The sequence below is a fragment of the Mesoplodon bidens genome (assembly GCF_964165515.1).
Source record: "Mesoplodon bidens genome assembly, chromosome: 4".
NCBI lineage: Eukaryota > Metazoa > Chordata > Mammalia > Artiodactyla > Ziphiidae > Mesoplodon > Mesoplodon bidens.
Genome location: NC_138160.1, coordinates 118,901,305 through 119,045,483, shown reverse-complemented (window position 1 = coordinate 119,045,483; position 144,179 = coordinate 118,901,305). Strand labels below are relative to the sequence as shown.

Sequence of the window (144,179 nt, the reverse complement as noted above, 5' to 3'; positions counted from 1 at the left end):
TGTGAGTGTTAACCTGGCACCCAGCTGCAAGTCCCCTTTTCTCTTGGGGCCCCCTCTTGGCAGTCACCAGCCTGTGACCCTGCAGTTGGGATCCTCGAGCTCAGATCCAAGTTTCTTTCTCCAGCTCCTTATATACAGAGGGCCACCCCATGTCCTCCACCTCCAATTCATCCATTTATCCAACATTATTGAGTACCTAACATGTGCCAGTAGACAAGCCCCTCCCCCTTGGAGCTCACTTTCTAGCTGGGGAGACCAGCAGGTGAATGGAGAGTTCACCCCGTCTGATGCCAGCAGGGCTGTGATGGGTGCACCGGGGGCAGTGGGTGCACAGAAGAGAGTTCTCCAGCCAGACTTAACAGAGTCAAGGTAGACTCCAACCACAGCTCAACCTCCCTTAGGTCCTGCCTGCCTAGGGAACTTTACTTCCATATCTAACCTCAGTCCCACTAGCTGCAACCCCTAAAGAACAACTGGCTGAGAAAGGCCAAAACCCAGGTCCCTGACCCCAGTGCTTTATCAATCAGCAATCCAACTCTGTTTCTGCCCGGGATCCCCTCCCTCCGCTGTCTCCAGAGACCCACCGAGATGGTTAGAGGGGCTGGCTGGACAGCAGGAGCATCCGGCCTCGAGCCCATAAATCCACTGCACCCCTCTTCCAGTCCCCACCGCCCCAGCTCTGCTTTGGGGGACTAGCAGGCCAGTGGGGTCTGTGGGGCTGGCAGGTGGTAGGTAGACAGGAAAGGGTCAGAGCCTATCTCTCCCTGGGTGGCTGAGCCACACTGGGAACAGGGGAGGGAAAGAGGCCCCAGGATTGCTGCTTGGTCCTCAGGGTCCCCGAAGGCCACCAGGAAGGGAAGAGAAAATGAGAAAGGAACTCAGCCTTGGCTTCCAAAATCCTCCCACTCATCAGAGCCATGGGGGCTGCAGGAGGCAGGGCAGGCTCCTGACACAGGACCCAACGCCCCTCCTGGGGGTGGGGGTTAGAGCACCGGGCACCCTCGTGATGAGGCCGGCTTCAGGGCGATTAATCTTGTGAGGCCTGTGCGTCAGCGCCCCCCACCCCCCCACCACCGCTCCTCAGCCGCCCATGGTCAACCCCGCCCGCGCTGCCCCGGGAGTTAATCTCCACCGCTCGGGGGACTTCTCAGCCGCTGTCACGGCTGCATTAATTCTGAAGCAGAGGGAGGCAGGCAAGGACTGGGGGGCAGTGCATAGACTCCTTGGGAAGGTTTTGTGGTCAGCAACTGGTGAGGAGGGGCTCCAAATGATGGGGCCTGGGTCCCCTTCAAGGCCCAGCCCTAGTTGAGAGGTGGGGGCCGTCTATATTATCCCCCCTCAGACCATCAGAGCCCTTGCACCCCCCAGCCTCTAGCCCTCAGCCGCCAGCTGCACCCCAAATGCAGTTTGCAGTTTTGACAGCAGATGTCTCTCCTATTATGATTTATCAAAATGCTTAAGGTAAATAATGCACACATATTTATAGGAAAGGAGGGGGGCGGTAGAAGGTAGGATGGACTGAAGGGGTCAGGGGGGTTGAAGCACCCTTGCCCCTGTCCCCAGCCCTCCCCACTCAGGCCCAAGGCTTGACCCCAGCCAGGCCCTGGGGAAAGTGGGCTGGGGTGACATCAAGCCTACCCAGCTGCCCACCCAAGCCTGGCCCCCGGGTCAGGGAGTGGGTGGACCTGCCTTGCTGGGCCCCCGCCAGGCCTGGGAGGCAGCCACCTGGGGGAAGCGGCTGAGCCAGCCTCACACCTCAGACTTGTTTCCATGGCTTCGCTGCATCCTGACTCCTGAGGGCTCCGTCGCCTTATCAACGGCGGCGGGCACTGCCCTTGCCCTCACCCTCACAGCCACTCCCCCCGGACCCCAGAAGCTGCCTGTGGATCCCCCTGGGGCAGAGCCAACTCAGCCACAGGCGGTGCCCCTTCCTGGGCCGGCCTCAGAGCTGGGTGAGCAGCTGGGAGGGTGGTGGGAAGATGCCAGCGAGGTGCCAGGGAGGTGGAGGGGCGGAGGCCTTTGTAGATTCAGGCTGCACCCATTTTGGGCCCCCCAAATACCCAAATCCTGTCATTTCAGGGGAGGGGGCAGTGATCCTGGGCTACCTTCTCATCCCCCACCCTCACTCCACACCATGCTCTTTGTTTCCAAACCCTCTTGGGCTTAAGAACATTTGGTTAAAGAACTTTCCTGGGTTTTCTGATTTGAAAATCAATATGTATTTACTGCAAAAATAAAAGTAAAGAAAAACAATAGTCAAAAAGTGCAGAAAAGTTTAAGTAAGTAATGCTTGACCCTAATCCTGCATCTGGGCAGGATCACAGGCAGCATGTAGGGTGGGGGGTTGGGTTTCTTCCAGCCAAAGCCTGAAGCATGACCAGGTGTTTAAGGGCCAGCTTCTGAAACCAGAGGAACTTGGCTTTGTGACCTTATGTATGTTTCTCTACCTCTAACTCTCTGAACCTCAACTTTCTGATCTAGAAAATGGGATAACTGATCATCATCGCCCTCCTCACGGGGTTGTGGCGAGGATTAAGTGAGCTAGTAAGCGCAATGGACTAGCCCAATGCCTGGCATACAGGTAACAAGCTCTACCTCTTGTGAGGCGGAGATATCATCAGCACCGCTAACCAAGGGCACAGATGCAGAATATGCAGCTTCCAGGGGGCTGGGGAGAAGGGGCTCTTTCTAGTAAGTTTACCCTCACCTGTGGATAGCACTCCAATTAGAGTTGGAAACACATGAGAGGAAAAAAATTGCCCAGAAGGAGATAATGTGTTTATTTAGCCCACAGAGGTTTTCTGGTGCCAGTGCTGTCCTCACTGAGCTGCAGACCGCAGCCCTGAAGTCGGGCGATGTCAGCCAGAGTGATCAGCAGTGATGGGGGTGGCACGGGGACACTAGACCTGTCCTGCAGGGGTTAAGAAAGCTCCTGAGGAGGTAGCACCTGAAAGGGGAGGAAGGCATCAGTCAGGAGGGAGAAGGCTGCAGGAAACAGACCTGCATCTGGACGGCGGCTGGGGTAGCTGGCCACCAGAGCCCCCAGCCCAAGCCCCACCTTCAGCCCAGGCCTAAAGCCCTGGAGGACCTGGCTCTCCTCCCCTGGGCCCACCCCATCTTCACGCCCTGCTGCCTGGAATCTGAGGCAGCCCTTGTTCTCTGGCAGGAGGGGAATTTAATGCCGCTGAGGGATGGCAGGTCGACAGGCGAAGAGAGATGAAAGTGTCCACTCTGGCAGCCGGGTCGGTGGCCTCGGGGGACCCTCCCATACCCCCTCTATCTTCCCCAGCCATTCTCCACTCAGTGTGGCAGGAAGAGCCCTCAAGGGGCCCTCAGGAGAGATGTGGACCTCTCGAGACAGGACTCCCTGAGGGGCTGTGTGAGCTTGGGGGGCAGCTGGGCCTCTCTGTGCTAATTACCTGCCTGCAGGGCGCCTAGGCCAAGGTCTGTATTGTTAACATGCTGGTGGCTGCCTGTCCTTCCCCCACCTTGGCTGTCATCAGCAGTGCCTGTCAGCACAGGGTCGTGGGTGGGCAGTGGGGAGCCAGGGCTGGGTGCACAGTGACCTCCATCCATCCATCTCCAGTACCTGGGAGGGAGTGGGAGCTGGCGCTGCAATCAGGTCAGGCCTAAGCGGCCTTGAATGCAGCAGAGCCATGTGGCCATCACCACCTCCTTCTTTGTGACAGTACAGAGCTGGGCTGAATCTGGGAATAGAGGCTGGGGCCCCAAGCCAGAATCTGCCCCCTGGGCCAGCAGCCCCCTGGGCCAGCAGCCGCCTGTCCTTATTGGAGGTGCCGTGGGCTTTGGCACTGTAAGGTGACCTTGTTGCTCTGCAAAGCACCATGCCAAGTGCCCCACCCTACGGTCCCTGGTTATGTTGCCCCTTTTTCCTGGGAACAGAGGCAAGGGCATTTGGCCAAGGTCATCCACAAGGGCACACACACACACCACACAAACATACATGCAGAACGTGGCTTTGACACATGGTGACCAAGAAGAGGGGAGGACTAATGTGTCTAGACTCAGACTCCCAGGCTCTGCCCTCTTTCCTGTCCATGGAGGCAACTGGTCCTCCCAAAGCAGCCTGGTGCAGGGGTCTGGCAGCCAGGAGCCTGAGTTCTAATCAGTTCCCCTTACCATCTTGCTCTGTGACTTGGGCATGTCCCCTACTCTCTCTGGGCTTCAGTTTCTCATCTGTAAAATAGATAATAATCCCTAAACTGATGACTTCCTGGAATCAAAGAAGCAAATTTATTCAACAAATTGAAACCATGCCAGACTGAAGACAGCCTCCAACTAGCCTTGGGCCAAGGAGAAGTACCCATACAGAGAGCCTAGTTCCTGGCCCACAATCACCCAGTACACTACAGGAGCTGTTCTGCTTCCTTCTTCCTGCACAAAACGATGACAGTAAGCTCATAGCATAGGGTCAGAGGCCCAGTCTGGTGTGCTGAGTCAGGTTCAGGGCATGAAACAGGGCTTCCAGTTTGAGTAGGGGATAAGGGCAGCAAGGGACTAGGTCAGGCCAAACCCTGCTGCTTTGGGGGGGAGGGGGCCCCTGGCAGGCGCTGGGCAGGCCGGGGTGGGGAGAGGCCTTTGGCGGCCACAGAGAACAAAGAAGCTGGGGTTGCCAGGATATTCTGCGGAGCTGAAGCCGGCGGTGGTGGGGCTGGGAGAGGGGCCGTGGTGGCCGTGGGAACCGTGCCTGCTGCCCCCATGCCAGCTCCCCCACCCAGACTGGGCCTCAGGGCCAGGCTGGGGGTAAGAGGGGCTGCCAGGGCCCTCATTCTGTCCCCAGAGTTGCATGCCTGTCAGGGCAGAGACCCAGGAAATGCTGTAGACAAAGACCACGGTGCATAATGTCAGCATCACTGAGGGGATCACAGGTGCACCTTGACACACAATGTCATAAGCACACACCCAGGCAGTGTCACAAGGTCACAGCATGATCACAAGCCAGCATCACACACTCACATAGAACCCCTGATATCAGTCCCAGGGCCACACCCATGATGGTCACACAGACACAACATCACAAACCACAGAGGACCACCAGTGTCTTGTCACGGGGTCATGCATGCCATACAGCATCAGTGTTACACATCCAGTGTCACACATTCAGCTGTACAACCTGGTATCATACTGGGTCTTTTACAGGATTGAACAATGTCACAGGATTATACATGCAATGTCACAGAACACCCCAAAGTGTGGGGATGCTGACATCACATACTAACCCATGGCCACACGAGGTCTCACATCAGTCGACCATACACTGTCACCGACCCATTTTCAAAATGTCACAGTCAGTGTCACACATAGCCACGCTGCCACACAAGGCCTCACGTGGTTGTCAGGGCCTTGAAGCATCTCTCTCTCTCTCTCTCTCTCTCTCACACACACACACACACACACATACACACAGAGGCACACAAAGCTACATGGAGGCTGGGTTTGTCTCCAGCTCCACGGCCCCAGGTGCACTCACTCCCAGCCTCTCCAGCCACCCACTGCCACCCAAGCTGGGGTATGGGGTGCTTGAGGTGAAGACACCCAGGTCACCAGGAGGTCAGGCTCCCAACTGTAGCATAGGGGAGCTGAGGGCACCCCCAAGGAGGGGAATTGGACATTCAGCTCCACAGGGGAGCCCGCCTCTAAGTACTTCTCTGTCAGACAGGAGAGCAGCAGGAGTGAGCCCGAAACAGAAAGACACAGAGAGATACAGGGAGATAGTGATGTAGAGACACAAGAGACACACAGAGACTGAGACACATGGAAAGGTGATGAAACACAGAAGAGAGAGCCGGAGACCAGCAGGGACGGTCAAGACAGAGCACCAGATAGAAACAGGCAGAGATAGGGAATTCTCTGGCGCTCCAGTGGTTAGGACTCAGTGCTTTCACTGCTGGGGCCTGGGATCGATCCCTGGTGGGGGAACTAAGATCCCCACAAGCTGCACAGTGCAGCCAAAAATAAATTAATTAATTAAAAAGAAGAAGAAGAAGAAAGAAACAGTAAGAGACAGACATGCCAGAGCAGGGCCCGGCCCAGGGCTAGGGCAGCAGCTAGGCCATTCTGTGGAGAGATGGGGTGGCTGGGGCTTCAGGGAGGGTGCACACCCTGGGCGGAAGGTGGGAGACATCTTGGTGAGATTTTGGTGAATAAGTTTTAAAATAGCAGCGCCAGCTGCCATTGACTGAGTGCTTACAATGAACCAGGCCCTTCCCTAGAGTGATCTCATTTCATCATCAGGCAACTTTATAGGGGAGAGAATATCACTGTCCCCATTTCCCAGATGAGGTAACTGAGGTCCCATCATGTGTTCAACCTCAGTTATCGCCACCCCTACCTGGGCCTCCTCCAGACAGAGGGGCTGGCCTACCCTTTCCACAAAGCACAGCACAAGAGGCCAAAGCTGGAAGAAGTGAGGGGCCTCAAGCTCAGGGTTTCTCTGTGTTGGGGGGTGAGCCCAGGAGCCATGGCCGGGCTGTGGGTTGGCACACTAAAGGGTACAGGCTGACTTGAGTCACAGCATCCCCCCCTCAGGGCTGGCACCGGAGCCGTCCACCCCACACCTGTAGGCATGCCAATGAGGGCTGGCCCAGGCCATCTGCGGCCTGTGTGCTGCCAGCAGCCAGGCGGGGGCAGGCAGGGGCCTCCTGCCCAGGTGCCCCCTGCTGGCCAGGCTTCCCACCCCCACTCCTCCAAGGAGGACCCTCCCCGCCCCTAAGAGGTTCTGGAGTTTGCCTTGTGCTGGCAGGGGCCAGGGTGCCCCAGGCTGCAACACCTCCCCCTACTCCCCGCTGGACCGCCCCCACCTTTGGCAGAGCCGCCCGGAGAGATCACAGGCAGCCACATGAAAGGGAATTTTTCCCAGGCAGAGATGAAGTTGAAAGCTGCCTCCCACCACCCCCGCCTGCCCCTGCTGTGCCAGGCCAGGCTGCTGAGCTCCTGGTGCTCTAAGGGAGCTTGTGACACCTGGGAAGGGGCTGGGGGTCAGAACCCTCAGCCAACATGGCTGCTTTCTTTCCTCCCAGGAACAAAAGCAGAGACATTTCCCCCACCTGACCGCCCACTCAGCTTTAAAAGTTGCCCCTTCGTCATCCCAAAAGCCCTCACCCACCTGAAGCCAGGCCCCAACATGGTCAGGAAGTCCTTCCTCAAGTCTAGCTTCATGTCAGCCAGGCTCAGAGCAGCTGGGTGGGGAGAACGCCACCTGCTCAAGTGGATGAGAGGCCGCATCCTGCAAACGTCCAGCCTCTGTGATGTCCAGGGCTGGGGCGTGCAGCTGCCACCCCTTCCTGTTCAGGTTGCCCTGGCCTAGACCGTGCGGCTGTGTGGTGACTTCCCCAGACATGTTGTCTTGGAGGTCCCAGACGACCTTGTGCCAACAATCTTTCGGCGGGGGTGGGGTGTGTGTGTGTAGGCCAAGAGCCAAAGCCAGGGACACGTCCAGGCCTGAAGGGGGGACGTGGGGATGACTGTGTGTGTGTGTGCCAGGCACAGCCAGGTCCCCATGAACCTGGGCTAAAACTGATCCCTAGGGATTCACCTTACTAGATCCCTGCAAGGAAGAACAAATAAGAACCTGAACAGGAAGCTCAGTCCCCACCCCCAGCCAGTACTGCTGGCTACTTTGCACTGATCGGACCTGATGACTTGAGGTGAACAGAGAAGGTGGCCCCAGGTAAGTGAAGGTCCCTGGAGGTCCAGATCCTGAGGTAGGGGGTACAATCAGGCAGGTGAGTAAGCCCCAGTACCGGCCACTTCCAGATAAAGAGCATTTCCATCCCGTCAGCCAGGGCTGCTCCTACTTGCCCCCCTTCTGGATCCAGACGGCCTCACTTCCCAAGAGATCCCCACTCTAAATGTCCCTGGGCCATCCTTCCTCCTTCCCAAGGTAGCCCCAGACAACTCCTGCCCAGCAACAGCCCCCAAGCCAGGCCCCCAAACCGGAGAGCAAGAAGCCAGTGGTGCTTCGTGACACAAACATGCATTCGTTTTATTCACAAAACAGCCTGGTTTCCTAAAACAATACAAACAGCATGTTCATCAGCAGGAAGCTGGCCATGGGCAAGGGGGCCCAGGCCACCGGGGGCCCCTGGGCACCCACCCCCACCGGCAGGGGGCTACGCAAAGAAGCCCTTTCTTCTGTTGCCATCAGTGAGGCCAGAAAAAAAGGGCTTATTTTCTCTAAGGGAAGTAGCCAGGATCAGAAATATCGAGACATGAGCTTCCCAGATCTCAATGGATAAACGAACAGAACTTTCGTTTTTGCAAAATCATCACTGTTAGGGTTGGGGGGGTCCCATTCTGGGGACCGTGGGTACAGCGAGGCTGGCCTGGGCCCGGGGGGTGGGTGGGCTGCTCCCTCCCGCTCTGTGAGCTCCTTGCGGGAGCTCCGTAGGCGTGGATGGATACAGAGGGGCTTCGACACGGCGCCATCAACATTCTCTTTATAAACGTGAGTGGATTTTCCAGGCAAACTATGCACTATTTTATGGTCGGAAAGAATCAAAGGAAGTTTAAATGAGGGTGGAGTTAAACTGTGCTAAATTACAGTAGTGCTTATTAGTAACTAGATTTCAAAAGGTTACAGAAAATTTACATTCTCTACACAAAAACTGCATCTCCTGCACAGACAACATCGACATCGACACAGGAAGGAAACTGATTGTCCATTCTTTGCCCAGGAAGTCTCGGTACTTTACAGATTCATCTTTACCTCTTTTTGTTGTTGTTGTTCTTCTTCTGAAAAAGCAGTTAAATTTTTTTCTTTTCTTTTTCTTTTTATACTAGGGACGTGGAGATGTTAAAACGACAACAAAAAATATATATATAAAAACAGGAATGAAATCTGTGAGAGAATATTTTTGGTTCTAAAGACGGGTGCATCCGTTTGTCTTCGCCCGAATCCCTTGCCGGAGACCACACGAGCAGTGACATTGCACGGAGAGGGCAGCTTTGGGTTCCCGCCGCCGTCACTGAAACCACCGGAAGGCGGCTCCCGTCGGAAGCATCACCTTCTGGTGGGGGCGGGAGACAAAAACAAGGAGAGAGTTCAGTCAGGGTCCGGCTGGGCCTGGTGCAAAGACGTTCCCCCGTGGATGGCCTCATGGCGGAGGAATGGGCATGGAGTAAAAGCAGCCACCCCTTGGAGTTCCTGCCATCCTGGCCAGGTCAGAGAAGCCTGACCCGCTGGACCACCGGAGAGTCTGGAGCACCGTGAGGCCTCCTGAGCCACTGTGCCCAGGAACCCTCCTTCCAGACAGCAAAACCCCTTTCCCTGGTCCAAAGGCTACAAGCGGCAGGTGGCCATGATGCATCTGGGAGTTGTGTTCACGTTTCTGTCGAATGAGTGTGTATGCGTGTGCACTGGACGCATACAAGGATGTGTGCCTTGAGCTATGCTACAGTGTGTAGTGTGTTTGGAGCTGTGCTGAGAAGGAAGGATGCTTGCTGTGTTTATTAAAAGGCTGCATCTATAATAAGACTGTGTACAGGGCAGGGTGTGTGTGTGTGTGTGTGTGTGTGTGTGTTTATCTGTCTGTCTCTACATGAGAGGAGAGCGGGTGCCTTTGTGTGCATACAGGTGTGTTTTCTAGGCAGGAGAACGGATATGAGGTTTGGGGCTAGGGTGAGTTGGGGGGGATAGCCATGGCTGGGATGCCATTATTGTTTTCCAACCATTCTGGACATTTGCGTCAAGCCCACTCATGGAGGGGTGGGGACAGGGCAGGGACAGCAGGCTGAAAAGATGCTTTTGTACCCAGACCTGGCAGCACAGCTAGGCTCTCATGGCTGGGGGCATGGGGACAGGCCCTGCCATGAGGGTGGAGAGAAAGCAGCATGGGAACCCTTCTGCTTTCTCAAAGCCAATCCCATAGTGGACAGGCTTTACCCACATCCCAGGCTCAAGCCACCTTCTAACCCCAAGCCCATAGGAACCCTGGCCATCAACTATGCAGCCAGACTGAACTTGGGGCCTCCAGGCACCCCAAATCGGTCAGCTAGGTACCTAGCGCTAGGGTCTTCCAGGCCTCAGAGCACAGCAGTCAGCACTGGAGCTGCTCTCTCCTTGGGTGGCCTTGGGGGAAAGGCTGGGCTCTGAAGGGGCAAGTGAAGGACTTATCCCTCAAAGCCAGACAGTCTACAGGACAGAACCCCTCACATGGAGCAGGGGAGAGTCCCAGAATCTTAGGTCACAGACTAGAAGCTTTAGGACACGTCTGAAAGTCAGAGACTTAAGACCTGTGTGGGAATCTCAATACCTGACCCAGAACTCCAGGAGGAGTTCAGAATCCCGGGGCCTGGAGGGATTCTGCTAGGTCCCTGCCTGGAATTACATGCTTGCCTAGGTTGCAGACTACAACCTAAGGGCATCTCGGGATGTGGCTCTGACTCTTGGGGCAGTGAACTGGTGTCTCGGAGCCTGGCCTAGGACCCCAGAGCCCAGGGACAGGCCAGGCATCCCCCAGACACTTGCCCAGGCAGGAAAGGTGGGGATGGGGGCGGGGGTGGGTTTGGACTGCCAGACAGACCCAAGAGCCCACACACCTCCCTCTAAGGCGCCGTTACCTCCAGAGCAGCGGAAGGCTTCTTTTTGAGTTCCTCACATTTTCTGAATTTGCAAATCTGATGGCCAGTCTTTCGGTTCCTACAACTGCTGCACTGCTCGCAGTTGATGCGCCGCCGGCAGGGCGCACACATGCCGCAGCGTTTCCGCTTCTTCTTGCCCGAGCTGATGGCGGAGGCCAGCTCTCCCTGCATGGGGTACTCAGCCAGGCCGGCCATGTGCAGCGCGCTCTCAGCCAGGAACACGCCCGCCGGGGTCATGATGAAGAGGCCCGGGTTGATGGGAAAGGCGCCCAGGTAGGGGAAGTCGGACTGGCCATTGAGGGCTTCGGCGCCCGCCACGGCCTCCATGTCGGGCAGGCCAGCGCCCGCCTCGCTCATCAGCGGTAGGTGCTCCTGCACCACGCGCTTCAGCATCTCCGTGGACTGCGCGAACTGCTGCAGCGTCAGCTGTCCCTCGGCTGCCAGCTCCGTGGCCCGCTCTGCCTTGCTCAGCAGGCTGGCCACAGCACCACTTTTGTGCTTTGAGGTAGGGTTGCTTTTGTCCACAGCCATGGCCGCCGCCAGGTCGTGCCCATTGGCCAACAGGGAGGCAGCGGCCGCGGCCGCGGCAGCCTTTTCGGCAGACTCCCCGCCCATCATGCTGCCACCGCCACTGCCACCACTGCCCCCAAAGGAAGAGTAGTGGGAGAGAGGGCGGGAGCGGCGCAGGCTCTTGTTGAGGGGTTCGCTGATGATGCCGCTCTTGTTCCGGCGCTCAGGGGGTGGTGCGTCATCCGCCACCGAGGCTGGCACAGCAGCCGCCACCGCTGCACTCTTGTCTGCCACTCCCGCCTTTGGGCCGCTGCCACTGCTGCCATTGGCGTTGCTGCCGCTGCTGCTACCGCCGGTGTCCTGGGGGCCACTGCCGAGGCTCGACATGGTGGGGCCGAGGCCCAGACCCCGCTGGTAGGGGAACCTGCCAACTGCGGGGAGTCCACAGATGAGCACCGGGGTCCTGCCGCCCACGACAGAGATGCCTGGTGGGCTCTGCTGCTCAGCGCAGGCACATGGTCAGGCGTCCACGTGCAAGTGTCTTCACTCTGTCGGCACAAGAGGATACAGGGTCAGGGCCTCCTCCACCACCAGCTGTATCACCACTGTAACCACCACAGCCTGGCTAGGCATTCATTAAGTGCCAGCCACAGGAATTTCTAATTTGTACTACCTCAGTTAAGACTCACAAGAAACCCACAAGTAGTGGCTAGTAATACCCTATTTCATAGGTGAGGAAGACAAGGTTTGGGAGAAGAACTGACTAGCCCATGGATACACAGCCACCAAGTGGCACGGTGGAGGCTCAGCTGGGTCTCCCTCTGCCCTGCCAGGGTCTGGGAAGACCCTATGGAGGCAGGCAGTCCTTCCTGTGCTGCGGGTAGGAGAGAGCAGGAAAACTTTATTAACCTCAGAGGTTACCCTCTGCTTCCTCATCTTTCACTGACCCAACTATGGAGAAGAGGGGTGGGCACAGTCTCTGAACAGCTTGGAGATGTAGACCAAAAAGTATGGGAAGCTGGGCTTCCCTGGTGGTGCAGTGGTTGAGAGTCCGCCTGCCGATGCAGGGGACGCGGGTTCGTGCCCCGGTCCGGGAAGATCCCACATGCCGCGGAGTGGCTGGGCCCGTGAGCCATGGCCGCTGAGCCTGCGCGTCGGGAGCCTGTGCTCCGCAACGGGAGAGGCCATAACAGTGAGAGGCCCGCGTACCGCAAAAAAAAAAAAAAAAAAAAAAGTATGGGAAGCTGCCCATGGATGCTCATTAGAGATTCCTAATACACATTAATTATCTCAAGGCCCTGGCAAGTTCTGCAGGTAAAGGAAACTGACTTTGTTTAACAGAGTTTGCCAAATAGAGCGCAGAATGCTTATTTCAAGGAGCATGTACCCTCCTGCTAGAGGGCAGGCAGCAGTGTACCAGAGGACAAGCCTTCTCCCGCAAGAGCAGGGGGGTGGGGGGCTTGTGCACACATCAGCATACACTTCCCCCTCTCTCTCTAACCTCGGGACCCTTGTCTCTACTCAGGCCTCACTGCTATGTGCCAGCCTGGCTCCCAGATGGGTCTGGATGGAGGTCCCAGTGAGAGCAGAGAGGACTGTGGGCCCGAGGGACCTCTGGCTGCTGCCAAGCTGGGACAGAGAGTAGGTGTGACCCTCTAGGGAATGGAGCCTGTTCTTCAGCCACGTCCACGTGTCTGAGGTGCCCCTTCCCAGGACAGAGCCTGTTCTGCTCAGGCCCCAAGACTAAGGCATGTGAGCAGCCAGGCTCCTTGGCCAGGAGCTCTAGAAGGAACTGTTCCAGATGGAGCCGAGTGGTAGTTTCCTCATCAGCCCTGGCTCTCTAGTGTCTGCCTGCCACGGCCCAGCAACCCCCAGGAGAGGGGTGGGAGGACGGGGCCCAGCCCCGAGCAGCTGGCGACTCAAGGGGGAGGCGCACATCTGGCTGGGCCTGTCCGGCCCTGGGCTTAGGGGCGGCACACACTGCATCTTTGTCCCCAGGCAACCCCACCATCCCCCAGTCACAGGACTCAGCCTGGCCCGGGAGGTCATCTAGTCCAACCCTGTACACTTACAGAAGGGGAAATCGAGGCCCCGAGCAGGCAGGGCCCCTGGCCAAGGACTGCTAAGGAGTGGCCACGAGGAGAAGTGAGTGCAGGCGAGGGAAAAGCTCTGTCTCCAGGCTGAGGTGAACGGCAGGCATCAGCAGCCAGCCAGCCACTCCCTGCCTCTCCCCAGCAGGCACTGGCCCACCTAAGCTCCTTCCTAGTGAAGGCGGATAGGTGGTGAGGAAGAGCTGGGCCAGCTGGCAGATTCCACCAGGACAAACCCAGGAGGGTCAGGCAGGGTGTCCAGACTGGGCTGGGGGTGTCACAGAGGTCAGATCGTAGTAAAAGGAAGGGGGTCACACATGCCCCAGGATTGCTGTGCTCCGTTCTACCTCCTAAGAGCCAAGCCCAGGGTGGCTGTTGGGCCCCTGTCCTCAGAGATCAGTACCCCTCCAGGCATCAGTGACCCTGACCCTGGCTAGGTGTTGGGGACAAGGGCCAGTGAGATCAGGGTCAGAGACTGTCATGCCAAGTCACCTAGCCCATGACCATCGAGCTCAGCTGCTCTGCCCTGGACCACAGCCCCAGGAGCCCCAGACACAGGCTGAGGGGAGAAGACAGAAGAAGGCAGACGCCCGCGGGCTGGAGATGTGGGGAGGGAAGCAGTCTGCGCCCTAGCCCCTCTGTGTGTCCCCCGCCTCTGCGGCCTGCTGGCTGGTGGCAGAAATCGATAGCTGCATTAACGCTGCTCTCCCTCCCTCCTCCCAGCTCCAGGATCTGGCTCTGCGTGTGGGGCGGGCAGGTCAATTAGAAGTCAGCTCCCTCTGACACAGACACAGCCAGGCCTGCTTTCGGGGCTGGCACTCTGGCTAAGTCTCTCTGCTTCTGTCTCCATCCCGAGTCTCTCTTGGTGGGGACCTAAACTCATGTTCTGTTCATCTCTGGACTCCTCTTTGAATCTCTCTGAGCTTTCATTTTTCTGTCCTTCCTCAGGGACAACTCCCCCCAGCCACCCCCCACTCCCACCCACCCCACCCCACCCCAGGTCCTGGGACATGCTGACTTCGGGCCCAGAGGACGTGATATGTCATTGAACAGGTGCTGCAGGCAGAACACTGGTGTGTCAGCCTCAGAAAGTGAAGGTGGGGGGTACACGAGGGGGACTGGCACACAGGGCAACTCAAACCCCAGAGTGGACAGATACCAACGTCTAGTCCCCAAAGCCTGGTCCCCAACCAAGCCTGTTCCAGATCTGTCCCCGTACCTGGCTCATCTCCTTCAGACCCTGGGAAAAGCTGATGCCCTGGTCCCAGTGGACCACTGACCACAGGGCTCACGTGCCCTACTCATGGAAGGGGAGGACATAAGAGAAGACCTTCTCCCAGGCCCCGGCCTCTACTGCAGGGCACACAGCAACCCCCTCCCAGGCCAGGAAGGGCCTGGCAGTGCCCAGGCGGCAGGGGAGGAGCTGGGGCTGCGTTGAAGCGGAGCGGGAATGAGCGGGAGGGAAAGCTGGCGGGCAGGCGGGTGGCGGCGGGCGCATCCATCATCGGCCCTGCCAGGAACGCATCCAGCCCCCAAAAAGAAATACTGCGCCTGAGGAGGGACAACAAAGGGCTCCGTTTCATCAGTAATGCGGAGCCAGCGCCCCGCCGCCCCGCCAGCCGCGGTCAGCCCACAAAGGACCCCTTTGTCCATGCAGGAGCCGGGCCGGCCGGGAGCTGGGACCAGGGGCTGACGGGCGGGGACAGAGCCCAGGGGGCGGGGGTGAGGGGGGGAACCCAGGCATAGAGCGCTGGGGGGCAGAGGGGGACATGGGGCCAGAAGAATAGAGACAGGTGGTGGGGACAGAGGATCACGAGACAAGAGAACTCGAGGGGTGGGTCAGACAAAGGGACTGAGAGAGGACAGGGCAAAGGGTCAAGGTTAGAGGACAGAGCATCATAGGGAACACAGACTGAGGCAACTGGGCTCAGAGACGAAGGGTACCTGGCCCAGCTCAGAGACTAGAGGATCTGAGAGACATGGAAACAGAGCCCTGAGGAGACAGTCCCAGATGCAAGGACCTGGGGACCAAGAGAAGGCACGTGGGCATGCCTACAGGAGAGGCAGAGGTCAGGGGAGGCCAGATGAGACCCAGCTTGTCTCGAGCCCCAGCCCACTCTGGCCCAAACGCTGGGAGGAGAAAGGAAGGAGGGCTGGGGGTCAGTGGGTTCCTGGTCTCAGGGCCAGGCTGTGGGCCCCACCTCCTACGGGCTGGAGCTCACTTGGCTGAGCTGGGAAGTGAGGGACAGTCAAAGCTGGGGCCCCTCTCCTGACAGTGGAGCCACCTCTGCCTCTACCCCCAGGCCCCGGCCAGCCCCAAAAGACATGGGACACCGTCCCTCCCTAACCAGCTCTCACCAAGTGACTCTCAGGCTCCCTTAACTAACCGACCCTATCTGCTAGCATTTATTGAGCACCTACTGTGTCCCAGGGCCCGTACTCTTATGCTTTAGATGAGGAAACTGAGGCTCAGGGAGGTTCAAGCTGCCAGGCCAAGGTCAAACAGCCGGTGCCCAGTAGGGCTAGAACTTGAACCCAGAGCCCAAGTGTTAGTCACCCTGCTCTGTGACTGCCTTTGTTCTGCCAGGGAAAGGTGACCCAGCTACCCCGAGGCTGCCCCCAGCCCCCCAGGGTTGTTACCATGCCCGTCACCTTTACATGGTCAGGGGGATGAGCTGTTACAGACCCCAGAGGAGTGTCCCCACCTGGGGGGCTTGGAGATACCCAAGCAGGAACCTGGAATGCTGGGCCAGTGACATCATAATGCAAGCTGGCAGTGAGGTCACCAGAGGTGGTGGCAGAGCTCTCACTCCACCCTCAGTGCCAGGGGAGCCAGGATTCATCCCCAGCAGGGCTCTGTCCTGAGCCCTTCAGGCCACACAGCAATGGGGGAGGGGGGCAGGACAGGTGGGCACTGTGGGGTGGGATGGTGCTGTCTGCACGGAGACGTGGCCACAGTGAGACGTTCTAGATGTTCAATTGCACACAGCCTGCACCACCTACCCGATAGCGGCCCCATGCCCTGTGGTCCTGGGGAGACAGTGCAGGATACAGACCGGCACTGCTCTGGAGGGGTACGCAGGAGCTGGGCTGATGGTCACATGAACTGATGTGCAAAGAGAGAGCGGGAAGGGGACCGAGTGGGGCAAGGGGACCTTTCTGGAGGAAGGGGCTGCTTAGCCTGTGAGTTAAGGATAAGGAGAGGTTACCAAAGGAGACACGAACCTGAAAGGGTTCCTAAGAAATGGGGAAGTGGGTGCGAGGTGTGGCTATGAGGTTGGCAGGGTCCCAACGGGGTGGGGCTTGAGGTCAAGGGCAGGATTTTTTTTTTTTTTTTTTTTTTGCGGTACTAGGGCCTCTCACTGTTGTGGCCTCTCCCGTTGCGGAGCACAGGCTCTGGACGCGCAGGCTCAGCGGCCATGGCTCACGGGCCCAGCCGCTCCGCGGCATGTGGGATCTTCCCGGACCGGGGCACGAACCCGCGTCCCCTGCATCGGCAGGCGGACTCTCAACCACTGCGCCACCAGGGAAGCCCAAGGGCAGGATTTTTTTTTTTTTTTTTTTTTTGCGTTACATGGGCCTCTCGCTGTTGTGGCCTCTCCCGTTGCGGAGCACAGGCTCTGGACGCGCAGGCTCAGCGGCCATGGCTCACGGGCCCAGCCGCTCCGCGGCATGTGGGATCTTCCCGGACCGGGGCACGAACCCGTATCCCCTGCATCGGCAGGCGGACTCTCAACCACTGCGCCACCAGGGAAGCCCAAGGGCAGGATTTTTTTTTAACAGATTTGCTGAGGTACAGTTTTTACTTACTATAAAATTCACCCATTTTGTACAATTCAATGGTTTTTAGTAAATTTACAGAATTGCGCAACTATCACCAATACCAAGGGCAGAGTTTGCACAAGGCACCATCCCTCCCCTACTCCTCTGCTGGCTGGAATAGCCTCCCAGCCGTCCTGCCTGCTGAAGGAAGGCTTCCTGGAAGAGGTGGCATTTCATCAGGGCCTTCAGGACCCCAGGCACTGGCCCAGCAGAGCCCGCCATCGTCTAGGTAGGCCCGGGTTGCAGACTCACACACCCTGGCTCATCGCACCCTTCCCCACACTTCCGTGCCCACTCCTGACATCCCTGCTACACCCCTTCACGCCCCTCCAGCCACCTTGATGGGCTGGTGTCCTTGGTCTCCAACGGAGGCAAGATGGACAGACTGACTGATGGTGGGCAGGCCAGTGGTGGCAAGGAGGGCAGACCACAGGCTACGGTGGTTGAACTGAGCTGAGCAATTGGGTGTGTGTGGGGGGGGTTTCCATCTCTGATTTCCATGATTCAGCCTGGGGAGTTTCCAGAGGGAAAAAAAAGCCCTACTCAGGCCCAGGGAGACACACATGGGGACACTGGTCTTGGAGGCCAGGAGAAATGCAGGCCCCGCTGGAGAGCACAGGGCACATATCCAGCTATGGATGGACACACACATACAAGGACACACTGACCACTGTTAGCACCCAGCAGATGGCCTGGAGTGGGACACGCCCTCAATACCACTAGGGCCTCCCTAAGACTAACACCCCAAGACCAACTGCCAAGGACAGAATGGGGGTGAGGGCTGCAATCCTATTTCCCTGACTCCATACCCCCTGGCCTTTTATGCCCCTCTTCTCAAGGCAGGCTCAACCCCCTTGCCTGAGAACTGAAACATGATGCTGAGAAAACCCAGGAGTATAGGGGGCTCTGTTAGCCCTTACAGAGCTCCCAAAAGGAGCTGGAGGAGGGGATCAACCCATTTCATGGACAAAAAACACAGAGGTCCCGGGCAGGAGGTATTCCCTGACCTGGGGCTCTGGGGAACGAGACAAGGGTCCTGGGACACCACTGATAAAGACAAGGCCTGCCTCAGCAGGTACCTCCTTTGGGCCAGGTTCCTTCTCTGGAAGAGTCAAAGGACCCAGAGGGCCCTCCTTGCTGTGTGAGTGTGGCATATGGCCTCTGAGCCAGTTTCCCCATCTGTAACATGGCACCATGAGGATAAGAGCTAACATGTATGGAGACCTTCCTATGTGCCAGACAATGGACATGGCTTGTCTCATCGAATCCTCATACCCACTTGCTGAAGGAAGTACTATGATTGCCCCATTTAGAACAGGCAGTGTAATAAGCAATTATGATCTGGAGAAAATGATGGCCTCCCTGTTTGGGAGCTCCTGGATCTTAGACTAAGGTTTCCTAAAGTGGAGATGTCTGAGCTGACACTAGCCTGGGATCAGAGCCCACACACTTACTTAGGACCTCCCTCCAGGTGGGCCTCCCCACAGGACAAGCCAGGGAAAGCCAGCTCAGAGATATGTGGGCCAAGGAATTGGTGGGGACAGGGCACATATCCATAGGACTGGCCAGGGGACTGAGTCTGCAGGCCCAGGTTTGTGGCTCCATCCTGTTCCTTCCTGTTGACTTTGACACCCTGCCCCACACTGAGCCTCAGTTTCCATCTGTAAAATGGAGAAGAATGGTTCTTGCTCCTAACCCCAAACTGCAGGAGCCATGAGCCCAGAGTGGGCCATGCGGAAGGAGGCAGAGAGATACAGAAAAAAGACTCCGGAGAGTGAACACCTTCCCACCCCCAACCCAGAGGCCAGAACTGGCTCTTGATGCGATTTTCAGATGGGAAAACTGAGGCCTGGAGAGAAGGGTTTTGAGCAGGCCATAGGGTTGGGACCAAGCCGCAGATGATGTGAGGCTTATTGGGGTGAGCATTCAGACCCCTCCCTTTCCTATCTTCCCAGAGGACACGATAATAGCAGACCCTAATAATGAGCACTCACTCTCTGCCAGGTATTGTGCTAAGCATTTCACAGGCATTTTCTCCCTGAATTCTCTCTGTAACTTGCTAACTAGTATTAGCCCCATTTACAGATGAGGCTCACCTGCCTAAGGTCACAAGGTCAATAAACGGCAGAGTCAGGATTTGAAACCAGGTCTCTATGACTCCAGGGCCTGGCTCTCCAACACCGGCCAAGGGCTCTGAGGCATGTTTTGGCTGGAGGGTGAGGTCCAGTTCAGCTCTCAGCCTAGGGGAACCCTCTAGGTTTCTCAAGGGTCCTCCTGGGGGGGTGGTTCTCAGGCTCTGGGCAAAACACGTCAGGATGCTGTTGCAGAGAAGTCTGCAGCTGTACCCTGGGGCCCAGGAAGACAGGGGAAGGGGCTGCGGGTGGGCCGGACGGGCCAGGCTGGGCCAGAGCTCCGGGCATTCCGGCGGCCTCCGCAGGAAGCAGAATGGGACGGAAACCGGCTCCTGCTCCTCCCCCAGAATCCTGCGGGCAGCCCAGCCGGCCTGCACAGAGGCCCTCTTTGTGCCGGCCCCAACCCGCCACCCGCGGCTGGCCCAGGGTTTTGAGTTTCCTGGGGGGTGGGGGGCCCCACCACTGCTAAACCTCCAGCTACCTCCCCCTCTCAGGGGCGGTCACAGCAGTCTGCAGCTGGAGGAGGAAGTGAGTGACGGCCAGGGCTACCCCAGAGACCCCGGGGGGCCTTTAGTCTGTCCACATCTCCTTCCCCCAACACTTACACACCCTAATCAGGGGCTGGAGGTGGGCAGAGGGACCCAGAGACAGAGCCTGAGAGACTCCCCTGAGCCCGACCTCCCAGCCAGCGCCACCAAGCCCATCTTGACCCACCCAGAACCCTCCCATTCCACTCCATCTCAGTGCTCTTGTGCCCAAGATGGTGGACGTCCACGGAGGCCGGCCAGGTGGGTAGGGTGGCCCATCTGTCAACCACCATTTCCTACTTTCCAGGGGCTCCCTGGACACACAGGGTGCATCAGAGGGGAAGCCTCAAGCTCACTTCAGCATCTCAGGGGACAAAAGCGCCTTGGGTGTTGTAACTGCTCAAGGAACACCGGGCCCCAAGGAGCACACTCGGATTGGAGTGTGTATGGTGAAAGCAGCACTAGGGACAAGTATATCTGTGTGTGTCCACCTGGGAGGTGTGTCAGAAACCTGTGCATGCTACATGCACGAGAGTGTGTGCGTGTGTGTACAGTCTCAGCTGTCACTCTGTGGGTGTGAGCACCGATGTACACATGGGGCTTAGATACCAGTGGAGGTGGAGGTCTTTGTGTGACTCCCGTGTGTACGAGTGGAATGTGGCTATCTGCATCTGTGGACGTATGCGTATGACCGAGTGTGCGTGTGTCCAAGTAGAGTGGTTTACGTGGTGGCTGGATGTTTGTGGGTTCTTCTGGCCTGTGAGCGTGTGCGTGTGTGTGCAGGCGTGCAAGCACTCACTGTGAGTTGTCTCAGGGCCTCTGAAGGGTTCTGGGATGTGAGTCTGGGGCCCACCTGGCATGGGGATGGTGCAGACAGGAACTGACGCCAGGTGCTGGGGCCCCTGTGGAAACAGGAAGTTGCCCACTGGTACGCCTGGGCTGTGGTGGAGGCTGGGCTCCGCCCAGGTTCAGTTTGTCCCCCTGAGAAACGAACCCAGGGTTCCACTGGCCAAGAACCTGTCCCAGCCCCGAGGGAGGCACCTGCCTTGTCTGCCGTTCAAGACCCGACAGCTCTGCCCAGCATCTGCCTGGCCTGAGCGTGGAAAAAACTGGAAAACAAAAGCCCCCAGACCACAGGCCCTCCCTGCAGAGGCGTGGGGGAGGCAGGCAAGTGGCGGGAGGCTGAGGAGGAGGGAGGCTGAGGAGGAGGGAGGGAGGTGGCGCTGCAGCCCCGGAACACAAAAATAATGAGGCGAGAGGGGCCATGGGGCCAAGCCGGCTGGTTCCGGAGTCGCTATCTGACCTTGACAGATGCCACAGCTGGGCGCCTGGAGAGGAGCCGCCGCCGAACAGCCCCCCCAACCCGCCACCTCCCCCAGGCTGGGCCCACGGAGGTTCAGGCAGGCCCCAGCCACAGGCAGCAGCCCCACCAGGTGGGAGCAGGGAGACCTCAGGGTGCAACCCAGTCAGGCAGGGGGTGGGGGTGGGGGTATGGAGGCAAGAGAGTGGGGGCAGGGCCGCTGCAGGGCACAGGAGGCGGCAACTGGGGTCTCCTGTGGGCACCCTGGCCCTCAGGTGCGGCTATGTGTGTGAGAGACACACAGAGCATGCTACTGTGCTTGTGTAGCTATGAGGCTGAGGGTGTATGTGCAAGAGAAGCCAAGTGTGAGTGTGGGTGTGACGGAGACGAAGCTCGTACTTGGGTGCACGTGTCCTTGGGGTCACTGATCACTCCCCTGCGCCCTTCCAGAGCCACAGCTGTGCTGGTGGGAGCGAGCCATGCTGGGGCCAGGGGTAGCAGGGTGCGAAGAAAGCCACAGCGCCCCGCACCAGCAAGTTCTGTCACTTGCAGATGGAGGAGAGGTGGCCCTGTGGCCTCCCCTTTCTCACACCATGGTGGTGCTCCCGGGCACAGTGATGGGCTCGGGCTTGGACACCACCACTCTGGGGACACCAGTGAGGGGCTTTGGGTATGAGCTGCTGGAGGGGATGCTGGGCTGGAGGCAGATTAGCAATTCTGAGCACTGGCTGCATAATTAAAAAATCATTACGGCAGGCGGGCGGGCAGAGCGGAGTGTGAGCTCGCGCTCAGAGCGGGTGGGGACACTGCCATGGCGCTCCCCCTCCCACCGCTTCCCCGAGGAAAAATCCCACCTGCTAATATAATTATGGAAAAACACAAGCACAGAAATTCGGTTTCAGCAAACGACGTGCGTTGAGTGCCCAGGGCCTGCCTGGCCCTCAGCACAGTGAGCAGGCTGGTCACCAGTGCCCAAGGCTCCTGGCAGTGAGGCAGGCCCTGCTGGGTCCATGCTCCAGACCCCTCCCTCCACCCCGTCAGCAGTCCCCAAGAGGGCGGGCGGGAGACATGTAAAGCCCAGCTCCTCAAATTACAAATCCAAGAGAAAACTGGCCTGTCCTGATAGTGGACAGATGGGGAAACTGAGGCTAAGGAATCTGTATAAGCTTATTGTGTTTGTGGCAACGCTGAGAAGAAGAGTCGGGTCCTGCTTCACCAATGCAACAGCTCAGGAACTCAACCCCATCCCCATCCCCATCCCCAGCCCTTCCCCTGTATCCCTCCAGCTTCCCTATCTCATCAGTCATCCCCCAGCCCCTTCCACTCCCGCTGGGACGCACAGATCTCTCCCGGAGACTGAACGGGACTGTTCAAGCCAGGTGACCCAGCACCTCCCAGCGCCTATCCACGCCGGGACCCCAGGATGCGGGCGCGGGGAGCCCCAGCTTCCCAGTTCAGGGACACGGTGCCCTGGGCTCGTCTGGGTTAAGCTAGGCCAGCAGGGCTGGCTCCCGCCACGGGAAAGGCAGCCAGGTCTGGGGCACAGGCCCCAGGACGGCAGGAACAGCAGCCATAACCTCCGGCCTGGAGCGGGCGGCGGGCGGCGCGGGGAGGGGAGCCGGCCCTAATTAGTCGGCCAGGGACCTGGGCGGGCGCCGGGGCGGCAGACGCAGAAGCAGAAGCCGGAGACGCGCAGGCACGTCCGCGGCCGGGAGGCGGCGGGGAGCCGGGAGGCCGCGGCGCCCTGGGACGCGGTGGGACAGGCGGCCTGGGAAGGCCCGGGCGGAGGAGATTCCGCACCGAACAGGCCTGGCTTCCCTCATTCCTCGGTGCCACCAGGCGCAGCAATTAGAGGCTTTCAAAGTTTGCTCTTAATTGGTTTCATTTTTGCCTCATAAATGATTCATGGCCCTGGAGGTCTGGGAGGCAGAGAAAGTGGCAGGGGAAATTTGGGGAGGCTTTTGCTGGGAGCCAGGCCCCCTACCTGAGGCTGGAGAGGGGGCTGCAGCCTTAGCCCAGTTGATGATAGGGCCTGGGGAAGCCTTGGGCAGGTGGGATCCTCCAGCAAAAATAAAAACCCAGGCCCTCTCCTTGGGGCACTGGCTAATTAGGAACTGCGACTTCTCTGTAGACCAGAGCTCTGCATCCAGGCCCAGAGCCACCGCAGCTGCTGGGGCCCTGGGAGGGTGAATAATAATGTAATGATAACAAAATAACAGTGTCAATAGTAATAATAAAGATGGTGAACACTTAAGAAGGAGCTCTCACAAAGTTTTGGACATGAAGCTAAGAACGTCTCTTTTAACCACCCATCCTACGCCCCCCAAGCACGACCAGGAAGAGGTACCAGGATCCCCATTTTACAGATAAAGAAACTGAGGCTTGGAGAGATTAAGGTCTCTGACCCTCTGATGCCAGAACTCCTCACTCCCCAAGGTCTCAGGAGCCTGGGGCTCAAGGCTGGACACTGGGAACACTGCCTGCCAGGTGAGTTAGGAGCTGCAGGTCCAAAGGAAGCCTGCAGAAGACCCCACACCCACCTGGGCCAGGTTAGCTCTGCCCCTCACAAGGCTGAGCAATGTCCTCACAGGGCGTCAATTGGCCCAGCTGTCAAATAGGAAAGCAGGAGCCCTATGACCCCTACCCAGTGCTAACTCTGTGCTGGGTATGGGATCAGAGAGATGTCATGGACCCCACCCTCAGGAAGCTCCCAGTCTAGGGGCACATGGATGGACACACACAGAGAAGGGTTTAATAAGAGTCTGTGCAGAGAACTCCGAACGCTTAGCCAGTCGCCTGCTGGGAGCTTCTTGGAGGTAAGGTGGGCAGAGGAAGTTTCTCCCCTTTAAGCCCATACCCAGCCCACACAGGATGCTCAGGGAATGAGTGTGGTACATTTAAACCCTAGGCTAGAGGTCAGACCTTGAAGAAACCCAGAACTACAGACTACATCAGAGGGCTATGGGATGCAAAAATGCCCAGCTCAGCCTGACCACGACAGTCACTTTTATTCTGAACAACTATGAGAGGTGAGGCCTACACAATTAACTGCAGGGCCCACTTGGTCCCTGGGGACATCCTGGAGGTAAGGAAATGCACTAAACAAATGCAAGAGTAGATGCTGTATGGACTCCCCCTAGAGGCCCCAGGGCTCTGGGCCGATAGCTGTTGGTTCTTGGGTGCTTCACAAATATCACCTCTTCCTGTGTCCTCCAGCTCCAGTCCCAACCACATGCACCAGATTCCCCTCCAAAATCTTGGCCTTCTCAGGCTCTGGCACCTGCACAGTTCCATTGGCTCCCTGCTCTCCCACCCATCCGGCCTCACCAGGTAGTGAAACAGTCTGGTGCCAAAGTCAGATGCTTCAAGTGGTTATACCTCCCTGTGCCTCACCACAGCCCTCTGCGTGGCATATATGATCACACCTGTTTCCCAGATGAAGAAAATGAGGCTCTGAGCAGCTAAGGCACTTACTCAAGGCCACACAGCTTAGGGGAACCCAGACCCAAACCTCTTGAAAGCCCATGTGCCTCACCTTGCCGGCCTCCTACAGGTCATATCCCTGACCTGTCCCAGGCCTGGCCACCTCTTGCCCCAGCCCCAGCCTATCCTCAGTCTAGACAAAGACTGTAACAGAGTCCACACCCGTCCAGACACTAGAACCTGGTCAGGTTGTTGTGGTCCGGGCCCTGCAGTAGGGTTCCCTACATAACCCAGGGAGCCCCAGGGTATGGGACCTTCTGCCTCAGCCCAGCTGGGTCATCCTGAGGATTGGGTGGGGTGGTGGCAGAAGTCCCCATATGCACATACAGGGTACCACAAATGTCTGAGGAAGGGGAAGGAGGCGGCACAATGATGCCAGGGAGGAAGGGGTTGGCCATGATCTCTGGCCCTCTCTTTGGGGTACAGTCAACTTTAAGGCTCCTATCACACACACTTGGGAGGGGGCTGCCTGTGGAAGTGTTCATCCCTTGGGAAGAAGCCTAACTTTTATACACCCACTACATCCTGCTGGAGAATATGGCTGAATGCCTTGTCACACCCTCTGAGCCTCAGTTGCTTCATCTGTACAATGGGCCCAATAATGTCCCTTGAGCTCTATGGAAAATACTTTGGGAATAGGTTTAGAGGTTTTCCTTGAGAAAAGGGATTCAGAAGAACTGGACAGAACACTCAGTAGTCTATGTTGGCTAGGGGCACTTGAGACACTCTGGTCAGTGTATAGTAGAAGCTTGACAATGGCCTGGTGAACACACAAGTAGCTGAGTTCAGAGTTCAGAGTTCAGCTTAGCAGGTCCAGGTGACACACCCTTCCCAGGTGTCCCCTCTGGGCCAGGACACTGGTCTGCCCAGCCAGGTCACCGGGGTCTCCCTCCCCAGCCTGCCCAGGAAGCTACACATCCCAGGCGGGTCAGCACTGACGTCAGTATGACCAGCTGGGCGTGGAGCCTGTCACCTCTGGAACCACCAATTAATTAACTTTTTCAAATTAATTTCCCAAGCAAAATTCCATAATTACATCTGTCTCCATCAGCCTGAGCTGGGCAGGCAAGAAGACCCCACAATGAGATGGAACATGACCATACTAGGGGGTGACCATACTAGCCCCAGGAAGAGGTCAGAGAGGCACTGGGGGTTGGGTTTCATCCTGGCAGGGTAATTGTCTGGCCTCCTTATGGATGCTAAATGAGAGGGGAGGAGGCCGAGAAGCCAGAGCCCCCCAGCCAGGAGGTGGAGGACTCAGGGACACCCATGCCTGCCCAGCCCATCCTGCTGCCCCCACCCCCCACCCTGTGCCCCCAAACCACAGTGGGTCTTGGCAGGGCCCAGTAGCAGCACTGGCACTGCAAGGCTGAGGAGGCCGCGACTGCGGCGTTCTAATTTCCCAAAGGGGTTGAGATTAATTAGCTCACACACAGGCGCAGAGAGGAGAGGAGAGTGGGAGCAGGGGCGGGTAGCGTCAGGCGAGGAGCTGGCTGGCGCTCCCCTCACCCGCCCGACAGGCAGTCAGGTGGCCTTGACAGCCTGGGTGCTCTGAAGGTCAGTGGCCAAGCCGGCTGAGCCAGCAGACTGGCACTGTCTCCTTCCCAGAAGCCCTGAGACCAAGCTGGGGGTGGGGGGTGGGGGCGGTGGTGGTGCAGCAACCAAGAGGACAGCTGGTGGGTGTGGTAGGTCACCATGGATTGAGTCTGTGCCAGGTGCTCTGTCCACACCATCTTGTTTTATTCTCCCAGCAGCCAAAAGAGGTAGGCACCATGGCCTTCCCATTTCACAGATGAGAACACTGAGGCTCAGCGCTGAGTTAAAGTAAACTCACCCAAGTTGTTGATGGTGAGACTAAAATCCAAGTTGGCCCATCTCTAGAGCCCACCTTGCTCCCCCTGGATCCCATGCTGACATGAGGTCTGCAGGAGCCCTGAGCCTAGGGGACCTGGTGACCAGTTGCGGTTGCAGGGCCTGTGAGTGCGTCTGTCTGACTGTGACTTACCTCCACCTCAGAGAATGTGCAGGGCAGACTCTCAGTCATTTTACAGATGCAGAAACTGAGACCAGAAAGGGGAAGTAACTTGCCAAACAGCGCAGGGCCCCAAACCCAGACTTTCTGCCCCTCGTCTAAGGCCAGCACCAACTTCCAGCAATATAAACCTGACTCAGTGACCTTTAGTGAGCCCTGACCCAGGGCTACGCTGTGCCTGGTGCTCTCTTTAGCTAACCAGCACACTGATTGGGGCAGTGGGGGGTGTCACTGTAGCCCCTGTGTACAGAAGAGGAAGATAGCTCCAGCTCAAGGGCACTTTCTTAACTACTCCCTGCAGGGCTCCCCAGAGAGAGGAAAAGAGTCCCCAGGAAGGTGGGGGGTGGGGATGGGAGAGGTGTGTGACGCTGACCAGGCCCCTAAGCAGCTCTCACAAGACTAACAACTGACCTTCCCAGAACTTGTCTGCAAGGAGATCCCTGCAACCCTAAGGAGCATCAATCTGCTCCCTGGGGCATACCCTGACTCCTACCCCACTCCCACTGAATCATGTCTGCAGAAGACAAGGGCAACAGGGCTCACCCTCCCCAGGCTTAAGGGGTCAGCAGTCCCAAGGTTCTTTTTCTTTTTTTTTTTTTTTTTTTTTGCGGTACAAGGGCCTCTCACTGTTGTGGCCTCTCCCGTTGCGGAGCACAGGCTCCGGACGCGCAGGCTCAGCGGCCATGGCTCACGAGCCCAGCCGCTCCGCGGCATGTGGGATCTTCCCGGACCGGGACACGAAGCTGCGTCCCCTGCATAGGCAGGCGGACTCTCAACCACTGCCCCACCAGGGAAGCCCAGTCCCAAGGTTCTTGGGTCCAAGATAACAGAGGGGAAGGGGATGGCCCAACTAGGAACACGACTCATCATGTGGGTTATGGGAGATGGGCAGGAGTCCCCCAGAGGCACAGGTTCAGGCCATGAAAGGGTCCAAGTGGGGTTTGGGGTCAGGGTTCCTCTCCCACTCTGCAGTCTCCAGCTAGGTGACCTCAGACAAGTGGCTTGATCTTGCTGAGCCCATTCCCTGATCTGTGAAATGCCCACCATGACAGCCCCACCCCCACCAGGGTCCTAGAGAGGATATATATGAGGTTCTCAGTGTGGGGCCAGCATGCACAGGCGCTCAATAAGTGAGAGCTGTGTTGTTATTTTTACTGTCATCATCAGCCAACACAAGAATGAGTGTCAAGGACAGCTCAAGCCAGGAGTGCTGGGGAATCCAGGTTGCAGCCCCAGTTCTGCCACTGTTTGCCTTTGAGTCTGAGCCAATCCCTCATGCCTCAGTTTCCCCAGCCTGAAACAGAACATCCCCTGCCCTGTCCTCTTACCTGCAGGAACACGGGGGGAGGTGAGCACACGGTAGGGGTCTGAAGACTACAAAGAGGGCAGCACTCAGCTGTCCTTTGCTGGCCACAGGAATAACCCACCTCTACTTCCTGCCAACCTTTCCTCCTACCTCCCTGGCCCCCCAGCCCTGCCTGCTCTATGTCAGCACTTCTTCAAACTCCCACAGTCCCAATAGCCCTTCCACGGGCGTATACTAAGCCCCTCACCACCCTGCAAAGGCCACATTTGCCACCTGGAAGTCCCCACTTGAGTCTAACTTGTGGCCTTGCTACCTGTTGGGGGTTAGGGGATAGAAAAAGTCTTGGAACCATGGTTGGCTCTCTGTTTCCACCCATACTGTGAAGCCCCCAGGAATGTCCACCCAAGGACCCCAGGTTCCTCTGCCCCAGGTCCAATCTATTCCCAACCCTCCCCCTCTCTGTGGCCCCAAGCCCAGCCTCTCCACTCCCACACCCCAGCATTGTCATCTAAGAACAGTCCTAGAAAAGGGTAAATCCAAGACATTCTAATCAAGGAGTCCTTGTCGTGGGGTACTACACCCAGAAAAATGCCAGCTTTGGTGGAGCAGACAGGTGGAGGGGAGGGCTGGACTCACCTGGAGATCCAACTGTTACGTGGTGAGAACCACAGCCCACCACCTACTTCAGCTCTTGCAGTTTTAAGACACAGAGATAAGGGTCATACCCATTTTATAGGTGGCAAAAGTGAGGTCAGAGAGGTTGGCACACTGGGCCATGATTTACACAGCAGGCAGTAATCAAGCTCCAAGTAACCAAGCCAGGTGTGGAGCCCAGGCCTGTCCAACTCAAGTCAATGGCTCAGGAGACATCCAGTCCTCCTGACTGGCCACTGCTGTTTGCTTTCTTCAGGGTGCCTAGGCCCCTCTCTTCTCCCCAGTCACTGTCCAGGCCTTTATGGGGGAGACCTATGTGGCCAGGAGATGGGAGCCAACATGGGCCCGAGTTCACCTGCCCCTTGACCTCTGCTAGGCTGTCTCAATCCTGTGGGCCCAGAATGATCTGCAGTCTGAGTGTTAGGTGACTGTGTCCAAAGCCCTCAATGACCATGAAGCCACCCCCATCAGACTCAATTCTCTCATCTGAAAAATGATATACTTTTCAGTGTATGAAAAATGGGTGTGCCCCCAGTTCTGCTCACTCCAGGGAAGGCAGGCACCAGCCCCAACAGGCAGCAGAAACATGGAGGCTCCCTGAGGGCATCCCTCTATGCAGCAGCCCAGCCCTTCCTTGTACTCAGGCCAGCTCTGTATCCATTTTGCAGGCCAGGGACTAAGAACCAGGGGCGAACTCCGAATTCTGAGTCTCAGGGTGCTGGCTGCAGGGCAGGAGGGGATGACGAGGGGCTTGGGAACCAAGAGGACAGAGGAAAGTGGGTGCCAGGGTGAGCAGGCAGTGTGAGCTGACAGACTCCTGAGGCGCAGCCCCTAGATCAAGGGAGGCTCGTTCCTCCCCAGTCTCTGGCACCCCCAATCTCCCAAGGACCCAGCTCCCTGAGTGGGGGGAGCAGCTGGCCACTTGGCGCTCCCAGGAAAATCGATTCTCCACGGCTTTCCTTCTCCAGCCTTTCCTCTTCCTAGCTCCTCTGCATCCCTCCCCCATCGACCCCCAACCGGCTCTGCCTGGACCAAAGATCCTCATACTGGAGGGCAAGTGGGTTTAACACTTCCACGCCTGAGACTTGGGCCTCCTCCCCCAGAGAGCCAGCCTGAGGGGTGGGAAAACGCCTCCCTTCCTGTGCCCACCTTGTAGAATTCAGCTGACTCTACATGGCCGAGGGCTGGGCCTCTTTTGTGTGAGCCTATACGGGGCCTTTGAGTGAATGGAGGCTCAACCACGCTGAGAGCGCACGTGTGCGTGCCAGGCTTGGTGCGGTCAGCGCCCCTGGCCCAACTCTCCGCACCATCTGGGTGAACTGTGGCCGGAGGACGATAGCCTGAGGCCGTGACAGGATGGAGCAGACATACAACTGCCTTATTGGAGCCGTGTCCCAGGGGCCCAGCACGCCCACGTGTGACTCTGTTTACCCATTCGCCTCTGCGTGTGCCAGTGTGCGTGTGTGCCAGAGGCTGGGGCCGTGAGTGTGACAGAGAGCGTGCTTCTGGAGTGTGCACTGTGAATGTGACTGGGCCGTGCCCGTGGGGGTCAGCCGTGTGTGCTGGGTTGTGTGGAACGACGTGTGCTGAGTGACCGTCTGTCCCTAGCGTGCACCCCCGGGGGTGCCGCGTGGGGCGTGCGTGAGTACGCGCTGCCTGCCAGGCCGCAGGGCCTCGTGGGGCTGCTGGGGGCCGGGTGACTCACGTCTCCTGAGCTCAGCCTGCCGCCAGCCTGCCTAGCTCACCCTGCTCTGCTGGGCTCATGGCCGCCAGCGCAAGGGAAGGGGCGGGGAGGCTCGGGCAGACGCGGCAGGGAGGCCAGCTTGATAAATAACCTGCTGCTTCCCCAGGCCTCTGAGAAGGGGAGGCTGCATCATGGGGAGAAGGGGAGAAGTGGGGGGAGGCAGCCCTGGCCCCCACAGCCCAGGCTACGGCTCCGGTTCCTGTTTCATCGAAACCTGAGCTGGGAAAAGCCTATCGGGTCATCTTGCTGTCCTGCCGGCCGCCAGGCCCAGGCAAGCTGCCCCTCAGGGGACAAGCCCGCAGCCTGGCCGCCCAGCCGGTGGGTGGGTGGGTGGGGGGAGGATATTTCTGTCCAGACTAAATGCAGCTCTAGGCCTCTGTCTGCCCCCCCACCAACAGCTGCTCCCAGGGGCCCCCTGGCTCTGCAGGACTGACTAAATATAGACCCCACCCTAGCAACCCCCAATGTTCACCTCTTCCCATTGACCCCACCCTCATGAGGGTAGGGAGAAAGCCGGGGAGCCCCCTGTGTGACCCTGGGCCAGTGTATGCCCCTCTCTGGGCTCTCAGCTAGGAAACATCAAGTATTAACTCAGCTCTAGGCCCCTGACCTGCCTAACAGGAACTATCGGAGAGAAGACAAAGGTGACTAAATTGAGGTCTTTGTCCAGGGAGGTAGGGGCTGAGGTCCCCTCCTTCAAAATGACTCCAGCCTGCTTCAGCAAAAGAATGCCTGGGGGAGCCCTCCCCAGCACCCAGGTACCTTTAGGCTTATAAACAGGGCCCCCTTCACCCTACCTATTCCTTCCCCAGGCTGGGCAATACCAGGCTCCTCCGACCTGCCTCAGCCGGACCCTGGCCAGGAAACAAGTCGTGCCAGGCTTGGGGTGGGGGAAGACGCAGGAGCATGACAGCTGCTGTTTCCTGCAGGCCACAGTTGGGCACAACCCGGATTCCTGCCTGGCTCCACACTCCACCAGACAGCCTCTCCCAGGCTCCGGCCCTCAACAGGGCACCCCTTCCCCAGTGTCAGCACCATCATCAGCCGCGGTCCCAGTCCCACTCCTCCCACTCTACTGATACAGGCAGGAAGAAGGTGCCGGATGCACCTTCTGGCCTGGGCTGGGGAGAACGGTGGTCTCTGCAGGGTTCAACAGCCGGGGGAAGCAGCCCCAGCTTCCCTCCTCCTGCCTGTCTGCCCACCCGGCTGCTTCCCCCAGCCCCACACGCACCAAATTCCCCACATGCCTGTCTGTCTCTGACAGCTCGCGCAAATACTTGGCTGCGCGGGCACCCGCTGTTCTGAGCCCGCTGCGCCTCCTCCCCTGCCTTCCCCCGGGGGCTCTGCAGACGCAGCCAGGGATGGGAGGGGGGCCAGAGCCAAGAAGCTTGGTGGGCAGTAGGGGGAGTGAAGGCGGGAGGAACCAGTCTCAATTCCGAAGCACCAGCCCTGGCCCCCAGGCCTGGGGGAACTGAGGGACTTGGGAGGCCACCATGAGCCAGCCCTGGCTGGGCGGCAGCTGCTGACGCCCCCGCTGCCCCCCGGAACCTCCCAGGAGGACCTTCCGGAGGCCTCCCACTCGCCTCAGCCGATGAAACAGCATCTGCCGCTCCTGCGGTGGCAGCTCAGGACAGGGCGGAGGGCACCGTGAGGCCCCTGGGGAAGGCTTTGAAATCTGGACTATGGCCCGGCCCCTCCTGGCAGCCCGGCCCGCCACCACAGGCCCAGCCCCAGAACGTGGGGGGCTGTGTTCCAGCACTCCTGCAGTGTGAGGGGCACACCTGCCCAGCTGCCAGGCCTGGGACATCTCCATCTGACTGGCTGGGGGCCTTGTTTGCCCCAACTATCCTCCTTCCTGCTTGCCTTGCCTCCCTCCCAGGGGACCAGTGGAGGAAACACTTCCTGAGAACAGCTGGGATTTTCCGCTGGACATTGCGCCTCGCTGGCCAGCCCCTTATCTCCCCCCACCGGCACCACCCTCATTCCTTCTCCCAGAGTCACCCCTTTAGCCAAATCATACTCCCACCCCACAACCAAGGACACCCCTCCTCTCCCCACTACTTGCCTCAGCATCCCCAGTACCCAGCACATATCCAGGCACAGAGCAGACCATGAATGAATGACACGCTCCATTTTGCAGATGGGTATACCGAGGCCAGGAGAGAGCCCAGTGAGCTAGGTCTCCCATCCAGGGTTCTTCCTGAAGGAGACTCTGTCTGTAGGGCCCTTCTCTATCATTTCCCACCCGCCACACTTTCTGCCCCAGGAACCCATTCAGCCTCCCAGGCTACTGGAGGCATTAGGGCGACTCCAAGCACAACTTCTCAGTGCTCTGGGTCCGAACGCCCAGCTGGCTATTCAGTACTACTCGCCCAACTCTCCCACAGCGTAAGGGTGGTCTTAAAAAGAATCCCAACTGTATTGTCCTTGTGACGCTAGACTGTGGGGTAAAGCCCCCTCTCCCCATTGCACAGATGGGGCTGCTGAGGCCCCCAGGGGAGGGGGGAGCCGCAGGCGGCCGTGAATCAGAGGGGGAGCTGGGAAGCCGCCCGGCCCTGCCGGCTGTCGCTGGAAGCAACAGCCTGCATTTCCTCCTCACACTGGTGCCTCGGGGAAGCGTGGGCAGCGGGCGGGCAGGCACTGCCGTGAGGACCCCTCCTGCGCCTGCAGGCCAGCCGCATCCCCTTGCTGCCTGACTGGGCCCACACAGCCCACTCCCTGCGCCAGCTTCATCTACAAAGAGGGGTAGACCAGAGGCAGAACTGGGTTTCTGTCTAAGGTATGTACTCATGTCACCTGAGGGCACCACAGGGAAGCCCCTCCCCTCAGATCCTCAATTTTCCTAGCATCGAACAAGATTGAAACATGACCATTCACGCATCCTTCCAGCAGTAAAGCCCATGGCTCTGTGATTCTAGAATCCCAACATGACAAGAATCCTGACAAGAATCCCTCAGCTCCAAGCATTCTATGATTCTAGACTCCTGTGACTTAAAATTCTAGGCCACCAAGAATGGATGCTGCCTGGAAGAAAGGGGGCCAAGCCCACTCCTACCTGCTGCTATGCGCCCAGCTAACCAATTTCCTATCTAGCTTTGGGGGAGGCGGGTCAGGCAGGAGAGGGGCTGGGCTCTTCCATCAGGGTCAACAGGAACTGGACGTGAGGCTGTGGGGCGGGCGTGGGGGTTATAAGCCTGGGGATACAAGCTGGTCTAGTCCTGGAGGACAGGCCACCACCTCGTGGCACACACAGCCACTGACGCTGCAGCTGTCAGGAAGTCCAGCCCTCGCCAGAGCAAAAGTGGGTGGGTAGGGGTTTGTGAGCCTGCACCCTCACCCTGCAGCTCAGAGGGAGGACGGGCGTCAGGTCAGGGCTGGTCTCCCTGCTTCTCAGGTTCCAAGCCAAGCTCCACGCTTCATCTTCCTGTCTTCACCACCCACTGCTTCCTCCTTCCCACCACAGTCCCCTCACCTCTCAGCCTCCCAGGCCAGCCGGCAGCCAGCCAGGGCAAGGTTCCCAAGCCCATTTGATAGATGGAATAACTGAGGTCCAGGGAGAAGACATGACCTGCCCCAAGGGCTCAGCCTCAGCAGCCTACTGGTCTCTGGCTGCATCTCTCAGCCCTGCCCCTCAAGCTCACTTTCCAGAATCCTCTACAGGGCCAGTGGGTCTCCACAGACCGTTCTAATCACCAGCATAAGCACATCCCCCATTCTGGTGTCCCTTGAGAACACTCAATTCCACAGCCAATCACCTGGTCATTCATTAATTCATTCTTTCATTCACCCAACTAGCCAATCAGCCCATCTTCCCACCAGATGCCAGGCCCCTTGCCAGGAGTCTGGGGGCCTCAAGAAGGAAAGAGAGCACGGCCTGTATTCAGTAGGCATTTACGGAGTGCCTGCTATGTGCCAGGCAGTGTGGACCACCACATAGAGACCAACCCTGGCTGTCCTCTTGGTGTTTACAGCCAGTCAAGGGCTCAGCCAGGACTCAATCCCACTCGTCAGTGGCAAGTCCTGAGGCAAGTCACAAACTCTCCAGCCTCAGTTTCCTCATTTGTATATGGGAATGCTAACAGCACCCAAATCACTGGCCTACTGTGAGGATTAAAGGAAATGAAGACTAGAAAGCTGTTCACACAGTGCCTGCCCACAGGAAGGGCTTAGGATGGGTTAGCCATTGTCATCACTATTGTTACGACCTATTATGATCATTATAGTAATAATTGGGGGACAGCAGTTGATTAGAGCAGCAGCTAAAGCTCTTCAAACACTTAGCTGGTGCCAGGCACTGGGGGTACAGGAAGGAATCACTGCCACATCCCATTGCAAGGCTGGCAAGGAGCGGGCTCAGTAAATCCCATAAGCATCTGATGAATGAGGGACTCAATGACAAGAGGCATGGCCCTGCCTCCAAGAAGGTGCACTCCATCATGTGTTCATGTGTGCTGCACATGTATGTGGCAAGAACTTAGTTATGCATATGAATGCGTCTACGTGGGAAACCTGGGAGGTCCAGCAGGTTACGTGGGAAGTGGGGTAGCAGTGAACAGAACGCAGCTGCTGACGCCGGCTCAGGCGCCCCACCCTACCCTACCCAGCCCCTGCCAGTGATCATAGCAGAGCCGAGGGGATCATGGCAAAAGCAAGGACCAGGCCAGGTAGGGAGAGGCCTGGACAGATGCTTTGCATAGTTCTGACCACCAGATTACAGGCCTAGGCTAGGCCCCTAGGTGGAGGTGTGGAGGCTGCCAGGTGCTGTCCCACACGAATCAGGCCCCAGCTCCCGCACTTCATGCCTGTCCTGGCACAGCACATGAGGGTTCCTGCTGGCAGACGGGGCAAGTCCGAGGAGGTCAAGGGAGGTCATGGGGAAGAAAGGGAACAGTGGGCCCAAGGGCCATGTGGGGTCTGCTGGATGGGGGTGGGGTGGGTACAGGGCTCCCCCGGGGCCACCGGGCAGGCCTGGCTCTGCCCTGCTGGGGCCAGCAGCTGGAGGGAAGTAAATATAGCGCGGGGCGTCCCGGCCACATTCCTGGGAGGCCAGTACGGCCCGCCTGCCCGCTGCTCTAGGCAGAGCGCAGCAGCCAGGGCCCAGAACTGCCACTGCCCTCTTCCCAAACAAACAGAAAAATAAATAAAACCAGCTCTCATGGCCAGCACAGCTGGGGGGAGGGGGCAGGAAGGGGTGGACCCAGGAGAGGGGGCAGACAGGCGCACCAGTTGCTGCGGTTTCTGTTCTGCTGGGAAGGAGGAGGCCAACAAAAGAGGAAAATGGAGGGAAAGGGCAGGGAGATAGTCAGAGACGGAGAGGAGGGGAGAGTGCGCAGGAGAGATGCAGGGTGTGACAGGCAGAGGTGCCAGGGAGGCAGGTCAGGAGGGACAGGGATGATGTCAGGGCTGGTTGGGGGAAGGAAGAGGCAGCCTTGGGGTCAGTAATTCAGCAATTCAGCGACACGGATGCCCCCGGGTGGGGGGCAGCAGGCAGACAAAGGGGGCCTGTGCACTGGGGCAGGGGGCTGGCTCCAAAGGCCATGAAATATTAAAGACCCTAGGCCAATGAGTGACAGAGGTCATAGAAATAAGGAGACTAGCCAGGGAGATACAGGGACCCTGAAGCAGACCCCCTCCCAAATCCGTGTCTGTCGCCCTCCATCACCTCCTGAGCAGAGCCAGTCTCCTCCAGCTCTCCTGCTGTGGCTGCTTTCTGTCTTTCCATCCAGACGGAGGACAGGCTGAGGGTGGGAGGGGCCGTAGGGATTAGTGATGGCAGGGGACCTTTGCGGTTCCCTCTTCCCTCTGGCTGATCTGCGTGCAGCCGGCCTTCCAGAGCTGCCAGCCACCCTAGTAAGAGGGCCAGGAGGCCTGTCAGCACAGCCGCTGCCACAGGTGCCTCCTGGGGAAGAAGGGGGTAGACATCCAGCTTCCCCTTTACAGAAAAAAAATCAGCCAAGCCACCACTTTCCACAGAGACAAGCGGGAGGGAAGGCCATGCCTCACAGCTCAGCTGAGCCAGCGAGTAAACGGGCAAGCAAGCCAGCAGGTCATCCCCTAGCCCTCTACCCACCCAGGTCCCATTATCAGCCTCATGACCTTGGCCAGTCCCCTTGTCCCTGAGCCTGTGTGTGTCTTCACCAGCCCCACCCCACCCAGGCTTGGTGTGAGGAAAGAAATAAGAGGACAAGTAATACTTTGAAAACCTGCAGGGGCAGCTGGGGCCAAGCAACTGCATGCAGATAATCCTGTGAGGTCAGACCCATTATCGGTCCCATTTTACAGATGGGGAAGAGAAATCCAGAGAGGCAAAGTGATGTACCCAAGGTCATACACCTGATAATTAGCAGAATGGAGACAGAAATGCTAACCATGAGCCACGTGTTCTTTTTTCCTTTTCACTGGGGGATATGAAGTCCTCATCACCATAAAAGCCAACTTTTATTGAATGCTGACTGTGGGTTAGCCACTGGTGCTGGGCACTGCACAGCCATCCCTGTGTTAATCTGAAAATAGCCTTGTGAGGCAGGCACTCTTATTGTCCCATTTCAGGGATAAGGAAACTGAGGATCATAGAAAGAACACATATGGACCAAAGGTCATATATCCAGCTAGGTAGTGACATGGCCAGGATTTGGAGCCAGGTCTGACGCCTGAGCCAGTGGTCAAATACACTTGCCCAGGCAAGGTCAAGGCAGGGGGTTAGGAGGACCCAGTAGAGGGGAGCTCAATGATCCTACTGGTGCCTGGAACAGCCAACAGGAAAAGGTCAAAATCAAGGTCACAACTGCTATGCCAGGGGTTGTCAGCTACTGCTCTGGGAACAGGAGATGGGCAGAGCCTGTGGGGACCCAGAGTGAGGGCACTGCCTAGGGGCCTGGCCAGAGTGATCTGCCTGGTCTACCCAGAGCTCATGTACCAGATTACACAAGCCCCTTCCCCCAGCATGGGGATACTGAGGCTGGTCCAAAAAGCCCTGTCATGTTGGCCCCCAGGGCTGCAACCAGCACCCCAGGGCCAGTGTGCCAGGAACTAATCACCCCCCTCCTGAGCCCTCAGTGCTGGCAGAAGAGGGGGCAAGATCCCCTCCCTCCCTCCCAGGCCCTGTGAGCCCAGAGGGAGGCCAGCATCAGAGGCAGGAAATGAAGAAGAATTTGCGATCTAATTGAGCTGGCGGGGGATTAGGCGGCAGAATGCAATTACAGGGGCTGGAGCAGGGCCAGGGGCACTGACACCCCGAGATGTGGCCTGGCCCAGGTGACTGGGCCTAGCCAGTCTCTGGCCAGAGACACCCTATGGGGGGGGGTGGGCAGGGAGGGGGAGACAGGTGGGCAAAGATTGGGGCCGACCACTCTTCAGCACACACAGGACTACAGGGTTCCAGCTCCATGAAACACCCAGAAACAAGAAGTTTTCCTGAGAATTCTCCCCCAGGGAACAGTCCTGTGGACTCTCCCATGGGGAGCAGGAAGATAGGAACACACGCTCTCACAGGCTCCACTCATGCATGTACACACATGTGTTCATGCTCCCAGGAAAGCCCTGCAAATCCATGTTCACTTGCAGGGGGACAGACTCCCAACCTGCAGACACACAGCAATGGCCCTTTGCTGCCAATGGCTCCACCAAAGGGGGGAAAAACACAAAACAAAACAGGAAAATAAACCCATGACCTTAAAATCCTTTTACTCCCATAATCACAGGCTGCCATCGTGGATACGTGCTGTCACCCCGGCCCCAGCCTGTCTCCCTCCATGGCTTCCAAAACTCCCAGCAGGCAGGCAGATGGGGAGGCTGCCCAGTTACTGCCAGGGAGGGCAGGGGAGGGGAAAGACTGGGTGGGAGAGGTTCAACATTACACACACTCACACACTCAGGGCCTCAATCAGGGAGGGAGAGACTCAGAAAGAGAAAGGAACATAGACACCAGCCACCAAAGACAGACATAGACCATTGTCAGCACAGCTCAGATATGCCACTCCCAGAGTCACACACACTTTCTCAATTCAGATACACCACTCAGAGAGTGAGACACTCCGATATTTACAAGCATATATAAAACACACAGATATACACAAATCATGAACACACCCTCTCCAAAATTCTAAGCACACAGAACTCAGAATATACACATTCCTAGATTTACAGGGACAAATCCAACTTTCAGATATAGGCTCTCAGGTTCACAAACACACAGGTATATGCGATGCATACACACACACAACTCCTAGATCCACAGACACATGTCCTCATTCACAAATATACACATGTTCAGACTCCTACACCCCAAGATAGACAGACACACATTCAACACACAGAGTCACAGATAAACACGTCTTGAGTCATTAGCACACACACCACCCAGATTCCCACATCTCATACCAACAGACTAGACCCATACAGCCTCATCCAGCAGCTGACACTGCCTTTGACTTTAGGGGGCAGGTGGAATGGTTGGAGATTCCTGGGTCTTTGAGGGGGCAGTCCTTTCTTAATGCCCGCAGCCTGGGAGGTGGGCTCAGAGTTGGGGGGAATAAAGGGGGAAGTAAGAGAAAGCAAAAAAAACTTGAGTGGGATATTCTTGTTGGGCAGTAGCGCGTGAGTAACTGGGGAGGCTTTTTGTGGTCTGGTGAGTTCCAGCTATGAGCGAGAGTTTAACTATTAATACACTTAATCAAGGGCACTTCACACACACGCACACCCATACAACCACACACACAGGCTAGGATGGGATCAGGTGGTGGGGGGTAAGAGAGGTAGAGCCCCAGGAAAAAAATGGGAAAGCCCCATTCAGGGCCCCAGGGGGTAGGGAAAGAGGGTGGAGTTTCTACCCTGGGCCTGCCTCCAGAGCAGGGGCAGTCAGTGATTCATTTCTGCACTCCCAGAAGGGTGGGGCTTGACACACAGTAGGTGCTCAATAAATACACACTGGACCAATGAATGAATAAGTAAATTATATATAAAGAGTGGGCAATAATAATAACAACAGTAATAATAATTGAGCCCCACCCCATCCTTGGTCAATTAAGGTATGCTTCAGGACACCGTGCTTGGGGAGCTAGTTCTAACTTCATGGTCACCCCACCAGAGGCTCTAAGAAAGTGTAGGCCTGGGTCTGGCTCATCAGTATCCCACCATTCCTCCACCCTATTCTGCACCCTGGAAAGTCAGCTGACCTCAGCTCAGCCTACACCCCTCCCTCCCAGAGAGAACCCCATCTCCATTCCACTCTCCCATGAATAACTAGATGAGGTCCTAAAGAAGGTGGGGTATTTAATTCCCAGAGACTTGATCCTTTATCCAGATGCAACCCTGCCCCCCACACTCCCATAAGCCTCAGCTTCACATCTGCCAAATGGGTAGAAGGTAGGCAAGAAGCTGGAAAGAGGCAGCAAGAGTTGGGGGCCACAGTAGGAACCCATAGAACACAGGTTTGAGCTGGCCTGGGCCCTGGATGCAGAATCCTCCCCTCCCCTTCCCCTCCCCCACCCAGCCCAGCCCTGCCGGGTGGACATTCCAGGCCTCACGTGATAAAGACGAGGCCGCTGGCCCACGGGTAAGTCAACAGGCTCTGTCGGGGGAGAGATAGGAGGCCCTGGCCAGGGTCACCTGCTGAGCCGGGAAAACAGCCGGGCCCAAATACACACATAAATAAGGCGCCAACGGACAGCCAGTCAGCCAAGGGTCTGTCTTCTGCAGAGGAACCTCTGCCCCCACCTTGGAAAGGGAGGTAGCATGGGAGAGGGAGGTGCAAGGCTAGCTCTTGCTTCCCTGGGAGAGCCCCAGGTCCTGCCAGGATTGGAGGTGGGCATGTGGGAGCGGTGAGCTTCTACCGAGACCCCCAGGGCTGACTGAAAACTCAGAGGCCAACCTCCCTCAGCTGTTCCCACCCCTTCCCAGGGCAAAAATCACCCCCTCTCCCTCCTCCCCAAGGAGAGAGGGCAATTTCCGTTCTGGGAAGGGGGTGACAGCTGCAGAGCGGGCCACTACCCGCTCCCCCCCGCAAGCTCTTGCTTGAGTCTCATCCAGAGAAACTGCTAAATCAACACTACGCAGTAGTAGGTAGCGCTGGCCTCAGTCTCCCCGCATCGCTCTCAAAAAGGGGTTTGGGAGGAGGCTTCGGGCTCCTGGGTTTCCTAAGACGGTTGGCACCTAGGGTACGAGGGTCCTTCGGGAGGGGGATCAGGGCAAGCTTAGGCCAGCACGCCCCCTAAAAACATCTAATTTAAATGCTCTCAGTTACATGGACAGCCATCCCCCGGCCCCCCCGCCTCCCGCCCCCGCGGGCCGGGGCAGCTGAGGTGGCGCCGGGCGTTCAAATAGCGCTCCAAACAAGTCCGCAGCGACCGCGCACGCAGCCCCCGCCAGGCGGCCCCAGCGGAAAACTTGAAAGGGACTCTGTTTGCCGGCCGCCCTGGGGCGGCTCCGGCGGGGGCGAGGGCCGAACCAACGTACACGCCCCCTCCTCAGCGCTTCCTGCGCAAACGCGGAGAGGCGGGGGGGCCGGGCCCACCACAAAACCTAGGACTCCGAACAGCGCCCGCGGCGCAGGCTAAGGCGGAGGTCAAGAGGCTGGCTCGCCAGAACCCCCCCTTCAGCCCCTTCTATCCGAAGACGCGACTCTCAGACCACCCAGGGTCCAGGGGGCAAAGTAGGGCGCGGCTGCCAACCCTTCAGAACCCCGTCGCAGGAGACAAGAGGAGGGAGCAAGTCTTCCCAGAAGAGTGCCTACAGAACCCCCCAAATCTGCAAGGTTCCTCCTCGCAGCCCGTGGCACCAGCCCAACTCCGCGCACCCCTTCCGATTCCTGAAGGGGGGGGGTGGGAGACCAAAAAGCGATCTTGCTCCCTCATTGGGCGCTTCAGCTCTTCTGACAGGTCCCGGAGGCGGCCCCCCATTTAAAAACTGGGGTCACTCACTTTCTGTTGATCCTACAAATAAACAAAGCCAGGCGCACCCCCCGCTCCCCGCCAGAAAGCAGCCCATTACGGGCGAGGACAACTTCCCCCAGCAAGAAAATTAACACATTCTTCTCGCGGCGGTTCGGCCCCTCGCTCTGGGGAAGAAGAGAGGAGGGGGCTCGGGGCCAAACTTCACGGGTAAATTTGGGGCCAGAGCAGCGAAGCAGGCGCCTGGGACACCCGCCTCCCACAGCTCCGCAGCTAGAGGAACACCCCCATTCTCCCTCCCTGGCTTTGCATGCTGCTTGGCCACGCGGGGCTCAGGAGACAGCCTGAAAGACTCCCTAAGGCTAGGGAGGAAGGGAGAAAGAGGCCGCGGAGAGGAGTGGTGGTCGGGGGTGATACTTTGACGGAAAAAAAAAAATAAAGGTCAAACTTGGTCAGCCCGCCAGGCACCCCGCGGGCAGCGGGGGCGAGGAGCCGCAGGGGAAATGTAGAAGTGGCCACCGCCCCCTCCAAGTGGAGGGGGAGACTCAGCCACGCGTCGTCCTGGGCGTTAGAGCAGTAATGCCCCCAAAACACAGGGCTGCGAATGGGGTCTGTTGGGGGGAGTGCGCGCCGGAGATCTCCAATCAGCCACCCCCGCAGGCGGAGCGCCCGCCCAACACCGAGAGGTGAGGACACGGGCTCCCGCCGCCCCTGTGCCCTCAAGCGCGAGTACTTGGGGAGGGGACCGTACCCCTCAGGGAGAGCCCCGACCCCAATCCATGGCGCCCAAGCCGCCGTCCCCGACCCTAAAACCCCTCTTTTTGTCTGAACTCAGTGATCTGCGACCGAGCTGACTGCGGCTTGGGGAGGCTTGAGTATAGAAGAGGCCATCGAGCGATCACCGGAGCTAGGACTCCCAGCCTCCGGGGCTCCGAGGCTCAGACTACGGGCGCCCCCCGCCACACCCAAACACGGACCCCTCTTTTCCCGTCCCTGGCTCTCCGCACCTGAACTTCGGGGGAGCCCGCGCCGCCAAACTTTCCGCAGACTTGCAGCGAACTCCGGCCCCGGCCGCGCACCGGGCCCCGGGGGAGGAGAGGGAGGTAGGCGGGGAAGGGGAGGGGGCCGGCCTCCGGGGGGGGTCGGGGGAGGGCCGTGGCCCGACACCTACCGGCTCTCAGAGTCGTCCAAGCCGCCACTGCCGCCGCCGCCGCGAGGCCGAGGGGGAGGGGAGGGGCGGGGAGCTGCGCTCCGCTCTGGGCACCGCCGCCGCGGTGCGCTCCGCTCCAGCCGCGCCGCCCGCCGTGCCCGGGTCCGGAGCCGGAGTCACGCCGCCGCGGCTGGTCGGAGGCGGGGAGGGGGGGGAGCCTGCAGCACCTGCCCCTCCTCCCCCTCCCCGCGGCCCAAATTAAAAAACAACAAAAAGCAACTAATCACCCCCAAGCGTAGCGCTGAGCGGCTGGCGGAGGGCGCAGCGTGAGGCGCCCGGACTCAGCAGGCAGCGCGCATGGCTGGGCGCTGGGCTGGGCAGGGCAGGGACGCGGGGCCCGGCTTCGGGGAACAAGGTTCTGCCGCTCTTCTCTCTCGGCTCGGGCGCCTGCTCTCGCCGCCGCCACCGCCTCTGCTGCCGCCTCTACATCCCCGCTCAGGCTCCGCCGCCTCTGCCGCCGCCGCCGCCGCCGCGCGCGCCCGCCCGGGCAGGAGCTCCGAACGCTGCCCGGGGGCTGCCGGCAAAACCCGGACTGGACTCAACGCTCCCTCCTCCTTCCTCCCCCCCCCACCTCGGCTCCCCTCCCTCCTCCCTCCGCCTCCCTCCCGACGCAGCTCTGGCCACTTGGACGCCGCAGGCTCTGAGGCCGGAGCCGCAGCCACTGCGCCTCAAGCTCCCCGCGCTCTGACGAGGTCGGCCCAGGCTGAGCTCCCCAGCGCGCCCCGTCTTCACCTCTTTTTCTGCAACTTTACAAAAAATAAGAGGACCTCTCCCGTTCTGTGAGGAGTGCATGGGCTTGGAGACGCACCTTATGGGGAAATCCGCCATCCCTCTGCCCCCTCTCTCCAGCCGGCCGCGAAGCTACAAGGACCAGTAGGAAGGGTTTGGCCGCGCCCCTCAGCTCAGGTGCGCGTAGGGCCGAGAACTCATAGCCGAGCACTCTTGGAGCTAGACGCGTGTTCAAAGATTGCACCCTTCCCAGAGCGCATTCCCGTACTTGGTGGGCTCTAGTTACCCAGGAGAAAGGGGGTGGAGGTTCCTGTCCCCATTACACAGATGAGGAAACTGATCCGAGAAAGGACATTTTGTTACCTACGCTGGCCCCAACCGAAACCCTGAGTCTTGGAGCTAAAGCGACTACATTGTGGTGCCCTGAGACCGTGGCCTGTGAACTCTGAGCCCGAAACAGTGCCTAGCACAGAGAAACGCTCAATAGACACTGGTTGAGAGAACAAAAGCCCAGCGGGTACAGATTTGGGCCCGTATATCCTCGCCGTCATTCAGTGCCCCCTCCATCTGCCCAGCTTGGGCTAATCCTAAAGCTGCAGATGTCGTCTTCTCACCACTTCAGGGACCCACAGAGTGAGCCCCAGGCTCACTCGTATAATCCCAAAGTGGAAAGTTTCTTCAATTCTGTGGAATTCGTGGGGGTGGATTTGTGCTGCCTCCTCGAGACAGAGAAAACAGCCCCCAGACCAGAGACCCTAACAGGAAAGGGGCAGGACCGTTTGCGAAGTCTGCCTAGGGTTAAACATTACAGCCTGAGAACGACTGGGACCCAGATAACAGGGAGTTAACTGCGGCGACCCGGTGCCTCCAGTCACTGGAGCAGTCTCAGTGGAAGAAGCAAAACTAGCTCCCACCTCGCTGTTTCCTCCTCTGTGCCACCTGCCTCAGGTGTTAGAGAGTCTGGGGCTTGGGTCTCATGGGAGCAGCGGCTGGTGCCCACCCTCCAAGCCTTCTAAATTTGATTTTGGGACTTTGACCCTGCCAGGGGATAGGGGTGTGAGGGAGGTGTCAGAGGGCAAAGTTCATCTGGAATGTGTTGTCTCTCTACCTGCCCTGACCTCCCAGGCCACAGGGAATGACCCTCTCTTGGACACCCCCTCCCTTCCACAAAAGCTGAGAAGTGTCCTCCTTTAACTGTGTGTCAACGAATGTCTCCCTAGGGGAGGCCTTTAGCCTCTCCTCTCCTGTCCAGCAAGCTTCCTCAGAGCCACACCAAACGTACCATGTGAGTAAAGCAAGGTAATTGCTCTGAGAACACAGTTTTAAGACAAACGAACACCTCCAGATTATCACCCCTAAACTGCTTAAAGACAGACATTCTGGGCCCCACCCTGAGTGTCAGGTATGGTACGGTGTTAGGCACTGACCATACAAGGCGAAAGGAAGCAGGGTCCCAGGCCTAGATGCTCAGGGATCTGCAAACACTTAGCCCACCACTATCTACCTTTTCTGGGGAAGCTGAGGCCCAAACTGTGAGGTGGGACCTGTTGCCCAGGAGTCAGCAGCAGGCCTCAGAGGATTAGGACCCAAGAAATGAAACTCAGTCCTCAGGGCTTCTGAAGCCTAGGGTGAGTGCAGAATCAGGCCCTGCATACCTGAAAAAAGCTTCATGCTGAAATCCATGGGGGGTGGGGGAGGACAGTAGCTCCGCCTTAGGGAATTACTATTAATTATCCACTTTTTCCCCCAAGACCTCTGTCCCCTCCCCATCTCAGGAGGGCAAAGCCCAAGGGGCTGCAGGCTGCAATGGAGATGAGTCAGGTGATACCAATGGTGACTTTCTCAGGGAAGGGGTGTTGGCATATGACTGGCCTAGTTTAGAGAGTGGATCTTGGGAGTCTTACCCCTCTCCTGGAAATTAAGAAGTGGAGGGAGACCCAGATCCTCACTTATCCACCCCAGGTAGGAACCAGAGAGGAGAGTAGCAGGACTGTCCACATGGAAAATACACCAAGAACAGGAAATTCCATGTGCAAACCAGCCACATAGAACTCTCTACCATAACAAGTAAGACAAGGGGGAGACACCCAGGAAGGATTGGGCAGGACGTCTCTGGCCTTGGGAGAGACTATCCCCACCCCAGGCCCCTTCCACAAGAAGAAGTAAAGGGATCCTGGTTCACAACCCCTCCAAAAAGGAGTATTGGAGTTTCATATTGCTATTCAATCAATCGGCTTAGAGTCAGGAAGCAAATTCCATAAGTCTCCAGTACCTGTCAGGGAGAGAAAGGCCCTGCACCCACCTGCCCTGTCTTCTGGGTAGGAATGTGTCAGTCCAGTACCCTGGATCCTGCTCTCCTGGTCCTGGTTATATCCATAGCTGGCATTTACAAAGCCCTTATCCTGAGCAGGGCATTAAGCTAAATAGTTAAGGTAACTTATCTCATTTAATCTTTACATCAGTCCCAGTAGTAGTATTGTCCCCATTTTTCAGATGAGGAAACTGACATGAGACTGGCACCAAAGTTGTTTTCCTAACCTCAGAGATTTGCTATCCTAGTGAGGCTTCTCACACACAGATCTGCTTGGGGTTCACCTGTTCCTCATCCTGTAGTGATCCTCAGAGCCCATAGGGCTCAGCTCAAGCCCCTTCCCCAACTTGGCCTGGCTTCCCTAACTGGTCCTATTCTTCCCTGCAATTCCTGAGCCCTGCTGACCAACACCACTCAACACTGGTGGTTCCCTCAGACACCCCAAAACTTCCCTTCAAGTATCTGTGGCTTTGCATGCACTGTTCCCTCTGCCCAAAAGGGCCTTAATCAAGCTCACCTCCTGAAGTCCTCACTGAAGTCCAAGAGCATGTATCACTCCACTGGGAACCTTCTTTGACTTCTACTCCCTGCCTCAGTTTGGCAGCACTAGCCTTTGTGCAAATTAGAAAAAGCTACCACTTTTTGGCAGATATAGGTACCCCCATTTGGCAGCAGGTCATAAACTGTCTTCCAGTCTTCTTAGACCCCTTGGCCAGGTGCCTTTTTTGCAGTGCATGCACTGAACAATTGTACACTGCGGCCTGGCTATGGGGGCCCTCATCTGTCCCCTCCTATGGCCACAGTGACCACACTGCACAGAAATAGCTTTTATTTGCTCATTGTCTCCCTGTCCCCACACTACTACCAGCCACGAAAATTTGTTGAGGGTAAAGGAGGGTCTCCTACCTGCTTTGGGCCTGAAGCCTGGCACTAAGTAGGTACCAGTAGTAAGGATTGTAGCCAACAGTTTTCTGAGCACTTACTATGTGTCTGGCACCACACTAATTGCTTTCTGTGAATATGCTTATTTAATCCCGGGACTCAAGACAACTGCTTAATGTTACAAAGTAGCAAAACCAAGATTTAAACCCATGCCTTGTGTGTGGGATCTACCTTTTCCATGACTACCATCTATCAGCTAATGTCAGTCATTGATTAAACATCCAGTGATTGGGAATGGCTGCATGGAGAGGAGTGTGGGAGTTAGTCTCCAATAAAGACGGCCAACCCAGAGCTTGGCCTACGCCTCTCCTGAGGCCCCAGTTTCCGCATCTGTATCACAGAAAATGAGAGCCAGAGCATTTGGAGCCCTGCCTCAGGGCAGGGTGCAGGATAATGCTCAGTGGGGTCAGACTGGACTGTGACCTTGGCCAAAATTCCAGAGCAGGGCTGGGGGTGCAAACATGGGCAGGGGAAGAGAGAAGCTTGACTGCCTAGACATGGGCCCACGCCTCTGGGGTCTAAGCCCTCACATACTGACCACTGGCCCTTCGGCCCCATCCCTGCCCCCATGACCTCCGAAGGGACAAGAGAACCGTGAAACTAGAAGGAAATTTCAGAAAAGCTAGATCTGTTTCTTAGGAGGCCAAGGTCCAGCCATCCCTAAGAAGTCAATTTGGTGGCCCAGCCTGGCCCTGAGCTGTGTAAACAGTGGGGAAGGGAGGCAGGCAGAAGGGGGACTCCAGTCCCAGAATAAAATGACTGGGAGGGAACAGAGACCAGGCCAACACATACACTCACACTTTGTATTTCCGCTTGCACCCAGGCACAGCTACACATGTGCCAGACAACCAGAAGTAGCCCCATGCTCTGCCAGGCCCAGGGAACTCAGCCTTTATGTGGTAAGGGAAGGGGAGTGGGGACAGTTGGGGGCATCCATCATGCCCCTGACAGTAACTCTTTTTTTCTTAAGATCTTCCTTCCTTCCTCCCTCTCTCCCTCCCTCCCTCTCTCCCTGGCTGTTTGGGTCTTCCTTGCTGCACTCAGGCTTTGGGCTTTCTGTTGCAGGGAGCGGGGGCTACTCTTCGTTTCGGTGCACGGGCTTCTCATTGCAGTGGCTTCTCTTGTTGCAGAGCACAGGCTCTAGGCACGCAGGCTCAGTAGTTGTGACGCATGGGCTCAGTTGCTCCACGGCATGTGGAACTTCCAGGACCAGGTATCAAACCCATGTCCCCTGCATTGGCAGGCGGATTCTTAACCACTGTGCCACCAGGAAGTCCCCTGACAGTAACTCTTGACTTCACTAGGTACAATCATGGTTCAACTGTCTCTCCAACAGGAAGTGGGACTGTGTGCTCCCAGAGGCCAAAGCTGTGGCTCCATGGCCTCAGGGTCAAGAAGAGGGAGGGGCCGCAAGGTAACAGAAAGGGGCCTTGGGGGAGGGGCGGACACAGCATCCCAAACCTGGAGTCCACAGACCAGGCCCAAAGCGGGGGGGCCGGTGGCGGTGTGCCCTGGGCATCCAGAAGCCTGGCCAAAAAGTGCTCTACCCAAGACGTGCAGGCTAGGGTGGGGTGATATGGAGAAAAGTTGCTGGAGGTGGAGAGGTGGGGCTAGGCCTCCCCTCACAGATATGACTCCAGAAGGCAAAGCAGGGTCTTAAATGTCCCTCACACTGAGACTTTGGAAAACAGGACCCAGCCTCCCTCCTCAGACCAGACCCTACCTACCAACCCCTACTTTGCCTTCCTCTTCCAGAGAATGGGGTACTCAGGCAGTTGCCTGGGGGTAGGCCCAGGATGAACTGCTCTTTGAACTGGTGGGACTGGTTCTGTGTCTAGCCACCTGGGCAGTCACGGGTTGCTTGCCTTGCTGGGCCTGCGAGGAGGGAGGCCTCAGGAAGGGGCCCCTCGTAAATCGTTAACTCCCAGAGCAGTCTCTGCTGCTGGGTCCCCTCAGCCCCACCCCCAGTTGTGACTCTGACGCTCAGAGAGCCCACCAGCCCCCTGGAGGCCAGAGTCAGAGGTTAGAGGTCAGAGCCAGAGGTCGCAGCACCTGGACAAATCCCTCCCCCCACCCCCCACCCCCGACTATCTGGAGGGAGGTGGGGGCGGGCAGACGGGGACGGCGTCTATGGGGAAGGCCCTTCTAAGTTCAGAACTTCTCACCCTAGTTTGCCCTCCAGCCTTCCTACTGTAGCCCTGACCTTTGCCTCTTAGGAGAGAGTCAGGAGCTCTGGGTGGGCCTCCTGGGGCAGCCCCTAGGCAAGTCCCAACCCCACCAGACCCTTATCCTCAGGGAGATAACTATGCCAGTCCCACCCACTTCACCCTCAAGGGGTATCACCAGGACTAGATAATGAATGGGTTGAGGAAAAGAATTAGATACTGTTCAGAATTGGGATAGGACCCTCGGCATTGTTCCAACCCTGCTTCCTGGTGCTGGGGTTCCCCCAAGGGAAATAATAAAGGCTGCCTTTCTGAAGATATTGTGCTAAACCCTTTACCTCCTTGGTAATCTGTTTAGCAATCACATTCTCATTTTGCAAATAAGGAAACTGAGGCTCTGAGAGGAGAGGTGACTTACCTAGGCTGTGGCAGCTGTACAGGAGCAGGGCCAGGATTTGAACCCGTTGTGTGCTCTCAAGTTGAACCCTTCAAGGGTTCTCCCTCTCCTTCTTAAATTCCTAAACTACAGGTGAGGAGACACCCTAAAGCCAGAATGGGCGGGACAATCCCCCCAGTGTAACACTGGTTGTAGCAGGGCTGATATGAGGCAGGTAGGGGAGGGTACGTGGGCAGGAGACTGGCAATGCCCCCAACCTCTCTGTAAGCCCCTCCTCCAGGGCAGCTCCCCCTCAGGTCACGTAGCCCCAGGTACTACCACAGAGGAGGCTTGGCTGCTGCTCCCCCCACACCTCAGGAAGAACTCTCCTGACCCAGACAGGCTAAGGAGGGAGGACTGATGGTGCTACCACCATTTTCGCTAGGGAGGCATCTCAGAAGCCGAGGAGACAGAGACCAAAAAAAAAAAAAAAAAAAATCAACTTTTAATCGAGATTGCAGATTCAGAAAAGATTCATAAATGAAATGATTCCCCGAGGAAATATAAAAAGTTACTTACGGCACAGCTAAATTGAGCATGCTTCAATCAGGGGCTGCTGAAAAATCATTAAGATATACAAGACGCTTTTTTAGATATATGTGGGCTCCGTCAGGAGAGATGGCCATTGCTCCAGTTAGAGAGAGATCTGGCCCTGAGCTGGCTTGGCCCGTTGGGTCACCTCCTTGGACTCATGGCTGGGGAAGGAGGGCAAAGTGGGGAGAAACCCTACCTGCCAGGCCTCAAGGGCCACTGCCCAGAGGTTGTTACTGCCCCCAGGGGCCCAGAGACTCTCTGGCAAGGGAGAGTGGAGCAGAAGGGGTTATGGTTAGAACTTTTTATTGATTGAAGTAGCTTTTTCCCACTTTCTAACAGCAAAATGGGACGTGGCAGAGCTAGAGCTACTTTCCTCAAAAAACTAAAGAGGGGACCCCCAACCCCCATATCCCCTCGCCCCTTGCCCTATTGCTTGGGTCAGCCTGAGGAAGTAATCACTCTACTTGGACAGAGAAGGACCAGAATGTGCTCTCAGATCTATGTCTGAGGGCTTTGCCTTGGGGGAGGGGCAGGCCAGGGAACACTGGGGGAGTGGACCACCCTGGGGAATTTTCAAGGATGATCACTAGCTCTTGAGAAGACATTCTCCCCTCTCCACTGTAGCCATAATCCATTTCTTCACTGGAAGGCTTATTTGAGGTCTAACCCTCCTCTCTTGCAGCCTGTGGGGGTCTTTCTGCCTCTTCCTTTCCCAATGCCTAGGACTTTCAGGATTGAGGCTAGGACATCAGTGGAGGGTCTGTGCTGAATACTCATCACCTTCCCCCTTCTGTGAGCTCCTGGGGACCAAAACTCCTGGGCTTTAGACAAGGTCAAGGCCTTACTCATCTCCATGCTCTGTCAAGTACCTGGTCCTCAGTTGGTGTCAAATATTTACTGAAGAGGGAGAGGGCATCAGGATGCAGCTGGGGCAATCTGTCCCATGGGGGTGGGTGTGGAGGAGAAAGGAGACAGGCAAGAGCCTGCTCAGGGTACTGTAAGTGGCCGTGCCTGGACCCCCTTTCTTAGGTCCATCTGCCTGGGTAGCCCCCTCCTCCATTAAATCATCAAGGGTGGCAAGAAACCCAAGCCGGATGGTCGTGGCCACACTGCCTTGTGGGTGACCCGAACCCAATCCTGGCCAGGCCGAGGCGCTATTTTAAACTCCAGCTCCAAGCTGCTGCCTCATACCACTTGGCCCATCTCTGGTTACAAAGCCACTGCCCACCTCCCAGCCACTTCCTCCTCCCCACCCTAGGACCCCCTAGGCTGGTGATGGGTTCAATGTGTCTTGGGGAAACCCTGCTCTCTGTAGGCCCTGGTCTGTCAACTGGCACCAGTGCTCTTCTCCATCCCCTAGCTGAGCCCAGTTAGGCAACCTCATCCCTCTACCCACACAAGGACCCGTTGACCTTTATTTTGACTGAAAATTCCCCCATGGGGTTCTCTTCCCCAGGAATAAGGGCACACCCTGGCCAGAGAACCACAAAGCCCAGGAGAGGGCAGATGCTACAGGAAGAAAGGAAGTAGGTTAGACATAAGTAGGGACTTCCCAGCAGTGACACTATGCTCTAGAAAACGTTCCCTTACCTCAATGCCTGCCTGCCTGCTTGAGCAGAAAGAGGGAGATGACTCCAGAGGGAGCTCCCTCCCCAGTCCTCAGGCTCAAGGGCTTCTGGGTTAGGGGGGACTCAGGTAGCATTTAGCCAACCCACAGTGTCTTCTTTCCTCCCCTTCCTCAAGGGGAGAGCTCGGCATTCAGGTGGCCCAGCTGTCAGCTGGCTGGGCCCGCTGGACTTGTGTCCACAATCCTCCTGCTCCAGGCAGTAGCCCCCACTGGCTCTCAGTCCTGCCAGACCTACTCCCAACCCAACACTGGCCTAGAGGGAGGCAGCAGAGACATTGCCAGGGCACCAAGGGAAGGCAGGAGGCTGATCATCCATGTTGGCTCCCCTCATCTCAAGCTGGCTGGACAGAAGGTCGCACAGGCAGCCTGAGTACCCCCATGAACGCCCCCGCTCCCCCGCCCCCATGCTATGTAGTCTCAGCAGTAAGGTGTTGGCACCAAGCCTGGTGCAGCTGAGCAGTGACGCCAAATGCTCTGCCATCTCAGGCAAGCATAGTTCCCTCCAACCTAGCAGGGGCCACGGGGAGGAGGGAGAGTGTCTCCCACCCTCCTGGGCCTGAGACAGCTGGGGACAGAGCCTTTTTGGAAACCTCCCTTTCCACTACTGAAGAGGATATATGGCATCCCCATGGGGTCCTAGCCGCCCCTTCCAACCCAGGGGGCTGGTCCTGAGGTTAGACCTGTGATTCTCAACTAGAGCTGATTTTGCCTCCCAGGGGGCAATACCTGGAGACATTTTTGGTTGTCACAACTGCTGCTAAGCATCTTACAATGCACAGGACAAAGAATTAAATGGCCCAAAATGTCAATAGTGCTGAGGTTGAGAAACCCTTGGAAGAAGTCCCTGACTAATCTGGGAGCCTGGTAGGAGATAGGAGGTATTCTGCGCACACACTCACAGGGGCCGAGGCTCATCATTTCCCACCCCCAACAGGCAGAGAAGGTCCTCCTGCCATTCTGGCTTCAAAGGCCCCTTATAGCCTGAGGAATGTGGTAAGCCGCCTGCCTGCCCACCCACCCACCAGCCTCTGGGCTTGTTAGAAAAAGTGCCCATGGGGGGATGGGGACAGCAAAACTTCACCTGCCCATGATGGGAATTCAGACATATCCTACTACAAGGGGCAAGCTCTACAGAGCCCTCCCCTCAAGAGGATCTGTGGAAAAGTATAGGGGTTGCCCTGCCCCGCCAGACCCATCCCCAGAGGGTTGGCCCAGCATGGGGCTGGCTGGAAGCTCTGGCCTCCTCCTCATCTCTCTGCCTCCTCCCATTTCTATTTAGGAGGCAGCCATGGTGGCTCGGCTCTTGTCTCTGGTTTCCTAGGGAGCTCTGCTGAAGCAGCCCAGCCTCCATGGGTCCATCTGTCAGGGAGGCTGTTCCGCCCCATCGATTGCTGTTCCCAAGGGGCTGTGCTGCTCGAGGGACCCAATGTGGTGGCCAGATAGGAGGGAACTACACCGATAAGAGGGGGTGGGGGCAGCTTGGCAGCAGGCAGAGCTGAGGGGAGCTGACACTTCAGGGAGAAGAAACAAAGCTAGACAGGCATAAGAAATGCAGAGGGCCAGGGGCACCAAGGCAGGAGGCTAGCTGGAATGACCTCTGAAGCCAGCTGGCACTCTCAGGACTCAGTTTTGCTCCTGGACACACCAAATTCCCACTTGCAAAGACAATAATAATAATTGCTAACACATGTTGAGCAGGAACAGTATGTCCAGCACTGGACTGGGGGCCTTGCACACCTCTGCTTTCATCTGAGGCTCACACTCATCCAAAGCAGGTGCTGTTATACTCCTCCACAGGGGAGGAAGAGAACCAGAGAGGTTACAACACTTGTCAGCAGGCACACAGAGGAGCTGGGGCTAGAATTGGAGGCGGGTCAGCCTGGGCAGCAGCTATGCCCTAGTCCCAGACACCGCCAGGCCTAGGGGGAGGAGGCGTGTCTCGCCAGGCAAGAGGCCCTGCCCTCCCTCCCCATGGAGCCGCCTCCTCCCCTGGGCTCTGTGACATCTGCCCCGCTTCCCGGCCCCAGACAGCTGCCCAAAGCCACGTCAGCACTTCCACCGGGGAGCCTGGAAACTGGCTCTGGCCCCTGGGCAAAGGGGGACCAGGAAGGCTGAGTCCCCAACAGGGTGGCCTTGAGAGACTGTGATCCACTCAGCCCAGCAGGTGGTGGGTCAGCATGACCTTGGGTTGGGCTTTTCTGAGCCTCAGTTTCCCCTGTTCAGATGGGAGGGGAGATGCTTTGGGAAGGGTTCAGAGGAGAATGCAGCGGCATCTTGGGTGGATAGGAGCAAACAAACATTCCCTTGCAGCCAGAGTTCTGGGGGCACCCCAGGGAGCCTGCGACCCCCACTATCCACTCGGGGCCAGGTGGTCATTTGGCGAGGCTCCTAGGGGTGAGGGGGAGGGTGGGGAGGTGTCTAAGCCCGGCCCAAGCCCGAGCACTGGCTGGCTGGGGCCAGAGATAACCGGCGCCTCCCGGAAAATCATTAGCATCTGTTTGGGCCACGGCAAAGCTGGCCCGCAGGCGCCTCCGCCCGCCGGAAACGGCCCCCCACGCCCCCACCCGAGCGCACAGGCTCACCGACCGTGCGCCCACCCTCCCCGGGGCCAGCTCAAACTAGTGGAGCGACAGCATCCACCCACCCAGGGAGGAAGGTCTGGGTGCAGGGCCGCAGGCCGGGCAGGCGGGGATCTGGCCTCTCCGTCGGGCGTCCTGGCGTGGGCGGTCCGGTCCGCGCTCTGGGCGATCCAGGCCGGTTCTTAGTGGCGCCCGCGCTGGCGGCAGCCCAGGGAGTGTGTGGAAATGACACCGCCAGGGCGGCGGAGATCCCCCCTCCTGACATTGGCTGGAAAGTGGAGCAGCTCGTCAGGGACAATCAATGGCGATCGATCGCTGCACGGCGCGGGCGGGCGGCACGGGGGAGGGGCAGCGGTGCTGGCAGGGGTGGGGGCATACGCGGCTGAGGTCAGACAACACACAGACCCGAAAAGGGGCACAGCGGCACATGGGGTCACACGGACACACAATCTGTACAGAGATGGGCCACTATGGGCCACTGCCCCCACCAAGGAAGCACACTCACCTCACGGAGTTACAGCACCCTACAACAGTCTCTGACACAAGTTAGGACAGGAGGTCAAGGGGTCAAACAAATGGTTCCCCTGGACACACACAATAGGGTCACAGACACATAACAATACAGCCAGTCACGCTGTCACACAACCAGTTCACACCACCACAACCGATGACCCTACACTAGACACCCACATCACCAAGATACAAAATGAGTTATACATTCTACTAGCTGGTCTCAACTACAGGACAGAAGGGAGTTACATACTCTGGCTGCACAACAAAGCAAAAAAGTCACACAGCCAAATTATACACCATCACCATCACCTCAAAAAACATTGTCAAATTGGGTCTTAAACTATGGAACAGCACAGTGGAGCCCCATATTGGCAACACAAAACAGGACAGAGAGCCCAAGTATACAACAGGACCCCACACTGCCACAAGTTGCACTTCAGCAAGTAAGACAGAGATGCAGCTGTATCACATCCGCCAACGAGAATATAACATGGCACAATAAACATTGTGGCACAGGCAAACCAGCACTAACTCTCAGGGTTCTGACAGAACCAAATGAGCTACTGCAGGTTAGGCACTTAGCACGGGGCCAAGCACATGGTAAGCACTCAAAACACAGAGGGGGGCCTCCCTGGTGGCGCAGTGGTTGAGAGTCCGCCTGCCGATGCAGGGGATACGGGTTCGTGCCCCGGTCCGGGAGGATCCCATATGCCGCGGAGCGGCTGGGCCCGTGAGCCATGGCCGCTGAGCCTGCGCATCCGGAGCCTGTGCTCCGCAACGGGAGAGGCCACAACAGTGAGAGGCCCGCATACCGCAAAAAAAAAAAAAAAAAAAAAAAAAAAACACAGAGGGTAGTGGGATCATTTTTAATGTCTGTATACTAGTTAAGTCATATCAATATAATGATTGTAACTACTTAATAGCATCACTGTCTCCAGATAGGTCCATTCCTCTCCAGGAACCTGATTCATCCCAACAACAAAATTAGTTCAGCCATTACACACACCTGGGAAACACAATTCAAGTGTCACAAACCACTCACACTGCTGCACTCACTCACACAGTGGCCACACATATCAATTCCCCTAGTACACTGCCACACTGGCCACACACACTTTGGGACTTCCGTGGGGAAACCACCCTCAATCTCTCATCAGGTGCAACTCAACTAGTACATAGCTACTGGCCCCATTTCCTGCCACTCTCACAAGGCTGTAGAACACAAAGCACCACCCACCCAGCAGTGATCTGCTCTCTCAGTTAAAACAAGGTCCAGAACCTCCCACACAAGCTCCTTAAGGACCATCCCTAATCAGTCTCTCTCTCCATTCTGCCATTTTTCGTACAGAAACCGAGGCATCAGTTCCAGAGCGCTCCCTATTCCAAATCTAAAGCAGGAAAGAGGGCTGGCCCCTGATCTCAGAAATCCACCCCACCCCTCACCACCATCATTTTCCAGTGGTACATGTGTGTAGGAACAAGGCCAAGATCCCTCATTCCTTCAACACACCCTTACAGGCCACTCCTGTGCTTCCAGTTGTAGGGCCAGCTGGGCTGTAGCCCTTACTTCCTCCAGTTAAGGCCTGGGACCTCCCAGGGGCTTCCAGGAATCCCTTGCAGCCAGGGAGCTCCCCCTAAAGGTGCCACCCAGAAAGACATCAAACATTCCCTAGTTTGCCTGGCTGTGTAACACTGCCTAATTCCCCAGCCTCTCTGTGCCTGGATCCCAAATCCTGCCTGTTGATCCAAGATTCCAATGGCTGCCCCGCTTCGAGACCTCATGCACGCACACACAGGCACACAGAGGCACTCTTTAAGAGAGTGTAGAACCACTAGGTGGCCTGTGCTCTAGAATGGGGGAAAGCAAGGATTCTGGGCTGTGGGCAGTGCTACAATCACCCATGTCTCATCCCTTACTCTCACCCTTCAGGTAGGGTGGGGAAACAGCTGGGGGAGGTCTGGCCTCCTTCCACAACATCCCCACTCCCAGATGGCTGGAGGCAGCTCTTCCCAGCATCCCCTTCCAGGCTTTTATTCACCAGAAAGGGTAGCTGAGCTCCCCTTTTGTCCCCCAAGAGAAACAGAGGGACACAAACTCTGTGTCCCTGTGTGCAGGGGCACACAGTCTGGCCAGGCATGTCCATCATCTAAATGCCTACCCATTCTGTTTTTAGGCACATTCTTTTTTTTTTTTTTTTTTTTTTTTGGTACGCGGGCCTCTCACTGCTGTGGCCTCTACCTTTGCGGAGCACAGGCTCCGGACACGCAGGCTCAGCAGCCATGGCTCACAGGCCTAGCCGCTCTGCGGCATGTGGGATCTTCCCGGACCGGGGCACGAACCCGCGTCCCCTGCATCGGCAGGCGGACTCTCAACCACTGCACCACCAGGGAAGCCCTAGGCACATTCTTGCAGGCCTTGCCAAGTGGGTATGAAAGGCATAGGCCCCAAAGGGGCCCAGACAGCCTGCCCCAAGTCCCTGGGTGTCCCAGGAGCTGGTCCTGCTCAAAATCATCTGGCTTGTATAAGAGTCCAGCAAAAATGTCCAACTATCCACGCCTACTTCCCTGAATCCATAAGCACCCACAGCCGCAACCCTTTAATTTGATAAGGCCATTTTCCACCAAGCATTGCCTATGGGCCAGGCTGGGCCAAGTGCCCATTTCCCAGATGAGAAAACCAAGCAAAGGAGAGAGAAATTAGTTGCTCAAGAATATACAACTGAAAAGTCATGGGCCTGTGATTCAAATACAGATTCGACTTGTTTCTCAAAGGCTACACAGTTTAGGCTCACACCCATATGCATAAACACTAAGGAATGTCCATGCTCACAATTCTCTCACACGTTCCTACACACATGGGCAGCCCCCTCCCGCACATACTCACACATACAAGCAGGCCTACAGTCTCCCACGCCTGGGGCCTGTCAGCCACATTCTCCATGGCTCCCTCCCTCCAACAGGGACAGGGACAAGCAGGGAGTCCACATTCCCAGGTTTCCGCCCTGACCCTGCCCGCCCCCTTCCCCACTCAAAGCACACATTCCTCCAGCTACAGCCAGATAACCAGCCCCAGGGGGAGGCCTGGGAGAAAGCAAGGCATTCTGGGGGCCAGACTGCTGGGCCTACTCTGGGCTGCCTAAGCCAGCTCTACTGCCTGGATCTGGCATGGTAGGAAGCCAGGAGCTTTCCCTGCAGATAGCCCCCACCCTTCTAGGCACGCTAGACCCAAGGCTTCCCTCCATATTCCAGGGACTTTCTTATGCTCAGAGATTCACACTCCAGGAAGGGGCCCCAAGGGTCTCCCAACTCACCCTTTGGATGCAAAATCCCTTATACAGTTAGTAACTAGAGCAGGACCTAGGGAGCCCCCAGGACTCCTCTCTCTCCCACTCTTAAAGAGTCTCTCAGCAGGTGAAAGCGCAGGTTCCATGCACCAACAGCCCCTAGGCAGTTTTCCCCATCTGGGGGTAGTGGCAGTTAATTCTCACAGCTCTGCCTGGGGTGCAGCCACTTGGCGGGCTCAGCAAATCTGGAGATATTTGCATACCCAGATGGCTGAGCCTGGAATTTCAAAGAATTCCCCAAGAAGAGGCAGCTGGCTTCCGGGTAGTGGCCCTGGAGGCTCACAGCTGTTGGGCTGGAAGACTGGGGAGTCTAGGGCCCCAACACACAAGATAAGATTGAAAAGGATAAGGGAAGAACATCTCCCAGGCCCTATCACCAGCCCCCAGCTCTGTTCCTCCTGTCCCCAGCCCTCCACCCCTCAGGTATGAAAAGTCATGTCCTGGTTGCCCAGAGTAGGTAGGCAGGCAAAGGAGACAGGGCTAGTTGGCTAGAGTCGCAGAGACTGCCTGCCTTTGGGGAAAGGTAACAGTGGGCACCAGAGAAGTGCCAGAAATATGAGATCCCCTTGTTCACATGAAGCAACAGATAGGCCTTTGTCCCCATGCAACCTGCAGCTAGGTGGGCAAAGGCCCTGGCCTGGGCCCTACGAACCTGTCCACACACAAGCATATGGCTACTATACCAATGGTGAGGGGAATGGGGAGCTGGTGGCTTGACATTTCTGGCAGGCCTTGGGCTAGAATACTAATCTGTTCCCTCACTGTGATTAAGGCTATGATGGAGCATAATGAGCTAGACACTGGGCCATCCAGTTCTGGATAAACAGTAAACAAAGCCAAACCCAAACAGGCCTCCCCACCCCAACCAAAGCCCCTCCCAGGTTCTGTCCAAGCCGATTTACTGACCACCTACCTCATGGTTGTTACAGCTATAGGTCACCACTGCCCTCTGCTGGCAACTCAGGCACTAGCATCCACTCAGATACCAGCTCGCTCCCTACCCAAGCAAACGCACTTCAGTCACCTCCTCCACCTGTGGGCATAGAAACTTAACCCTACCCAACTGTTACTTAAGTCAGAAGGTGGCAAGGGGCAGGATTAGCAGGGAGGAACTCAGGGACACAGTGTGTCAGAGGAGAAATCACAAAGGAATTCTGCCCTTCTTCCCAAAATTTACATCCAAAACTTCAAGTGTCCTTTCTCTCCAGCTTAGAGGTTAAAACCCCACACTCATGGAAACAGTGCCTGCCCCATAACCTTTTGCAATGCACCAGAACCTCCCCTTTACCCCTTGTCTTATGCCTTCTCTTTCTCCCCTCCAAAGGAGGGCCAGGCTTAGATGATCTGGAACCATCCTTTGAAAAAGCTCAACTTCTCTGGCAGGTCTGAGAAAGCCTTTGTTCCGGAACCTGGTTCCTTCTGTTACACTGCAGCAGGTGACTGGAAGTCCTGGGCGCCTCTGAAACAAGGCCAGCTCCCCTCAACTTTTACTGCAACACCCTGCAAGCAGCCACACCTTTCAAAGATGGCAGAAATGTGGAATGGAGGTGGGGGGAGACTGCCCAGAAGGACCTAACCAGTATTGCCCCTTAATTAGCTGGGGGAAGCTCCAGATGCCCCTGTCAGGTAGGCAGCCTAGATTTGCCAACTACCTCAAGCATGGAACATCTCTCACCCCTGAGCTGGCTCTGGAGCCCAAATGTCAGGTTGTACTTGTGTACTGTTTCTAGAAACCTCCAAGTCAGAAGGCCTAAGTAGCAGTTTTAGAGCTTTCAAAGCTACTCACTTCCTATGGGAAACTTCAAAGGTGAGAAAGCTGGCTAAACCCTTCCTACTCACTCTCGTTCTCTAGAGGCCCTACAATTTAGGGTAGGGGAGTACCCTTTAAGAGTCAAGATTTTTAAGTACTTAGGAAGAAATTCAAACAGGAGAACAAGTGGCTCAGGGCAAGGAGCGAGGTTTCTGGGAAAATGGCTGCTGTCGCCCCTCATATCCTTAGAAGTCTGAAAAGGAACATGGCACACTGACTGAGGCTGATGCTGCTCTTCTCTGGACATCAGTCACCAGAGGCCTGGGCACTCAGTAACTTCTTCTTGGCCTTTCCAAAAGTGATCAACCATTTGCTTTCAGTGTATATACACTGTAGGGTTATCAGGAACCTCAGCCCTGGAAAAGGCCATTCTATTAATAACAACTCACACAGGAGATTAAAAGCAAACAAAACCCCCACTCAATTGAAAACTATTAAGTGCTATCCTGGTGCTAAGACATTCATATAGTTCTTCATCTGATAAGAGGCAGGCTACAGTTTGCCTCCGGTTAGGGTGCAGCTCCACAAAAAATTCAAAGATGAAAAGTAATCAATTGTCACAAAAATGTCTGACTCTGCCTCTTCTTCAATCAGCCCAGGAGCAGGCACTGAGAAAGGGCAAAGCTGGCTGGTGACTGTGTCACACATTGAGCCGCTGAGACCAAAGGCCTTAAAGGCTTTACAGTCAGTCCCAAGCTTTGAGCTTTGCCACTTATATTGACTAGGGTAAAATATGGCAACAATGGGGGAATGTATGTGTTTCGGGATCACCCTAAGAAAGTGATCCCATGGCCGGTTTTCATTATTTCTAAGCCCATCCCAGGAATTGTATTCAGGCACCTCTGACTATCCCTGGAAATATTCAGAGGTGCCTGAATACCAACCACTTATACCAGCTGGGGCTAAGGTTAGGAAAAGGCTTCTAAGGAAGCCTTTTGTTTGGTACAGAGAACTCAGAGCCACTTTTCATCTAAGCGCACGCACAACAAAGGAATGATGAAACAGGAAACAGGCTCCAGGAGTGTCCCAACGGAAGTCTATTTTCTCTTTCCTGGATGGATATGAATGTATATTCTGATAGTTTGCTACCTTCATATTTATTCTCATATTAAAAGTCTGCTTTCTCCACCCTCTCCAGGCTGCTGGCCCGGGCCAGGATCCTGAATGGCTTTTTAGCACGCTCCAGGTTCTACATTTGGGAGCTACCAGATGACAAACCTGACTGGCTGAAAGCCGGACTGGCCTTGGGTACCTCCATCTTCTTGTGGATCTATCTCATCAAACATAATGAAGATGTTTTAGAATATAAAAGAAGAAATGGGTTGGAATAGACTTTTGAAATACTAATACAGTATGTCCCATATAGTGATTATAACAGTTCCTCTGGATTTACCAATCTATTGAGTTATAAACATAAGAGAAAAAGTTTTACGTGATATTACGTTGAGTCAGCATTTGTGCTTTGCTTAAATGGGAAAAAAAAATCTGCTTTCTCTACCATCACGATCACCAGAATAACCCATCACGTGAAATAAAGACTGTTTCACAAAGGGAATGAAATGGAGATGGGTCCCTAACATGAGTGACAATTTTCTGCAGGGGTAATAAAGAGGCTATTCCTGGGTAGGAAGGAAGGAAAGATGTGTTCATAATTCAGAAGATCTAGGAACTGAAGAAAGTTCTTCTATTAAAACCTAGCCACTGGGCTTCCCTGGTGGCGCAGTGGTTGAGAGTCCGCCTGCCGATGCAGGGGACACGGGTTCGTGCCCCGGTCCGGGAAGATCCCACGTGCCGTGGAGCGGCTGGGCCTGTGAGCCATGGCCGCTGAGCCTGTGCGTCCGGAGCCTGTGCTCCGCAAGGGGAGAGGCCGCAACAGTGAGAGGCCCGCGTACTGAAAAAAAAAAAAAAAAAAAAACAAAAAAACAAAAAACCTAGCCACTGGGTGTTAATTGGTATGGTACAGCAGACTAAGACAAAAGCCACAGTTTCACTCTAATTGCAGACAAGGGGCGGTTTACAGGCATTCCAACTGTAGTTTAGAAATAACTCTTTTCCCCTGACAACCTACCTAGGGCTCCAAATTACTTGTTGAGGCAAAGAGGAATGACTAGAAAAGTGGAATACTGTAGCCGTTGGAAGTAGAAAAGGAATGCCTCAATTGCTAGGTCAGTGCAGAGAACTCTCTCTGCCCCTCTCTCTGACCATCACACCCTTCTCTCTATAGACCTCCCCGCTGCTCCCCACCCCAAGAGTCCTCTTGCCAAATCTTTATATTACCCAAAGTGTAGAAACTAGCAGGACAACGCTACCTTTGACCACTGGCCAGTAACAGAGCATGCAAGTATCCAAAATCATGTAGCTTTACCAAAAGAGACTGTTCCAACTATAACTTGATCAAGCACTCCATGTTGTTAAGAAGCAAAGCAGGGGCTTCCCTGGTGGCTCAGTGGTTAAGAATCTGCCTGCCAATGCAATGGACAAGAGTTCGAGCCCTGGTCTGGGAAGATCCCACATGCCTAAGCGGGTGTGCCACAACTACTGAGCGTGCACTCTAGAGCCCGAAAGCCACAACTACAGAAGCCCGCATGCGCCTAGAGCCCGTGCTCCGCAACAAGAGAAGCTACTGTAATGAGAAGCCTGTGCACCTCAACGAAGAGTAGCCCCTGCTTGCCACAACTAGAGAAAGCCCGCACGCAGCAATGAAGACCCAACACAGCCAAGAATAAATAAATAAAATAAATTAATTTTTTAAGAAAAGCAAAGCAATTAACATATACACACTACTATATATAAAATAGATAACCAACAAGGACCTACTGTATAGCACAGGGAACTATACTCAATATTTTGTAATAACCTGTAAGGGAAAAGAATCTATCTTATCTATCTATCTATATACACACACACACACACACATATATACATATATATATATGTAACTGAATCACTCTGCTGTACACCTGAAACTAACACAACACTGTAAGCCAACTATACTTAAATTAAAAACAAAAAAGCAGCAACGGGAACCCATACATTGACATTCCTTTGTGACCACTGCCTCACCAAGATAATCAAATCTACTGCAAACAAGCTTTCACATGTGATAAAACTACAGACACTTCTGTAAAAAGCAATGTGATCCCAGATGAGACCCATCCTGAGTTACACTTTTTTTGTGAATGGGGAAGGTGGTCTCCCCCTCACTGAACCTTCATTCTGGCCAAGGCATAATATGTAAGCAGACTGGACCAAATATGTTCCAAACTCAAATGAGCAAGACCAAACCGCATTCAAAAGCCAAATGTTTCATGAACACCAGGATGATTTTTACTTCAGCACTTTACTTAAAAGTACTCTTGTGAAAATATCTACATTATGACCTAATAAATGGTAATAAGCTGGTTGCTGTCTAAGATGACAAAGAATGGGGCTTTCAGGATCTGTGCAACTAACCCATGGTCAACAGTCAAAAACTGAATTCCCACTTACCCATGATACTGAGAATGAGGGTAATTTTAGGTTAGAGCTCAATTCTAACTCCTTTACCCACAACTATTAATAGTCAAACTTCTTTGCAAGGTCAAGGATGCTAGAAATGCTAATAAGTAGCCAGCAGCTAAAATGAAGCACTTCAAAGGTTTCCGGTATCACACCTTAGTTCTGAGATGGAATAGTGACATTGAGAGATAAGACAAGTTAAACAAGTTTAAAACCAAAAGCAGTGGACATTTATTCCTCAATTTTTGTGCAAGAGTGTAAAGATGCATTTGAAAGAACCTGACGGCTAGAGAGCATCAGCCATTGCTTTCAGGCTGGCCTGGTTTACAATTAGATTAGGAGAAGTAGGGGGGAAAAAGTAACTTGCCTAGTTCACAGGAACGATGTTTCTGGCAAACACAGCTGTTTACAAGTTTCAAACTACATTTTACTAGCGTCAAGGGAAGACCAAAAAGCCACATACAGTACAATTTAAAATGGGATGAACATCCTGCAATGTTAGTGCAAAGTAATTATGTAGACTCTCCAATACAAGATTGTGGTCATGTTTCCCAGGTTTGGTCAATGTTGTTTTTACAATCACAATCACAGAAGCTTAACTTACCAAATAGCAATGCCTTTGTTTTATGGCCTATGTACCAAAGGAATGTCACAAGGTTTCGGTGAAATGCAGCTTAGTTTCAATAATAAAGCAAATTTCTTATTTAGTTTAACAGTCATGTTCCTGGAATACTGCACATATAAATTTCATGAAAATTCTTTTAAGCTTATGCATTTATCTTGTTCAGTAAAATTACTTTCAAGATATCCTTTTTACTATGTAAACTGAATTGTTTCATGATTTTGAAATGCAAACAGTATAAATGAAAACATTTCAGGGGTGGGAAAAAATCCACCACTAATCTCAGCTAGACAAAATTCTTAAAATCAAAAAGCCTATTCACACAAAATTGTATGTAATGACTGTAGTAATCAGTTTATTACACAGATTAATCATTCTTGAACGTACAGGCTCCAGAGGAGCAATTGGGTCTTTAAATATACACAAGTATTTCCATCGAATGAATTTTCACCATCCAGATAGACCTAAGCAGTTAAAAACATAAGAAAAATAAGAGCTATTAGCTATGTATTAACTGAGAAACCACATACAAACCAAAGAATATGGAAGAGAGAAAGAGGGGCTGAAGGATGAAGGTTGAAGGGTGGGGAGATGTAAAAGAGTTGGAAACAAAGCCCATCACACTTTACTTACTAATAGCTCCAATCCATTTAAATGTTGACCAGTTAAACTTAGACCTTAAAATACAGGATGTAGGTAGAGTTTAATCTGATTGGTCATAACTTTCACCTAAGACGTTAAGTCCTTCGGAATAAAATGAATACAGAAACAGCTTCATGTTCTTCGCCTTGCTTTTCATAACTGTTTGTTTTGAGTTTAATGGAATTTCACTTAAAAAACAATCTCCTACAGGTCAGTGGAGCTTTTCTTCCCCATCCAAGCACACACCATACCCACCCCTCACTCTGCCGTTATCCAAATTTAAGTCAATAAGGAAAGCTTTTAGTCTCACACCTAGGTTATGCCTGGAGAACTGGCTTGTCACACACACACTTCTCTGCTAGGAGGCAATGTTGGTACAGAAGTACAGTATTTCTAGTTTGTTGTTCCAAGTATGTACAACACGCAGCACTGCTGTATCAGGTAAACATGTGCACAGGGGAAGATGAGGCGTGGGCTCATAGAAAGCAGTCAAATGGAAATCAAAAGGACTCTCTCTTTCAGAGTTCCCCTATCTTTATTTGTAGAGGTTATCCAATAATTTCTTTAATTACATCGCATACTTCTGAGTCCATTCCCGAGCTATTCTGTTGTACCTGTACACACAAAGAGAAGCTTAGCTTAACATAGGTGAGGAGTCAGTTAGAAAGCAACAGAGTTCATTCATTATCCCATGAAGTAACTTGAAGGGAATAACTTATAGTATATTCAAGCTAAGCCATCTTCCTACTCCAAATTTCTAATAAGCATTTATTCAATGATAGTGGGAAATATCCTATAAATGCTACTAATACAGGATTCTAATTAAATTTTAGCACTTGCTGGCATACCCTCAGTCTATACTTGATCGATGTATTTCTAACAGACAATCTTCAACCCTTGTTTGACTTATTTGGAGTTCCTGGAACAATATAATTCTATATTATATAGTTCTTGAAATCATATAATAATGATTAAATTGACATAGTACTTCCCCCTGCATCAATAAAACAACCAGTTCTGGCAGGACTTATTTTAACAATTTGGTTGCTAAAATGAATGGGTTTATTGCTCCAGAAGAACATTCTAGTAGTAAAATAAGCAGGGCAAAAGGATCTTTAATTCTTTGATTAAAAAAGTTCTGCTGACCATTACCGCCACAATGACTTGGGAAAAATGCCCATAATTCTAAACACTGGACAAAATGGTTCACTAATCAAAAAATGTATTTCTGGGCTTCCCTGGTGGTGCAGTGGTTGAGAGTCCGCCTGCTGATGCAGGGGACACGGATTCGTGCCTCGGTCCGGGAAGATCCCACATGCCGCGGAGCGACTGGGCCCGTGAGCCATGGCCGCTGAGCCTGCGCGTCCGGAGCCTGTGCTCCGCAACGGGAGAGGCCACAACAGTGAGAGGCCCGCGTACCGCAAAAAAAAAAAAAAAAAAGCATTTCTAAGTAAATTCACAAATAGAAAAAAGCATGATCTAATTTTATTCTGAATGCAGCCAAGAATACAGTTATAGATACTATTCAGACCTAAATACAGAAAAAAACTAAACTAAGAACCAATTGCTGTTAGAATTCCCCATTCTCAATGTAGCTCCATTTTAAAATATCCTATTTATATGCCTCTCTAACCAATAATTCAATTAATTGTTTAATCTTTTATATTTTAACTTTAGAAAATTATCCACTACCTCCCATCTATTTCCTTCACAACCTTATTGAATAATACACAAAACAAACAAACAAAAAAAAGATTTCTTCAACACTTTCAGTTATTATCTCTTGTGATATCCTGACCACTCTTCAATAATTCACAATACAATTCTAAAATATGTAAATTCTACAAGTTTTGTTTTAAAGGAAACTTGGGGCTTTCATGTCTTGTAACATTTATTCACTTTCTTTTTTACACTATTCCAAATGGTAGAAAATCAATTCTCTTTCCCATTAATTTATAAATACCTACCTAAGACAAATGGGCTCTTGATGCAAAATCTTTACACGTCAAAAGCCAAGCAGAAGACCTAAAGCTGTTGGAAAATATACTATAGAAAAGTTTTTCTAGGCAGTAGGAGTCATGAAACAATCAGATATAAAATCATTTATTTATAATGATAGTCGATGCAAATACTCCTCTTTCCTGTCCCCAGATGAGTATATTAGGACTTCATTTTAAGTATCTGACCCATACTCAGCCCCTAGACAAAAATATCTCCACCCTACCACAGAACTCTGCTGTCTGGAGACCATACTTACTTTTCTCTATCTGTTTTGTAGATCCGAGCAATCTCAGGCACTAAGGGATCATCTGGATTGGGATCACACAACAGAGAACAGATGGACAAAAGTACTAGAATGAAAAAAACATACAAATTAGTAGAGGAACAAAAGCAAAAAGGTTGAAAGAAACATGAGATGCCAACACAAGAGAAAATTCTAAGACCCTATTTATATTGTAGTGCCTAACAGCTTTGTAAGCTCTACCTAAGTTTACAGTAACAGCAATCAACAAAGATTCTAACAAGATTTCTCTATGCTTGAACCCCTGAGGAAGCTGGCCCAGGCTGGTGAAGTGTCTTGCCTCATGTCCCTGGTTAGTGAGTAAAATTAGAGTGGAATTAGAATCCAGGTCTTCCAAATCCTAGACCAATAACACTTTTCCCAGCTTATGAAGTTCGATTTTTAGAAGCCCATGTTCAGGGATAAATGGCTTTCAAAATTCCAAAGACAACCACACTACTGACTGCTCTTAGTAAGAAATGACAACTATGAAATCCAACAATTACTGCTTTCTCCATGGCAGGTACTATATATTCAAATGCAATGGATCTGTTTCATTTTTAGTTGAAAACGATTTAGTCTAAGAACATAAAGGCCAGTACTTGCTCCCAAATGGGGCTGGCCACACTTATTATAGAGGATACAACATATCTCAAACTAAAGTCTCAAATTACTTTCAGTAATGATTTAGAATCTCATCTAAGCCATTTCCTCAGTGACAACCCGGAATGTAGCAGACAGATCTCAACAGTACAGTTTCTTCTGTTCAAATTCATTAACTTATGTATTCCTTATTGAAAGCAAAGAGGAGGCTAAGGGCACTAATTATATTAAATCCAGTGGTCTCTGACATGCTGAAATAAATTCCAATCCTTCGATTCTGATGCTACCAGAACTCAGCTACCTTATTTCTCTCTAATGTTCTGTAGCAAGAGACAATGATTCAGAGCCCATGTTACTCCCCAAACATCAAATTCATCAGGAAAAGGAATATTCCTTTTCCTATGAAATCTGTTCTATGGAGATCAAGGGCTTCTGAGAGATGAGAAAGTTTACACGCCCTTTATCATTCAGTTGTTAACAAAAAAAGCTATTTCCTTGCCTTAAGAGTATATGGAAAACAAAAAACATCAGGCAAGATGTTTTCTGACTCCTCATTCCTGTTGCCCACAAATGGCAGATGGCATTCCCAAAATATCTTCTCTTCCCATTGTCAGGTGTATCACCTGATGCCCTCTTCAAGCACAGAACATTCTAACAGCAATTAGGAAAGATTTCATGTATTTCCTGGAAATGACAACAAGGAGTTATAGATCTCTGAATGTTCATGAAATTACTGACTATAGAAGAAGAAACTTATCTGGCCTATCCAGCTGGCAAGAATACAACTGATTCTTCACCTAAAATTAGACATACAACCAAATTAGTATTTGTTATAAGTTCCCTTTATTTACTCTTCCAACTATTTCAATAAGGCAACTTTAAAAAGACAAATTAAAAAAAAAATTGAAGTATAGTTGATTTACAATGTTGTGTTAGTTTCAGGTATACAGCAAAGTGATTCAGTTATACATATACATATACATATATACTCTTTTTCAGATTCTTGTGCATTATAGGGTATTACAAGATACTGAATAGTTTCCTGTGCTATACAGGAGGTCCTTGTTTATCTATTTTATATACAGTAGTGTGTAACTATTAGTTCCAAACTCCTAATTTATCCCTCCCCGCCCCATTTCCCCTTTGTCAACCAAAAATTTGTCTTCTATGTCTGTGAGTCTGTTGCTGTTTTGTAAATAAGTTCATTTGTATCATTTTAAAAAGATAAGTTTTAAGTAAATAACTTTTCTCTCTTTCTTTCCAGGAAAGGAAGGTAGGATGGTGGTTATCTGGACCTGGTGAAAGGGTTCTTAGTACACTACTTAGATCCTTTAATTTGTAGAAAATTAATTTTGGCTTATAATATACTATACCTTCTTTCTCTATAAAGAGAATAACTTCTATTTCTACAGCTTGTAGAGACTCTTCACTGAAGTAACTAAATTTCCAACAATATATATATTCCTCATCAGTACATACCCATTTTCATTAGTGTCATAACCCACAGTCACTTCCAATTCTAAAAACATATAATCAAGTGGCTTTATGATGCACTTAATCTGCTTCCTTTAAGTTTTCTGTATATTTAGGTCCCTTACCTATATACTCAAAGTGGAGGGCATTTCGGGTCAAGATTACTGCCCTCAAAAACAGATTATGGGGACTTCCTTGGTGGTACAGTGGTTAAGAATCTGCCTGCCAATGCAGGGGACACGGGTTCAAGCCCTGGTCTGGGAAGATCCCACATGCCACGGAGCAACTAAGCCTGTGGGCCACAACTACTGAGCCTGCGTGCCACAACTACTGAAGCCCGCGTGCCTAGAGCCCATGCTCAGAAACAAGAGAAGCCACCTCAATGAGAAGCCTGCACACTGCAATGAAGAGTAGCCCCCAGTCGCCGCAACTAGAGAAAAGCCCACGTGCAGCAACGAAGACCCAATGCAGCCAAAAATTAATTAATTAATTAATTAATTAAAAAAAGAAAAAACAGACTATGTTAAAGGGATAATTATATCACACATAGGATTCAGGCCTTCTTTAAAACACTAAACCTAGGTATGTTGATATAACCAAATTCAACAAAATGGCACTGCAGTTATTTTAAAAGATAGCTATCTAGACAGAACATATCAAGTCAAATAAACTAACAGCCCTTATGATTTAGAACAACTGAAAAAACCAACACCAGGCACAGAAGGGAAAGAAAAAAAAAGCTATGGTAATAATTTCAGGTATCTAGACCCCCCGCCCCCCCAGACACACACACACACACACACACAGACACACACACACACAGTCCCACCTCTGTTGGCCCCATTTGTATCTAGATTTCTATCTCTACAGATACTTGGTAAAAGAAGAGCAACCAGGCCAGGAAATCACAAGAACAATAGGCATATGAACACTTTCACAAGCAGCCCTTGAATTGCAAGGAGACCTACAAAAAGAAAAGGGGTCACTTATCTGGAAAACTATTTCAGTCACAATTTTGAAAAATGTGGTCCTCTGGGGCTTCCCTGGTGGTGCAGTGGTTGGGAATCTGCCGGCCAATGCAGGGGACTCGGGTTCGAGCCCTGGTCCGGGAAGATCCCACATGCAGCGGAGCAACTAGGCCCGTGAGTCACAACTGCTGAGCCTGCGCGTCTGGAGCCTGTGCTCCGCAGCGAGAGGCCGCGATAGTGAGAGGCCCGCACACCGCGATGAAGAGTGGCCCCCGCTTGCCGCAACTGGAGAAAGCCCTCGCACAGAAACGAAGACCCAACACAGTCAAAAATAAATAAATAAATATTAAAAAAAAAAAAATGTGGTCCTCTGATTTTTTATTTGTATTTTTGCCTAGGACCCCAGAAATCTTAATTTAATGCCCCAGAGTATTTGTTTCCTTCAAAAAATTAACTTTTAAGAGTATGCAAGTCCTACCATAATTATAACATGACAAATATCCAATAATTTTTTAAATTAATTATTTATTTTTGGCTGCACTAGGTCTTTGTTGCTGCGTGTGAGCTTTCTCTGGTTGCAGCGAGCGGGGGCCATGCTTCATTGCAGTGTGCGGGCTTCTCACTGCAGTGGCTTCTCTTGTTGTGCAGCACGGGCTCTAGGCTGTGGGCTCAGTAGTTGTGGTGCACAGGCTTAGCTGCTCCACAGTATGTGGGATCTTCCTGGACCAGGGCTCGAACCGATGTCCCCTGCATTGGCAGGCGGATTCTTAACCACCGCGCCACCAGGGAAGTCCTATCCAGTACTTTTTTTTTTTGGGGGGGGGGCTGCGTTGGGTCTTTGTTGCTGCATGTAGGCCTTCTCTAGTTGCGGCGAGTGGGGGGCTACTCTTCATTGTGGCACGCGGGCTTCTCACTGCGGTGGCTTCTCTTGTGGTGGAGCACAGGCTCTAGGCGCATGGGCTTCAGTAGTTGAGGTGCGTGGGCTCTAAAGTGCAGGCTCAGTAGTTGTGGTGCACGGGCTTAGTTGCCCCATGGCATGTGGGATCTTCCCGGACCAGGAATCGAAACCGTGTCCCCTGCATTGGCAAGCAGATTCTTAACCACTGCGCCACCAGGGAAGTCCCCTCCAATACTTTTTACAATAGTGCCTTTATCCCAGTTATTTGGGTGCTTACAAGGAACCAGTTAACTATGCATTTTTGCTTTTTTAATCTTCATAATAACAGTGAAATAGTTTTTATCATCCCTATTCTACAGATGAAAACTCTGTGGAATGCAGAAGCCAATCTGTCTCAAGTCTCATCCAATAAGAGGTGGAGCTGAGATCCTAATACAGGCAGTTGCATCCAGAATCTATGTTCTTTACCATGAAACTATGTTGCCTCTTGCCTAAATGTATGCATTAAAGAAATGATAAAATTTAAGTAGACAGAAAAGAAAAATATTTTCATGTACCAAATTTCATCCCCAAATACCCAAACTATTTCTTTCTAGCTATTTAATATACTTTCTGTACAACGCAAGTTACAGTGTGTAACACTTTATCTCTTTTCTGCTTTTTTCAAACACTGTATTTTCCTATTTCCCACAATATATATATATATATATATTTTTTGCAGTACGCGGGCCTCACTGTTGTGGCCTCTCCCGTTGCAGAGCACAGGCTCCAGACGCTCAGGCTCAGCGGCCATGGCTCACGGGCTTAGCCGCTCCGCGGCATGTGGGATCTTCCCGGACCGGGGCATGAACCCATGTCCCCTGCATCGGTAGGCGGACTCTCAACCACCGCGCCACCAGGGAAGCCCTCCCACAATATTTTTAAGGATCAATACTCTTTTGAATGCATTTGCCAGAACCAATATATTTTCTCCTCTACCGTTGAGTCTATATGTAATTTCTATTTTTCAGAAATAACACTGTTGCAAATGTACTTGCACAGAGAACTTTTTTTAACAGTTGGGCTTATTTTTTTACTACAAATGAATGAACCTAGAATTACTGGGTCAAAGGGTATTAATGATTAAATCTCTTATTTCTTAATACATACTGGCAGACTGGACTATACAAATCTATACTTCGAACTGTAGCATATATAAGCACTCATTTCAATGTAGTTCACCAACATTTAGTTTTCTTTTGTAAAGATCTTTGTTAATTAAAAAGGTGAAAAATGGGAACTTATTTTAATTTCCTTGATTATTCTGTTCCTTTCTGTCCATTGGGATCTAGGTTTTTCCTTACTGATTTATATATGTTCTTCATATCTGTTAAACATATTGGCCCATTATCATACTTGCAGCCTATTTCTAGTATCTGTACTTTGACAACATTTAATCCACTTGTGATTTCATTTGGGTATGATTTTGAGGGGTTGAACAATCTCAAATCAACAAATAAGATAATATTCAGTTCAGGGATATAAAAAAATCCCCAACCTCCTCATATAACTAGGTCTTATTTTAAAGAACTATTGGAGGGGGACCTCCCTGATGGTGCAGTGGTTAAGGCTCTGCGCTCCCAATGCAGGGGGCCCAGGTTCACTCCCTGGTCTGGGAACTAGATCCCACATGCATGCCACCACTAAGAGTTCGAATACCACAACTAAGGACCCTGTGACTTCCCTGGTGGTGCAGTGGTTAAGAATCCGCCTGCCAATGCAGGGGACACGGGTTCGATCTCTGGTCCAGGAAGATCCCACATGCTGTGGAGCAACTAAGCTCGTGCACCACAACTACTGAGCCTGCGCTCTAGAGCATGCAAGCCACAACACTACTGAGCCTGTGTGCCACAACTACTGAAGCCCGCGCACCTAAAGCCTGTGATCCGCAACAAGAGAAGCCACCACAATGAGAGGCTCGTGCACCGCAATGAAGAGTAGCCCCTGCTCACCACAACTAGAGAAAGCCCGCATGCAGCAACGAAAACCCAACGCAGCCAAATAAGTAAGTAAATAAGTAAATAAAGAAAGAAAGAACTACTGGATCTTCCATCACAAAGTTGGTAACTAACTTTCTCTACACATTTTCACCCCCCCACATACACACAGTATACCAAAGATTAAGATGCTCAAATAAAAATTTATATTAAATTGATTATCTTAGAGGGTGAGTCTGTTCCTGACAGAAACCTAAAGATAAGAGCTAGTAAAACCTTAAAGAATGTGAATATGAATTCACCTATACTTTGCTCTTCAAGAAACTACTGACTATGCTTATAGTATACAAGCATTCCTCTACAATGGCTGTTTTTTTTCTTATTCTGGAACAATACCTATCCTTTCCATTCATGGATCTCAAGGTTGGAAGAGACATTGTTTGTCTTCTACTTTTACTATGCTCTAAAAAAAACATTCATACCAAGTAGCCATATTCCAACCTATGCTTGAATAGCAAGAGCAATGGACAGAGAGTAGTCACGACACCAAGGAATACCTATGCTTGAAAATCCAGCTCTCTCCAGTGGGTCTAAAGGTCTTTTTAAGAATAAGGGGGGGGCTTCCCTGGTGGCACAGTGGTTGGGAGTCTGCCTGCCAAGGCAGGGGACGTGGGTTTGCGCCCTGGTCTGGGAAGATCCCACATGCCGCGGAGCAACTGGGCCAGTGAGCCACAATTACTGAGTCCGTGCATCTGGAGCCTGTGCTCCACAAGAGAGGCCGTGATAGTAAGAGGCCTGCGCACCACGATGAAGAGTGGCCCCCGCTCGCCACAACTAGAGAAAGCCCTCGCACAGAAACAAAGACACAACACAGCCATAAATAAATAGATAGATAGATAGATAGACAGATAGATAGATAGAATAAGGGGGATTGCTACCTCCTCTTAAAAAAGGAATCTGAGCAATCTTTCCCAGAATAAGTAATCTTAAAACACAGTAGGCTTTTTATATTGATATCAAATACTCATTCTATTACCTTTTGAAATAGTTAGTGCTGGAGACCACTGTGACCGTAGAATATCAAGACAAATGCTGCCATTACTGTTAATATTTGGATGATAAATTCTTGTTGTAAATGCAACCTATCAAAAAAGGAAAATTTTTTGTAAACTGTTTCAATAGTATTGTCGAAAGTAGATACAAAACAATTGTCATATCCCAATTACCTTAGGTGGTTTGAAGGGGTAATCTGTTGGGAAATGAATTGTCAAGAAAAATACTCCACCCTGATAGGGACTGTCATTCTGTTGATAACAAGAAAAGTTGGATTAAAATGAGTGAATTACATAAACTATTTATTCTAAAATTAATCTGAATACTTACTGGCCCCATTATTGTAGCTTGCCAATGGAACACTGAAAAAGAACAACAAAAAATCACCATGAAGCAATATCCACAGTATACCTACACCATAATAACATATCATTCCCCATGTAATCTCAGTTCATTTATTAGCAATATGATGAGTCCTGAGCAGGATGAGGAATCTAAATTAAGTTGGAGTCTAACAGAGAAAACAAAAATGACTAGCATGGTATAGAACACTGATAAGGTGCTCAACAAAGAAGTATTTGGGCTAAAACATCTTGAAAATTCATGTCAGGGAGACAAAATTCTTGACAAGGTCCAAAATTTCACTTTTAAACAGGCATTTCCTTACCTCAAAGGGTAAAAAAGAACCACAAGATTCAATCTTTCATGTGTTGTATCATTTCCCCAACACAAATATATATAATATACTCCTTTTATAGATAGTACTGGCATAGAGCAGAACAGTAAACTTAAAGTAGACAATACTCAAATTAGGAAATGCTGTTTTTTTTCCAGTGAGAAAAAAATTTCTAAGAGTTCTCACGTGTAGGTGTTTAGAATTGCTGGTACCTCAGTAAATAAAGAAAACATCAGCTGAAAGCCCCAAGCTTGATTACAAACTCGGGATAATCCCAATAAATTATATACTTGTTTAATAAGGAAATTTTCTCTTCAAACTGCAAAAAATGGTGCTTGTTCCATTTCCAAGGTGATGCCACTAAGGACAACACAAAGATCAAAAAGCCAGTTTTCACTTCTAAGCAAGCTACTTAGCACTTAACATTCACACTAGGATTTGAGCAAACTAAGGGAAGCTATCAATGGGATTAAACATGAGCAACCCAAACCACCTAACCCTCGACACAAAGAGGAAATGTGAAGACTAAAAAACTGCACAAAAATCCACTGGGATATCAGGCCAAATCCTTAAATTCCTTCTGACCACCTGCATGAGAACTGACCCTATGGTTGGCCTGCCCCTCACTGGGGCCTGAATCTACAAAGAGCAGCCTGTTTATTAGGAATTAAAAATAAAGGATAGGTACTGCTGAGGCTCTCCTTTTTAGGTTACCCATCATTAGTACTGAGAAAAATTCCTCATAACTTCTGCCAACCAATTCTTTATGGATTAAGCAGCTAAGGAGAAAGTCACCTTGAGTCACTAAGATTAGTCCCAATATCTTTAACAAAGGTCCTATTAAAAGAGCCCTAAGGTCCTGTTTAAAGAAACAAGTCTCATTCTGTTTTTAATCATAAATATACTTACAATTCGAGTAAACAAAACACACTTGATAATTGGAGTAAACAATCCCAGTGACAAAGCTGAAAACACTATTAAAAATGACCAAGCTACAGGTCAAGGGAAATGTTTTAAAGCAATTTTATTCTTCCATTTAATCTTTCTATATTTTTAAAATTTGTGGCTGTAAATGGGAAGATATAGCTATACCTGCATTCTTGTTAAAGGTTGTAAGAATCAGATAAGGAATAAAAAGAGAGGACTAAAGCACTTAGATGATAAAATATCAAGACATGCTAAAAAATTTAATTTTTTTTCAACTATCTAAGTCCTAACTTTTTTCTGAGTCTTTTCAAGATCAATCTTTCTCTTGCTAAAAATACTGCCAGACTTAAGAAGTTATTGGTAAAATTTAAACCTGAACAAATTCTTGGCTGAAGGTAAAATATTTATTTTTGGTGATTTCCTATTCTTCCTCTACAGAAAACAAAGCCCATTTTATGCTTTATGATTAAAATCAACTAAAAATTAGACAACACAGAAACCCAAAAGGCTTGGAGCAGAAATTCTGACAAGACAAGCTGGCAACTAGAACATTTACAATTACATAAAGGATACCCTTCCTAGAAGAAGATGTGAAAAGATCAATATTTTCAAGTAATAATGCAATCTCTTTCATATCTGGCACTCTGGAAAATTGAAAATATTCTAGTGTATTTAAGCAAGAATCTTATATTACTGAGAACTCTTATAAGCAGCATCAACAGGCTATTTCATATGTAATTCATATCCATTTAGTTAGTAAATCATGTTTGTTTAATATTCCCCAATAGAACTGAACTTATATAAACCATTAGTTCTAAAATAAAAACCCATTAACACTCAAATGCTAACCTTTATTAACTTATTTGTTTTCGTCTTTATAAATAAAGGGTCAAATACTGTCACCAGAAAAATGAGCAAAAGCACATACACAGGGCTGTCTTTAAGAGTGAGACGGGAGAGGAATAAGGAAATTACTGATGTAGCAATTGAGATCAACAATATTTATGTCTCTTGTTAAAATGATCTAGAATCTACAATACCAACAAAAGGCAGAGAAGAACAAAATAAAAACACATTAATTTGGGGCTTCCCTGGTGGTGCAGTGGATGGGAGTCTGCCTGCTGATGCGGGGGACACGGGTTCGTGCCCCGGTCCGGGAAGATCCCACGTGCCGTGGAGCAGCTGGGCCTGTGAGCCATGGCCACTGGGCCTGCGCGTCCGGAGCCTGTGCTCCGCAGCGGAAGGGGCTGCGGCAGTGGGAGGCCCAAGTACCGCAAAAAAAAAAAAAAAAAAAAAAAATTTAATTAACAAAAGCATTTCAAGACCTACCATTTAAATCTTAATTGAGTATCCTGCCACACTGGTTAAATATAAGAATACCTACTGGAATCACCGACTTTTGTTTCCATGTCTTGGCTATTGTAAACAGTGCTATGAACACTGGGGTGCATATATCTTTTCCAAGTAGTTCTCTCCAGATACATGCCCAGGAGTGGGATTGCTGGATCATATGATAACTCTACTTTTAGTTTTTTAAGGAACCTCCATACTGTCCTCCATAGTGGCTGTACCAGTTACATTCCCACCAACAGTGTAGGAGGGTTCCCTTTTCTCTACACCTCCAGCAAACTGTTTGTAGATTTTTTGACGGTGGCCATTGTGACTAGTGTGAGGTGATACTTCATTGTAGTTCTGATCTGCTTTTCTCTAATAACTAGCAATATTGAGCATCTTTTCACGTGTCTATTGGCCACCGGTAGGTCTTCTTTGGAGAAATGTCTATTTAAGGACTTCTGCCCATTATTTGATTGGGTTGTTTGTTTTTTATCAAAAAGCTTTTATTAGCCTGTATGAGCTGTTTGTATATTTTGGAAATTAATTCCTTGTTGGTTGCATTGTTTGCAAGCATTTTCTCCTATTCCACAGGTTGTCTTTTTTTGTTTACAGTTTCCTTTGCTGTGCAAAAGCTTTTAAGTTTAATTATGTCCCATTTGTTTATTTTTGTTTTTATTTCCATTACTCTAGGAGACGGAGCCAAAAACATACTGCTGCAATTTATGTCAAAAAGTATTCTCCTTATGTTTTCCTCTAGGAGTTTTAGAGTATCTGGTCTTAAACTTAGGTGTTTATTTTGAGTTTATTTTTGTATATGGTGTGAGAAAATGTTCTGATTTCATTCTTTTACATGTAGCTGTCCAGTTTTCCCAGAACCACTTACTGAAGAGACTATCTTTTTCTCCATTGAATATTCTTGATTCTTTTGTTGTAGATTAATTGACCATACATGCGTAGGTTTACTTCTGGGCTTTCTATCCTGTTCCACTGATCTATATGCTTGTTTTTTGCTTTCCTGTTCCACTGATCTATATTCTTGTTTTCCGCACCATACCCCTTTGATTACTGTAGCTTTGTAGTACATTCTGAAGTCAGGAAGCATGATTCCTCTAGCTCCAGTCTTCTTTCTCAAGATTGTTTTGGCTATTTGAGGTCTTCTGTGTTTCCATACACATTAAAATTTTTTTTTTTCTAGTTCTGTGAAAAATGCCATTGGTAATTTGATAGGGATAGCACTGGATCTGTAGATTGCCTTGGGCAGTATGGTCATTTTAACAATATCTGTCTATGTCATCTTCAATTTCTTTCACCAGCAACTTATAGTTTTCAGAGTATAGGTCTTTTCAGCATAATGTTTTTAATGCTCATCCATGTTGTAGTATATACCATTTCATTCTTGTTAATTGTCAAATAATATTCCATTGTATGGATACACCACATTTTATTTACCCCTTCATCAGCTGGTGGGCATTTGGGTTGTTTTCACTTTTTGGCTATTATAAATAAAGCTTCTATGAACAATCATGTATGAGTTTTTGTACAGATATACGTTTTCATTTCTCTTGGACACATACCTAGGAATGAACTCACTGGGTTATATCGTAACTCTATGTTTAACTTTTTGAGGAACTGACAGGCTGTCTTCCAAGCTGGCTATACCATTTTGCATTCTACCAGCAATGTATGAAGGTTCAAATTTCTCCACATCCTCATCAACGTTTTTTATTATTTGACTTTTTGATTCTAGTCATCCTAGTGGGTGTAAAGTGACATCTCATTATGGTTCTGACATGCATTTCCCTGATGATTAATGATGCTGAACATCTTTCCATGTGTTTATTGGCCATTTGTATATCTTATTTGGAGAAACAGCTATGCAGATCCTTTGTTTATTTTAAAATTGGGTTATCTATCTTTATATTGCTGAGATATAGACTTTTGAAAAATATTTTGGATAAATATGCCTTATTAGATATATATGACCTACAAAATTTTTCTTCCATTCTGTGTGTCTTTTCACTTTCTTAATAGTATCATTTGTTGCACCTAATTTTTAAATTTTGATGAAGTCTAATTTATCTTTTTCTTTTACTGCTTATGCTTTGGGGAGTTTAACTCTCCAGAGTAACCATTTTTTCAATCTGAGAAAGGAATGTAATAATACTAACTATGGTAGAAGCAAAGGCAAATTACTTTAGCACACCACAGAATTTCAAAAATGAAATCTAATCCCCAGACTTCAAACGCTTTTAATTAAAAATCAGCCACTCTCAACTTTGAGGAATTTACCTGAAATAAAAACACTCTTTCAATTGAATGACCACACTGATGCAGACAGATTATATGATAACCGTGGAATGACAAAAGTAGAATCAGAAAACCTGAGAATGAGTCCACTTCCGGAACCTCCACAAGCCTCTCACCAGATTCTTCTCTAAAATAGTTTACAATTTCTATCCCAATGACCTAAAAGAATTGTGAGGCGTAAATGAGACAATGTGTGTTTAAGTACTTGTCCTGTCCTGTTTGGTATCAAATACTATAGTTACTCATACTGGACAGGTCTAAACATAACATAAATGGGATTTTTCATCACAAGTACTTAGTCTTATAATTTATAACATCTGTTTTATCTATAAAGCAGTCCTTGTACAAGGGCTTTGCTTTGGTTCTCAAGGATTTAGGAGACCAAAACAGCAACCTAAGAAAAACAAGGAAAAAATTAATTTACACACAAACTAATGTAACCTCATTTATTTTTTGCCTTCATCTATATACTTCTCTTACACAAATGTTTCCAAGTATACTCCAAGTATATTCCATTTTTTCCCTATTTGCTAAATGTTGCATTTCTTGTGTGTGAATTACTTTTGTGTTACAAGGCACAGCCTCTTCAAATATCCTCCATTTTAAAAAGGATGAAAGATGGTATAAGGGGAAAAAGCTGTGTTGAGACAAAGTGGAACAAAAGCAAAATTATTATTCAGCATGTATGATAAGTACAATAGATTATTTTAGACAGGATTAAGGAGATAAACTGGACATTAAAAATAAATTGTAGCTGTCTTCACAAGTATGAATCACTAGAAAGACAGACACAGACCCACATACATACATACACATATACATATACACACACATATCCCCCCCATCATCTTTAGTATTATCTTACTGAAAGAACAGTAGCTTGCTGTAGGTAAAAGCTCGAATATGTTGACTCAAGTAAATACCCAGAAGGACAGATAAGAAGGAGTCAGGACAACTACACAGACAGTGTCTGGCAGAAGAGGTTCAAAATGTAATAAACAGTACAGAAGATGATGGGATACACATAAAACTGAACCTTTCGTGGGCAAGTAAAGGTAAATACTGCCTCTTCCCTACTGCATAACTATCTCTTCACACAAAATAACCTTAAGAGATGTATATTTATCAGTCCCAGAGTTCCCCAGAGGCAGACTGTTATGCTGTTTTATGTTTCACTCTATCATTCTTTTTACATACTTACTATCATCTCCAACGGGACCTGCTGAACACTGTGCTGGGGGGTCCCGCGCCAGGTCATTCAATTCCTTAAGAAGGAGAGAAAAAAGAAATGTATTCAACATAAGTATAATTTTTATCCATTAATAAAATTGTCACTGTTACCAACATTCTCTGTCCCACCAGTAAAGCTCTTTTAGGAGCACTCCTTCAAAGTCAGAGAAGGGTAGATTAATGAAATCCTTGGGATTTCATTATTTGGGATTCTTGAATGCAAATATATGTTTATAAAAGTAATCATTTTTGCTTTGTTCGGAGTTTAGTAGGTATTAAATATAAGGAAGGTAAACATGTATCATACTAAAGAACCACAAAAACTGTTTTTAAGTAAAAACTTATTAGTTTTCAAAAAAGATCAACGGCTTTTTTTTTTTAAGATTTAATTTAATTTTATTTTTTTGGCTGCAGTGGGTCTTCGTTGCTGTGCGCAGGCTTTCTCTAGTTGTGGTGAGTGGGGGCTCCTTTTCACTGCAGTGCCTGGGCTTCTCACTGCGGTGGCTTCTCTTGCTGCGGAGTACGGGCTCTAGGCATGCAGGCTTCAACAGTTGTGGCACGCAGTCTCTGGAGCGCAGGCTCAGTACTTGCGGCGCACGGGCTTAGTTGCTCCACAGCATGTGGGATCTTCCCGGACCAGGGATGGAACCCGTGTCCCCTGAATTGGCAGGCGGAGTCTTACCCACTGCACCACCAGAGGAAGTCCCCATAGGCTGGTTTTTGTACCTCAAAACCATTAGGTTATACTTGAGACAAACTCTTTAAGTCATAAATGTTCCAAAGTACACGGAACCATCTAACAAGATGCTGGTATCTTTTCAGTTCATACCCACTACCAAGGTTTCAAAGGTAGTAGAAAAAACTTTAAAAAGGATATATTACAGGGCTTCCCTGGTGGCGCAGTGGTTGAGAGTCCGCCTGCCAATGCAGGGGACATGGGTTCATGCCCCGGTCTGGGAAGATCCCACGTGCCACAGAGCGGCTAGGCCCGTGAGCCATGGCTGCTGAGCCTGCGCGTTCGGAGCCTGTGCTCCACAACAGGAGAGGCCACAACAGTGAGAGGCCCGCGTACCGCAACAAACAAACAAACAAAAACAAACAAACAAAAAGGATATATTACAAAGGCTGGCTGAATATAACCCATCATAAAGTTTTGTAATCAGAGATGGAACTACTTGTAGTAATGCTCCACAACCAGATGCCAGCTTCTTAGCTATTTTAACGTAAGAACCCACAAACTTGAGATTTGTTACTGGGTGGGGATGCCTGAAAAACCACAAAGCAGGAAATCATACTATATTCCCTTTCCCCTTGACTTGGTATTTGAGATAAAAACAAGCTCTGAGGGAGGACTAGTTTTAATTATATGTTAAAACTAGGACAGTAAAAACAGTAAGATCTATTAAAAGTACAATAAAAACTATCTCTAATCTTATTAATGAGTTACATAAGTAAACTTTTTAACTTGCAACACATAGATATTTCTGTAAGTCCCTTCTTCTGAGTTAACTTATTCAACCGGCCATTTGGGTTCATCAATTATCCTGTTTTATCCTATCTGTAAGCTCGGAGGACAGAGCATAAAATATAGAAATAAAGTTCTGTTTTGTTTTTTAAAGGGCTGGGGTTGAGATAAAGATTTAACAATATTTACTTTCTTTCGTATCTCAATTTGGTGATTTTGTATTTCTCTACAACAGAGATTCCATTCCTTGCCCGTCTCAAGGAGGAAAACAAACAAAAAACAACCTACTGAACAGTTCCTATTCCCAAATGTTTGTAATAAAGGTCATTATAACTAAGAATGCTTGCTTGATTTGAAACAAAAAGTTAATCTACTTCTGACTAACATTTATCTAAGTGAATATAAGATTCATCAGATGGTGATCACTTTGTAATGTACAGAAATATCAAATCACTATGTTGTGCACCAGAAACTAACATAGTGTTGTGGGTCAACTATACTTCAAAAACAAACAAACAAACTCATAGAAAAAGAGATCAGCTTTGTTTATCAGAGGTGAGGGGAGGTGGTGAGTTAGTCAAAAGGTACAAATTTCCAGTTATAAGATAAATAAGTACTAGGTATGTAAATGTACATCATGATAAATATAATTAACACTGCTGTATTTAAAAAAATATTTTATTTAATTTATATTTTTGGCTGCGTCGGGTCTTAGTTGCAGCGCTTGGGCTCTTCATTGTGGTGTGTGGGCTTCTCTCTAGTTGTGGCATGCGGGTTTTTCTCTCTCTAGTTGTGGCGTGTGGGTTCCAGAACACGTGGGCTCAATAGTTGCGGCACACAGGCTTAGCTGTCCCTCGGCATGTGGGATCTTAGTTCCCCAAACAGGGATCGAACCAGCATCCCCTGCATTGGAAGGCAAATTCTTTACCACTGGACCACCAGGGAAGCCCCAACACTGCTGTATGTTATACATGAAAGTTGTTAAGAGAATAAATCGTAAGAGTTCTCATTACAAGGAAAAAAATTTTTTTCTTTACCTTTTATTTTGTATCTGTGAGATGATAGATATTCACTAAACTTACCATGGTAATCATTTCATGATATATGTAAGTCAAATCATTATGCTGAACATCTTAAACTTATATAGTATGTCAATTACATCTCAATAAAAATGAAAGGAAAAAAATATGAGCCATTAAAAAAAATCCATCAGTCCACTTCATGAGCCAGTATGATATAATTAATTAAAAAAACCTTAACCCAAACTTAAGCTAATAAACAATTAATATACTCATTCAACACTTCCTTGGTTCAAGGCACTCATATGGATGAATCTCAAAGGCATAATGTTAAGTGAAATCAGTCAGACATAAAAAGACTATATTCTGTATGATTCCATTGATATGCATTCTAGAAAAGGTAAATTTATAGCGACAGAAAGCAGACCAATTGTTTCAGGGGCTAGAGAGAGCTGGAGGGGATTGATGTGCAAAGGAACATGAGGAAAATTTGAGGGGTTATGGAAATATTCTATATCATGATTTTCATAGGGACCACAAAACTGTGTATATATTTATTAAAACTCAAACTGTATACTTAAAATTGTTGAATTTTATTGCATATAATATATATCAAAGTTGTCTACTAAAAAAGCATATATCCATTCATCTTTGTATATGCATAAAATATCTCTGAAGAATACATAAGAAACTAGTTCACAGTATTTGCCTTCAGAAGGAAAGCCTGTTTTGGGGGTGAGAATAGGAACTATATGTATTCCTTTGATACCTTTTTTTTTTTTTTTTTTTTTTTTGTGGTACGCGGGCCTCTCGCTGTTGTGGCCTCTCCCATTGCGGAGCACAGGCTCTGGACACGCAGGCTCAGCAGCCATGGCTCACGGGCCCAGCCGCTCCGCGGCATGTGGGATCCTCCCAGACCAGGGCACGAACCTGTGTCCCCTGCATTGGCAGGCGGACTCTCAACCACTGTGCCACCAGGGAAGCCCCCTTTGATACCTTTTAACAAGTGTATTTATTGCCTATTTGAAAAATAAATTACCAGGGGCTTCCCTGGTGGTGCAGTGGTTAAGAATCCACCTTCCAATGCAGGGGACATGCGTTCGAGCCCTGGTCCGAGAAGATCCCACATGCTGCGGAGCAACTACGCCCGTGCGCCACAACTACTGAAGACTGCATGCCTGGAGTCTGTGCTCCGCCACAAGAGAAGGCACCACAATGAGAAGCCCTCGCACCGCAACAAAGAATAGCCCCCGCTCGCCGCAACCAGAGAAAGCCCGCGCACAGCAACGGAAGACCCAATGCAGCCAAAAAATAAAAAATTAATTAATCTATATAAAAAAAATAACTTACCAGTTCTGACTATAAATTTGGATTAAAATAAAATAGCTATTAAAAGCTGTGACCATCTCATTTCAAAACAGTGAAAAGCCAGTTAGACTGAATAGACACAGAAGCTACAAAATTTGATGTGCCTGCATTAAGATAAAAACTGAAGGGAGTTCCCTGGTGGCCTAGTGATTAGAATTCCAGGCTTTCACTGCCGTGGCCCAAGGAACTGAGATCCTGCAAGCCGAGTGGTGTGGCCAAAAACAAAACAAAGATGAATCTTGAAACTAAATAAAGGCACTGATCTAGACAGATCACTTGGGCAGAAAAAAATACCGTAACACATCAGGCTATTTTTTGTTTAACAGCTGGCTTTATCATATGCCTTTATACCTGTACATTAATTTCCCTGACTTCTTATTCCAAAAGAAATAGTATTCAGATTTGTCTTGTATATCATATAGCAAATTATACATTACTGGGATTGAGAGTAGGGCTAAGACAAAACCCAAAACCAAGGAATTTTCCTGTTTATTGAAAAACTTTTCTATAGAAAGAGCAATAGAGAAATAAAGTATATATAATTAAATTTAGAAAAAAGAGGGAGGAGGGAACTTTGACAGAATCCTCAATTTCTAAAAAGATTTTATAATCTTTCTTTGAAATCTAAAAAAATTAAAATAAAGGTCTTATTTTGGGAATAAACTAGATATTACTAAATAGTTCTCAATTAAATTTTTTTTCTTTGACGGTGTACACTCCCCTTGTTTATAGGTATACAGCAGAACTGTTATTTTTAAAGATTAAGGGTTATAAACAATTTTGATTCTCTGCAACTTTCCCAAGTGTTTCTTATCTTAGTTCAAACAGCCCCAAAACCTTATACCAATTAATTTAATTATTTTCAAGTAAGGTTTAATTCACTACAAACATTTTTTTTTTGGCTGTGCCCCAGGGCATGCAGGATCTTAGTTCCCTGACCAGGGATCAAACAAACCCATGTCCTCTGCTGTGGAAGCGTGGAGTCTTAACCACTGGACCACGAGGGAAGTCCCCAAACTTTTATATTTTATTTATTATTTTTTAAAACTTTTTTTAACATCTTTATTGGAGTATAATTGCTTTACAATGGTGTGTTAGTTTCTGCTTTATAACAAAGTGAATCAGTTATACATATACATATGTCCCCATATCTCTTCCCTCTTGCATCTCCCTCCCTCCCACCCTCCCTTTCCCACCCCTCTAGGTGGTCACAAAGCACCAAGCTGATCTCCCTGTGCTATGCGGCTGCTTCCCGCTAGCTATCTATTTTACATTTGGTAGTGTATATATGTCCATGCCACTGTCTCACTTTGTCCCAGCTTACCCTTCCCCCTCCCCGTATCCTCAAGTCCATTCTCTAGCCAAACTTTTAAATACATTTCCTACTACTACCTTTTTTGGCTCAGGAATATGAAATCCAATGAAGAGATACAGAGGAATGATTATAATGCCTTATATGACTCCTTAAGAATACCTACTTTCCAAAGGATTACCCCTTCTTTAAAAGGGACCACTATTAAAGAAAACAGAATGCTAAAGTCTCTGAGCCTCAGATATTTCTGTATCATAGAACTATAGCAAAAAGAAAGGAAACTTCCTGGGACTTCCCTGGTGCTCCAGTGGTTAAGACTCCACGCTTCCACTGCAGGGAATGCAGGGTGCGGGTTGGGGGGGAAGAAGAAAGAAAGAAAGGAAACTTCCTAGCTCTGTGGGGAGGGGGTCCTATAAGGGATATGTAGAGTTTCCTTTCACTGTATCCTTAAGTATTCAAATAGGTCATTAGTTGGTAAAAATTAATGCTACTATTAGCTATTTTTAAAAATCCTCTTTCCCCAGTCTTAACAATTATGAAGCAAAATACAGATTGCATGGAATACAGATTTGTTTCACCATTTTGGTCTTTACCCTATGGCATATGGTGAGAGAAACAAGATGGGGAAATGAGAGGTTATAGTTACTTTCACAGAAAATTGGCTCCAAAGTCAATTTTTAATAGTTCTAAATTTTGCTGTACAAATCAAGGATCTTAGGTGGTGATAATCAGGATATGAGAAGATTTAAGCAGAAATTATGATTCAACACCAGAAGAGATCATCTAGACCAATCCCCAATTTTATTTTTTAAAAAAGATACAGGGGCTTCCCTGGTGGTGCAGTGGTTGAGAGTCCGCCTGCCGATGCAGGGGACGCGGGTTCGTGCCCCAGTATGGGAAGATCCCACATGCCGCGGAGCGGCTGGACCCGTGAGCCATGGCCGCTGAGCCTGCGCATCCGGAGCCTGTGCTCCACAACGGGTGAGGCCACAACAGTGAGAGGCCCACATACCGCAAAAAGAAAAAAAGATACAAAGTATCCAACCCAAGTAAAACATGTAATTAGTAATTAGAGTAAGGACATGGTGTTCTACTATACTTGTTCTACCATATCATGCTTTTTTAGTTTGAATCTAAAAAATACTAGAAATGTACAAGTTAGAATGTCTGAGAAACTATGTTGCCCAGGAAAGCAAGCTGAACCTCCTTTTAAGATGAATGAACTGCAAAGAAAGAACAGCTAGATAAGTAGTAGTTCTCAAAAATGAGATCCTGGCACAGCAGCACCATTATCACAAGAAAACTTATTAGAAATGCAAATTCTCAGGCTCCAACCAGACCTACTGAATCAGAAACTCTGCAGTGTAGCCTAACAATGTGCTAATTTTAACAAGTCCCCCAGGAAATTATGATGTACACTAAATCCTGACTGCCTTTATTTTTGACAAATTAAGCATCAGAGACAGAAGACAATGCTAGAAGACTCACTACCAGCAAAACTGAAAGTGAAGGGAAGGTGAAGGGCAACATGATAGCACAAAATGAAGAAATCAAGAAAGGGTGAGACATGTGCCACAACTACTGAAGCCTGCGCGCCTACAGCCCGTGCTCTGCAACAAGAGAAGCCACGACAATGAGAAGCCCGCGCACCACAACGAAGAGTAGCCCCCGCTCACTGCAACTAGAGAAAGCCGGCGCACAGCAACGAAGACCCAACACAGCCAAAAATTGAAAAATTAATTAATTAATTTTAAAAAAAGAAAGGGGTGAGACTTAGAAAGATAAGGTGTGTTCCACGTTTTCAAGACACACTGAAGGGAAGCAGTCTGTCATTACCATAGTACTGCATTCTTCCTGCTGCACTCCTATCTTACCAGGGTTGCAACAGAAATGTTAACTTATGTGTCCAGCATAATACTTGAAGCTAGTATTTAAAAATTAACTGCTAGAGTATTTAAAATTACAAATTTTTAAAACTTAGGAAATATTAGTAACTCAGTTATCCTAGATGAGTTGGAAAGAAAATTATTATAATTAATTTCTGAAAATATCAAATTATAGTATCTGGTACTCTAATATTTTCTATTTCCCTCTTAATAATGTTGCCTTCTATTTTAAAGACAGACAAACTGATGGAAACATGTATCAATACCAATCTTTCCCTGAACTCAGTATAAGCAGAAGTGGTAACCTTATTTGAGATTAAAGTCTGTACTCTTTTTAAAAAATTCAAGTCAACTAAAAGTATAGAAAATACCCAGCACAAACTTATGACCCAGCTTTGCCCAATCTAAACATTGTTGTATCAACTCTGGATCTTTAAGAAGTCCCCTTTGTTTTCCTCTCCAAAATAATGATTACCCTGAATTTAGTGTTTATCATTCTCTTGCATACTTTTATACTTTTCTATGTGTCCATAAACAACGTAGCTTTGTTATCATGTTTTTAAACTTTTATTTAAAAAGTGTTACATGGCATGTATTCTTCTATACTTTGCTTTTCCCTCAACATAGTAAGATATTTTTCCATGAGGATCTAGTTTATAGTTTATTCTTTTTTACTGCTGTTCATTTTGCTGGTGGGTGTCTAAGCCATAATGTTTCCTTTCTTTAGGTGATGGACATTTGTTTCCTATTTTTCACTATTACAATGTTCTGATAAATATTTATACACACATTCTTGTATACACATGAGTTTTTCAAGCTAAACACTTCTTTGACTTAAATAACTAGTACCTCTCCCCCTTTTTAACCATGCACCGATGCCTTTTATTATGTATGGGTTTTTAAAAATTATTTCCTCAATCCATACACACAGGCAAAAATAAGTGTACTGTTCAACACACTGGAACTTGCAAACCTGATCATTGCCTAGAGAAGGGAAAATTATCCCTAGAACATGCTTAACCAGGAGGCCAATTTATCTGCCAACATCCAAGAACATAGAAATGAACATGATAGACACTATCTTCCATCTGAATCTTCATTCACCACCATTTGACAACCCTTCTATAAATACTGGAAACTAACCATTTCATGTGTAATTATGTTAATGAAAATAAGTTTCCATAAGGATTATAATGGTTATTCTACAACCTGTTTATGTTCTTGCTGATATTAGCAGGGGCAACAGGCAGAATTCAGTTTTTCCAAGTCTTAATATCCTTTGATGGGACTTCCCTGGTGGTCCAGTGGCTAAGACTCCACACTCCCAATGTGGGGGTGGGGTAGGGGTGGGGGTGCCTGGGTTCTATTCCCGGCCAGGGAAATAGATCCCACGTGCTGCATAAGAGTTCACATGCCGCAACTAAAGATCCCACGTGCTGCAACGAAGATCCGGTGCAGCCAAATAAATAAATAAATATTAAACAAAACAAAACAACAACAAAAAGAAAACTTGTATTTATGTTTTTTATATATATATATATATATATATATATATATATATATATATATATATATATATATATATATATCCTTTGACGTTTTCTCATTATTCTGCTCTTAGGTAACTTTAAGCAAGTCATTCAACTTCTCCAGATCAGAACTTTCACATCTATAAAACAAGGAAGTTAAACTAAAATAGCATGGTTTGGTTATAGATTAAGGGGTCAAATAAGTTGGGAAATGTTATAATCCACATACTTATAAGAATATTCAAGGTTCTAAAGAAGTCCTGCACAAAGAAAACACTATTGTTTGGACACAGAAGCAGGCTTTGCTTCCTTCCTTGGCCCATTCTTCCAACGCCCCGTTCCCTGCCCAAAATTTTATTCTCACAAAATGTCTAACGCCCATGGGAAAGTCCGACATAAGTCTGAAGGAATCACGAACACTTTTTATCCCAAAGAAATATTATTGTTGTAAAATAAAAGAATTTAAAGCATGACATAGAGAAATCTACACAACATGGCTAATACTGTCCTAAAGTTATCCACACCTTGTCTCTCACATCTGGACTATAAATTACTTCAGTGTGGTTTTTTGTGTGTGTGGTAAAATACACAAACATAAAATTTACCATCTTACCCATTTTAAAGCATATAGTTCAGTGGTATTAAATACATTCATAATGTTCTGTTCAAAATATTTTAAGAATATGCTTCTAGCAAGAAAAAGCTCATTATGAGTAGCTTTTCAGATATGGTTAATACAAAATAAATGCCCTTTCTAAGGCGATTACATGATTCTATTAATTTCTGGAGACGGGTTTTTTCTGTTGTTTTTTTAAGTTACTTTTGTCAAGTTCCAGGAAATCCTTACAAGTGCTATTTGTGTGACAATGTGTCGTAGTGATCAAATAGATAGCTGATGTGTCTCTGGCTTAAAACATTTTTTCTAGATAAAAAGGGAGAAAAGCACCTTTCTCACAAAGGACATATCTTTTTTTTTTTTTTTTTTTGCGGTACGCGGGCCTCTCACTGTTGTGGCCTCTCCCGTTGTGGAGCACAGGCTCTGGACGTGCAGGCCCAGCGGCCATGGCTCACGGGCCCAGCCGCTCCGCGGCATGTGGGATCCTCCCAGACCGGGGCATGAACCTGTGTCCCCTGCATTGGCAGGCGGACTCTCAACCACTGCGCCACCAGGGAAGCCCCAGGACATATCTTTTAAAAGGGAAATGATATGCTACATAAAGATATTAGCAATATTTGTCATTTATATAATCCTACCTGTTGCACTACAAAATGTTCAAATACTGAAAGCTTATACTACTCATATCACAACCTAGAAAGGAAAGCTAAGCAAGGTAACCTTATTGTACTTATACATATAAAGTCAACATGATCTAAAATTCTAGGTAACAAAGGAGATCCTGATTACCCTAAGGTAAAACAAGGAATTAAAAGAATTACAAAATTTTAAAGAAAATTCTTTTTTAGACTCATTATTGACTTTAATTATGCAACCAGGGCTACACTTGAATAAAGGGGCAGGGGTAGGGGAGGAAAGGAGGCTGGAGTCAGGAAGTCAGAGTATAATGAGGTCTATCACTATTCTGCAGGTGGGAAAACTCAACTACAGGAAAGAAGCTGTGAGTTCACACTTATACGGTATTTCTTTCTTTCTTTCTTTTTTTTGGCCGGCCGCTTGCAGGATCTTAGTTCCCCCACCAGGGATTTAACCCCAGCCCGGCAGTGAAAGCACTGTGTCCTAACCACTGTACCGCCAGCAAATTCCCTGATATTTCTATAAAATAAATTACAGCTGAGTTATAAGGGATTCATATTTGTTTTGGCACATTTAAAGTTTCACAAAGCAGAAACCAATATGAAATTCTGACAAGGATATAATTAACCCAATTATGAACCTGAAGTTAAAAACTGTCGAGGAAGGAGTCAAGATGGTAGTGTGGGAAGATGTGGAGTTAGCATCTCCCCACAACTAGGGCATCTACTGGCCGCTGGTGGGGGACTCTGACCCCCAAGGAGATGGGAGGAACCCTGAAATGAACCGGTAGGACTAGGGGAACCCAGAGGGGAGGAGAAGTGGAGGTCAAACAAGATCAGCGCCCCTGAGGCCAGGGAGATCAGGAGAGGCAGGAGGGAGGGACTCTCTGGGAAGAGCAGGAGAGGAGCAGAGGGCGATCACCTGGTCCACTCGGGCAGGGGAGCCTACTGAGCTCCCAAGCTGCTTCCTTCCCCATTTAAAGCCTCACCTAGGCCGCGTGGGTCCTGGGGGCATAGGAAGGAGGCCGGGGAGATCAGGAGTGGCAGGCGGGAGGGGCCATCCAGGAGGAGCGGGAGAGGAGCAGAGGGAGTTTGCACTTGGGCCAGGGGAGCCTGCTGAGCTCCCAGGCCGATCCCCTGCCCTCCAGGCCACATGGGTCCTTGGGGGCATAGGACGGAGGCTGGGGAGATCAGGGGAGACAGGTGGGAGGGGCCCTCCCAGACCCCAGACTGGAAGAGCAGAAGAGGAGAGGAGGGCGTTTGCCCTGCCCTCTTAAGCCCAGGAAGCCTGCTAGTTCCCAGGTGAGGTCCCCTGCCCTCTGAGACCAGGCTGGGGGGCAGGCCTGGGCCTCTTCTGTTCCTTGAGCCTAAGCCCCATTCCCCACAGCCCCCAGCACCTTTTCCAGCCCTGTGGGTCCTGAGCATTGGCCCCGCCCACTGCCCAAACCTCACCCTTGCTTAGGCCCCACTCTCCACAGCTAAGGCCGCACCCCACACACACCTTTTTTCCCTTTCCTTCCTCCTCTTTCTTACTATTGTAGTACTGATGTACCTTCCGGTTGTTGATTCATCTATATTTTTATTTTCACATTCTTTCTAACATATCTGTTAATTTACCAGTCTAATTTTATTTTTTACTTTGTTATTTTTCTCTCTCTCTTTTTAAATTTATTTTTGGCTGCATTGGATCTTTGTTGCTGCATACGAGCTTTCTCTAGCTGTGGGAGCGGGGGCTGCTGTTTGTTGTGGTGCGTGGGCTTCTCATTGTCGTGGCTTCTCTTGTTGCAGAGCACGGGCTCTAGGTCCGTGGGCTTCAGTAGTTGTGGCTCATGGGCTCTAGAACGCAGGCTCAGTAGTTGTGGTGCACGGGCTTTGTTGCTCCACGGCATGTGGGATCTTCCTGGACCAGGGCTCAAACCCGTGTCCCCTGCAGTGGCAGGCGGATTCTTAGCCACTGCACCACTAGGGAAGCCTCTCTCTCTTTTTTTTTTTTGCCACCCCGCCTGCCTTGTGGGATCTTGATTCGCGAGCCTGTGTTCGGGGGGAAGCTCCTGCGGTGGGAGCTCCAAGTCCGAACCACTGGACTAACAGAGAACCTCAGACCCCAAGGAATATTCATTGGAGTGAGGTCTCACAGAGTTCCTCATCTCAGCACCAAGACCCAGCCCTATCCAATAACCTACAAACTCCAGTGCTGGAAGCCTCAGGTCAAACAACCAGTAAAACAGGAACACAATTCCACTCATTAAAAAAAAAAAAAAAAAAAGAGATGGCAAAAAAAATATGTCACAGATGAAGGAGCAAGGCAAAAACCTACAAGACCAAATAAATGAAAAGGAAATAGGAAATCTACCTGAAAAAGAATTCAGAGTAATGATAGTAAAGATGATCCAGAATATCGGAAATAGAATGGAAGCACAGACTGAGAAAATACAAGAAATATTTAACAAAGATCTAGAAGAACTAAAGAACAAATAAACAGAGATGAACAACACAATAACAAATGAAAAGTACACTAGAAGGAATCAATAACAGAATAACCGAGGCAGAAGAACGAATAAGTGAGCTGGAAGACAAAATGGTGGAAATAACTTCCAAGGAGCAAAATTTTAAAAAATGAATGAGAAGAATTGAAGACAATCTCAGAGACCTCTGGGACAACACTAAATGCACCAACATTCGAATTATAGGGGTCCCAGAAGGAGAAGAGAAAAAGAAAGGGTCTGAGAAAATACTTGAAGAGATTATAGGGGAAAACTCCCCTAACATGGGAAAGGAAATAGTCACCCAAGTCCAGGAAGCACTGAGAGTCCCATATAGGAACACCACACCAAGACACATATTAATCAAACTAACAAAAATTAAATTCAAAGAAAAAATATTAAAAGCAGCAAGGGAAAAACAAAAAAATAACATACAAAGGAATCCCCATAAGGTTATCAGCTGATTTTTCAGTGGAAACTCTGCAGGCCAGAAGGGAGTGGCAGGATATACTTAAAGTGATGAAAGAGAAAAACCTACAACCAAGATTACTCTACCCAGCAAGGATCTCATGCAGATTTGATGGAGAAGTCAAAAGCTTTTCAGACAAACAAAAGCTAAGAGAATTCAGCACCACCAAACCAGCTTTACAACAAATGCTAAAGAAACTTCTCTAAGTGGGAAACACAAGAGAAGAAAAAGACCCACAAAAACAAACCCAAAACAATTAGAAAATGGTAATAGGAACATACATATCAATAATCACCTTGAATGTAAATGGATTAAATGCCCCAACCAAAAGACACAGACTGGCTGAAAGGATACAAAAACAAGACCCATATATATGCTGTCTACAGAGACCCACTTCAGACCTAGGGACACAAACAGACTGAAGGTGAAGGGATGGAAAAAGATATTCCATGCAAATGTAAATCAAAAGAAAGCTGGAATAGCAATACTCATATCAGATAAAATAGACTTTAAAATAGACTGCTACAAGAGATAGGGAGGGACACTACATAATGATCAAAGGATCAATCCAAGAAGATATAACACTTATAAATGTTTATGCACCCAACATAGAAGCACCGCAATACATAAGGCAAATACTAACAACCATGAAAGGAGAAGTCGACAGTAACACAATAATAGTAGGGGACTGTAACACCCCACTTACACCAGTGGACAGATCATCAAACAAATAAGGAAACACAAGCTTTAAATGACACAATAGACCAGATAGATCTAACAGACATTTATAGAACATTCCACCCCAAAGTGGCAGAATACACTTTCTTCTCAAGTGCACATACAACATTCTCCAAGATAGATCACATTTTGGGTCACAAATCAAGCCTCAGAAACTTTAAGAAAATTGAAATCGTATCAAGCATCTTTTCTGACCACAACGCTATGAGACTGTAAATCAATTACAGGAAAAAAACTGTAAAAAACACAAATAGATGGAGGCTAAACAGTGTGCTAAAAAATAACCAAGAGATTACTGAAGAAATCAAAGAAGAAGTAAAAAAATACATAGAAACAAATGACAATGAAAACATGATGACCCCAAACCTATGGGACACAGCAAAAGCAGTTTAAGAGGGAAGTTTATAGCAATCCAATCTCACCTCAAGAAACAAGGAAAATCCCAAATAAACAATCTAACCCTACACTTAAAACAACTAGATAAAGAACAAAGAAAACCCAAAGTCAGTAGAAGGAAAGAAATCAAGATAAGATCAGAAATAAATGAAATAGAAATGAAGAAAACAATAGCAAAGATCAATAAAACTAAAAGCTGGTTCTTTGAGAAGATAAACAAAATTGATAAACTCTTACCCAGACTCATCAAGAAAAAAAGGGAGAGGACACAAATCAATAAAATTAGAAATGAAAAAGGAGAAATCACAACTGACACTGCAGAAATACAAAGGATTATAAGAGACTACTACAAACAACTATATGCCAATAAAATGGACAACCATGAAGAAATGGACAAATTCTTGGAAAGGTACAATTTTCCAAGACTGAACCAGGAAGAATTAGAAAATATAAACAGACCTATCACAAGTAATGAAATTGAAACCGTAATTAAAAATCTTCCAACAAACAAAAGTCCAGGACCAGATGGCTTCACAGGCGAATTCTATCAAACATTTAGAGAAGAGCTTAATAACACCTATTCTTCTCAAACTCTTCCAGAAAACTGCAGAGGGAGAAACACTCCCAAATTCATTCTACGAAGCCACCATCACACTGATACCAAAACCAAAGATAGTACAGAAAAAGAAAATTATAGACCAATATCACTGATGAATACAGATGCAAAAATCCTCAACAAAATACTAGCCAACAGAATCCAACAACACATTAAAAGGATCATACACCATGATCAAGTGGGATTTATCCCAGGAATGCAAGGATTCTTCAATATATGCAAATCAATCAATGTGATACCCCATATTAACAAATTAAGGAATAAAAACCATATGATCATCTCAACAGATGCAGAAAAAGCTTTCGACAAAATTCAAAACCCATTTATGATAAAAACTCTCCAGAAAATGGGCATAGCGGGAACCTACCTTAACATATATAACAAACCCACAGTGAGCATCATACTCAATGGTGAAAAATTGAAAGCATTTCCACTAGGATCAGGAACAAGACAAGGATGTCCACTCTCGCCACTCTTATTCAACACAGTTTTGGAAGTTCTAGCCACAGCAATCAGAGAAGAAAAAGAAATAAAAGGGATACAAATTGGAAAAGAAGAAGTAAAACTGTCACTATTTGCCGATGACATGATACTATACACAGAAAATCCTAAAGATGCCACCAGAAAACTACTAGAACTAATCAATGAATTTGGTAAGGTTGCAGGATACAAAATTAATGCACAGAAATCTCTGGCATTCCTATACAACAACACCAAAAAAATCAGAAAGAGAAATTAAGGAAACACTCCCATTTACCACTGCAACAAAAAGAATAAAATACCTAGGAATAAACCTGCCTCAAGAGTCAAAAGACTTGTACTGGGCTTCCCTGGTGGCGCAGTGGTTGAGAGTCCGCCTGCCGATGCAGGGAATGCGGGTTCGTGCCCCAGTCCGGGAGGATCCCACGTGCTGTGGAGCGGCTAGGCCCACATGAGCCATGGCCACTGAGACTGCACGTCCGGAGCCTGTGCTCCACAACGGGAGAGGCCACAACAGTGAGAGGCCCACATACTGCAGCAAAAAAAAAAAAAAAAAGACTTGTACTCAGAAAACTATAAAACACTGATGAAAAAAATGAAAGATGACATAAACAGATGGAGAAATATACCATGTTCTTGGATTGGAAGAATCAGTATTGTGAAAATGAATATACTACCTAAAGCAATCTACGGATTCAGTGCAGTCCCTAGCAAACTACCAATGGCATTCTTCACAGAATTAGAACAACAAAATCTTACAATTCGTATGGAAACACAAAAGACCCCAAACAGCCAAAGCAATCCTGAGAAAGAAAAACAGAGTTGGAGGAATCAGGCTCCCCAACTTCAAACTATACCACAAAGCTACAGTCATCAGCTACAGTGTGGTACTGGCACAAAAACAGAAATACAAATCAATGGTACAGGACAGAATACCCAGAGATAAACCCACGCACATGTGGGCACCTAATTTACGACAAAGGAGGCAAGAACATACAATGGAGAAATGACAGCCTCTTTAATAAGTGGTGTTGGGAAAACTAGACAGCTACATGTTAGAGAATGAAATTAGAACACTACCTAACACCATACACAAAAATAAACTCCAAATGGAGTAAACACTTAAATGTAAGACCAGACACTATAAAACCTTTAGAGGAAAGGAAAAACACTCTTTGACATAAACCACAGCAAGGTCTTTCTTGACCCACCTCCTAGAGTAACAGAAATAAAAACAAAAATAAACAAATGGGACTTATTAAACTTAAGAGCTTTTGCACAGCAAAGAAAACCATAAATAAGACCAAAAGACAACCCTCAGAATGGGAGAAAATATTTGCAAATGAAACAACAGACAAAGGATTAATCTCCAAAATATACAAACAGCTCATGGAACTCAACATCAAAAAAACAAAACAACCCAGTTAAAAAATGGGCAGAAGACCTAAATAGACATTTCGCCATGGAAGACATACAGATGGCCAAGAGGCACGTGAAAAGATGCTCAATAACACTAATTATTAGAGAAATGCAACTCAAAACTACAATGAGGTATCACCTCATGCTGGTCAGAATGGCCATTATCAAAAAAGCTAGAAACAATAAATGCTGGAAAGGGTGTGGTGAAATGGGAACCCTCCTACACTGTTGGTGGGAATATAAATTGATATAACCACTATGGAAAACAGTATGGAGGTTCCTTAAAAAACTAAAAATAGTACTACCATATGCCCAGAAATCCCACTGCTGGGTATACACCCTGAGAAAACCATAATTCAAAAAGAGTCATGTACCACAATGTTCACTGCAGCTCTATTTAAATAGCCAGGACATGGAAGCAACCGAAGTGTCCATCGACAGATGAATGGATAAAGACGATGTGGCACATGTATACAATGGAATATTACTCAGCCATAAAAATGAAATTGAGTTATTTGTAGTGAGGTGGATGGACCTAGAGTCTGTCATACAGAGTGAAGTAAGTCAGAAAGAGTAAAACAAATACCGTATGCTAATGCATATATATGGAGTCTAAAAAAAAAGGTACTGATGAACCTAGTTGCAGGGCAGGAATAAAGAGGTAGACATAGAGAATGGACTTGATGACATGGGGTGGGAGGGCAAAGCTGGGGAGAAGTGAGAGTAGCATCGACATATATACACTACTGAATGTAAAATAGTGGGCTGGTGGGAAGCAGCAGCACAGCACAGGGAGATCGGCTCGGTGCTTTGCGATGACCTAGAGGGGTGGGATAGGGAGGGTGGGAGGGAGGCTCAAGAGGGAGGGGATATGGGGACGTGTGTATCCATATGGCTGATTCGCTTTGGTGTGCAACAGAAACTAACACAGTATTGTGATGCAATTATACTCCAATAAAGATCTATTAAAAAAAAAAGTCTTAAAAAGGCTAGACCCCAGTTCTCTGTTATCTAGCTTCACAATAGCACAGTTATGATTTTAAAACACATCAACACTAAACACTTCCAATTAAAAAGATTACTGCTAACACACCATTGTAAAGCAATTATACTCCAATAAAGATGTAAAAAAAAAAAAGATTACTGTTCACACACTGCTTTTTTAGGATGAAAAATAATCTTTTTTATTCCCCAGGGACTTCCTTCTTTCTCCAAGCAGCTTATTGTTTATTAACTATACTATACAAATCTAGTATCATATATGGTATGGTATAGTAATATCTTGCGATCAATATTTTACCCACAACTACCAAACTTCTGTGTACCCTTACATCTATCCCTTGAATGCTTAATTCTTTTTTTTTTTTTTTTTTTTTTTTTGCAGTACGCGGGCCTCTCACTGTGTTGCCTCTCCCGTTGCGGAGCACAGGCTCTGGACGCGCAGGCTCAGCGGTCATGGCTCACGGGCCCAGCCGCTCCGCGGCACGCAGGACCCTACCGGACCGGGGCACGGACCCGCGTCCCCTGCATCAGCAGGCGGACTCTCAACCACTGCGCCACCAGGGAAGCCCCTTGAATGCTTAATTCTAAATCCCTTCAGTTAGAGACAAGGTATATCATATTCTTTACTGCATTTCCTAGATTGGAACAGAAGAGACACTCAAATGTCTAAATGGGTGGATGAATGAATGCCTAGCATGCCTAGCACAGTACATATCAAGCAGAATTAGTGCTCAAACACTTGCAAATGAGATGATAAACAAAAGCACATAAACAACTTGCAAGGGGAAGTCCAGTCCAATTCAGCCTAATCACCTATAGTGTCAGGAAAGAGAAAGTCTATAGTGACAAACAGTATATTAAGATTTAATTACTGAACATGAATGGAATAGGTGTTTTTGAGTGAGACTGGATAACACCAGAGAACAAGGAGTTCTTTTTTTTGAGCACTTCAGCAGCAACCACTTAGGTGGAAATGTTCTGTTATAATTAAAGACAATATTCTTTGTTCATTATTGAAGATCAAGAACCTTTCCTAGACCTCATTTTACCTACATGAACTACCATTTACTCATTTCAAAACTTTTTTCTTAATCAATTAGCTTTTAATTTTAATTTTTAAAAGGTTTTTTTTTTGCGGTACGTGGGCCCCTCACTGCCGCGGCCTCCCCCGCTGCGGAGCACAGGCTCCGGACGCGCAGGCCCAGCGGCCATGGCTCACGGGCCCAGCCGCTCCGTGGCACGCGGGATCCCCCCGGACCAGGGCACGAACCTGCGCCCCCCGCATCGGCAGGCGGACCCCCAACCAGTGCGCCACCAGGGAAGCCCTAAAAGTTAAATTTCTAATTTAACTAGTCCAAGACTCTAGGAACAGTTTGCCCGGAATACTGTGCACGCCCCACCCCAACTCCATGCACCTTTAGTCTTCACGTAAATGTTGTGCTTAGAGACAGGTCTCCTAGAAGCCCTTCTCCCCTATTTCCATTCCATTTCCTGTTAAATACTACGATGGAAAAGTGCAAGTTGCCTTAGCAACTCAGGATGGTTTATAGTACATGGGTGATTATTTAATGTCTCTCAACCCAATGACAAATAGGGACCTGACCTCCAGCACAGTCCCTGGTCCAGGGTGAGTCCCCAGTAAATATCTGTTGAAGAACAGACTGTTACAATTACACACAGTAATTTTAAGTACGTAGAGAAAGATAATACCATCTTTCATTGATTGTAAGATTTTTTTTAATATACTTGAAATCAAACTGCATACTACAATCAATGGTATATCAGCTTAACTGGCAATACCTTTTCTTTCTTAGTAGTACGTCTTTCAACTAATACCGTCTTAGATTCAATAAAGTAAGGCACTTGGAAAGGTAGTAATATACTGATACTGCAGCCACAGGATCATATACCTAACAAGGAACAAGTTTAAAATTTTAGCAGTCAAGGCCAAAGTAGAAGATGGTTGAGTAAATGACAGAGTTAAGACAGGAAAATCACAACTCTTCCGGAAGACTACTTCTGTAGAAAGTAAGGGGACAAGAATATTAGCGTGGTACACATGGTACCAAAAGCAAAACAGGCAAATAGCTGTTTCTTGCTTCTGGAACTGATGATCACTGGTAGCTAAGTTGTCGGGACAGGTTAGACTCCACGCAGGCGCAGGGTCTCCGTCAGGATCTGAAATTACCTCTCCTTTTAGCTACTGAAGCAGTGGTCAGTGCTCTTCAATACTCTGTTTCCAAAACAAGTGTGGCACATAGCCAGGTAGATGGGAAGAGTCGACGTGCTAACAGATAGATGGTGGAACATCTATGCCAAAAGATTCCAGCGCTCACTAAGCTCCAAAGAAAATACTGGAATGCTAAGAAAAGAACTCCCTTCCTGGCATTTGAATAACCAGGATCTACACCAGCCAATTCCACCTCAGTTAACAACTACATACCAAACTAGAAACCTTAAGAACTCTTCTATAGCACTAATCACCATGTACCATAGTCCCAAGCTTGAGAAAATGGGGATATAAACAAACGGTGATATCATTATCTTGGTGTGCTTCTGGGCTACTTAAAGTGGTAATGAAGATCTTAAAAAGAGGTAAAAAGACATCCCTTTTCTCATTATACCTTGTAAAACTATGTGCTCCCCCCCCCCAAATAACTCACATGCACTATTTTTAGTAAGTAGCATATGGTTAAGTTCTGGTACTCTGATGTTTTGAAATATATAAAAACTATTCACCTAGAACTGTAAATCCTTGAAATTTAAAAATAACACTTCTCATGGACTTTACTCTTCACTCTTCCAAAGCACAGTCAGTTTCTGTTTCACAAGTTCTCCAACACTAACCTAAGGAGCTCAAGATGATGAATCTACCCACAGTTACATCAGTCTTCCTACAGACTGACAATCTCTATAAGACAGGTGACCAATCGTCAAGCAAGCTGTTACATTTTATTATGCTGGAAGACTTGCTACATACTTGCAAAACTGTCTCATGTGATGAATCAAAGCATAGAAAACACAATTCAAGTTTAAAAAAAAACCACACACACAGAACCAATTCTTAAGCCTGGGATTACATCTTAGAACAACTATTCAAACACCAATAGATTTTTGCATCTCCCTGGAACAGTCCAACCTCCAAAACAAAACAATAAACACTATTAACAAAAGTGTGAATAGGTACATCTGAAGAAATGCCTTTTCAAAGTTACATTTTATGTAAGCCTAGAGATAGGAGCTCTCTGTCCACACTAAAATCACTTGAGATGCCATTTAATCAAGTATCTTCTACACAGTAATAGAAACATTTACTACTGTCTTGGGGGAGTATATTATAGAACCATGACAATAAGACAAATGAACAGTTTCTGTTTTGCTATGATGAAGTTCACAGCCTAAAAGAATTTCCATTTTGTCTGCAGCAAAGGTTGGGGAAGAGCCAAACAGAAATTTCAAGTACGTAGTTAGGCTGGAGAAAGGTTTGGTACTGTTAACTGTTTCAAAAACATTTTATATTCCTGATATTAAGAACAAAGCAGGGCTTCCCTGGTGGCCCAGTGGTTGAGAGTCCGCCTGCCGATGCAGGGGACACGGGTTCGTGCCCCGGCCTGGGAGGATCCCACATGCCACGGAGCGGCTGGGCCCGTGGGCCATGGCTGCTGGGCCTGCGCGTCCGGAGCCTGTGCTCCGCACCGGGAGAGGCCACAGCGGTGAGAGGCCCTCGTACCGCAAAAAAAAAAAGAACAAAGCATAGTTCTCATAAGCAGTTTTTGATACGGCAGATCTGACCAATGAACCTACAGGGAATGTTTAACCCATATAATCATTACAGTGGTGCTACTTGAGGATTCTGAGAGCACTTTTGAGATTAACAAAGAAGAGATGGCAGGCAGAAGCTGCTCTTTGGTATGGTAATAGGAAAAGTATGAAAACATTATGAATCAAGTAAAAAAAAAATCCCCAGCCTAGTCGGCCTCATGTGTGTTAGTTATCAAGATCATGAGTTATGTGAGTGTCTTGGTAAGAACAAGGCTGGTAATATAAAATTATTCCTTCCCATAACTCAATTTTATCCAACACTTTCCAGAATAGACAGGCAACCAAGAAGGCAGCCACCTCCGTGGTCTTTAGACTTTTAAAGTCTTATATTATAGGAAAAACTTAAAGAATACCAGGTAAAAACTCAGAAGAGCCTGGTGATGATATTTTAATGCTACAACAAAGAAATAGTTTAAGTTAAGACATATATGGCTTTTTAGAACACTTACATCCTATCTTTTAAATTCCTTTTCCTTAGTCTCCAGCACTAAGCTAAACAAAGCAACTTGTGGGTGGGGGAGAGATGGTGGAAACGGGGAGATGTTGGCCAAAGAGTACGAACTTCCAGTTATTAGATAAATAAGTTCTGGGGATCACATGGTAATATAATAATACTGTATTATATACTTGAAACTTGCTAAGAGAGATCTTAAAATGTTGCCACAACAAAAAAAGAAATAATAATTATGGGACATAGGGACTTCCCTGGTGGTCCAGTGGTAAAGAATCCGCCTTACAATGCAGGGGATGCGGGTTCGATCCCTGGTCAAGGAACTAAGATCCCACATGCCGCGGGGCAACTAAGCTGGCTTGCCACAACTACTGAGCTCATGCGCCTCAACTAGCGAGCCTGCGTGCTGCAAATTACAGAGCCCACATGCTCTGGACCCTGTGTGCCACAACTAGAGAGAGAAAAAAAACCCACACGCCATAACTAGAGAGAAGCCCACACGCCACAATGAAAGATCCTTCGTGCCTCAATGAAGATCCCACATGCCACAACTAAGACCTGGTGCAGACAAAAAATAAATAAAAAATAAAATAAAATATAAAATAAAATAAAGTAAAATAATTATGGGACATGATGGAGGTGCTACCTAACACTATGGTGGTAATCATTTTGCAATATGTAAGTATCAAATCCACACTGTGTAACAAACTTACACAATGTTATGTGTCAATTATATCAATAAATTTGGGGGAAAAAAGAAAAAAATAAACAAACTAGCTTATGAAGTTTATTTTGACAGGAAAAGGCAAGGCCCCAAATAAATGGTTATACTTCTCCTCAAAACAATCACATTTTTAGATTTCACATCCAACAAGCCTTTCCCTTACCCTCTACTCTTCCCTTCTTCCCTCCTCCTGTTGACTGGCCAAACAAATCTTCATAAAAAATTTCTCTGAATTAACATTTGGAAAAAAATGTTAACTTAATATTACCCAACCATTTAGAACTGTTTTTAATGAATCCAAAGAAGCAAAATTCTACTACAGAATTAAATTTTTAACAGGTGACCTTATCCAAGAAGTATGTTAGTACTAAGACAAAACTTACTACAACTTCCCCTGCAGTAAATAATCTCCAAAGATGGGTGCCAACAATTTCTCCCCTCCCTGTAAGAACATACCACTCCTCTTATCAAGAAGTAGTCTACTTCCCTTCCCCTTGAATCCCAGCTGGCCTGGATCTTGCTTGACCAAAAAAAAATTATGACACCATGTCAGTTACAAGTCTAGTGTTTAAGAGGCTTGACAGCTTTTCTTCCTGCTTTTTCGTAGCTCTAAGCCACCACATAGGAGGTCCAGGCTATCTTGCTGGAAAGGCCATTTGGGGGGCAGTGGAACACAATCCAGCCAATAGTCAGCAACAAGGCCCCAGACACGTGAGAGAGGTCTTCTTGGATCTTCTAACCCTGATGCCAGCTGAACACAGCCACAGGGATAACCCTGGCTGATAACACATGAAACAAAACCACCAAGTCAATCCAGAATCCTGAGAAATAATAAATCATTGTTGTTTTAAGTTTTGGAGTCATTTGTTATACAGCAAAGCTAACTGATAAATACCCCTATGTAGTCTCTAAAGATAACAGGCTCAATAATAGATCCTTCCAACAATTATCACCACATCAGTTTCTCAGCAAAAGAACACCAAATTTCTAATTTTGCTAAATACTAAAACAAACACACACACACACAACCTCCCCCCCAAATTACCGTGCTACTGAAAGCTACTGGCCCAAGAGAAATATTTTTAATATTTTAAAATACTGTTAAGGGGTAAAGTCATGATAAAAGTAGTTTATTTCAAGTGATCCATATCCCTTCAGATTTGGCATCCCAGTATTTTGCCCAAGGTCATTTATAACACCAAATAATATTTAATCTTAGCAGGTATAAATATTTACCTAAAACCTCAATAATAAGGTAAATAATCAGCTACCCATCTTAGCTAAATTTAAAGAGAGCAGCCATTTTTAAACGTTACATATTGATCTAGGAGAAAATCACAAACTATTTAAAAAACATGTAGGAACTTCTCTGGTGGTGCAGTGGTTAAGAATCCGCCTGCCAATGCAGGGGACACGGGTTCAAGCCCTGGTCCAGAAAGATCTCACACGCCGTGGAGCAATGAAGCCCATGCACCACAACTACTGAGTCTGTGCTCTAGAGCCCGCGAGCCACAACTATTGAGCTCACGTGCCACAACTACTGAAGCCCATGCGCCTAGAGCCCATGCTCCGCAATGAGAGGCCACCACAATGAGAAGCCTACGCAGCACAACGAAGAGTAGCCTCCACTCACCACAACTAGAGGAAGCCCATGCACAGCTACAAACACCCAACACAGCCAAAAATAAATAAATAAAATAAATTTTAAAAAATAATAAAAATAAAAAATATGTAAATGTCCGATACTTTTATCAGCTACATAAAGATAGTTAAGATCCACAGGGGTTTTGTATTTTATGACTTTTCAAGTGCTTGTTCTTTCAGAGTTACAATTCCTAGAAATATAAATTTTGGTGTAATACAATAGCATGTGTTCCAGAAGAACCATTGAAAGTACCTCAGACTTCCTTATCTCAGGGTTTCTCAATCTGGGAAACGACTGACATTTGGGGCAGGATAATTCTTTGCTGTGGGGGGCTGTCCTTTGCATCGTAGGATGTTCAGTAGCTCCCTGGCCTCTATCTATTAGATGCCAGTAGCAGCCAATAGCCTCCCAGCTGTGACAATTAACAATGTTTACAATGCCAAACATCACTTGGTGGGCAAAACCACCCCCAATGAGAACCACTGCATTATCTCTCAGTAATACATTCTGAATTATTTACAGATAAAATGATATGACATTTGGGATTGGGTTTAAAATAATCCAGTAAGGGTGGAAGAGGTAATCAAGAATAAACACAAAATGATGGGTGATGGGTCACATGGTGATATGTTATAGAATACTCAATGTTTGGATATGTTTGAAAATTTCACTGAAGTTTATTAGACATCTGTTTTGTGTACTTCCCCCCGCCCCCCGATACGCGGGCCTCTCACTGTTGTGGTCTCTCCCATTGCAGAGCACAGGCTCCGGACGCGCGGGCCCAGTGGCCATGGCCCACGGGCCCAGCTGCTCCGCTGCATGTGGGATCCTCCCGGACCGGGACACGAACCCGTGTCCTCTGCATCGGCAGGCGGACTTTCAACCACTGCGCCACCAGGGAAGCCCTGTTTTGTGTACTTTTATATACTCTATTATATTTATAACAATGAAAAATTTTAAAGAAAAAAAGTTAATTAAAAACTGTCGGGCTTCCCTGGTGGCGCAGTGGTTGAGAGTCCGCCTGCCGATGCAGGGGACACGGGTTCGTGCCCCGGTCTGGGAAGATCCCACATGCCGCAGAGCGGCTAGGCCCGTGAGCCATGGCTGCTGAGCCTGCGCATCCGGAGCCTGTGCTCTGCAAGGGGAGAGGCCACAACAGTGAGAGGCCCGCGTACCGCAAAAAAAAACAAAAAAACAAACTGTCATATCCTATAGTTGGGTGTCCAAAAACTTTGCCATACAATTTGGCATTACCTTACAAAAATAAAAAGCATCAGACTCTATAATCAAACAATTCTACTGACTATTAAGAGAAACTCTCACCTATGTGCACCAAGAGATTTGTATGGGGATATTGATGCTTTGGTATCTGTAGTAGCAAAAACTTGGAAACAAATGTCTATTATAGGGGGAATAAATTTTAAAATATATTGTTGGCATATTTGTATTCATTGAAAATGCATGTTATTTAAAATGTATACATTTCCAAGACGTCTATATAAATTTTGACAACATCCAAAACAGTATTATATGTTGTTTATGGGTACAAATCTTAAAACTAATAAAAATAAAACTTTAAAACTTAAAACTAAAAGTGATATCTAGATCACTTCCTTGATTCCACCAGTGAATGTCCTTCCCATACACACAAACCAGAGGTTTGTTCTCCAGAGAGGATACAACATAAGTTCTCAGGACTAAGGGACACTAAGCAGTCAATGGCATGGATGATGTATGGAAATCAGGAAGGTTAAGTGAATGTTTACATACACAATTTGTTCCAAACGGTCCTGAGAACACTGGAAGCTTTGCCTGTACCTTCCAGGCAGGAGATTAAAAGATTCTTCTCGAGAAAAACTGACCAGCACAAGATAAAGATCTATACAATTCATGGACACCAGTGGTTCATCTGGAGAAACAGCCCTGCCAGTAAACCATAAATTAAGTCCCAGAGTTGCCAAACCTCACCCCCACATGCTCAGACCCTTTAATCAGTGTTTTACTCTAAAATAAGGATAAACAACTGACAATGAAGGATACTGGCCATCTTCAATATGATTCATCTTCAACATGAAAGATAAAGATCAAGATAATGTGAAGAAAAAAAGAAGCAGGAGAAAACAAAGACCATGAAGGAAGAAGAAAAAGTCAAAACAAAAGAAAAACTATCATGAATATCCTTAAAGCTAAGAGAAGCTACTACTTCTATGAAACAAGAGCAGAATCCTTAAAACAAACCAGCAAGCAAACATTCTGAGAATGAGAAAGTCTTTCAAAAAGTGGATAAAAGACAGAAAAGAAAATATAGGAAGACTAGTCCAGACACTCCCCAAATTTATCTACAGATCCCACGAAATCTCCATCAAAATTCCGAATGCCTTTTTCTTAAAAAAAGAAACAACAAGCAGAACCTAAAATTCATATGGGAATGCAAGGGATCCAAAAAACCAAAACAATCCTGGGAAAGAACAAAGTTGGAGGATTCACACTTTCTGATTTCAAAACTTAACACAAAGCGACAGTATTCAAGACAGTATAGTACTGGCATAAGAACAGACACAGGTCAATGGAACAGAATTGAGAGTCCAGAAATAAAACCCATACATCTATGGCTAATTGGTTTTTGACACAGCTGCCAAAACAATTCAGTGTGGGAAAGAACAGTCTTTTCAACAAATGGTGCTAGGACAACTGGATACTCACATGAAAAAGATGAACTTAGACTCCTACCTCACACTATATACAAAAATTAACTTAAAAATGGATCAAAGGCCACTATCTCATTCCATCAGGATGGTTACTATTAAAAAAACAACCAACCAACCAACAAACCAAAAACAAAAACAGAAAATAGTAAATGTTGGTGAGGATGTGGAGAAGTTGGAACCCTTATGCATCACAGTGGTGGGGGAGGGGGAATGTAAAATGGTGTAGCCACTGTGGAAAACAATATGGTAGTTGTTCAAAAACTAAAAATAAAACTACTGGGGACTTCCCTGGTCATGCAGCGGTTAAGAATCCACCTGCCAATGCAGGCGACATGGGTTCGATCCCTCGTCTGGGAAGATCCCACATGCCGTAGAGCACTAAGCCCGTGCGCCACAACTACTGAGCCTGCGCTCTAGAGCCCGTGAGCCACAACCACTGAAGCCCACGCGCTCTAGGGCCCAGGTGCCATAACTACTGAGCCCGCGTGCTGAAACTACTGAAGCCCACATGCCTAGAGCTGGTGCTCTGCAACAAGAGAAGCCACCGCAATGAGAAGCCCGCGCACCGCGATGAAGAGTAGCCCCCACTCATTGCAACTAGAGAGAAGAAGCCCACAGGCAGCAACGAAGACCCAACGCAGCCAATAAGTAAATTAATTAATTAAATATAAATAAATTAATATAATTATCATATGATCCAGCAATTCCAGTTTTAGGTATATATCCAAAATAACTGAAAGCAGGGTCTTGAAGAGATACACCCATGTTGACTGCAGAATTATTCAGAATAGCTAAAACGTGTAAACAACCCAAGTGTCCAACAGCAGATGAATGGATAGGCAAATACGGTATATACATACAATGGAATAGTAAATAGCCTTCAAAAAGGAAGGAAACCCTGACAACATAGATGAACCCTGAGGACACTGTGCTAAGTGAAATAAATCAGTCACAAAAAGAGAAATACTGTATGATTCCACTTCTATGAGGAACCCAGTCAAAACCATAGAGAGATAAAGTACAATGGTTGGTGCTTCGCTAGGGAGAAATGAGGAGTCACTGTTTAATGGGTACAGACTTTCAGTTTTGAAAAACAAAGAGTTCTGGAGATGGAGTAGTAACGGTTGTACAACAATACAAATATACTTAATACCAATGAACTGTATATTTAAAAATGGTGAAAATGGTAAATCTTATATGTATTTTACAACAATTAAAAAATTGGAAAAAACAGATCAAATACCTAAATGTAAGAGTTAAAACTATAAAATTCCTAGAAGGAAACAATTTAAAAAATTAAAAATAAATTTACCATATGACCCAGCAACTCCCCTCTGAGGTATATATCCAAGAGGAATGAAAACATATGTTAACACAAAAATTTTAAAATAAATGTTCATAGCAGTATCATTCTTTTTTTTTTTTTCTTTTTTTTTTTTTTTTTTGCGGTATGTGGGCCTCTCACTGTTGTGGCCTCTCCCGTTGCGGAGCACAGGCTCCGGACCCGCAGGCTCAGCGGCCATGGCTCATGGGCCCAGCCGCTCCACGGCATGTGGGATCTTCCCGGACGGGGGCACGAACCCGTGTCCCCTGCGTCGGCAGGTGGACTCTCAACCACTGCGCCACCAGGGAAGCCCCATAGCAGTATCATTCTTAATAGTTAAAAAATGAAAACAACCCAAATGCCCATCAACTGATGAATGGAAAAAGGAAGTGTGGTAAATTCATACAATGGAATATTATTCAGCCATAAAGAGGAATTAACTACTGATACATACAACTTGGCTAAACCTTGAAAACTCTATGCCTAAACGAAAGAAGCCAGACACAAAAGGTCACATATTGTATGATTCTATTTACATGAAATGTCCAGAATAAGCAAATCCATATAGATAGACTCAGGGACTTCCCTGGTGGTCCAGTGGTTAAGAATCGGTCTTGCAATGCAGAGGACGCCAGTTCAATTCCTGGTCAGGGAACTAAGATCCCACATGCCGAGGGGCAACTAAGCCTGTGCACCGCAACTACTGAGCCTGCACGTCACAACTAGAGAGCCCACGTTCCACAACTACAGAGCCGACGCACTCTGGAGCTGGCACGCCACAACTAGAGAGCCCACGTGTCACAACTACAAAGCCTGTGCCCTCTGGAGTCTGCATGCTGCAACTAGAGAGCCCACGTGCCACAACTAATAAGCCTGCATGCCACTACTAGAGAGAAGCCCGCACACTGCAACAAAGAGCCCGTGTGCCGCAATGAAAGATCCCGCGTGCTGTAACTAAGACCTGACGCAGCCAATAAATAAATATTAAAAAAAAAGACTCAAAAAGACCAACTGAATGTTGAGTAAAATAAGTGAAAACTGACCTACACCATCAAACATCATGAAATTTCACAACATTGGGGACAAAGAAAATCTATAAGCTTCCAGAAAGGAAGGTGATCACATACACAGGATCAGGAATCAGAATAGTTTTGGACTCAACAGCAATACTGGAAGCCAGAAAACAATGAAAATACTGACTATAAAAGTAAAAGGAGGGCTTCCCTGGTGGCGCAGTGGTTGAGAATCTGCCTGCCAGTGCGGGGGACGTGGGTTCGAGCTCTGGTCTGGGAGGATCCCACATGCCGCAGAGCAACTAGGCCCGTGAGCCACAACTACTGAGCCTGCGTGTCTGGAGCTTGTGCTCCACAACAAGAGAGGCCGCGACAGTGAGAGGCCCGCACACTGCGATGAAGAGTGGCCCCCACTCGCCGCAACTAGAGAAAGCCCACGCACAGAAACGAAGACCCAACACAGCCAAAAATAAATAAATAAATATATAAATAAAATTTTAAAAAGAAGAAGTAAAAGGAGTGCCACACTGGTGGTCCTACCTCACACTCCCAGATTAGATCAAGTCATCATGTTCATGATCCAAATGCCAATACATTGTTACCTTCAAGTTGTTCCTCAAAGTCTGAACAATCTTCTTAACCTTGTATTAATGTTGCATGTGACCTCATACAATTTAATTATTAATGTTGCATGTGACCTCATACAATTTAATTTTCATATCAAGTTATAGGTTCAACAATAGAGGAACTAAGACTTACATATACTGAAAAAAATACTGCATAAGCATGTTTTGGGATTGTCGCTGTAAGTTAAACAAATTTTTATTCATTAGAGATTTGCCCTGTAGTGATAAAAATAAATGGTATAACTATTTCTCTTTGAAAGGAATTCAAATTTCGGTTTTAAACCAATTTAATCAGTGTTTTAAACATGTGGGAAATGATTTCAAGTCAACCTTGAAATGGATATAAATATCATGGCAATTCACAATTTTAAAAAGAGCTCACAAGCATGTATGATATACTCCTGATAAGCTCAATTACTTCAAAGTGGATTTTATTACTTCTAGTCAACAAAAGTGAAACACAATGCTTAAAGTATAAATAACCTTTCAATGGACAGGAATCTAGCCTACTACTAAACTCAGTGATGATATAGTATTGCCTTGATGCAATAGGTAAAGTAGGGGAGGTTTCACAAGTAATTCCCCATTACTTACAACAATGTACCCTTATCAAAACATGGATATTTCTAAATATATGCAAAGATCCCAAGCTCATAAATTACCAAGAGAAGCCATGGCTCCTGACTAAACTCTAATACTGAAGCTAAATTAGGTAGGTCTGAATCTTAAACTGGATAGTAAGTACCTAGGTGTTGGTCACATCAGTATCTAAAACTTTCTGTAGACATAAAAATACTTCATAATAAAAGATTAAGTTTTGGGACTTTAAATTATGGTTCTTTCCAACTATTTATAAGAATGGAGACTAGTTTATACAGGTTACTAGTATAATTATCAAAATTGTCTCATAATAATAACACTAAACTAAAATTATGGTTTTAGTCTTTTCCAAAAATGGGCTATAGAAAATGCCATATTCCCTAACTGGGAAAAGTGCATGTGGTCACAATCACTAGATTGATTTTTCCATATGTGTTTTAAGTAACAATTAGCATTATTATTTTAAACAGTTTTTAATCTAAATATTTATGTCAAACAAGTCCTATATTTTAATTTGTTTTTAAAAAATAGTGAGGCTATCCACAGGGGAATGGGCATGACCCACTGCAGGATGTCCAAGGTAGGACAGAGTTAAGAAGGGCACCCCTAGGAGAGAGGGGGACAAAGAATCCTATCTATGTAGGTGGGTCACAGCAATGGGAAGTTGATTACACACAGGGGAATTGATAAAATGATTAAGTACATTAACGGAAGCCAGGTTTTTCACTGTAAGATAAAGGAATACCAATATTGAAAGGAAAAAATACAGGGTGAACCCTATGGTACTGGACTGGAATTAGAGGCACCGGTGTGAACTCATGGTTTTTGATATATAGAGAGAAAAGTAAATCAATACATACACATATTCCCCTAGCTACATCCACTGATTACACTGAGAAAGCCTGGAAACAGTGAGATTCCAAAAGCAATGAGCATACCTAGCATTCAGATCCTGGTTTCTAAATACCATTCACCACTAAAAAGACCAAGGGATCCTTGGAAAAACAGATGATTACAGAGCTAGAGCAGGGAAAGTAGAAGAAAATGCAGGAAACATCTTTTTGTGCCAGAACTTAAAGAAGTGCTCAAATGATGGGGAAAAAAGCAAATTGGGGACAATTTGAGGATTAAAGTAAATGATAATAAATTATTATAACCCACATGAATAAAATAGGAAATCATGAGTCCATACAAATATAAACTTTAAAATGAGTAAGTTAAAATTTTTGAGTAACAGTGTGGCACCCAGACTCCAGGTTGGCTCCCAACGATCCTGAACTCCTAGTATTCACACCCTTGTGCAGTCTTCCCTCCCACACTGTACCAGGGTAATCTGTGAGGCCAACAGAACATGGCAGAAGTGATGGTATGCCTGTCGATTCTGAGATTAGGTTATAAAAGATACTACAGGCTTTCATTTGGATGCTCTATCTCTCTTAGATCACTCTGAGGGAACCCAGCTGCTATGTCTTAAGCACACTCAGGCAGCTCTGAGTGGGAGAAACCCACGTGGGGAGAAAATGAGTCTGTAAGTCCAGCAACCCACAAGGAACTGAGATCCGCCAACAACCACGGAGTGAGCTTGGAAGGAGATCCTCTAGTCTTCAGAGTACTGCAACCCTCGGCAACAGCTTGGCTGCAACCTCAAAAAAGACCCTGAGGGCTTCCCTGGTGGCGCAGTGATTGGGAGTCCGCCTGCCGGTGCAGGGGACGCAGGTTCATGCCCTGGTCCGGGAGGATCCCACATGCCGCGGAGCGGCTGGGCCCGTGGGCCATGGCCGCTGGGCCTGTGCGTCCAGAGCCTGTGCTCCGAGATGGTAGAGGCCACAACAGTGAGAGGCCAGCGTACCGCAAAAAAAAAAAAAAAAAAAAAAAAAAAAGACCCTGAGCCAGAACCACCCAGCTTTAAGCCATTCTTAGATTCCCAATCTTCAGAATCTATGTGATAATGTTTATTGTTCTAAGCAGCTAAGTTTTAGGGTATTTTCTTATGCAGCAATAGATAAAGAGTAAAAACAGAAGAAGTACATATATTCAAAGCATCTCCAGACAAATTATTTACTCATTATAAAAGGAAAAAAGAGTAACTTTACAGTATGAAACCTGGTAGATATCACCTTAATCAAGTGATGGAAGTGAAAATTCTCAGTAATGGGTCAAACTGAAATTGTATACCACCTGACAGGATGGAATGAAAAGAATCCCACCTAAATCATGTACCACTTGATAGGATGTAGAGAGAGACACAGCATTGCTTCTGTGACATTCCTGCCAAAGATGCATGACCCAAATCTAATCACAAGGAAATATCAAAAAAACACAAACTGAGAGACATTCTGCAAAATAACTGGACTCTAATCTTTAAAAGTGTCAAGGTCATAAAGCAACTATACTTTAATTTTAAAAAAGTGTTGAGGTCATGAAGCAAAGGAAAGACTAAGGAATTAAAGAAAACTAGAGATAGATAACTAAATGCAACAAGTAACTATGGACTGGATTCTTTCCTATAAAGGACATTATTGGAACAACTGGCAAAACTTAAAATGGGGTCTGACGATTAGATAGCAGTAGTATCTCAATGGAAATTTCCTAATTTTGATGGTTATACTGCGATTATGTAGCCGAATGTCCATTTTATAAGAAATACACATTAGGGCTTCCCTGGTGGCGCAGTGGTTGGGAGTCCGCCTGCCGATGCAGGGGACACGGGTTCGCGCCCCGGTCCCGGAGGATCCCACGTGCTGCGGAGCGGCTGGGCCCGCGAGCCATGGCCGCGGAGCCTGTGTGTCCGGAGCCTGTGCTCCGCAACGGGAGAGGCCACAGCAGTGAGGGGCCCGCATACAGCAAAAAAAAAAAAAAAAAAAAAAAAAAAAAAAAAAAGAAATACACATTAAAGTATTTGGGGTTGATGAGTCATCATGTTGGCACCTTACTCTGAAATGGTTAAAGAAAAAGATGTTCTAGGTATTGTATTTGCAACTTCCCTGGTAGGTTTGAGATTGTTTCAAAATTTTAGAAAGATAAAAACAAAATCAGAAAAGCCCAAACGTAATTACAGCAGTCACTTTATTAGAATTTGGGGATTAGATGGTATACTGCATTGAATGGTCCCTAAAATGGTATGTGGCACATCTTAATTCCTTGGACCTATAAATGTTACCTTATTTGGAAAAAGGGTCTTTGTAAACATAATTAAATTAAGGATCTTGAGATAAGATCATCTTGGATTACATGGGTGGGCCCTAAGTGTAAGCTCAAGTGTCCTTATAAGAGATAAAAGAGAAGACCACACACAGAGAAGGTAGTGTGAAGATGAAGGCAGAGACTGAAGTGATGCAGCCACAAACCAAGGAATGCTTACAGTCACCAGAAGCTGGAAGAGGCAAGGAAGGATCCTCCCAGAGAGCTTCCAGAGGAAGTGTGGCCCTGCAGGTATGCTGACTTTGGACATTTGTCCTCCAAAACTGTGAGAGAATAGATTTCTGTTGTTTTAAGCCACTCAGTTTTTTGTAATTTATTACAGCAGCCCTACGAAACTAATACAGATGGTATAAATGAGGACATTTAATCTAAAGAAAATCACTCACTCCCATTAGCATACTATTATTTTAAGAAACCTATTTCTAAACTGTTATCACTGCAGCTTCTGTAAAATTCAGCTTTGATTTCAAATGTTTTATCTGCTATATGCCCTTAAAAAGTTGGCAAAGGAGTGCTATCACTTATATAGGCACTGATGTTCTACAAGTGGTGTGGGGACATGCTCAAAGGACAGCAGCAGATACTTCTATTACAAAATTATGTTAAGAGAATTGTTTTCACGTCTAGGCTTACAAAAATATCCCATTTATTGGAAACGTATTAAGATAACAATAGTTAGAACTTTGTTGAAGAAAAAATTTGGAACTCAGTCCCTTTTTCCATTTAGAAATATTCTAAAACATCACTTTACAACATCAGGGTATATTCTTTTCCCTTTTCTTTTTTGGTTGGGGTACCAATGAAGTGAAATGCTAAACAGACACTTAACACTGACACCTAAGATTTCAAGATTCTACCAATTTCATGGGTCAACATTACTGGGCAGTTAAGCCAGTGGTAATTAATATTAAAAACTATCTTTTGGGCTTCCCTGGTGGCACAGTGGTTAAGAATCCACCTGCCAATGCAGGGGACACGGGTTCGAGCCCTGGTCCGGGAAGATCCCACATGCCGCGGAGCAACTAAGCCCATGTGCCACAACTACTGAGCCTGCGCTCTAGAGCCCATGAGCCACAACTACTGAGCCTGCGTGCCACAACTACTGAAGCCCATGCGCCTAGAGCCCGTGCTCCGCAACAAGAGAAGCCACCGCAATGGGAAGCCCGCGCACCACAACGAAGAGTAGCCCCTGCTCACTGTAACTAGAGAAAGCCTGCGTGCAGCAATGAAGACCCAACACAGCCAAAAATAAATAAATTAAATAAATAAATTTTAAAAAACCCAAAAAACAAAAAACTATCTTTTATGTGGTCCATATTTTCTTTCTACGCATCCCCCACAGGCTTGCAGGGTATGTGACACTATCCTCATTCTATAGGCAAGGAAGCTGAGGCCAAAGAAAGATCAGTGAAGTAACTTGCTTAAGGCCACAGGGTTAGAACATGACTCAGTAGGCATGTTGCTCCAAAATCCTACTATTTTTTTTCACTATACCACTTGCTGTTGACATTCATTAAATGTTGCTGGCAAAAACTGAATGCCTACTATGCATCAGGTACTGAGAATATAAGAGTAAGACAGGGACTTTGCCCAGAAGAGTTCAGTCTAGAGGGGATAATAATCAATCATGTCTGCATACTAAGAAACGGTTTTACAGCAGAACCCTACTGCCTGCATGCCTGGGGCATGTTTCACAGAGAAGGGGTCTGTTGGATCTCCAAGGATGAAGAAAGAATTCAGGAGGAGGGGATGGGTTGAGAAGGCATAAGGAAAAGCACAAAGACTAAAGGAAAATAATTCTGAGAAAGATCAATTAGAACTGTTTCAATTATATTAATCTTTCTCATGAGACACTAACATGTATTACAGAAATAAAGATGGCAATATTTTTGTCCTAAATTTTATCTACTTTTAATACGTCTTTAAGAAATACTACATACTTCCACGAATTTAAAGCAATAATTTGCCTCAAGAAATCTGCACACCACAAAGCAAATTATATCTGTGTTCCGATGCATAGACAGCATTTAACCATGGGTATTACCTGACTTCAGAGAACTATCCTGTTTATTATCATAATTCACTATATATTTGAGAAGTTATTTAATCAAAGCTTATTGAATACTAAATATTTCTACATTCCCCATGGACTTATAGCTAGAATATGGAAGTTTTTTTTTGTTTTTTGGGGTTTTTTTTGTGGTACGCGGGCCTCTCACTGTTGTGGCCTCTCCCGTTGCGAAGCACAGGCTCCGGACGCGCAGGCTCAGCGGCCACGGCTCACGGGCCTAGCTGCTCCAAGGCATGTGGGATCCTCCCAGACTGGGGCACAAACCCGTGTCTCCTGCATCAGCAGGCGGACTCTCAACCACTGCGCCACCACGGAAGCCCCATGGAAATTTTAAATGAAAAGCTGAGTCCTTTGATTCTTAAGCCTGAAAAACCAGATTATTTTAAAATAAACATGAGCAAAGCATATACTTTTTTTTAAATTAGGTGATCTGTCTGTCCATGAGACAATTAATAATTGGTAGTAGCCTAACTGCATGAATATTGCAAAACATGCAGTTTTAATTCTTTTTTTTGCTGCAGTGCACCTCCCTGAAACAAATTTTCACATTATACTATAATGAAAACAATACAGAGTAACACATCGTTTTTTTCTTTTGGCCATGCCACACGGCTTGTGGGATCTTAGTTCCCTAACCAGGGATCAAACCCAGGCCCTCAGCAGTAAAGCGTGGAGTCCTAACCACTGGACCGCCAGGGAATTCCCAAGAGTAACACATTTAATGCAGCACCTGATGAGGATCCCTTTCATTTTCTTAAAATACTATTCTTTAGGTGTTTGTTACTTTATAGCAAAATGACAATGAATAATGTTTCATCCTAATATTTTTTTTTTTTTTTTTTTTTTTTGCTGTACGCGGGCCTCTCACTGCTGTGGCCTCTCCCGTTGCGGAGCACAGGCTCCGGACACACAGGCTCCGCGGCCATGGCTCGCGGGCCCAGCCGCTCCGCGGCATGTGGGATCTTCCGGGATAGGGGCACGAACCCGTGTCCCCTGCATCGGCAGGCGGACTCTCAACCACTGCGCCACCAGGGAAGCCCCCATCCTAATATATTTTGTTTTTAAGTAATTTACCTATTTTTGTGCTTGTGATATTATATATTGATTATGTTAATTAGCTTTCCTAATTGACAGCCATTTGTGCTGTCAATTTTAATCCAAGTGTGCATTATTTCATGAACTTTTGTTTGTATCCATAAATAATACTAGTTTGAAAAGTGTTCTAATAACGTTAGGAAATACTAACGTTATTAGAACACTAGATATGAGAAAGGAGGAGAAAATTTATCAAATTTTAAGTTAAGGGAAATGAGTAATAATGTGAGTAATAATCACACTAAGTGTTACAAAACTGAGGTATCCATTGAATTTGGCAATTAAGTTATCAACAGTGACCTTACTGAACAGTCCCAGAACAGTGAACAGACACTATTCTGTCAAGAATTTTGGCACTGAAATGCCAGAGATGAAAGGGATAAAGAGGAGGAAGGAAAGGAATCAGCTCTAGGGGAGAGGAGAGCTTAAAAGTTTTTTTTTGTTTGTTTGTTTTTAAGGATGAGGAAATTCTTAGATAAGTTTGGATGCTTAGAAGAGTCAGAGAAGAGGTTAGAACTAGGAGAGCAGGGACAATTACTAGAGAGCAAGGACCTGGCAAAAAGAATAGGATGAAAAGTAAAAGTTAGCTTGCAATGGGTAAAGTATAGCTTCTTCAGAGACAAAAGGGAAGAAGAGCAATGACTAAGGTATACTTGGAGCAATGCCTGGCTCCAGAGTCAAGATCGAATGCATTTGAATCCTGGCTTTTCCTATCACAGCCATATAATCATAGGCAAGTTTGTTTCTTCTCCAAATCTCCATTTTCTCTTCTAACCTAGGGAGAACAGAATTTTCATAGGGTTGTTCAGAAGATTCAGTCATTCTGATACAGAGTGAGTACTCTATAAAGATGGTAGCTGTGGTGTTTGGTTTTTCTCTTTCTTTTTAAAGGCCTCAAAGGAAATTTGAAAGAATTTACACAGATTTCTATTTCCTCCACAGAATAGGTAATTGGGTCACCTACTGAGATTAAAACAGAATGTTTAAGGAGACGGGACAGTGATTCTTAGTCTTTTGGAGAGATTAAAAAACCCATTTGAGGGCTTCCCTGGTGGCGCAGTGGTTGAGAGTCCGCCTGCCGATGCAGGGAACGCGGGTTCGTGCCCCGGTCCAGGAAGATCCCACATGCCGCGGAGCGGCTGGGCCCGTGAGCCATGGCCGCTGAGCCTGAGCATCCGGAGCCTGTGCCCCGCAACGGGAGAGGCCACAACAGTGAGAGGCCCGCGTACCGCAAAAAAAAAAAAAAAAAAAAAAAACCCATTTGACTATGATGAAAGATATATGGAGGACAGAACATCCAAAATTTGCATAGTTTCTTATTTTTCTGCTTTTTTTTTTTTTTTTTTTTTTTTTTCTTTTTGCGGTATGCGGGCCTCTCACTGCTGTGGCCTCTCCCGTTGCGGAGCACAGGCTCCGGATGCGCAGGCCCAGCGGCCATGGCTCACGGGCCCAGCCGCTCCGCGGCATATGGGATCCTCCCAGACCGGGGCACGAACCCGTATCCCCTGCATCGGCAGGCGGACTCTCAACCACTGCGCCACCAGGGAGGCCCTTTTCTGCTTTTTGGAATTAAAATATTGAAACCTGCTCCCTCCCCCCAAAAAATCTACATAGTTTTGGGGCTTCCCTGGTGGCGCAGTGGTTGAGAGTCCGCCTGCCGATGCAGGGGACACGGGTTCGTGCCCCGGTCCGGGAGGATCCCACATGCCGCGGAGCGGCTGGGCCCGTGAGCCATGGCCGCTGGGCCTGCGCGTCCGGAGCCTGTGCTCCACAACGGGAGAGGCCACAACAGTGAGAGGCCCGCGTACCGCAAAAAAAAAAAAAAAAAAAAAAATCTACATAGTTTTAAGGGAATTCATAGACACCTCTCCAACAATAAGAAGAGATGTTGAGGAAAATATCTGCTTCCAGGGCACAGTTTAAATATCCAATTGTGCAAACAAAAGAAAAAGATTGCATCCTCTGGATTTACATACCTAACGACTACGTACGAGTATAGGGCCTGCCAGAAAAGACACTGGGCACAGTCAAAAAATCCAGGTTCTTTATCCAGCCCTACTAAGTCACATGGCCTTTTCAGACAGTAGCTCTGAGAGGTGATGCAGTGCTAAAATTTTATGATTCTATTACTTCAAATCTCACTTGACTGTGCAGACAAAAGAACAAATGGTACTTTATTTCCTATGTCATAGTTTAACATGATTTTGAAGGTTAGTCTGGGAACCTAACCACCAAAATTTTATTTCTACAGAAAAAACAAGTGTGCGCCTTCATTTCTGGGATGAGGCTGCAGAGGTTGCTGGCAGCATCAGGCATGAGTCAGGTATTCCTATCCTGGGAACTGCCTAGGATATTTTAGCAGCCCTCTCTCTCTCTGGACTAAAATATCCAGAATTGGACTTTGTCAAAACTTTCTCCTTGTCAGTCAGCAGTACAGTAATACACACGGGGAGACTTTAAAAAAAAACCCTAGATTTATTAAGTTAATGACTGTTTAAATTACATTTAAATAGCAACCCAGAAGACCCAAAGAAAGTTTCTCAATTCAATGAACCTTTGTGAAACAAAGAATCCTTTTCTAAAGGAAAAAAAAAAAAATCTTCCCTGAGATTTCAAGAAGCTTATCTTTTGGAGTAAGAAGGTATGTCTGGGGCTTCCCTGGTGGCGCAGTGGTTGAGAATCCGCCTGCCAATGGAGGGGACACAGGTTCGAGCCCTGGTCTGGGAAGATCCCACATGCTGTGGAGCAACTAAGCCCATGCACCACAACTACTGAGCCTGTGCTCTAGAGCTCGCAAGCCACAACAACTGAGCCCGTGTGCCACAACTACTGAAGCCCGCACTCCTAGAGCCTGTGCTCTGCAACAAGAAGCCACCGCAATGAGAAGTCCATGCACCACAAGAAAGAGTAGCCCCCACTTGCCGCAACTAGAGAAAAGCCTGTGCGCAGCAACGAAGACCCAACACAGCCAAATAAATGAATGAATGAATGAATGAATGAATGGATGTCTGCTTTCCAAGATAAAACTAATTCAAACAGTCATCTTCTGTCAACCATTTATTATACTGAAGTTCCAAATACTCAAGACTATTTGCTAATTTGTTCAATCATTTTGACTGGAATTCACTGGATCCTTACCTCTGATAAGATTAATGCAATGTATGATATCACATTTCTAGTACAGTATTTTAAAATAATCTTAAAATAAAATTAGTACTGTTACAACTCCTTTCCCATATCCTTAAAAACCACCCTTTGGTAACTGGCAATCTTAGACATTTTGAAAGTATGTAGTCTACAGAAAGATGATTCATAACGTGAAACAGGATGAATGAAGTTAAGATGTAAACTTCTACCATGGGATCAATGCATCTACTAAATTGGCTCTTCCTATGACCATAACCATACAAAACTTCACCAAAGAAGTTAATTAGAAGTTTACAAAAAACTACTGATACTTAATTGTACCCATTTACATAAAACAATACTTTGACACTTTTAAAAAGAAAAAGTATGGTTTAAATGATTTAATCCTTACACTCCTGGTTACTTGCTGAACCTCAATCTTCAGTTATTTTTAATTCATATATTAAACTGGTGCCTACCAATCTACAAAAAAAGTGTGGTGGTATCTTTTGGTTTTGTTGTTGTTTTTAATTTGAATTGGCTGCCAAAAATCTGGATTTGTGGCTTCCCTTAAAAAAAAAAATCTGGCAACTTTGGGCACAGATCCTGGCAATAGCAACATTTGGAGGGAGCTGAATAGCAGCTGCCCTCTTCTAATAGCACATGCAATTTCTAGCTCCCTCCAATTCTCTTTGCTCACTTTGGTCACCTGCCTAGCCATCAGAGTTTGAAATCTTTATTTTACTGGAAAATTGACTGACTGGGCTTTTCAGGGGCCTTAAGACCTTTAATCATAGAAATACAGTAAATCAAGTGATAGTCCTGGCATTAAAGCTATGTATTCCAAATGTTAACTATAACTAGCACGACACCATTAAAATGTACAAGGCACTATCATTAAGAGCTTTTTAGTATCTTAACTTTGGTCTGTCTTCAATTCTTCAAAGAATCATGATATTCAGCCTTTTACTCTTCCTCAAAATAAAGAAATTAACCTTGTATTTCAATATTATGGCACGCTAAGAGCAACAAAAAGCTTCCTGCATCTGTATAACAAAGGTAAAGAAGAAAAACAGGAAGCAAGTAAAAAAAGGTCTCTGATCAGTCAGACCACACAGTTCACAGAACACATGAAGCCCTCTTCACTCAGAGCCTACTGGATCTTATTTTAGACATAATTTTAATAAGCTCAGTGATCTGGTTTCCCAGCCCACAACAGATGAGATGCAGCCAACTGGAAAAGGGTTGGGGGTGGTGCTGCTAGAGGCAGACACTCAAAGCATCAAAATCAAAGCTGAAGACTGATAATGTCAGCAGAAAACCTCAAAACGTAGCAGGCTGGGGCCATTTGGTGTAGATACGAACAATCCCAAAGGGTCCCAATCCCTGCACAGAACTACAATGGATGTTCAAAATGAAACCTCTTTGGTAAACTCTGTTAAAGCATCGGTCAGTTGACCTTAAAGTATATATCAAAATAAAGTCCACCAAAAGCTTTTTGCAAAAAAGTCATGGCATTTAAAGGACTGTCAGATTCACAGAACACTATTTCCCTCTGTCAATGAAACACAAGATACTGAATTCCTGAAGATGCCACATGTCAAAAGTATTTGTTCTTAATAAAATTTTATTAGAACCCAGATGCAGTAGTTCATGATATCTGAAGTTGAGAGGTATTTAAGCAGAACTATTTTCTCAGAGAATAGTAACTGGGAAGGTTCAAGACCAAGATCAATTATGTAAGCCATGTCTGTCTTTGGGGGATTCCATCACAGATACATTACTAGGGCTGAGGGTGACATAGGACTGGTCTTATCCAAGTCTGCATTCAATTTAAAATTGGTGTCATACAAAAAGTTAGGGGAAAAAAATCTCCATTTTGTTTTCACAATCTTATTGACTATGACTAGTATGTACACCAAAAATAATTTTTATTTTTCTAATCCCTGGCAGTCTCAGAAGTTGAGCCATACTTTGAGGATGGCTCTAGGTTATAAACCAGGTGAAAAAAGGTTAATACTGAGTTTTAAAAGTTCAAATTATCATTGTCTACACTTGATTTTCCTTATTAAAATTTTAATAAGGGCATCTTTTAGAGAAAATCTAGAGAACATGTAGTATTCAAAAGAAATCATATTATTGGAGGCAAGGATATTAGAAGATTAAAATGCATATTTTGAGTGCTATTTCCTTCTCTGAAAAAACCTCCATAACATACATATCAGAGTAGAGATTAAAGGCTACATTTCTTGATCTGTAAGTGATCACACATTATACTCACTCTTCTTCAGGTTTTAAAAATAAGGCCACAATCTCCCACACATATAATCTCAAACTGATAACTTCTCAATGAGTCTTCAAAATCTCCTAACTCCTTAAAGCCTTAAAAATGCATATGTATTATTTACTTGGAAGACCTGTCCTCAGTGTGCTCCTGTCCCTTAAATGGTTAAGAGATCTTTACTTAAAGTTCAAGCTTCTTTTAACAAATAACCTGCTTCATTTTAGTAGATTTACTCTGTCTAAAGTCTGCCCTTTTTCATTTGATAGAAATCAAAGTCAAAAGAAGTTGGTGAGGATCTAACCTAATTTACAGTAACCATTGGGATTAATTCCACATTAAAGGTCTTTGATCAAGAATGAAACGAAGACAAGCTGCTGAGCTGAGGTGTTTAAACTGACCAAACCTGCATTTGCACTGAGTTTAAGGCAAGGTGAAAACTGGTTCTCTTCCCCTTGCATCTCTATCCCATCCTTTAGGATGGATAATCCCAGGATCTACTTCTTACGGGCTAGAGGTTTAATACAGCCTCTCCAAGTAGCCATGTGAAACACCAAACAAAAATCACCAGTGCCGCTTCCCCACTTCTGAGAAGAAGAAGGAAAAAAAGATAGTGAGAGGTAATAGGAGGTTACAATATTAGAGGGAAGGGGAAAAACTCTAAACTTTAAGCTAAGCCTATACTCCAGAAGCAATATTAGAAAAACCTCCGTAGAGGCAACTACAATTAAATAACCCTTTATCCTAAAGGGCAAAGAAATCCTTCCTAATGGAAAAAGGTAGCAAAATACCTTCTACATTAAAAGGATCTCCCTGAACATATCACCTAATTTAAGCGTTAAAATCCATTTTGCGAAGAGAATGTAAAAGGAAACTTTATGAAATTCTCTCCAGTGGTTTTCAATGTTCAGGTTTCTACCTCTACCCTTGACAATTTAACAGCTTTTCTATTAAATCCATTCCTGCAAACTGAAGTGTCAGTTTCTGACTACATTTGGCAACCTCAAGGACTAAAACGCTTCTTCCTCCACTTCCCTCCTGCCTCATAAAAGTCATGTTTATTTCCTCCTGAACTTCCTACTCTTAACAGTTTCTGGACGAGTTAAGTGGACCGAAGCGTGCGGCCGCTAAGAGGCAAGTGAACTCCAGAAATATTTGTGAATCGGACAAAAAGGCTTCCTCAGTCTGCCTGAGATACGGGCCCCAAGCTCAAGCGGTTCTGTGGAGGGAACCTAGGCAGGTGGAGGTAGGGGTTTTATGGGCAGAGATGGGGCATATAGAGCCCTTTCGACCTCCGTCGATGGGGCCGCCCAACGCCCCAGTCCCAGCACCCCCTCCCGGCACGGCCGGACAATGGCCCTCTGGCACAGCAGTCTCAGGCCGGGGAGAGGCCCTGGGACTCCATACCACGCGGGGCCTAGAGAGGAGGCCGGGAAGGAACGCTGAGCCGGCGAACATACCTCCGGCCTAAGCGCGGGCAGCGCGCCCGGGCCTCCATGGGCGCCATCACTGGGAGTGGGGTGTGAAGGCAGCCCGGCCGGGGCATCGCCGGCAGCCGGGTCCAAAGAAGCTGCGAGCCCGGCGGAGGCGACGGCGGGAAATGCAGGCCGCAGCCTGCTCAGCCGACCCGCCCGGCAGCCCGACCCGCCACAGCCGACCTCTGGCCGCTTACCTTGTGGATTCTCTTCAGAGCCATCGTGGGAGGCAGGTGGAGGCGGCCCCCGGGGCGGGAACAGGGGCAGGGGAGGGACGGGGAAGGGATGAGGGGGCGCGAGGCCGCCTCGGTGATCGCGGGTCGGCCGGAGAAGATGGGGGGCTCCGGAGCGCGGGTCCGGCGGGACGGACTTGGGGCCGTGGCCCACTCGGCTCCTGAGCCTGCCGCAGGGGTCACCGCATCACCCGGCGGCGGCCCCTTTATGCGCTGCCGCCCGAGCCGCCGCCGCCGCCACCGCGGTAGCTGCCTCTTCCTTCTAGGCTCAGCGCCGCCTCCTCAGCCGCCGCGGATCCCTCCGCCAGGGAGCAAGAACCCAGGCCTCGGGCTCGGCCGGCGCCTCTGGGTCGGACGGTCGGAGGGACTGCTTGCTGCAGGTGGACCGAGGGACGCGCGGGCGGGCGGCGCCGCCGGGGTGGGGCAGGCGGAGCGCGGGGTGGGCCCAGGCCGAGGGGCAGGTCGGGAGAGCGGGGATTGGCGGGCCGGTGAGGGAGGGCTGGGCCGCGCCGGCGGCGGAGGGATACGGGCCGCCCCTGTGAGTACCTTACGCGCTGTCGCCGTCGCCGCCACGGCCGCCGAGACGATGACGCCGCGAAGCGCTAGGAGGAGATCTCGCGATATCTGTGGTGCGGGTCGCAGAAGCTCGCTTGCTCGCTCGCTCGCTACGACCCTTGAGTCCCTTACCTGTGGTCCCTCATTCGCGTGACATCTGAGATCAATAAACGTTAAAAGCGAATGTTATTCATATCACCCTACCATCCCCAGAGCATAGACGGACCCGGGAAGAGCACTTTGGTCCATTGCAATGTTCCTGAAGGAGGAAGGGACTTGTCCAAGGTCACACAGCTCCACAGTGGCAAAGCTGGGACTTCCCTAAGTCGAGAGTTTCGTTAGATCCCTCCCTGGAAGCCGCGTGGCAACAGCCTGGGCACCTGCGGGAATGTGGTTGTACAAGCACGCCGTAGGCAGCCCTTAGATGGTGTTTCCGACGAAGGCCCCAGCTGAGAGACCGTTTGAATGTCTCAGCCACTGGCATGTCAGGAGAAGTGCTCTGCCTGGTAAATTGTTACAAATAGGCACTGTAGCTGTTACCTCAGGGAGAAAAAAAAAAGCTTGCAAAACGTGTGCTCCAGTAATTAAAACCAACCTTGCATTCAAATCACCAACAAAAGCAAGCTTAGAAAACCTATTCTGGGGTTGCTTTTAGAAGATGGAGGCAAAAAGCTAGTTCACTGAGCAACTACTCTGTGTCGAGCCCTGCACCAGGACTAGTGAAATATAAGGCTCACTGGTTGTATAAGGCCTGGGCTGGGAGGTGCTTTTTACCTGTCTGGAGACACTGGGAACACGGAAGAATAGTAAGGAATATTTTCCTGGGAGGTGATGGCCACATTCTCAAGTCTTCCCCAAGGTTTTCTAATTCTAAATCTGTTCTTTCCTCTGTCTGGAAGGGACCTTGAAGATCATTGATTAAGAGACGAGAAACTGGAGCCCCTAAGGAAAAGGATCTTGCCAAAAGTCACACAATAGATCAGCAGCAAAACTTGTACTGCCTCATCTACTGAGTAGAGGCTGGACCCATAGGGCAGGGCCACCATGGACCCAGTGAGCCAAAGGAGGGAAAAGCTGTGTCCAGTCGCCCAAGATGCATAGGTCTTAGGTTGAAGGTGAAGAGGAAGTGTCCAAAGTCCTAAATCTTTTCTTCCTGAGAACTGTGATGGAAGAGGTACAAAAATGCCCATTGGTCAGATTTTTAAAAATTTTTCTTCAGCAATAACTTTTTTGTATTAAAAAGTAATATATATTTGTTGCAAGAAATACAGATTAAGTAAAAGGAAGGAAATAAAAGTCAACCATACTCCCATCATCCAATGATTAACCATTTTTGGCATTTGGCTTATGTCCTTTCAGTGTTTTTCCATTATATATATATACATATTTTTCTTTGAAAATGTAGGGTCATGCCATACTATTTGGTAATCTACCTTTTTTAAAAAAAAATTTATGTACTTAAGGTGTACAGCATGTTGATTTGACAAACATAAACATAGTGATATGATTACTACATCTTTATCTCCTCATTTTTTGTGTGTGTGGTGAAAGCATTACTACATCTTTATCTCCTCATTTTTTGTGTGTGTGGTGAAAGTAAATTAAAAGGTAATTTACTGGGCTTCCCTGGTGGCGCAGTGGTTGAGAGTCCGCCTGCCGATACAGGGGACACGGGTTCGTGCCCCGGTCCGGGAAGATCCCACATGCCGCAGAGCGGCTAGGCCCGTGAGCCATGGCCGCTGAGCCTGTGCGTCCGGAGCCTGCGCTCCGCAAGGGGAGAGGCCACAACAGTGAGAGGCCCGCATAACGCAAAAAATAAAAAAAATAAAAAAAATAAAAAAATAAAAAGGTAATTTACTTTTAAAATAAACAATATATGGTGAATTTTCCTGTGTCAAGACATATTTCTACTATATTTTAATGGCTACATATTCAATCATATAAATGTATCATATTTAATTAACTTGTCACATTTTGGGGGATATGTAAGTTATTTCCAATTTTTACCATTAAAAATATTGCTATAGGGCTTCCCTGGTGGTGAAGAATCTGCCTGCCAATGCAGGGGACACGGTTTTGAGCCCTGGGCCGGGAAGATCACACATGCCGCAGAGCAACTAACCCCGTGTGCCACAACTACTGAGCCTCCGCTCCAGATCCCATGAGCCACAACTACTGAGCCCACGTGCCACAACTGTGGAAGCCCACGCGCCTAGAGCCTGTGCTCCGCAACAAGAGAAGCCACCGCAATGAGAAGCCCGCGCACCACAATGAAGAGTAGTCCCCGCTCACCGCAACTAGAGAAAGCCCGGGCGCAGCAACGAAGATCCAATGCAGCCATAAATAAATAAATAAAATTAATAAATTAAAAATATATATATTGCTATAGTGAAAAAAATATTGCTATAGTGGATATTCTGTAGTTGATCTTTGTACAACTCTAAGAGGGCTTTTTGGTATAAATTCCTAGGAATGAAATTGCTATATCAAAGACTGATCAGATTTTTGCATCTATGTTCATGAGGGATAAGGGTTTATAATTTTCTTTTTTTGTAATATCTTTGTCAACTTTTCATATCAACGTTATTCTGGCCTCATAAAATAAATGGGAAAGTGTTCCTCCTCTATGTTCTGCGTGAGTTTGTGTAGGATTTTTTTTTTCTTCATTAAATAAATATTTGATAGAATTCACCAGTGAAGCCATCTGACCCTGGAGTTTTCTTTGCAGAAAGAGTTTGATAATAAACTTAATTTCTTTCATATGTATGTGTCCATTATGATAAATTGTGTTTTTCAAGGAATTTATGCATTTCATTTAGGTCATCCAATTTATTAGAATAAGTTACTCATAATATCTTATTTTTCCTCTACTATATGTAGCATCTATAATGGGATCCCCAGGGACTTCCCTGGTGGTCCAGTGGTTAAGAATCTCCCTTCCAATGTAGGGGACGCGGGTTCCATCCCTGGTTGCAGAACTAAGATCCCACATGCCCTGGGGCCACAATGAGAGAGAAGACCATGTGCCACAACAAAAGATCCCGCATGCCATAATGAAGATCCCGCATGCTGCAACTAAGACCCGATGCAGCCAAATTAATTAATTATATATATATATATATATATAAAATGGTGTACCTTTTTGTATGCCTGATGTTGGTTATTTGTGTTTTCTCTATTTTTTTCTTGCTAAATCTTGCTAGGGATTTATCAATTTTTAAAAAAATATATGCCTATTTTAGTCTTACATTTTTATTCTGTTTAAATGCTGTTTGAGACATTTAATCTTTTTTTTTTTTTTTTTTTTTTTGGTGGCGCGGCATTCAGGGATCTTAGTTCCCCCGCCAGGGATCGAACCCCTGCCCCCTGCAGTGGAAACATGAAGTCTTAACCATTGGACCATCAGGGAAGTCCCAGGGATTTATCAATTTTATTAATCCTTCCAAAGAACCAACTTTTGACCTTACATTTTCTCTATCATTTGTCCATTTTCTATTTTATTGATTTATATTCATTATTTTTTTCTATTTATTTTGGATATAATTTGTTCTTTTCTAGCTTCTTCTTTTTTTTTTTTTTTTTGCGGTATGTGGGCCTCTTATTGTTGTGGCCCCTCCCGTTGCGAAGCACGGGCTCCGGACGCGCAGGCCCAGCAGCCATGGCTCACGGGCCCAGCCGCTCCGCGGCATGTGGGATCTTCCCAGACCGGGGCACGAACCCGTGTCCCCTGCATCGGCAGGTGGACTCTCAACCACTGCGCCACCAGGGAAGCCCTAGCTTCTTAAAGTAAGAGCTTAGATCACCAATTTTACACTTTTCCTTTTTTTCCCAATATAAGCACTTTGTAATAAAGCATTTAAAACACGCTGTTTTTGCTGTATCTTACAACTTAGTTATGTTTTGTTTTTCATTTTCCTTCAGTTTAAAATAGTTTCTAATTTCCCCTGTGATACATTCTTTGACCAAGGGTTATTTTCAAATACTTTGGAATTTATAGGTCATCAGGGAGATGCAAGTTAAAATCGTAACAAGATACCATTTCACACCCACTGGAATGGCTAAAATCAAAAACATTGACAACCATAAGTGATGACAAGGAAGTACAGCAATTGTCACTCTCATTGCAGGTGAGAGTGTAAAATGATACAACCAGATTGGAGAACTGTTTGGTAATTTGTTAGAAAATTAAATGTACATCTACCATATGACCCAGCAATTCTACTCTTAAGTATTTACTCAAGAAAAATGAAAAGATATGTCCACAAAAAGACTTGTACACAGGGGCTTCCCTGGTGGCGCAGTGGTTGGGAGTCCGCCTGCCGATGCAGGGGACACAGGTTCGTGCCCCGGTCCGGGAAGATCCCACATGCCGCGGAGCGGCTGGGCCTGTGGGCCATGGCTGCTGGGCCTGCGTGTCTGGAGCCTGTGCTCTGCAACGGGAGAGGCCACAGCAGTGAGAGGCCCACGTACTGAAAAAAAAAAAAGACTTGTACACAAATGTTCGTAACAGCCTTATTTGTATATAGCCCAAAAGTGGAGACAGCCCAAATGTTCATCAACAGGAGACTGGGATAACAAATTATGACAAGTCATACAATGGAATTCTACAATAACAAAAAAAGGATGAACTACTGACACAGTTAACAACATGGATGAATCTCAAAGCGATTATGTTAAGCAAAAGAAGAAAGGCACAAAAGAATATGAACTGTACAATTCCATTTATATGAAGTCCAGAAACAGACAAACTGATTTTTGGTGTTTGAAGTCAAAAAAGTGCTCTTGTTGAGGAGGTGATTTGCCAAGAAAGGGATCAAGGAAATTTTCTGGGGTAATGGAAATGTTCTATATGTTGTTTTGGGTGGCGGTTACACTCGTACATATATTGAATTGTCAAAACTCATAGAACTGAACATAAAAGAACATTAAAGTTCTGAGCATTTTATTATATGCAAATGTATATATAAAATAAAACAATATTAAAAGATTTAAGAGTATGCAGAATTTTTAGATCTTCTTATATAGTAGATTTCTCCTTGGGGTGATTTTTCCTCCACTTACCCTACATGGATCTTAGAGCCCAGTTTACCTTCCATTGTCCTACTGAAACTGTGAGCACACTGCACATTCTTGGTTGTCAACCCAATACTACAAGCTTTACAGTATTTAAAGGCTTTCCCTTAGCAAAGGTGTTTCCAGAGCTGACAGCTGTGATTAAATGATAAGGAGGGGCTTCCCTGGTTGCGCAGTGGTTAAGAATACACCTGCCAATGCAGGGGACATGGGTTCAAGCCCTGGTCCCGGAAGATCCCACATGCCACGGAGCAACTAAGCCCGTGTGCCACAACTACTGAGCCTGCACTCTGGAGCCCGTGAGCCACAACTGCTGAGCCCACGTGCCACAACCACTGAAACCTGCACGCCTAGAGCCCGTGCTCTGCAACAAGAGAAGTCACCCCAATGAGAAGCCCGCGCACCACAACAAAGAATAGCCCCCGCTCACCACAACTAGAGAAAGCCCACATGCAGCAACGAAGACCCAACACAGCCAAAAATAAGTTTATAAAGAAATAAAATAAAATAAATGATAAGGAGTATACTCATTAATATAAATAGATGATTGTTGTGGGCTGAGTAAAGAGTACAGTGCAAATAATTTGGGAACTCCCTATTTTTGGATCTCAGCAACCCTATAGGAGAGTTCATTGTGTCTTATTAGAATAACTGAATAAGAAGTATTAGGTAAACCAGGAATTGATTTTCTAGCTGCATCAGTATAACCCCTTTTTGTGATTTTTTTTTTTTTTTTTTTGGCTGGGCCCTGGGCCCCGCTTGTGGGATCTTAGTTTCCCAACCAGGTATTGAACCCAGGCCATGGCAATGAAAGGGCTGAGTCCTAACCACTGGATGGCCAGGGAATTCCCTGTGATATTTTCTAAGGTGTAGATTTAAAACACAGAATGTCCCCAAACATCCCAGACTCTTTAAGATAGTACCACCATTAGAGGCTATCAGAGGTAAACTGTTTCCTAGGAAAATTAGGCTTTGTGAGTTTGAAGTAGCTCATTTTTTCATGGTCAAAAATCAGAACAGTGGCTTACCAAAAGAATTGTATTCAATTTTACATTCTTTTTGAACAGTCTCTCTCTCTCTTGTTATATATGATTTGGAGTGTGTTCTGCCTACCAGCATTAATTATATTGTTGGGATCTGGTGCTATGTCCATGCCCTACTTCGTAAGAATTGCTAACTGAAGAAATGACGCTAACTTTGCCACCTGCCTCCTATAACACTTTCTTATGTTTTTTGGCAGACTGGTTTTAGCCTAAAAGTCATCTTTCAGGAAGCTTTCCTGACCAGTCACCCAGACTAGTTTAGGTGCTCTTAGAGTCCTGCCCAGAGATTGATCACACTTTATTTTAATCGTTGGACAACAGTCTCATTCAATAGATTGTCAGTTTCTGGAGAGCAGAGATGTTGTCTCTTTTGTTACCCTTTTAATCCCCAGTGCCTGGCATATCAAAGACAGATGTTGAATGAATTTAGGAGCAGCTCAAAAAAACCTTCTTTATACTCACAAGTTGTTGGGTAAGATAGCAGATCCCTTAAAAAACCAACCAAACAAAAACACTCTGTAGTATTCCAAGGCTTTATGCACAGAACACAATCTAAACCCAGTGTAGAGGGTTCAAAATCTAGTAGGAAGGAAAAATACCATCCCTACTCTCTCCTTGGAGAAGATATCATTGTGCACATGTGGACTTACTCCTGGTGAAATTGTCTGAAAGGAGGAGATGGTTGTGGGCCCTTGTGCTGCTTCCCTTACTGAGGTCAGGGGTGTTGAGAGGTAGTGTGATCCAGTGACACCGTGGTTTAGAACCAGGTCTTTGCAGTCAGTGGGTTTGAGCTTTACTCTGCTATTTGCTCCTAGTGTGAAGTTTATGCAAGTTTACTTGACCTCTTGAAACTTGGTTTTTCTCATCAGTAAAATGGGGATAATGGTAGCATCTTCATAGAATTATGAGATTAAATAACAAAAGGTATGTCTAGGGACTTCCCTGGTGGCACAGTGGTTAAGAATCCGCCTGCCAATGCAGGGGACACGGGTTCGATCCTTGGTCCAGGAAGATCCCACAGGCCACAGAGCAACTAAGCCCATGTGCCACAACTACTGAGCCTGTGCTCTAGACCCCGGGCTCCACAACTACTGAAGCCCGCACGCCCAGAGCACGTGCTCCGCAACAAGAGAAGCCACCACAATGAGAAGCCTGTGCACAGCAACAAAGAGCAACCTCCGCTCGCCGCAGCTAGAGAAAGCCCATGTGCAGCAACAAAGGCCCAACGCAGCCAAAAACAATTTTTTTAAGTATGTATAAATTTCCTGTCCTGAAGGAAGTGCTTATAAATATTAGCTATGATGATAATGATCCTTTTTCTGAGAAAAGCAGTATTATAAAAGACTGGTCCTAGGCAGTCTTTTTCCCTTGAAAGAAGTCTACAGACTCAGCCCCTGTGAAGCTGAGATTGGTTTCCAGAGCCCTCAACCACTGCTCTTTCTGTGAACCTTGTGGTGGGGATGAGAGTACAGCAGCAAAGGGTGGATGGCTTCCTGCAGGCTCAACCTATACCATTGCCCTGGAAGGGTAGGGAGGGTCTAAGGACTAAGAGACAGAAGAGGTGGCAGAGACCCTAGACAGCTAAGTAAAGCCCCAATTTCTGAGGACTTGGTGGTTCTCGTAGTCTATAACTTAAAAAGACCCAGCTGCTTCACTGCTGGGAATGAGATAAGGACCCCGTATTCAAATGCCAATGGCTTCAGCAGCAAACAAGATATATAGTTCAACCTTATTTGCTTTTCCAGTGTATAGAGGCTACACAATATAGATGATGTACGTGCTATATGCAGAGAATAACATCTGTATTTGGTAGTTTCTGAGAGGGGATTATGAAGGACTTTTGCTTTCTAAGACAAATATTTCTAAAATGTTGAATGTTTCATACTGAGCATTTATTATTCTTATATAAAGAAAAAAAAGTTTTTAAAGTTTTAAAATCTGGGCTTCCCTAGTGGTGCAGGGGTTAAGAATCTGCCTGCCAATGCAGGGGACATGGGTTCGAGCCCTGGTCCGGGAAGATCCCACGTGCTGCAGAGCAACTAAGCCTGTGTGCCACAACTACTGAGCTTGTGCTCTAGGGCCCATGCTCCACAACAAGAGAAGCCACTGCAGTGAGAAGCCCGTTCACTGCAACGCAGAGTAGCCCCAGCTCGCCACAACTACAGAAAGCCCGCACGCAGCAACGAAGACCCAACGCAGCCAAAAATAAATAAATAAAATTAAAATAAAATTTTAAAAAGTTTTAAAATCTAATGACATGTTATAGCAAAAAATTGGACACAGTCTAATTATTCATCAATTGGAAAAGGTTTGAGTACTATAACTCATACTACAGAAAAATATGCCACCATGAAAAGAATGAGTTAAATCCATATGTCCCACTGTGGAAAAACTATCACAATATTGTTGAGGTAAAAAACAAAAATTGCAGCAAAATGTGGTTGATATAATTCCATTTTTGTGGGTTAAAAAATGTCTAATAAAAACTCATGGAGCTGTTTACACTTGAAATTTGCACAATTTATTCTAAGTAATCTCTCAATAAAAGTTTTTTTTCCATCTTCATGAAATTCTGGTTGTGTGTGTATGTGTTGAAATGCGCATGGAAAAAGATCTGAACAGATGAAAATCAAATTTTTAACAGTGATTGTTACTTAATTACCCCTGGGGAATTACGTGAGGAAAGTGAGGGAAGACACTTGCACTTTTTGTTTTACATACTCCTCTGTATTATTTACATTTAAAAATAATAAACATGGGAATTCCCTGGCAGTCCAGTGGTTAGGACTCCTCAGCTTCCACTGCAGAGGGCACTGGGATCCACCCCTGGTCAGGGGAACTAAGATCCTGCAAGCCACGTAGCCTGGCCAAAATAATAATAACAAGAAAACATGATTTTCTTTTGTTGTTAAAAGAAAAGCAAATAGAAAAAACTTATCTGTTTTCTACGGTGTCCCTTAAATCACTCCATCGATTTCAAGAACATTTAAAAAAAATACTTATTTGCTTGCACCGGGTCTTAGTTGTGGCATATGGGATCTAGTTCCCTCACCGGGGGTTGAACCCTGGCCCCCTGAATTGGGAGCACAGAGTCTTAACCACTGCACCACCAGGGTTGTCACCGCAAGGACATTTTTGCTGCCTTCCCTCCCAATCAGTGGGTAACAAAATGAAGTTAAGAACAGTCCAAAGGCTTCAGGCAAATTGTGTCCAGTCCACATCACGGTATTGCTGATTTCCCTGTAATTTACATTAGAGAAATTGAACTTCTGGTTGAAGTCGCTCGTGTTTCAAGGAGAAAGCAGACGAACTTTAATGCTACGTACGGTCTCACGACCTTTTAATGTTAACACTGCTCTCAGGAAAGAATTGGGATTTGGCGGCGAAGCTCTGCGTGAACATTATCACTTTTAAAATATCTATTTTTACCGATGCCCGAGAAGCATTCTTTTGGAAACCTTCTTGTTCCAGTAAAAGTTAGCCAATGGGAAACAGGCATGCGGGACCTGAGAGGAGGGACTGGTTTTGAGCATCCTCAGCCGCGAGTAGAAAGCGGCACCTACAGCCAGGCGCCTCCCTACAGCCTGCGGCTCCGTCCTGTCCCCAGTGCCGCCTTGGGGGCAACTGCAGCCCTCCTGCCAGGTACGGCCGGGACCAACCGGAACGGTGACCTTCCTCTGCATCCAGCCCCACGTACAATCCAGGATCCACACAGATTTAGAGGGATGATTGAGACCTAAGGAGGCAGAATGATCAAAGAGATGAACACAAAATAGGGCGAGGAAAGGGGGACGTCCTGACAGAGGCTGGGGGCCCACCTGCCAAGCTTTGTCTTTCAGAATAATATTGTGACTATTGTAGAGTAACCCAGATCCATCATTAGGACATGGGAGAGGGGGTACCACAGTAGATTTACCTGTTTGTTTACCTTTTAATATTTTTGTCTGATTAAAAAAGTCATGTGTATTGTCAAACAATACAGAAACCTATAGAGCTGAAAATTAGTGCCCCCTTCTCTAATTCTACCTTCCCAGAAATAACTACCATAACTAATGCTGCGTGTCTGTCCAAACTTTTTTTTTTTTTTTTTTGCGGTACACGGGCCTCTCACTCTTGTGGCCTCTCCCGTTGCGGAGCACAGGCTCCGAACGCGCAGGCTCAGCAGCCATGGCTCATGGGCCCAGCCACTCCGCGGCATGTGGGATCTTCCTGGACCGGGGCACGAACCCGTGTCCCCTGCATCGGCAGGTGGACTCTCAACCACTGCGCCACCAGGGAAGCCCTGTCCAAACTTTTTAATGTAAATATTGTATACATAAATATACATATGGTATGATGTAGTGGTCAAGAATACAGGCTGACTTTAACAATCGAGCCTTATCCTGGACATCAGTTTTCTCAAATATATAATGTTTTCTCAAATATTATTTCTCAAATAATAGCTGCTTTAAAATTTTTTTACAGAACTGGACCCATACTACATATGAGGCTCTATAAATGTAGTTTCAAATTTATTTTTGAAATACTTATAGATTCACAGGAAGTAGCAAAGATAGTACAGAAAGTTCCAGTGTGCCCTTCATTCAGTTGCCCCCAATAGTTACAAATTACCTATTTATAGTACAATATCAAAACCAGGAAACTCATGTTGGTACAATGTGTGTCTATAGTTTAATGTCATTTTATCACATGTGCAGATTTCTGTAACTACCACTGGAATCGAGATGCAGAACTATTACAACACTGCAGAAATCTCCTTCATAGTACCTGTTTACAGCCACATCCACCAACCACCGACTGCAGCATCTCTAACTCCTGGCAATTACTAACTTACTTTTAATTTCTGTAATTTTTTCATTTTGAGAATAATATATAAAGGGACTAATACAGTACACACGAGTCATTTCAGACTGGCTTTTTTCACTCAGCAAAATACCCTTGAGATCCATTTACATGTATCAACATTTGTTCTTTTTTATTTCTGTGTAGTATTCCATTCTGCAATGTACCTTAAAACTTCTTTTTTTAAAAAATATTTATTTATTTATTTATGGCTGTGTTGGGTCTTGGTTGCTACACATGGGCTTTTCTCTAGTTGCAGTGAGCAGGGGCTTCTCCTGTTGAGGAGCACGGGCTCTAGGCACAAGGGCTTCAGTAGTTGTAGCTCACAGGCTGTAGAGCACAGGTTCAATAGTTGTGATGCACGGGCTTAGTTGTTCTGCGGCCTGTGGGATCTTCCTGGACCAGGGCTCGAACCCGTGTCCCCTGCATTGGCAGGTGGATTCTTAACCACTGTGTTACCAGGGAAGTCCTACATCTAGAGATTTATCCTACAAATGTGTTCAAAAAATTAAACTTGGGCTTCCCTGGTGGCGCAGTGGTTGAGAATCTGCCTGCCAATGCAGCGGACACGGGTTCGAGCCCTGGTCTGGGAAGATCCCACATGCCACGGAGCAAGTAGGCCCGTGAGTCACAACTACTGAGCCTGCACATCTGGAGCCTCTGCTCCGCAACAGGAGAGGCCGCAACAGTGAGAGGCCCACGCACCGCGATGAAGAGTAGCCCCCGCTCGCCGCAACTAGAGAAAGCCCTCACACAGAAATGAAGACCCAACACACCCAAAAATAAATAAATAAATAAATTTATTTTAAAAAAAACAAACAAACAATCCCTAGATGTATTATTGCTGGATGAAAGGATATGCAAATTTAAATTTTCAGTAGATATTGCCAGATTATTTGCTAAGGAGGTCATAAGATTTACACCCCCTATCAGTAGTATACGAGACCACCTGTTTCCCCACACCCAAAGACATCCCTCATCACAAATGAGGTTAGGCACACCTTTTCATATGCTTTTTGGCCACTTGCGTTTCTTGCTCAGAGACCTGCATGCCTATATCTTTCAAGCTTTGTGTCTTCATTTATAAAAATGGGGATGTGAACTGCTGGGAATCCCAAGCATGAGAACTACAAAGTCAAGAATGAGGGACTTCCCTGGCGGTGCAGTGGTTAAGACTCTGTGCTTCCACTGCAGGGGGCACGGGTTCAATTTCTGGTCAGGGAACTAAGATCCCGCATGCTGCAAGGTGTGGCGGAAAAAAAAAAAAAAAAAAAGAATAAATGGTCCCTTCTGCACTGTTGGTGGGAATGTAAATTGGTACAACCACTATGGAAACCAGTGTAGAGGTTCCTTAAAAAGCTAAAAATAGAGTTACCATATGACCCAACAATCCCACTCCTGGGCATATATCCGGAAAAGACAAAAACTCTAATTTGAAAAGATACACGCACCCCAATGTTCATAGCAGCACTATTTACAATAGCCAAGACACAGAAGCAACCTAAATGCCCATCGATAGATGAATGGATAAAGGAGATGTGCTATATATGCAATGGAGTATTACTCAGCCATAAAAAAGAATGAAATAATGCCATTTGCAGTGACATGGATGGACCAGAGATTATCATACTAAGTGAAGTAAGTCAGACTGAGAAAAACAAATATCATAGAATATCACATGTGGAATCAAAAAATGATACAAGTGAACTTATTTACAAAACAGATTACAAAACAGAAATGGACTCACAGACATAGAAAACAAACTTATGGTTACCAAAGGGGAAAGGGGGGGAGGGATAAACTAGGAATTTGGGATTAACAGATACTCACTACTACGTGTAAAATAGATAAACAACAAGTACCTACTGTACAGCACAGGGAACTATATCTTGTAATAACCTATAATGGAAAAGAAACTGAGAAAGAGTATATATATATATATATATATATATATATATATATATATAATACACGTAACTGAATCACTATGCTGTATACCTGAAACATTGCCAGTTAAAGAAAAAAGAATGAAGGGCGATGCTTGTGCAGTTCCTACCTCCTTACCCCCTCCCCGAAGATGAGCACCCCACACAAGATGGCACCCTTTTTGAATAAAGCCCCTGACCCTGAAGGGAGCACACTAGGGACTTCTGCTGAGTGCCTTTTGAGCCCTATTTGTAACTCACTGGAAGCTCCCAGATGATGATAGCCAGTGACAAACAGCATCCACATCCATCTGTAACCCTAGGTGACACAAATTTATGGGAGTTACCAGACACTACAAATTAAACACAAGAATCCTTGAGAGGCACTGGGGTAGGTTCTAACGTGGGTCCACTCAGCCCCTCCTTGAAGGTGGGTGTCCAAGAGGCAGAGTTGTCCACTAGATGGAGGTTCTGCCCACTGCCATTTACTTTGCTGAATAATATTGGACCAGTGGCTTCCCCAACTCTGAAAACAGTTTCTTCATCTGGGGATGATAATAGCACTGAAATGGGATTGTTATAGGATGTGATGAGCTAATGTGCCAGGCACCAGGCACCTAACCAGGTAGTTATTATTATTCTTACAGATCTCCGACAGAAAGTTTCTAATCTTTCTATAAGTAGCCCACTTAACATTGCTGTCAGTAGGTAAATAAAATTCCTCTTATAGTCTAATCTCATCCCTCCTACTGCTGGTTCAGCTCATTCACTTGAGTTCTGTAGCAAGAAAAGGTTATTTTTAGAGACCCTCTGTAACTTACTCTTTTTCCCATTGTTCTAGGCACAGTCTCTCAAATTCGGTGGGGGGAGAAGGAGGCATGGGGTGGGGGAGTGCTCATGGTGGCACCTTCCACTCTCTCTTTGCCCGCGCCTGTATCTAGAGACCTACATGCTATGTGCTGGTGTGGGGAGAGGGGAGAACATTCTCACCTGGCCCAGCTTCTGTGTGTGGCTTTTGCCTAGTTCCACCTGGATCTTTTCTTTGTTTCTTTTTGTCTGCGTCGGGTACTCTGCGTCGGGTCTTAGCTGCGGCATGAGGGATCTTCGTTATGGCATGTGGATCTTTCGTTGCAGAGCACGGGCTCTTCGTTGTGGTGCGTGGGCTTCTCTCTAGTTGTGGTGCGGGCTCTCTAGTTGTGGCTGTCTTGCAAGCTCCGTAGTTGCAGCGCAGGCTTAGTTGCCCCGCTGGCATGTGGGATCGAACCAGAGTCCCCTGCATTGGAAGGTGGATTCTTAACCACTGGTCCACCAAGGAAGTCCCCCACTTGGATCTTTAAACTTCTCCTGCCAAGGCCCCAGAGGGACTGTTGACCCCTTCCAGAGAAGTAAGGGGCGGGTGATTGGGCCAAGTTTGGGATTGGGCGCCTGCCTATTGTTTAATAATCATCATAAAGGCCTTCCTGGCTAGGGAGCCTTGGAGCCTCCTGAGGGGCTTTCACATTTAGGATCCTCAGGCCTCCTTTGATCCCTCACCCTCCAGTGGTGGCCCAGTAATACGTAACAATGGCCTCTTGTTACTGAGCACAGTAGCACACAAAGGACCATATCTTTAGCACTTGGTAATAATAATAGCTAGCATTTACTGAGTGCTTAATAGATACCAAACTCCTCACAACTCTTCTGGGAAGAAGATAATGTTACAGTCAAGGAAAAGAAGGAGGAAGGTCCTGAACTGCTCAAAGTTATGGCAACAAAAGGGCCAGGTTGGCACCTAAAGTCCTGCTGGGACTCTGAAACCAGTATGCTCTACCTCCAGGCAGGCTGCACTTCCAAACCTGTCCGTCCTCTTCCTCCTGCTGGTGCTTCAGCTTCCCCTGACCTCCCCTTACCAGGAGTTTTTTCCAGGTCCCTTTCACACTTCCAGGCCATTCACTGGTATTTTCAATACCCTCCATCATCAATCACTGTCTCTCCAATTATTTAAGAATCTCCTGGGGTCACAAAAGGATTAGCTCCCCAATCCCTCCCAGTCCAGCCACCCCTCCATCCTTTCTGGGGTGCGTGCATGCACACACACACACCCTCCCCCATCTCCAACAAAACAGTCTACAACCATTACAAACTGTGCAGCAGCAGGTTTTAGTGACAGAAGCAAATATTTAGAATGTATTTTATTTACCTTTTCATATTTTTGAGGAAAATAATAAAACATTATATCAAATATTTCTTCTTGTTTCTTATCTGTGGTTTCTAATTTATTTGCAAGTGATCATGTATTAATTCTGTAATAAAGGGAGAAAAGTCCCTATTTGGAAAAACTTGGGTACAGATGGGAATTGATGACCTTTGGCTTTATATTTAGCCTCTGGATAGATTCCTGTCTCCCCGTGGCCCAATAAACTCCAGAGTAAGAAGCTCCAGCAAATCTAACCACTTGGGTCAAAAGAAAAGCAGTAGAAAGAAAGAAGACCCAAGAACTTTTGTGGTCTCTTTTCTGATACCTCTTGGTAATAACAGTTGTGTCTTTGATGATCTGGAGAGTCAGGGACATGATCCTGGCAGTGCCAAGGGGGGCTGGGAGTCCCCTTTCTTTCTTTGATATGGATAATTGATGCCTTTTTAAAAAAAAGATGCTTTTTAATTGTTATGCAGATAGACCTCCAAGACAAGTTTCCCAGAAGCCCCTTTCCACAAAATGCATACCTTGGCGTTCCCTGGTACCCCAAGGGCCTGAGGTACCTCCTCCCGAGGTTCCAGCCCCTCCCCCAGTCTTTCTCCCATTATCCTCCTGCCATTTCCCCTGCCCTCCCCCTTCACTGTCCTTTGTTCAGGAGATGGACTCAGTTGATCTGTGAGCTGAGGAGGGTGCTCTGTGAACAACAGCTACAGAGATTTAACAGGGGTAGCTCGCATTTGTTAGGAAGACCGCAGAAGGCTTAGAGGATGAGCTGGATGCTAGACCTTTGCATCTTCAATAGCCTCTTGGGTGAATAGCATCAGGTAAATATTTTTTGATCACTTCATACATGACATGTATGGCACTAAGCACTTTTACAGCATCATCTGATGCCAGTCTAGGTCTCTAAACACTGCACAACATTGCCTGCCCCTAGTTCACTTAATCCTCTCACAGCTCTTGTCACATCTTGTCCTCATGATTTACTCATCTCCCCGCACTAGCCCGTGAGTCCCAAGAGAACAAGAATGACATTGTTCTATCTGTCCAGCATTGCCCAGCACAAGGTCTGGCACACAAATTGGTAAGTTCTGGGGAAGGACTGATATGGTGGGATGGGGTTTTACATTCTGTGCTCACCTCTGTGGGTTGCCCAGTTGAGTGGAGGCTTTGGATTGGATGACCTGGTTGGGGGACTGAAGCACATTGGGCATAGGCATGGGCATACCAGGTTATTTATCTGCTGGGGTCTAGATTCCCCATGAAGCCTACCAGCTCAGACTCTCCATCAGCTTGCATTGCCCCAGATCTGGCTGGCCTCTTCACATGTGCTTGCCTCTAGTTTACAGGGTACCAGATGCCAGTGGACAGGTGATTCAGTGGCACCCATTCCCACAGCTGGAAAAGCTGCTCAAAGGAGTGTGCAGTACCTGCCTCCAAGAATCTATAAATCAGTTCTGTTCAAAGACCTGAACTGGCTCCTGGGGTTTGAGGTAGCCTTCTCAGGGCCTGGGCACCTGGTGGGGTAAGGGATGAGGGACGCTCTTTATCTTTTCTCCTCCTCATCTTCTTCTCTTCTAATTTCCCAGCTCAGTCACCTCCCCAGCCATTTTTGTCCCTAAAACTAAGCACAGAGTGTTCAAACATATTTATAATCATGACATATTGTTCCTTAGTTTTTCCGTATTGTTTCTAATAACATCAGTTCTAGGCATGTTAAAACTTTGGGATCATTGTAGGGTATGTGACAGGAAGGCTTTTGAGATGGGTCCTAAATGGTGAGGAGAGTCTTAGAAGGTATAGGGAAAATGGGAAAGGGCGTATAGGCCAAGGCACAGAGGACCCTATGATAAAGCCAAAGTTTAAGGAAGGAAGAGATGGGAAGTGACAGGAAGTGACGCTGAAAGGGCATTGCAGGCCAAGCTAAAGGTTTGCACTGTATCCTGAGTGCAGTCAGAAGCCATTGAAGGGTCTGGGCCAGTAAGTATATTCCAGAAACACAAAGAGAAGTGTTAAACAGCTGATATTTATTGACCACTTGCTTTGTAATGAACAAGATTATTTCATTTAGTCCTACCAACAATCTTATGAGCTAGTATTATTTCCATCTAATTTTAAGGGAAACTAAAGCATGGGAAGACTGTTTCCTCAAGTCACAGCTAGGAGCTGACCCTGTAATGTATTCCTTTAGTTGTCATGCTAGCAGGTCTGAGAAAGGGCTGGGGTCAGGGAAGGGTCCTGGAGATGGTTAGGAGACAGAATGGGCCGCTAGACTCCATGACCACCTGGATGTGGGTGTGAGGCTGAAAGCCTTCTCAAGAATGATGTCCAGTTCTCTGACTTGTGCACCTGGGAGAAGTGTGCAGAAACACAGACTCTCTGGGCCAAAGCGTGGACACGGGAGCCAGCGCCAGCCAGCTAGTGGCTCCAGCTACGATGGGTTGATCGCACCCGCGCGGCAGGCCTGAGTCTGCCAGACAAGCGGCGTTATAGCAGGAGCAGGAGGCCCGGAGTGCCTTCCCGGTCCTTTCCTGGCACCAGCCAAGTGGCAGGAGGGGCCAAGGGGGATGCCCGGAGCAGTGCCATGTAGCGGAGGCTGGACCCTTGGCCACCGAGCCCCATGAGGTGACAGCCCAGAAGCAAGCCGGGAATGGCAGCTGCTGGGGCATGTCACCAGAGGGACAGAGGACGGGTACGGACCCAGCTGCGGGCTAGGCCTCTGTGGTGGTCTCCGTCCTACTGTGGACACAGGATACACCAGTTTGTGGGGTCTCCCGACTCTGGGGTCCCTGAGGTGCAGTGCCTTCCCTATTCCCAGCCTGTGTCCTCAGGCAACAGGCATGGACACTATGGTCCGACCTCTCAGACCCCTCAGATTCCACATTGAATCCCTTTGTTACCCAGTTCAGGTCTGTTTGCTTGAAATGCAGCCAAGCCAATCTACCGATACTAAATTGTGGTGATGGAAATTACAGTGTTTACTGCGGGGCACCAAGCAAGGAGAACCGGGCAGCTAGTAATCAAAAGGCTCGAACGCCCAGATGGCTTTCAGGCAAGGGTTTTAAAAGGCGACATGAGGGGTGAGGGTCTCAGGGAGTATGATCAGCTCCTGGACATTTTTTGGACTGGTTGGTGGTGAGATAACAGGGTGATGCTTCAGGAATCTCAGTCATCAACCTTCTGGTTCCAGTCAGTCTGGGGTCTACATGCCTGTGGTCAGCATGTAGTCACCATCCTCCACCTGGTGGAGGGTCTGAGTTTCTGCAGAACAACTCACACTGTTATCTATATCCCTTCAGGAGGAACCGTAACTCTATTATTCTAATCATTAACTGCTTGAGTCTGCTCTTTGGAACTCAGGGAAGGCCAAACAAGAAGGGGGGGGGCACAGAGGGGCTTGTACCTGGGAAGGCCTCTCAGGGTCCTGCTCAGTTTCAGTCCCCCCTTTTCTTTGATCTTCCTCAATCCTGAGGGGAACAGCGATGGGACAAGAAAGGGAAGAAGGTTTTGGACAGAGAGGTTAATCAGAAACTCAGCATGGGAACTGGGTTTTAGGGGTTCCTCACACTCCTCCGACTTCCCTTACCAGGTTTGGGCTCCTCACCACCCATTCCCTTGCCTTCTGGCTGCCTACTTTCCCTATCTCACAGCCAGCACATTACCAGGTCCTGTGAATGCTTCTGTCTCCCCTCCTCTCCCAAATTCAGCCACTTCTTTGGCCCCACTGCCTCTTTCTTAATTCAGGCCAATATTCACTCCAGGCTGGAAGGCCCCATCGGCCAGCAGTCCTGTCCTCTTCAACCCACTTCCTACATTGCAGCTAGAGGGGGGATCTTTGCGAAGATTCTGGCTGTTCCCTGGATGTAAGCTCTTCAGGGGCTTTCTGATTCCTTTGGTGTAAAGACCAAACTCCTCAGTCTGACCCACGAGCCTTTCACAGCCTGGCCTCTGCGACCTCCAGCCCATCTTTCACAATGCCTCCCTCACATGTGGAGCCACAGTCCCACCTGCAACAAAATCATTGGGGGAGCTTGTTAAATGTGCAGATTCTGGGTCTCCACCCCAGGTCCACCAAATCAGAATCCCTGGGACCGGCACCCATGCTTAACAAGCCTCCCATGACTGAAACCTACTTCTTGCAGCTCCTCAGAAAGGGCTCTCTTTCCTTCTGAGCTGTACACAGGTTCCTCTTGCCTAGCGGCTATACCTCCTCCACTTCCTTCAGACTGAGTTTAAAGGTTACCTCCTTCCTACCCTGGGCTTACTCCTGAAACAGCACTTATTAAGTGGAGATTTGCCTGTCTGCTTCTTTGTCTGTCCCCCCAGCCAGAATGTAAGCTCCTATGGCAAGGTGCCTGGCACAGAGAGGGGACTCAATAAATACTTGTTGAGTCCAGAATGAATGAATATCTGGGCATACTCCAAGCTCAAGGACCTGGCATGGTGGCAGGGGAGAGAGAACAACCAAGAATAAGCCAGCCCTGAGGATGGAGGAGAGGACATGACTGGGGGGTGGGGGGTGGTGAGTTTTTCCAGCTCCCCTCAAGCTACCACCCACAGGGGTCTGGTTTAGGGGCACACCCACCTCCCAGGGATGCTAAGGAGAACCTGTGCCAATAGATCAGCTTTTTTCTTCTCTGTCACCTCAAGGACCCATTCCTGCTCCTCTGCTGGAAGTTTGGAATGCCCCCCACCAACACCATGTCATCCAGAGCAGCTGGGGATGGCATCTTGGTACTCCAGCAGCACTTTGTCTCTCTTTGTTTATTGACCCATCAGAAAAATCTCAAGCCCAGTCCAGACAAGTGACTCAGTACAGCCTTAAGGAATGAAAGCTGGAAAACCAGACTCAGACAGCAGGGCCAGTCCCTGCCTGGCCCAAAGAGAAGGCCCTAAGGGAAACCAGTCAGCAGATGCCCTCTAGAGCCAACACAGACCACCACTGTGTCCTGGGTCTTCT

The 144,179-nt window shown here is 47.9% G+C and overlaps 2 protein-coding genes across 9 annotated transcripts; both read right to left on the bottom strand.

The window, feature by feature from the left end:
• Positions 1-7,980: 7,980 nt before the first annotated feature.
• CXXC5 (CXXC finger protein 5) lies at positions 7,981-42,807 on the bottom strand. 3 transcript variants are annotated; one of them, XM_081233296.1, is made up of 3 exons: positions 42,260-42,807; positions 10,582-11,660; positions 7,981-9,029 (listed from the first exon to the last, which is right to left on the bottom strand). In XM_081233296.1, the coding sequence occupies exons 2-3, from the start codon at positions 11,497-11,499 to the stop codon at positions 8,985-8,987; spliced, it is 963 nt and encodes a 320-aa protein (XP_081089422.1). In that variant the 5' UTR covers positions 11,500-11,660; positions 42,260-42,807; the 3' UTR covers positions 7,981-8,984. The 3 variants fall into 3 exon arrangements, with proteins under 3 accessions (XP_081089422.1, XP_081089424.1, XP_081089423.1); XM_081233298.1 differs by having other exon boundaries at positions 42,526-42,807; XM_081233297.1 differs by lacking the exon at positions 42,260-42,807 and adding an exon at positions 42,096-42,184.
• A 20,186-nt stretch (positions 42,808-62,993) lies between these two features.
• Positions 62,994-123,691, bottom strand: UBE2D2 (ubiquitin conjugating enzyme E2 D2). Of its 6 annotated transcripts, XM_081230490.1 has the most exons (9): positions 123,570-123,588; positions 79,749-79,812; positions 78,622-78,706; positions 73,633-73,664; positions 73,476-73,553; positions 73,286-73,391; positions 66,308-66,401; positions 66,018-66,096; positions 62,994-64,664 (listed from the first exon to the last, which is right to left on the bottom strand). In XM_081230490.1, exons 2-8 carry the CDS (start codon positions 79,803-79,805, stop codon positions 66,018-66,020), a joined length of 531 nt encoding a protein of 176 aa, XP_081086616.1. In that variant the 5' UTR covers positions 79,806-79,812; positions 123,570-123,588; the 3' UTR covers positions 62,994-64,664. The 6 variants fall into 6 exon arrangements, with proteins under 6 accessions (XP_081086616.1, XP_081086619.1, XP_081086615.1 ...); XM_081230493.1 differs by lacking the exon at positions 78,622-78,706 and having other exon boundaries at positions 123,570-123,691; XM_081230489.1 differs by lacking the exons at positions 78,622-78,706; positions 123,570-123,588 and adding an exon at positions 113,485-114,794.
• Between the last annotated feature and the right edge of the window lie 20,488 nt (positions 123,692-144,179).

Bases quoted from the DNA above. Each gene is read 5' to 3' on its own strand.
- CXXC5 (XM_081233296.1), bottom strand. From the start codon at position 11,499: ATGTCGAGCCTCGGCAGTGGCCCCCAGGACACCGGCGGTAGCAGCAGC. The intron at 9,030-10,581 runs GTAACGGCGCCT...CGCCCCCACCAG, and splicing joins AGCCTTCCGCTGCTCTGGAG to AAGGTGATGCTTCCGACGGG.
- UBE2D2 (XM_081230489.1), bottom strand. From the start codon at position 113,574: ATGTCCAAAGTCAGCATACCTGCAGGGCCACACTTCCTCTGGAAGCTC. The intron at 73,554-73,632 runs GTAAGTATTCAG...TGTTATCAACAG, and splicing joins AAGCTACAATAATGGGGCCA to AATGACAGTCCCTATCAGGG. The intron at 66,402-73,285 runs GTAATAGAATGA...TTTTCATTCTAG, and splicing joins AGCACTAACTATTTCAAAAG to TACTTTTGTCCATCTGTTCT.